The sequence below is a fragment of the Eleutherodactylus coqui genome, chromosome 11 (genome assembly GCF_035609145.1).
Source record: "Eleutherodactylus coqui strain aEleCoq1 chromosome 11, aEleCoq1.hap1, whole genome shotgun sequence".
NCBI lineage: Eukaryota > Metazoa > Chordata > Amphibia > Anura > Eleutherodactylidae > Eleutherodactylus > Eleutherodactylus coqui.
Window position 1 is genome coordinate 21,482,162 of NC_089847.1, and position 103,771 is coordinate 21,585,932.

The window sequence follows — 103,771 nt, forward strand, 5'->3', positions numbered from 1 at the left end:
TGGACGCTAATTCTTTGGCGCTTAGAATTGAATAATCAAGCTGGGACCCTTAAACGTTTGCTATTTATGACATAATCAATGCTCGTGCCAAATTTCATGTTCCTATGACATTAGGAAGTGAGAAAATTGGATTCCGTACGTAAAATTTGGACGCTAATTGTTTTGCGCTTAGAATCGAATAATCGAGTTGGGACCCATTAACTTTTCCTATTTATGACATAATCAATGCTCGTGCCAAATTTCAAGTTTCTATGACATTGGGAAGTGAGAAAATTAGATTCCGTGCGTAAAATTTGGACGCTAATTCTTTTGCGCTTAGAATTGAATAATCGAGTTGGGAGCTATTAGCTTTTCGTATTTATGACATAATCAATGCTCGTGCCAAATTTCATGTTCCTATGACATTAGGAAGTGAGAAAATTAGATTCCGTACGTAAAATTTGGATGCTAATTCTTTTGCGCTTAGAATTGAATAATCGAGTTGGTACCCATTCGCTTTTCCTATTTATGACATAATCAATGCTTGTTCCAAATTTCAAGTTTCTATGACATTGGAAAGGGAGAAAATTAGATTCCGTACGTAAAATTTGGACGGTAATTCTTTGGCGCTTAGAATTGAATAATCGAGTTGGGACCCATTAACTTTTCCTATTTATGAAATAATCAGTGCTTGTGCCAAATTTTATGTTTCTACGACATCGCGAAGTGAGAGAATTAGTGGCAGTGATGGAAATCAAACGATCTACGTGGGGGGGCGTAACTGACGACGACGCTCGCACGCGCCATTTATCATAGTATAATTGTACTATGCCTATAAACTTCCAAGGAGTGTACTTAACAACTTCCCAAAGTTTCATGGCGATCGGATGAATGGTGTAGTAGCGCATAAAGGACAAACAGACAGACACGCAGACATACATTCAATTTTATATATATAGATGAATTAGTACTCAGCAGCTCAACATAATCAACTATTCTTGCCTGTGCCATGCAGTTATGGCTCTGTGATCATGTGGGCACTGCCACTGTAACCATGTGCTATCAGAAGCAGGACAGCAATTATAATTCAAAGTTTATGTCCCGCTCTTTCAGCATGAGTGTGTAGTAAACTCTACAGAGATGAGTCAGAAAAGTGGAAAGTGAAGGACTCCAGTTAGAGAAGATGTCATCTGTGATAATAATATTTATTCCGCAGCTCTTTAATGGGAGATAAATGTCCTATAATCATTTCTATGGTCTGCATAACTGGGATCTACCTCTATATGCTCACTGTATGGCGGTATTGTTCTTTATATAGTGTGGTTTTTATTCAGTAACAGTTGGGAGGTGTTATTCAGACACTGGTTGTAATTTGGGGTTGGCGTGATAATGCTTTAAGGGGGATGAAATATTAGATGGGAGAGGACATACTGTATATAGGGAAAAGCTGAGGTATGACGCCAGGAAGCCAACAGATCGATCACCAATGGGCAAAAGTCATATCAGTAATTCTATAAGCTATTATATACAATAAAAGAATGATGTGCTGAGACCAAAATACATAAAGAGGTTCTTAATGTTCATAAACTGAAGGTCCGCTAATAATTAAGCAATCACATTATTGAAAATAGTCTTCCTCTTTTGCAGCAGGTGGAAAGGCAAGAGTGGCATCAGTCCGATCACAGTACTAGCGGCACAGTCATGCCGAAGTGATGAGCACCAATGTGACATATACAGTACAAAGAAATGCTCTGCAACCCGAAACAGTGGACTAGAAGTCAGTTCACACACGGAGCCATTTTCTCAGTTGTAAGGCCGAATGCAGATGGTCGGGTCAGATTCTGATTGCGAGGTGTCTCACAGCAGGATGCGACCCATGCCCATGCAGTGACCTACCGCTTACCTGTCCAGCGTCTTATCTCTGCACTATGGATGTGCATAGCCGGTGAGTCATCGATGAAATGGCCATGTGAGCCTCTATGAAACTCGCACTGAAATAGGACATGCTGTGATTTCCACCCCGCAAGCAGAATATCGCAGTTGATTTACGCTTGTGGGCATGGGAATGCATTTTTTAATGCACGTCCTATGGGGCTGCATTTGCTGTGGGATCTGGAGCTCCAGATCCCGCAGTGCAAATATGCCCATGTGCATTCGGCCTATGTTTCTATCAAAATCTGCATTGAAATCCACACTACTTGTCGCAGATTTCACTCGTTGCTGTGCGGTGAATGAAATTCGTGGTGATAATCCTCAGCATTTCCGTAAGGGACGTGTCATCACCTGGCCGAGGTTCTGCAGCGGATGTTTTACACTGTGGGTGAATGAGCATTGCTGAACCCCATTCTGTAACAATGTGCTGTACTTGTGGGATGTCCGTGCGAATCCTACAGATGAAACTCTGCAACAAGTGTGTGATGTGTGAGATCACTGGGGATGCAGCCGCCGATCTAGCAAGATCTTTTCATGTTAAAAAGTGCATGTTATAATCTCAGGAATAGCAACAAATGGCCACTTTATTAGAGACACCAGCCAATTTACAGTTGGAGTGTCCCTTTATAGAAACTAGAGCCGTGACCCCAAGTGCAGCATAAGGTCACTTGACCAGTTCTTCTATTCCAGCCTGACTGTTAGGTCTCTGTAAGGTGGATCATTTTAATTTGCAGGATATACAAACATTTAGGTTATGGTTCACAATCTTAATCAGATTTCTAGAACCTGCAACTGATAAGGGCGACTTGGACCATAATTTTAATCAGAGCCTGTAACGGAATAATGGTTTCTGCTGTTGCATCTTTGTGGTCACACACTTTGGTTGTTCCAAGATATCTTTATACAACTGGGAGGCTATAACTAGAAATGAGCTGCATACATGATAGCAAACTTTTTCCAATTGATATAGAGCTTGGATAACTGGAAGAAGGATCTATAAGTTCATCGGCTTTGTGGAATGATCTCTCTGGGTTTTGGAGTAAGAGAACTAGATCATGGCTTTTTGGCACGTTATGCATGGGGATCTCTCTGTTACTTTCTGTGGAATTATTGGTGTATCCATAGGGTTTTGTAAAAGCTATCTAATCTATCACATTTACGGACGCACACAGCACACCTGTCCAGGTAAAGCTTAAAGGGAATCTATCTCCTACTTTTATCCCTATAGGCTAAGGTTATGGGCTGAAAGTAGGTAACCCGCTGTGTGCGGGGATTTAAATGTTATACTCACCTTCCCCGTCATTCCCCTAAAAGCCACTGCACAGTGCACTGGGCGTTGCAGTAAGTAGTCCGACCATTGTAATTTTATAATGGTAAGTATAACACTTACCTCTCCAGGCTCAGCCTACTTTTAGCCTTTAAGCTTATCTCATGGGGTTAAAAGTAGGTGATGGAGTGTCTTTAATTCACAATCTATGTATAGCATTCTGTAACTATATTTCTTTTGTCTGATTTTGAATTTTTTCTGCTGTTTTATATTCTTTTACACATTTATATGGCAACTATTTATTCCGCAGCGCTGTACATCACTTGATGTCGCATTGGGGCTCGCAGTCTACATTCACCTTATAGTATTTTTTTTTTTTTGGATTGTGGAGGTAACTGGAGTCCCTGGAGGAAACCCACGCAAATACTGAGAGAACATACTGTTGACACTTTGCCGCAGACACAACCTGTATTTTGGGAGTTGTAGCGTTCACTGCTCCCCATAGTCTGCGGTAAACTATAGAGCTCCTTTTTTTCTAAAATATTTAATGTTTTGTTAATCCACAATTCATGTTTTTTAGGGGGCAGCTGAGAAGTCCATATAAACTGCCCATGGAAGAGAATTGCATTCTGACTAGAGATGAGCGAGCATACTCGCTAAGGACAATTACTAGAGCGAGTAGTGCCTTATGCGAGTATCTGCCCGCTCGTCTCTAAAGATTCGGGTGCCGGCCCCCTAGGGGGCGGGGAGTGGCGGTGGAGAGCGGGGAGGAACGGGGGGGGATATCTCTCTCACTCTCCCCCCCCCCCCCCCCCGCTCCTCCCTGCTCACTCCCGCAACTCACCGCTCTCCCCCGCCGGCACCCGAATCTTTAGAAACGAGCGGGCAGTTACTCTCATAAGGCACTACTCGCTTGAGTAGTTTGCCTTAGCGAGTACGCTCGCTCATCTCTAATTCTGACATAATAGTTAGAGGTCCAAGAAAGAAAAGCTCCAAATATGTCCAGGAAGGTGAGATTACCTGTGGGATTATGTCTGCACTTCTGATGGGGCACAACTGAATGTTGATGGAGACCAGAGTTACATGTAAACTCATAATAGGGATTCCTACTGCGACCTACAAACTCTGGGAACTTTACCGTACCTACTACAGGATCAGGATTTATCAATAGAAGTTTGCTGCCATGCTGTTTCGCATTACACATTTATATATATTACACTGATATGCCAGAAGTCCTGGGATACCAGGATGTATATTGAGTATTAAGTGGCGTTAGCTAAGTGGACGGCTTTGCAACACCCTCACTTGTATAAGTTATGGGATGTTGTCATGTGAGTGAGGCTGAACACCGGCCAGCGTGCTCATGGCAAGGCGACTTAAATTATCTAAGTTGGAACAAGGCATGTTAGTGGGTGATGGGGCGCTACACTTCTGAGTTCGGGCATTTAACATTCGGTTATCCTCAGTGTCACGTGTGTACCAGGAATACGGCCTACAAGGCATTACCAACTGCAGTTCACTGTAGCTACCCTATGGCCCACTGCACACGGGCGGAAATTCTGCGTCAGGATTGCATTACAAAACGCAAATATGTTTTTGTTTTTTTATTATTGGGGGGAGGGGGGGTTCAACTTTTATTATTTTTCTTTTTTTTTTTTTTTTTTTTTAGTACTTAACCCCTTAATGACATGGCCTATTTTGGCGTTGAGGACCAAGCGATTTTTTTTGGGGGGTATTTTTCCATCTCCATTTTTCAAAAGCCATAACTTTTTTATTTTTCCGTGGACGTGGCCGTATAAGGGCTTGTTTTTTGCATGGCGAACTGTAGTTTTTATCAGTGCCACTTTTGGGTACATAGACTATATCGTAAAACTTTTATTATTTTTTTATGATAACAGGGAGAGAAAACGCATCAATTCTGCCATAGATTTTTTTTTTTTACAGCGTTAATCATGCAGCATAAATGACACACTAAATTGACACACATCTCCAATGCCCCCCCCCCCCCCCCCCCGCTGTTGCAGCGGGACAGCTGGCCCCTGCTGCGGGATAGCGCGAGGTCAGTCATGATCTCGCGCTATCCCGATGACGTACCGGTACGTCATATTGCAGGAAGTACCAGGCTCCCATGACGTACTGGTACGTCAAGGAGCGGGAAGGGGTTAATAAACCATTTTTACATGTTTTTTTAGTCGTCTAGGGGACATGAACTTGCAATGGTTTGATCGCTCCTACAGTATGATTTAATACCATAGTATTACATCATACCACAATCTGACAGGCAATCTATCAAGTCACACAGCAGGCAGGGCTTAATAGGCACTCTACAATGGCAGCCCTGGGGCCTTTTACAGACCCTCAGGTGCCATGGCAACCGAACAGCACCTCGTATGGGGCATTTCAATGCCGCTGTCAGAATTCATGGCGGCATTTAAAGGAATAAAAGCTATGATCAGTGGGAGTGCTGATCCCAGCTGTTGCAGGCAGATGTCAGCTATAAGAAACAGCCAGCACTCGCATTGTATGTAGCAGGATTGACTCCCGATCTTACCTCCATACAAACCCGAACCTCCTTGACATAACTGTACATCATGGAGCATTAAGGGGTCAAGCGCCTGTGGGCGTCCACTGCGCTGTCCATAGTGGATGGTAATGGCTTTATGTTGTATTACCGGTACACATGTGACACTGTGGAACAAGCAATGTTAAATGCTCGCACAACTTTAGAAATATAACATCCCATCCATCTGGCACCACTATTATGACCCGTGTGAACTCTGATAATTCACATCGCCTTGCAATGAGCATGCTGGCCGGTATTCAGCCTTACTCACATGATAACACCTCACAACTTTATACAGGTGAGATAACTCTACCTTATCAATTTACATACCTCTATCCCAAGACATTTGGCACTATTGTGTCAATGGGAAGGTGACACCGGGTTAAATATGTTTTTAAGCACTACAATATTCATGTCCTATCCTCAGGACCGAGGTGGTGGCAGAGGGGGGTTATATTATAGGATTTTTGCAGAATGCCAAATTTCTTTGCCATAACTTGTCATTCCATGCCTTCTATTCAATAGTTTCATTGGAAGAGCACTGACCTGCAGCTTCCAGTAGAAATAAAGGAGCACTCCTATTCCAGACAACTTCTACTAATCTACTAGCTTGTGTTATTCTCATCATTACTGTAATATACTTGCAATAAACATTTTGTTGCTTTACCACTGTAAATCATGTTTGAAGTGGCTGCCACTAGGTGTCTCTCAGCAATCCACTGTCTGTCATTAGGTACAGAGCTTCTTTAGTAACAAGGACACAGATGTTTCCATAGCAACAGAGGAGGGGCTATCTTCATATCACAAGCTTCAGGCAGACAGATCCATTATGATGATTTCCACAATCTCATCGCCTGCTGTTACAGTGTGTGTATACACACATTATAGTGGGTTTATTAACCATCCCAGAATGTGTCTGAATTTCTGATAATCCCGGGAAAGTAGGAGGGGCGGGTATTCAGATACTACCACCCTGTTGATTGCACCAGAGATAGTGCAATGCAGCATGTGAAGTAAGGGCAAGAATGTCAGGACAGTGAACTACTGGCAGACTGTTAGGCTTGCTATATGCCCGTCTCCATATGTACATTGCAAAGAGCAGAACAACAGAAACATGGAGAGGACCACCTGAAAATCAGAACTTACAGACAGGAAACATGGTGCAAACAGCAGCAAATGAGACTGTAAGGAGAAACTGGCATATTCTAAACAACTTGTTGAAAACTCAGGTTTTTCTAAGGGTCAGTGATTTGTTCCTGGTCTGCATCATCCTCCTTGTGTCATCATCACAGATCGTCCATTTAGCCACACATTACAGTGGACATTGCCTGTTTCTTGCCAGATTTATGTGACACCAGTAAGAAGATGTATGGGAGTTGTGGAAGGAGAGAAAGGTCACTCTCTGGTTTGTTATAAATGTGTCACATTAGTAGTAAATAGATGCACCAGATCTTATCACCATGCATCAGTGCCCAACTGCAGGCCTTTGGAAGAAAACAGACACGTTTTTCTAACCCTAGACAAACCCTTTAATGGGCTTACACTCTTTGACCCAAACACAGCACCACCCTTGTCCGTGGGTTATGTCTGGTATTGCAGCTCAGCTTCCATTCACTACAATGGAGCTGAGCAGCAATACCACATACAACCTTATGGACAAGGGTGGCACTGTGTTTGGAAGAAAACAGTCATGTTTTTCTAACCCTCGGGAACCTCTTTAATATCTATAGGTTTTAAAAGACTTTAAAAACAGGGAAAGGTTTTTGCCCTGAGCTCATAAGGAATGATATAAAAAGAGAATCAGAAGAGGAAACTTACTTTGTCCTTAAGATCCCCCTATAGTGCAGTACAGGTCAGACAAGTTGATCCAGTCAGATAGACATCCAAAGTGTATTTAATCCAAAGAACATATAAATACAAAGGTAGGGACAAAAACAGATATAGCAGGAGGTGCGACGCGTTTTGGGCAACAGATACCCCTTTCTTAAGCTTAGATAGATAGTGCCCAGACTTACTTTACACTGTAACAAAAAAGCCCACAAACAGGTACATCAATAGATAACTAAAAGTGGGGAAGAAAAAAGAAAAAGAAAATGAAAATTTCAAAAAGGGCCATGTCATTAAGAAGTTCAAGAGGTTCTCAGGGACTTTTACTATCAATGACTTTGGCACGGATTCTGAGCAGTAGAATCCTGCCTATCAGCTGATCGCCTGTCCCCCTCATTCCCCCTCCTCAGTATGAATAGTTTTGGGAGCAGATACTGCTGTCCACATTGTAGCGGCCCAGTTTGCTACCGCAGCACCTGAATTCAAACCTGAGGTGTCCCTATAGTACCAAACAAGGCAGCTACAATGTTGACAGTGTTGTCTGCTTTCAGTGCTGTCCACACTGACGGCGGGCCTGGCGATCAGCTGAACATTTTCCTGCCAATCAATAGTCAAAGTCCTGGAAAACCCCTTTTAATACATGCAAATGCTAAAGAAAACATGCTGAGAGCACAGAACCGAGATAGAAAGGCAGAAATCCTAAATAAAAAAGTCAAGTATTTATAAATAAAATTCTTCTAAACTTCACATGGGATCATTTAATTCCTCCTTCATTGCGGCATTAGAGGCGAGCTAATCAGGCACTGATAGATTTTGGTAATTTATAGGAATTTGAGCTTAGGAAACCATGATATTCCTGGCAACTAACACACATTTTTCAGTATTTGTGTGTCACTGCGGATATTGGCAATGGATGGAGTCAGTGAAGGCCTCACATTACATGAAGTATTGACTGACAGCAGGCAGACCCCCTCCCCCAGTGTAGAGTTCAGTCACAGTTATTGCAGTCACTAAGCATCTGCCGATGGGTCGGGCCTCGATACTGGTGACGCCAACTGTGCATCTTCCTTGGTCTTCACCTCCACATTCTCTATGGGTGGTTCAGGTTTCTTGATTCAGGCTCCTTCTGAGGTAATATGCCCTCCAAGGCTTCATGTAGTGCAGTAATATCAATAGATACCAAATTGCCATAATGACTCCTGCAAGGGAAAAAGGAGAAGCAAAATGAATACATCACACAATATAACCTAAAAACATCACTTATCTTACACAATCCCAGTTACAAACTGTAGTATACTCCAGAGCTGCCTTCACACTTCTGCTAGGAAAACAGTCAATAAGCTTGTTGACACATTTTAAGCTCAGCTGAGCCCTAAGGATGCAATGTTACTTTCTACACTGCATTCTTGGAGAATTCATTTTCTAGTGCAAGATTATTGTAAAACCTGAAGTAAAACAGTAGCACATTGGACTAGTGGGAAGTGCAGCAAGAGGTTAGTCGACAGAACTGTGAATACAGCTCTGGAGAAAGATGCAGTATAGCTTAAGCCTATTAGAACACTTTATCTGGTATCTCCTACAGTATTCAGAAGAACAACTGTTACCTAGTATCTGGGCCCTCTGTGCTGGAGGACAGAGGACCTGCAAGCAGCAGTTAGGGGTCAAGTCCTTCAAGAAGACAGTACAGAACTGGATAAAGAACTCCTGGGGGCTGAAAGCAGCTTCTTCAGCTCGATGGAACGTCAGAAAATCCCTGCAGGGCTTGCTGTCATCCCATTGCTTGCAATGGGCTGCAGAAGCCATGCTGTACAGTGTTCAGTGACAATGGGACTCCCCGTGGAGATGAAGAAATCCTCTGCCACAGCTGTCACAGCTATGCCAAAAGATTGCGATCTTCTCTGTATCTTGTCAATGGGGTCAGCGCTGCTGCTGCCGGCCCCATTGAACACAAGTTGAAACCAGCATTCAGGGGTTGACAAGTGACATCACCCAGCCAGAAAGCCTAGTGATGTCCATAAGCATGTTATTGTGGCTTCTAATGTAGAAGCCCTGATGCAGGTTTACGGGGTATCGCTAATAATGTTCTTGTTAGTCTCCCATTGGCTGCATTGGTTAGGTGGGTAAACAATCTATGTCACCGCTGCCGCCAATATAAAGAGAGCACTGGAGCGATGGCCAGCACTGTCGCGGGAGCAGTGTGCAGCTGGAGGTATGTGTGTTTTTTGCTTTACACACAACTCCCCCCCCCCCCCCTCCCCCACTGATATCAATGTAAAAAAACGTCAGGAAACCCCTTTAATCTTCCACCTGCTGATAGTCCTGTACAGAAATGGCTGCCATACAATACAGTGCCTTGTATTTCCTCTTTTATATCTCAAGGAGAACTGCCTGTATATTAGCCACTGTTAATTTGTGGTAAGCCAGGTCCCTCTGCAAGCTATCACATATAAATCACATGCTGGGATGATTGTAGCAAGGCAGATCACGGGGTAGAGGTCAGGGGTTGCACTGATTACAGCAGCATCAGTCTCTCCTCTTAGATTGGGACTACCAAAGAGTTAAATGCTTGCTATGGGGGTGGAAGTTGGCGGAACAGAGATGTTACCCATCCCGACTGTCAAACAGAATCTGGGATGGTTGGGAGGCAAGCATGGTGATGTTCTGCTGAAGCAGATGGGCAGCAGTAGGCCTTAGGCTGAGACCAGGGCAGTGAATAATGTACGCTCGGTGAGATGGAGCACTGCCAATAGCCCATAGGGTACTTTACAAATTCACGCTCAAACCAGGGCCTCTTGACCTCCCACAAGGTGACACACATAGAACAATCAAAACGATATGCCCACAATGCCCAGTCACCCGATTCCGCCAGCTGGCTTGACACTTGAACAAAAACATTACAATAAACAGCTTAGTACAACATTTGGCAACTAAGTGGCAGAATCTTTCCATTAATATCTCAGAAGGGCTAGATTACATAACTGTACGAAGAGAGGCTAACCCTCAATAGTGTTGCAAACTTAATTAAACACTTATCACACCCTGATGTGTTTATGAGAATCGCCATAGAGAATCTGGAGGTGAAAGTCTTTTGAAGAGGGAACCAGGAGGTGGAGGCCTCTAAGAGAGGGAACCAGGAGGTGGAGGCTTCTATGAGAGGGAATCAGAAGGTGGAGGGCTCTAGGAGAGAGAACCAGAAAGTGGAGGCTTCCATGAGAGTGAATCAGGAGATAGAGCCCTCTAAGGCCTCATGTCCACAGGCAAAAGAAAAATTAAAATGCACAGCGGATTTTAACTCTTCTCCTGCACGCGGATCCGCATCCCATAGGGATGCATTGACCACCAGCGGGTAGATAAATACCCGCAGATGGTCAATAAAAGTGATTTTTTTTAAAATGGAGCATGAAAAAATCTTGACCATGCTCCAATTTCGTGCGGGTCTCCCGTGGGGACGGCTCCTGCGGGCTTCTATTGAAGCCTATGGAAGCCGTCCGGATCCGCAGGAGACCTAAAATAGGAATTTACTCACCCGCTCCGGTTCTTCCCTTCGCCGAGGCTCCATCTTCTCTCTGTCGCGGCCGGATCTTTTTTCTTTGGGCCGGCGCATGCGCGGGGCACGTCACCGACGTCATCCTGCACATCCGCCGGGCCGAAGAAAGAAGATCCGGCCGCGACACAGAGAAGATGACGCCGCGGCGAAGGGAAGATCCGGGGCGGGCGAGAGGTAAGTTTATTATTTTTATGCCTCATGTCCGCGGGGCAGGAGGGACCCACTACGGATTCTCCATGGAGAATCCGTAGCGGGCCTGATTTTCCCCGTGGACATGAGGCCTAAGAGAGGAAACCAGGAAGTGGAGGCTTCTATAAGAATAAGCCAGAAGGTGGTGGGCTCTATGAGAGGGAACCAGGAGGTGGAGGCTTCTACGAGAGGGAACCAGAAGGGGAAGGCCTCTGAGAAAGTGAATCAGGAGATTGAGGCCCGTAGGAGAGGGAACCAGGAGGGAACCACAATTTTCCCTTTTGCGCTACTTATAATCTTTCCCTGTTTAGGCTTCATTTATGTCTGCTTTGACACTAATCATAGAATGGTAGAGTTGGAAGTGACCTCCAGGGTCATCGGGTCCAATTCCCTGCTCAATTCAGGATTCATTAAATAATCATAGACGGATGTCTGTCCAGCCTCTGAAGACTTCCACTGAAGGGAAACTCACCACCTCCTGTGGAAACGTTATTATTAAGTATCTGAAAACCTTGATGGACCCTTTAAGAACCCAACGATATGTTAATGGAGTTATTCAGACACCATTTGGATTCTTCATTCGATGGGTGATAAAAGGGTCTCGTGTCCCCTCTTCTGTCAATGCGGGCCTCCACACCCACCCTCAATAATGTCAGATTTAATGGAGCAGTGGTCAAGCATGCATGGCAGCTACTCCAATTACTTCAACAGCACTGATGGAAATAACCAAGTACAAGCGCTTGGCTAAAGTATCTCCACAGTCGCATTGAAGATGAATGGAGCAGCACAGTGTATGCATGACTGCCACACCATTAAATATCCTCCTTACTGCGTGCAATGGGGAAGAGGGGGACATCAGACTCTCAATTGTGGGTCTGCTAAGACCCCCACCGATTAAACCTTTATCACCTATCCATGAAAAGGTGATTAAAGTTTTTTCTGGTACAGCCCCTTTAAGAGATAGGTCATCAATATCAGATTGGTGGGAGTTTTTTTCTTGGGATCCCCGCCGATCAGCTGTTTGAAGAAACTACAGTGCTTGGGCAAGCAATGAATGGCACTGAGGTGCTCTCAGGCAATATGATGAGTGAACATAACATCACTGACCTTTTAAGAAGTCGCAGCACTCACCCAAGCACCACAGACTCATCAAACAGCTGATTGATCTGGTTCCTGAGTCCTGACTAACGGACCCTGACTGATTGGGTATTGATGACCTGCCCTGTAGATAGGTCATCAATAGAATCCCAGAAAACCTCTGTAATACCCTTGGGAGTGGCCTACTGGCATCCCACCTGGCATCTAGCAATGTTTCAAATGCCTTCAATGGTACACGGCTGCTTCGTCTTGTATGCAGTCAGACTTTATCTATGTTAGCAAACAACCTGTTGAAATCCAAATCAAAGGTGGACTTCTAGACTCTACAGTTTTTTTTGTGTTCTCCAACCCATGATGCTGTAATCAGGTAGGAATCACAATACGCCATGGGCTATGACCAAAACTTTTTACTGGTGAACTGAGACCCCCCCTTCCTCCCCAATGACCCAAACAAGGGTGGATCTCCAGACTTCATCTTTTTGGGGTCTCCCACCCATAATATTGGAATTAGGTAGGATCACAATACGTCATGGGCTATAGCCAGAGCTCCTGGCTGGTGATGCCCCCCCCTCCCTCTTTCCCCAATGACCCGAACAAGGGTGAACCTCCAGATTTAATCTTTTTGGGCTCTCCCATTTATGATATTAGAATCAGATAGGAATCACAATACTCCATGGGCTATGACCAGAACTCTTGGCTGGTGAGCTCTGAAGCCACATTATTCATAGCAGAGTCATTTTCTATTGTTCCTCTGCGACACAAGAACCAGTACAGGACTAACATATAAACCTCTACCATGTCATTAACTAGATATGATGTGTTGTGCTTACAGGTGACAGCCAGTTCTGTAGTTTACGGCTTCTTTAAGTAGGAAGGTCTGAGACATGATCTCTCTGTGTGGCGGTCTGCCTCTATGGAAACAATCACTTTTGAAAACCCGTCCTTCGTCTTGTTAATTCTTGTTGTATTGTTTGTAACTATATTGGCTAGTATGAGAGGCTAATTGGATTCTTCCACTCATGAACGCATGCTGAAGGCCTCATTGAGACTCTTATTAAAGGGGTCAGCTAGAGGGAAAAAATGCAATAAAAACCCCAAAACAACAAAAATATGACTCACATGATTCATTACCCGCTCCTATGGTGCAAGCAGGCAAAACCACTTAGGCCAATGGAGAATTTGACACCGAAAACTTTTTATTAGTCTCCACTTTAGGAGTCAATAGAATTTTTGTGGTGGATGAACCTTTGTTTAGTTGACAGCAAACTGAGGTTGTGTTTACACTTGACATTTTTGTGTGTTTTTGAAGCACTTCTGAATCGCAACAAAAAAGGTGCATCCAGAAACGCAGTCTTTAGCCCCTTCACGACTGCCGACTGTAAAGGGTATATGGATCGAGCTAGGGAACCGAGTCCACTCCATACCTGGCAGCTGTTAGCGGTTCCTGACATCAGACAGCCACCAAACTGCCACATCAGTTAGGGCTGATTGCAGCCATTAACTGTTTAGGTGCCTCAATCAAAGCTGACCATGCGTCTAAACAGTGAGGGCATGGCAGCTTAGAGTCTACTACCATAGATGTTTAACCCCTTAGTGACGAAGCCAACTTTTGGAAATCTGACATGTCATTTTCACATAGAATAACTCCGTAAAGGTTTTGCATATCCAAGTGATTCTGACATCGTTTTTTCACCACATATTGTACTTCATTTAGATGTTAAAGACCAATAGAATTTGTGTATATTTATTAAAAGTGCCAAAACTGGGAAAATTTTGAAAAAAAAAATATCTTCATATTTTCAACTGTAATATTGCAAATATTTGCAAACATACTGTACACATTTTTGATAAGATATGTATTTCCAGCTGTTTACTTTATTCTGGACGCACATATGAAAAACTTTAGGTTTTTTTAACCATTTAGGAGACAAATTAACATTACTTGTCAACATTTTGAGGAACACTTTGTTTTCCTACAGCAAGCCAAAATTGCAAAGGCTCGTCGGTATCAGAATGATAGATACCCCCATAAATCACCCCATTTTAAAAACTACACCCCGTAATATATTCACTGAAGGGTGTCAAGAGTATTTTGACCCCACAATTATTTTTAGGAGCTAATACAATTAAGAGGAGGAAAAATAAAATTTCATATTTTTGCAAATATGTCATTTTAAAGACATATTTTTTTCTATCGTGTACATGAAAATGAGGATTTACACCCCAGAATGAATACTCCCATTTGTCGTGTGCTCAGAAACATACCCGTTATGGCCCTAATATTATGTCTGTATGCACAACGGGGCCCAAACCAAATGGAGCAGCCAGTGGCTTTCAGAACAGACATTTTGCTTGAAGGTGATTTAGACCTCATAGCAGATTAAAGTGAAGGAGTAAGGCAGCATACAGGGATCAGTCTTCTTACCAGTAGTTATTCATAAAAGAAATCTTTATTGTAGTCCAATCAACATGCGACGTTTCAACCAAAACATGGTCTTTATCAAGCATATACCACACATAATCATGTCCCCAATAAATAGTGATCACCCTAATTAACAAACAAACACACCCACCGATAATTAAAATCAACTTACAGGTGTTACTCCAAGGTCCGCTGTGTGTTGTTCCACTACACGCCATAAAAAGGACATCATAAGTCAGCGCTGTCCGCATAGACCAGCGCCATCCATATAATCATACAAACGTGTAAGCCCATATTATTGATGGCGTTATTGACACATTTGAGAAGCTGGTGTTGAAGGATGTAGCTAAGTTGACAGTACAGAGCAGATCCATTAAGACCAAGAATAACCTAAATCATATTGAACGTACGGCTCTACAAGCCCTTAGAGATGATAAGACCATCACCATTCATATGGCTGATAAGGGGGGAGCGGTGGTTGTGTTGGACACACACAAATACAATGAGGAGGTCTTTCGCCAACTTGACGATAGTGAACTTTACGAGTGTCTCCAACAGAGCCCCACATCACAATATCAGGCCAATTTACGACTGTTATTAGATGATGCATGTGATCAACTAATAATAGATTAAAAAAATTACGTGATTTCTTGTTGCCTGAGTTTCCTAAAACACCAGTCCTATATACTTTACCAAAAGTACATAAGGACCTTGTGAATCCTCCCGGACGCCCCATAGTATCCGGTAGGGAGTCGTTGTTCAGTCGGGCCTCTAGATTTCTGGATGCCATACTGCACAAATACGTAACAGAATCTACCTCATACATACGTGACACCTCTGACTTTTTGAGCAAAATTAAGGGTTTGAAAGTGGATCCGGACGCGTTTTGGGGATCGTTTGACATCGTTTCGTTATATACGAACATCAGTCATGACAAAGGGGTGGAGGCTACAAGGAAATGTCTTATGAGGTCTGATATGTCTAATGGTTGTTTGACCTTTGTATTGACATTATTGGAGGAAGTCTTACAGAAAAACTATTTTCTTTTTGATGGAAAAATTTACCGTCAAAAAAAAAAAGGGACTGCGATGGGGTCTAATATGGCCCCCTCCTACGCAAACCTCTATATGAATGATGTGGAAATCTCCTTTATATATACCTTTTTCGCATGTTGATTGGACTACAATAAAGATTTCTTTTATGAATAACTACTGGTAAGAAGACTGATCCCTACATGCTGCCTTACTCCTTCACTTGAATCTGCCTGTTTATTGATGCCTGGAGTCCGGCATCTGGGTAGGCGTGCACGGCTATACTATTTGTCTCTCTCAGCTGTTGCTGGTTGTGTGTGCTGTTGATCTCCTACGTTTATTGATTAGACCTCATAGCACACTTGTAGAGCCCTTGAGCAGCCACAACAATGGAGAACCCCCACAAATGACCCCATTTTGAAAACTAGATCCCTTATTTTGACCCCATAGTTTTTGAATGAATCTAAGCAAAGCAGATGGGAAAAATTATGATTTTCATTTTTTTGGCAATCGTGTCATTTTAAAAACCTTTTTTTTATTGTACAGCACACATGTATATTAAGACTTGCACCCCAAAATGGATCCCCCTGTTTATCCCGTGATCACAAACATACCCATCGTGGCCCCAATCTTATGTCCGTATACACAACGGGGCCCAAACCGAAAAGAGCATTGAAGTACAAATGTTTTTAACCTTTACGTGATCACCATTATTGGGATAATCGATCGCTGCAGGACATGGAGGAGGAGGGGGTGCATTATTTCAGATGCCCTCATGGAACCAAACCGTAGCTGTCTGATGGCTCGTTTTTTGCGGGTCAAGTTGTATTTTTCAGTGGTACTATATAATGTACCATATAATGTACTGCAAAATGTAAAAAATTCTTGGAGTAAAATAGAAAAAGAAATTCTGCCATCTTTGGCCTTGTCTCGTTTTTATGACGTACACACTGCAACAAAAATAGTCTGATAACTATATTCTACGGGTCAGTATTAATACTACAATACCAAATTTACATAGTTTTTTTTTACTGTACTACTTTTATTTTTTTTTCAAAGATACTCAATTTTTAAAGTATAACAGAAGATGGAGTCAGTCATGCCTAATGCAAACTGGGGTGATGGGGACTATTACTCCCAGTATGAATGAATAGTACAGAACATACAGATATTTGCTAATCATGTGCTTCATATAAACTGGGGGTGAAGAAACTACAACTTCCAGCATGTATGAGTATAATGTAACATGGAGACACGCATGTGCCAAATGCAGGCTGGGGCTGATGGAGACTACAATTCCCATCGTGTGTGAGCATTGTCTAATATAAAGACAATCATGTGCCAAATGCAGGCTGGGGTTGATGGAGACTACAATTCCCATCGTGTGTGAGCATTGTCTAATGCAAGCCAAGAAAATGGGGACTACAATTCTAAGCATGTAAGAGTAGTTATAAACATGCCATCCGTGGGTGAAAAAATCAATTTAATGGACCGCGAATGGCCAATGATTCCGTATGGGAAAAATCTGCTGCGGAATCCGCAATTCCATTTAGCTAGTGGACATGAGGCCTAACAGATAGATATGAAATACAAGATTAATCATTCCGTGTAAGCGGGCCATAAGAAGTGCAGCTCCTCTGTATCTCACTTCACTTTGTTTACATTCCCTCAGCTCCTGGGAACATGATAGGGTCCCGTTGCCATGGTTACAGGTGGGCCTTGGCCATTGCTGGGGATGTCGGGTCACATGATGCAGCTTGCCTGATGATGTGGCACTTTCCTATTGGTGGGGATATAGTGATGAGGACAGTTGTTGTTGGAGCTCCATCTTTATAAACCCTGTCAGCCCGGTAGTCTCAGCTCTAGCTGCCATGACTGCCAGTATACTTAGTGTTAGGCAGGGACTTACCTCTATTGTGCTCATGAAACGACCTCAACGAGCCGCCAGGGTTGTTAGTCACCTTGCTGGGCGGGACAGTGTCCTAACTGCGGGTGTGTGTAGGCCGGGACATGAGCAGACCTGGTTATATAGGGCTGTGTGACCCTCCATGGGGGCGCTATACTGCTATATATATATATATATATATATATATATATATGTATATATATATATATATATATATATATATATATATATAAATTGGGGGTTATATATATCATTTAGGTGCAGATACAGACCTCTTAATTTGCTCTGTCTTAAGGCAAAAACACACGGGCGCATGCGCAATCCACTCACCACTACGGAGCGCATAAATCGGTGTTTTGGTTATTTTTCCGGACTATTCAAACCCAGCACTATTCTGCTATAGTTTGAAAAAAAAATTTGAGGATCGTTCCTGCCCTATCTGTATCGCACGCAGCATTAACGCACGAGAATCCCAGTAGTGGAAACAAAACCGTTGAAATCAGTGGTTTTGTTTCATACCGTTATACGGCCGTGATATTTACACCATCATACCAGGACTAAAACACTTCAATCTGTTGAAGCCCTTAGGCCGGCTCACACGAGCCTGTGGTATAACGCAGCATTTTACCGCTGTGTGAGCCGGCGTATCACCACGTATGACAGTTATTTTGCATTGCGTAAATCATGTCGGCAAAACATGATGAAGCAAAGCCATTTTAATTGTTTGTTTTTCACGGCCGTGTTCTCACACGACTCGACTGCGTTCGAGAAAAGATTCGGCAGGACCTATCCTTTTTTGTTCTCGCGCAATAATGCAAAGTTTTAGCTGAAAAAAAAAAAGACTTTTGATAGGTCCATGCACTAATATGCTCCGTAGCGGTGAGTGCATTTGCGCTTGTCTAAAGAAGCCTTAATTCGCATTAAAATACAATATGCATTCTTTTTTACGCACACATTATACCCAATGACTATACACAAGTGTAAATGGATCATGAAAATCAATGTACTTTCACCGACTCCTTTGGCCGCGTATTATGCTACTAACTTACACTTATGTCAGCCCGCCCTTAGGCCGCTCTCACACATGAACGCAGCAGAGCACCATAATTTCAAAAGCTTTTTCCCCGACGCTGGACTTACTGTGTTTTTTCTCTTTTCAGGGTGTGGTATAGTTGCATTATGTAGACACTTCATAACGCTATGACTAAGGGTGGCTTTACACGAGCGTGTTTTTGCTTACATTGGATTCCAAGCATCTGTGCAGTTTCCAAACTGCATCGGGGCCCTGGATGGAAAACACATCCGTGTTAAGAAGCCGCCTCTCTCTGTGTCCCGATATTTTAATTACAAACATTACTATTCGGTAGTCCTGTTGGCAGTAGCCGACAGTGACTATCGATTTGTAACCATGGATATAGGGGCCTATGGTGCTCTGTTGAGGATTGGGAATTTCTAAACCGTGGAATTGTTTTTTTTACCTGCCGAAATTTTTTGTTTAGGTAGTTTTTTTTGTTTTTAGTTAGGGATTGCAAGACAATGAGGACCCTTGACGTGGGTTGCGAGCTCAAGTAATATGTCCCAAATTAGCTAAAGGGAAAAATGTGTCGTAGTTGGCGTAAGCCATATTATGAACTAATACCTCATTTTTCCTTTAAAATCTTGAGCAAGCATGAAGATTGTGTTTGGAAAAAATAGACACCTTTTCTATAAAAAAAATGTATTCTGTCTACTGTCTTGCTTTTCAAAACTTCAGGTGGGTGGGCAGCGCAGCTGTCAGCCAATCAGTGGCATACCGTTGTCACAGCGAGTGCTCCACTGATTGGCTAAGAGCAGCTAAGGCTTGCAAAACAGAGCCATGACTAAATGGAGGCAGGATCTATGAAAGGAGCAACCACGACGTAATGTTAGGTTACTGGCCGTGGAGTCAAGGACGTCCTGCAGAAGTACAGCACCTAACAGCCCAGATAGAGGACCCTGGCTGCTAGGTAAGCTGTGTCTCTTATAAATTTTTGCCCCAATACAGGCTGTAGGTCTCCTACCGATCTCTGCCGCACTTGCTTGCAGTCCTGGGTCGCCGACAGAACATCACTTCCTTGTTCTGGGAATCATAAATTGCGCATCGATGAAGTGATGGCTCTGATTGGTTAAAATACGCTGCCAGCCTATCACGCGTTGCATTAATTCTTTGGCAGGGTGAGAGAACCAATCAGTAACATCATCCCTTAGAAGCGGGGTTGCTGAGGAAAGTTTTATTTTATTTCTTAAAGGAAAAATGGTAGTAACAAGACATTCTCCCCAAATAAGACCCTGCGCCTATTTTATGGGGGACCAAATCAAATAGAAGCCAGGGTGTTAACGAGGTTTTCCATTGAAACAATATGGATGAGCTATCCTGACCACAATCCATCATCTGTGCCAGCGCATGCTTCCGCTCCTACCTATTTAAATCTATCCTCATGATACTGCACCAATATTCTTTCAGGGAATAAACCCTTTGAATGCCGGAGAGCACACTACGATTATACCTGAAAAGATACATAGGGAAAAACAAACACTCAAGTGCATTTCAGGTAAAACGGGTAAAATGTTTATAATAAAATTTCTAAAAATGCGATCTTCTATAACTGTTGAGTAAAAAAAAAAAAATCTTTAAAATAAATTTCTAAAACATTTTAAATTCATTAAAGACTTGTATAATGCGCCCCAGGTTCGCTGCTACCATGCCCCTGCGAGGTGGAGGGCAGTTGGTTGCTGCAATCCAGAGGTGTGTTGGTAGGCAACAGTAAGCTCTGCCCACCAAAGTCACATGACCAGCATGCAATGTAATTTATTAAATTGACAGCAAATATACAAAAAACAAAGAACAGCTGAAACGTTCTGAACGTACCATCCTTAATCATAGCTACATGGCACCCAAAGCGCGTCAGCTGTTCTCTAGTGTGTGTCCATCTGCTGGAGCGATCATATCAATGGGTTTAATAACATTTTGTATTCCATTCCTTGCACGCTTGGTCATGTGACTTACTCTATTTATTTTCTGGTGGTTTCTGACTGAGGCAAACGTAAGCTTGGTTCTGGTACTGTGTCTATACTAGGCTTGGTTCTGGTAATGTCTAGATAATAAGCTTGTTTATGTAGTAAGATTAGTTCTGTTATTGTATCTATGTAGTAAGTTCTGTTCTGGTAATGTGTCTATGCAGTCATCTTGTTTCTGTTGGTGTATGGTGCGACATTCATTGAATGGCCAAGCTCTGCCTGTGATTGGCTGAGCGCTGTGACCAATCACAGACAGCGCTCAGCTGTCATTCAATGAATGGTTGAGCGCTGCCTGTGATTGGCTGAACGCTTAGCGAATCAGATGCAGCCCTTTCAGAAGGGGGGGGATTTTAAATCCCCACCTGCTGAAAGAACTTCATTACAGTGCCGAATGACAAGCGGCTAGATGTGCCTGAACCCCGGCAGCAGCGAACAGGTGAGTATATATTTTTCTTTTTTTTTTTTATACTAGGGATGATGTACAGGGAAGGGCTTATATTGAAAGCCCTTCCTAAAAAATCACTGCGGGGATGCTAACATCCTAGTGCTTTCAATGGGGCAGCCGGCAGCGGCATCCCCATTGAAATCAATGGGAGAGCTTTGTGATCCTCTGCAACAGCTGTGACAGGGGATTCTTTACTCCTCGCAGCTTATACTCGAGTCACTAAACTTTCCCAGTTTTTTGTGGTAAACTTAGGTGCCTCAGCTTATATTCAGGTCGGCTTATACTCGAGTGTACTCAGCCCTAAACCGTAGCCCCCAGTGACGGATCTCAGTGCTGAAGAGCTGCGTGCTTACTTCAAAAAGAAAATTGATGACATTTGGCAGGAAATAACCTCCCAATCCCAGACAATCCGTCTCATCAGTACTGCATCTAGCTCCTGCTTACTCTCTGTACTCAGACCAACGACAGAGGAAGAAGTTCCCAGATTGCTCTCCTCTGCCCGCCCCACCACCTGCGCTAGCGACCCACTCCCCTCAGACCTCCTCCGCTCCCTCTCCCTGGTTGTCATCTCCCACCTCAACGCTGTATTCAATCTTTTCCTGACCTCTGGCATCTTCCTCTCCTCATTCAAACATCATATTTCCACTGCTAAAGAAACCGACTCTTGACGCGACTGATGCTGCCATCAACCAACCCATTTCCAATCTCTCCTTCATCTCCAAACTACTAGAACACCTGGTTTACTCCCGCCTCACAAGCTATCAGAAAACTCTATTTTTGACCCCCTACAGTCTGGCTTCTGCCCTCTACACTTGACAGAAACCACCCTTAGACAGGTGTCACCCAACCTCCAGACTGCCAAATCGAGGGGCGACTACTCCCTACTGATCCTCCTCAACCTCTCTGCAGCATTTGAAACTGTTGACCACAATCTCCTCCTCACTATGCTTCGCTTCATCGGCCTAAAGGACCCTGTTCTCTCCTGGTTCTCCTCCTACCTATCTGACAGCGCCTTCAGCGTCTTCTTTTCTGGCTCAACCTCCACCCCCTCTTCCCCTTGCTGTTGGGGTCCCCCAGGGCTTGGTCCTCTCCTCTTCCCCTTGTTGTTAGGTGCCCCCAGGGCTCGGTCCTCTCCATTTCCCTTGCTGTTGGGGTCCCCCAGGGCTCGGTCTTCGGCTCCCTCCTCTTCTCCATCTACACATCCTCTATTGGACAAGTCATCAGGAGATTTGGCTTTTAGTACCATCTCTATGCTGACGACACCGAGTTATACACCTCCTCCCGTGACATCACAGCACCAGTCCTCCAGAACGCCACCGACTGTCTCTCCCGTCTCTAACACTGTCATCTCTCTACCTAAAACCTCTCAAAAACTGACCTCCCGTTTCCCCCCCTCTACTAACCGATCTCATCCTGACAACTCCATCTCAGTGTGTGGCACAACCATAGCTCCCAGCACGCTCGCTGCCTTGGGGTTATTTTCAAGCCCAATTTCTTGGCCAACCAGAGAGATTGGATGCGAGGGGTAAATTGGATAATAAACAGGTCAGCTGCACCTCAAGAATATCGCAAGAGTCCACCCGTTTCTCACCGTGGACACACTAAAAATGCTCACTGTTGCCCTCATCCACTCTCGCCTCAATTATTGCAACTCTATTGCTCTAAAACCGCACCTCTTCCGGGAGGTAATCCATATCCCCTAAACCAAACCCCTCTGTATGCCGCCTTATAACATGATCCCTGTCCTACTGACTGCAATCCCTGCTAGCTGTACCGATGCAACCACTATATGGCCCACTGTGACCATTTTCTGTGTGTATAGGATCCCACACTTCCCACCCCACACATCTCCAGCCCCTTTACCTTCTGTATCACCCTATTCTTTGTAGTATGTAAGCTGGTTAGAGCAGGACCCTCACCCCTACTGTCTCCTCCTTAATTTTCTTGTATTCTATCCTTGAGATAGGCCAACACGAGTAGATTGGTCGGGCTCCAACTGATCAGCTGTTCATCAGCCGATTCACTCCTATGACTTCTGCAGGAAGCAGACAGCTTTATTCCTGGTTCAGTGGTGAGGTTTGGTATTAAAAGCCATTTACTTTAATAGAAACTTAGCCTGCAATATGAGGCCAGGTCACTGAGTGGTTGTGGTCCCCAGCGGTAGACCCCATTGATCTAATATTGATCACCCATCTTACGGACAGGTCATCAATGGTTAACAGCTTGACAACCCCTTTGTTTTCTGTTCTATTTCTCCAGATTGAGGCCAAAAAAGAACAGATTTAATTAGCAAAGAAAGAGATAGAAGAAGCCAAAAGGTAACAACTCGGAGAAGCTGGGGAAGTATGTCAGATGCCCCTAAATGTCATCTTCATAGGATTAGCATTGTGGTGTGCACCATTCAGATGAGCTTGGGGGACTTTTTCCTTCCAGATACCCCTCTATATTAGTCCTTAGGGTTCCATATATCAGCTACCACTATGGTCAGTTCATACGAGCTGTAATGACGACATGTGATGCTGGCAGGAAAATTCATCAAAACTGGTGCAAGTGAAAAATGGATAGTGGACATCTGTTTGCCGACGGGGGAATTTTAATCTCCTGGTCAGTTTTAAGAGTTTTCCCAAACGGCTCCCTGCAATGAGATCATGCCGTTCAGCTGCCATGCCTGTCAGATCCTGGTATAAGGTAGTACTATGGAATTACATTATACTGTATGAGCAATCAAACAAACAGTTGCAAGTGCAAGTACACTAGGGCAATAAAAAAAAAATGTAAAAATAAAATGTTTTTTAAAAAGGTTAAAAAGAGTTTGTTTTTGTTTTTTTTTAATCAGAAGAAATTAAAAGGTGTTAAAAAAAGCAAACAAAAAAACCTTTCCCTATATTCATAATAAAAACAAAAATATTTTGTATTGCAGCATCTGTAAAAATTCAATCTATTAATGTAACACATTATTTATCCCACAGTGAATGATGTCTGGAAATGGAAAAAAGAAAAATGCATAACTCCAGAATTGTGTGTTTTAGGCGACCCCCCCCCCCCCCCCCCCTCTTCATCTTCAAAGTAAAAAAAATGTAGATGTACTCTAAAATGGTACCAACAGAAAACTACAGGACAACCTGCAAAAAGACGAGCCCTCACACAACCCTGTTGATGGGGGAGCAAAAAAAATAATAAAAGTTATGGCTGTCAGAATATCTAAGCAGAAAATACATTTTAGGAAAAAACATAACATTTATTAATTAGTACAACAACAAAAAAAAAACACTAAATATGTGTTATTGTCATAATCATACCGACTAGAGATGAGCGAGCGTACTCGGAAAAGCACTACTCGCTCGAGTAATGTGCTTTATCCGAGTATCGCTGTGCTCGTCCCTGAAGATTCGGGTGCCGCTGCGGCTGACAGGTGAGTCGCAGCGGGGAGCAGGGGAGAGCGGGCGGGAGAGAGGGAGAGAAAGATCTTACCTCCGTTCCTCCCCGCTCTCCCCTGCAGCTCCCCGCTCCGTGCCGGCACCCGAATCTTCAGGGACGAGCACAGCGATACTCGGATAAAGCAAATTACTCGAGCGAGTAGTGCTTTTCCGAGTACGCTCGCTCATCCCTACTACCGACCCTTAAAGTCATCAGGTCATTTTTGCTGCAGTGTGTACGCCATAAAAATAAGACCCCACACCCAAAAGGTGGCAAAATTTGGGGTTTTATTTCATTTCGAAAGTTTTTAAAGTTTCTCTGTACATTATAGGATATATTAAAAATAGCAACTCGTCCCACAACAAAAAAAGCCCACAGACAGCGCCATCAATGGATAACTAAAGGTTATGATTTATTTTGAAAGTGGGGAAGAAAAAGAAAAAAAAAAAAATCAAAAAGGGCCACATCATTAAGAGGTTCAGGGGGTTCTCCAGGACTTTTACTATTGACTTTTACAATCATCTGATCGCCAGGCCCCGCTCAGGAGGGACAGTGTTGGAAGCAGATAGTGCTGTCCAAATGGTAGCGGCCTGGAGGTGTGCCTATAGTACCAAACCAGGCAGCTACAATCTTGACAGTGCTGTCTGGTTCAGCGGGCCTGGCAATCAGCTGATCAATGGACTCCTGCCAAATCAATAGTGAAAGTCCTGGAGAACCCCCTTTAACACATGCAAAGATTACGGGTGGCTTGATTTGCGGATCTCACAAGCAGATTCCGCAAATCAAATCTGCCCGTGGACAATGGGCCTAAGGTGCCTGCAGGTGGCCTAAAGAAAAACAATGTTACGTGCAGCGGTGTAGATAAGGCCTCCATCACACAGGCGTTTGCAGAAATGCTGTGTTTTTCAATGCTGCATTTACAGCAGTGCTGGCACGCATTCCGGCTGCGTTTTCAGCACAGCTGAAACTGCAGCCAAGGAAGCTAAAAAAAAAAAAAAGCAATACTCACCTACCAGACGCAGTCAGGTTCCCGCTGCTGGTAAAGTGGATTGAAAACCATGCCTCCAGCAACAGATTGGCTAAGCGCCTCAGCCAATCAGAGCAATCTATTGCTGGAGGCAGGGTCTTCAATCCCCGTTGCCAGAAAGAGATGCTTTGTCGGTGATGACAAGTGCAGGAGAAGCCTGGAGCAGCGGCAGGGACCCAACGGCGTCTGCTAGGAGATTATTGATTGTTTTTCCCCCTTCAGGTAGTGTAGACAGGGCGTTTAGTGATACCAAAAACATAGCACCAAGGTGTGCCTCGTTTTTGGCAGCGCTGAAACCGCTGCCCTTTCATTTCAATGGACAATGCAGGGCCGAAAACAGTCAAAGATAGACCAGTGTTGGACATGCTGTGTTTTGACACTTATGTGATCACGTCTATTGAAAATGAATGAGCACGTTTTACAGCGTTTAGCGCTGCACTGAAAAAGTACAAAGACGCCTGTGTGAGGGAGGCCTAAAAAGGTGCCAGCAAACATGCTGAGGGCACAGAACCGAGATATAGACGTCATACATAAAAAAGTCAAGTATTTATAAATAAAATTCTTCTAAACTTCACATGGGATCATTTAATTCCTCCTTCATTGCGGCATTAGAGGCGAGCTAATCAGACGCTGACGGATTTTGGTAATTTATAGGAATTTGAGCTTAGGAAACCATGACATTCCTGGCAACTAACACACATTTTACAGTATTTGTGTGTCACTGCGGATATTGGCAATGGATGGAGTCAGTGAAGGCCTCACATTACATGAAGTATTGGCTGACAGCAGGCAGACCCCCTCCCCCAGTGTAGAGTTCAGTCACAGTTATTGCAGTCACTAAGCATCTGCCGGTGGGTCGGGCCTCGATACTGGTGACGCCAACTGTGCAGCTTCCTTGGTCTTCACCTCCACATTCTCTATGGGTGGTTCAGGTTTCTCTTGCTCCACCGGAGGTGTGGGGATTATTTCAGGCTCCTTCTGAGGCAATATGCCCTCCAAGGCTTCATGTAGTGCAGTAATATCAATAGATCCTAAATTGCCATAACGGGAGAGTTGAGTTGGGGCGACTCCTGCAAGGGAAAAAGGGGGAGCAAAATGAATACATCACACTATAAACCTGTATACTGTACTATACTCCAGAGCTGCCTTCACACTTCTGCTACCTAGTATCTGGGCCCTCTGTGCTGGAGGAAAAAGGACCTGTAAGCAGCGGTTCAGATATGGGGTCAGGTCCTCCAAGAAGACAGTGCAGAACTGGATAAAGAGTTCCCGCTCCTGGGGGCTGAAAGCGGCTTCTTCAGCTCGGTGGAAAGTCAAGATGCATTTAACGACCTATGAAGGAGATGAAAGACCATGAAAACATCAGAGAAAGTAAGAGTTTTTAAAAAGTGCGGTTACTTTTTAAAAGAACTTTTGACCTGGTGTGGATTTTGACTCCGATTCAGCTGCAGAACCACAGTGAGTATTTAAGTGGAGCAATGAAAGAAACTTCTCCCATTGCTCCGCTAAGGGGGTTTTCCAGGCACGTAATTGATAAGTTAGGGTCCACCACTCAGGACCCCAGATAATCAGTTGATCAGACACCTGCCGTCAGTGCCACAAGCTCCAACCTTGTGGCCAACACTGGTAACTGCAGGCACAGCTGTCACTTATTTTAACGGGACCTTAGTCTGCAATTACCAGCACCAGCCACTACACAGGGGTTGGCGCTAACTGCGTCCTCACAGAGCTCTGTCTATGTAGAAATAAAACCATTATACGACGTTGGATACCCCAAAAATATACAATTTTGATATTGTCGTAATTGTACCAACCCGCAGAAGAACGTCAGTCATATTGCATGATTAACACTGTACAAAGAAATTGATGCTTTTTCTCCCTGACCTCGAAAAAAATTTAAAAAAAATTAATACATTATATGGATCCAATAAAAAGTAGAGCTCGTTCAGCAGAAAACAAGCCCTCATCTGGCAGGTTGTTAGAAATCAGATTATGACTTATGAAAAGCGGAGATAAAAATCCCCCCCCAACAAATGGTAACGTCCTTAAATCCATAATGGGCCGCATCACTAAGGGGTTAAGGAAACGTTGCTTCTGCATGCCCCTAATAGCCCAACTCTACATCACCGTGTCCCACAGCTGTAGGCTTCCTACTATGGAGGACGACACACCGCATATCTACCTTCTCCAAGGCATTCTGCAGCGTGTTGGTCACTTCCTGAGTTAAAGCCACCGGACAGCAGAGTCGCAGGTCATTAAAGGCCAATAAGATGTTGTTAAGGAAGCAGGCTAAGGGTGGGAAGTCCAGGAGGACCATTGGGGGCTGCAAGGTCCCGGGCTGGGCAGGAGGTGCTGGCACTGGTGGGATGCTGGAACCCAGGACTGCAGTGGCGGAGATCAGCGTATACATGTTCATCTCCTCCTGGAACTTCTCCACTGCCTCCTTGGCTGCCCGTTCAAAGTTCTCTGTGGCGACCCTCTGGAATATGGGTGCCAGCTGCCCACGGAAATCTGCCCCCACCCGGCTGAAGGAAAGTCCAAAGTACATGCACTGGCCTAAGAGAGAGTCCAGACGACTGCCCACTCCTCTCTGCAGGTCACTCTCTAGCACCTCCAGGAACTCGCTCACTTTCTGCAACACCCATCCATGGAATATGGCCCCTTCACTGACCGGCAAGGAACCGGCGGGAGGAGGTGGGAGCAGGAGGGGGTCTTCATCAGAGAAGATGGCTCGGTACTGGGTGATGACATCAAACAGGTGCACACGGCAGCTCTCGATGGTTTTGGTGAGATGGAAGTAAGGATCGTCCTGGGGAATGGAGCTCTGCATGGAGCGAAGCCAGGCATCCCGGGCCTGCAGGAACTTTATACGTAACTCTGCTTCCGTGAAGACGTCCATCCTCCGAAGGTAGCCGATCACCCGCAAGCAGGCAGGCAGCTGGATGTTACTGCGCAGCTGCTGGAGGAGCTGGGTCAGCATCAACTGAGCAGACTGGCGAACCTCGCTGACTATGCCCTGCAGAGAAGAAGCGTGTGAGAGGCGGACAGTCTACACAATTATCTTATGTATAACCAGATGTTCTACAACTTCCTGCACCTGGATGACCGGGAGAGACGAGAACTTCTTCTCCAGCCGCTTTACGTAGGCCGCCAGCTCCAGCGCCTCCTCGTAGTAACCGTTCCGCACACAGGTGTCCATCAGCTGCGGGATCTCAAGGATCTCCAGGATCTCCGTGTGGCGATTCAGAGTCAGCGTGTTCATCCGCCGGCTGGAGCTGATCTCCTCCGCCTGCTTCACAAACCCCCTGTAGTGGGAAGAAACTACAGTCACAATAGAAATGATCTGGAGGAGAGAACTGAGGGGAAACTGAGCAAATGTACTGACGACACAAAGCTAGGAGGGATAGCTAACACTAGGGAAGAGAGGGAGAGGATTCAAAAAGATCTAGAAAAGCTTGCACAGTGGGCGGCGACTAACAGAATGGTATTTCACAAGGAGAAATGCAAAGTCCTACATCTGGGCAAGAAAAATGAAGAAACCACATACAGAATGGGAGGAATTGGGCGAAGCAGCACATGTGAGAAAGACGGGTATACTAATAGATCATAGACTGAACATGAGACAACGGTGACAGGAGGAGAGGTGGAGGGGGGGCGTAGCGGTGGCAGGAGGAAAGGTGGAGGGGGGGCGTAGCGGTGACAGGAGAAAAGGTGGAGGGGGGGGGGTAGCGGTGACAGGAGGAAAGGTGGAGGGGGGGGCGTAGCGGTGACAGGAGGAAAGGTGGAGGGGGGGGCGTAGCGGTGACAGGAGGAAAGGTGGAGGGGGGGGCGTAGCGGTGACAGGAGGAAAGGTGGAGGGGGGGGCGTAGCGGTGACAGGAGGAAAGGTGGAGGGGGGGGCGTAGCGGTGACAGGAGGAAAGGTGGAGGGGGGGGCGTAGCGGTGACAGGAGGAAAGGTGGAGGGGGGGCGTAGCGGTGACAAGAGGAAAGGTGGAGGGGGGGGCGTAGCGGTGACAGGAGGAAAGGTGGAGGGGGGGGCGTAGCGGTGACAGGAGGAGAGGTGGAGGGGGGGGCGTAGCGGTGACAGGAGGAGAGGTGGAGGGGGGGGCGTAGCGGTGACAGGAGGAGAGGTGGAGGGGGGGGCGTAGCGGTGACAGGAGGAGAGGTGGAGGGGGGGGCGTAGCGGTGACAGGAGGAGAGGTGGAGGGGGGGGCGTAGCGGTGACAGGAGGAGAGGTGGAGAGGGGGGCGTAGCGGTGACAGGAGGAGAGGTGGAGGGGGGGGCGTAGCGGTGACAGCAGGAGAGGTGGAGGGGGGGGCGTAGCGGTGACAGCAGGAGAGGTGGAGGGGGGGGCGTAGCGGTGACAGCAGGAGAGGTGGAGGGGGGGTAGCGGTGACAGCAGGAGAGGTGGAGGGGGGGTAGCGGTGACAGCAGGAGAGGTGGAGGGGGGGTAGCGGTGACAGCAGGAGAGGTGGAGGGGGGGTAGCGGTGACAGCAGGAGAGGTGGAGGGGGGGTAGCGGTGACAGCAGGAGAGGTGGAGGGGGGGTAGCGGTGACAGCAGGAGAGGTGGAGGGGGGGGTAGCGGTGACAGCAGGAGAGGTGGAGGGGGGGGTAGCGGTGACAGCAGGAGAGGTGGAGGGGGGGTAGCGGTGACAGGAGGAGAGGTGGAGGGGGGGTAGCGGTGACAGGAGGAGAGGTGGAGGGGGGGGTAGCGGTGACAGGAGGAGAGGTGGAGGGGGGGGTAGCGGTGACAGGAGGAGAGGTGGAGGGGGGGGTAGCGGTGACAGGAGGAGAGGTGGAGGGGGGGGGGGGGTGGTAGCGGTGACAGGAGGAGAGGTGGAGGGGGGGGGGGTAGCGGTGACAGGAGGAGAGGTGGAGGGGGGGGGGTAGCGGTGACAGGAGGAGAGGTGGAGGGGGGGGTAGCGGTGACAGGAGGAGAGGTGGAGGGGGGGGTAGCGGTGACAGGAGGAGAGGTGGAGGGGGGGGTAGCGGTGACAGGAGGAGAGGTGGAGGGGGGGGTAGCGGTGACAGGAGGAGAGGTGGAGGGGGGGGGTAGCGGTGACAGGAGGAGAGGTGGAGGGGGGCGTAGCGGTGACAGGAGGAGAGGTGGAGGGGGGGCGTAGCGGTGACAGGAGGAGAGGTGGAGGGGGGGGCGTAGCGGTGACAGGAGGAGAGGTGGAGGGGGGGCGTAGCGGTGACAGGAGGAGAGGTGGAGGGGGGGCGTAGCGGTGACAGGAGGAGAGGTGGAGGGGGGGCGTAGCGGTGACAGGAGGAGAGGTGGAGGGGGGGCGTAGCGGTGACAGGAGGAGAGGTGGAGGGGGGGCGTAGCGGTGACAGGAGGAGAGGTGGAGGGGGGGCGTAGCGGTGACAGGAGGAGAGGTGGAGGGGGGGCGTAGCGGTGACAGGAGGAGAGGTGGAGGGGGGGCGTAGCGGTGACAGGAGGAGAGGTGGAGGGGGGGCGTAGCGGTGACAGGAGGAGAGGTGGAGGGGGGGCGTAGCGGTGACAGGAGGAGAGGTGGAGGGGGGGCGTAGCGGTGACAGGAGGAGAGGTGGAGGGGGGGCGTAGCGGTGACAGGAGGAGAGGTGGAGGGGGGGCGTAGCGGTGACAGGAGGAGAGGTGGAGGGGGGGCGTAGCGGTGACAGGAGGAGAGGTGGAGGGGGGGCGTAGCGGTGACAGGAGGAGAGGTGGAGGGGGGGCGTAGCGGTGACAGGAGGAGAGGTGGAGGGGGGGCGTAGCGGTGACAGGAGGAGAGGTGGAGGGGGGGCGTAGCGGTGACAGGAGGAGAGGTGGAGGGGGGGGCGTAGCGGTGACAGGAGGAGAGGTGGAGGGGGGGCGTAGCGGTGACAGGAGGAGAGGTGGAGGGGGGGCGTAGCGGTGACAGGAGGAGAGGTGGAGGGGGGGCGTAGCGGTGACAGGAGGAGAGGTGGAGGGGGGGCGTAGCGGTGACAGGAGGAGAGGTGGAGGGGGGGCGTAGCGGTGACAGGAGGAGAGGTGGAGGGGGGGCGTAGCGGTGACAGGAGGAGAGGTGGAGGGGGGGCGTAGCGGTGACAGGAGGAGAGGTGGAGGGGGGGGCGTAGCGGTGACAGGAGGAGAGGTGGAGGGGGGGCGTAGCGGTGACAGGAGGAGAGGTGGAGGGGGGGCGTAGCGGTGACAGGAGGAGAGGTGGAGGGGGGGCGTAGCGGTGACAGGAGGAGAGGTGGAGGGGGGGCGTAGCGGTGACAGGAGGAGAGGTGGAGGGGGGGCGTAGCGGTGACAGGAGGAGAGGTGGAGGGGGGGCGTAGCGGTGACAGGAGGAGAGGTGGAGGGGGGGCGTAGCGGTGACAGGAGGAGAGGTGGAGGGGGGGCGTAGCGGTGACAGGAGGAGAGGTGGAGGGGGGGCGTAGCGGTGACAGGAGGAGAGGTGGAGGGGGGGCGTAGCGGTGACAGGAGGAGAGGTGGAGGGGGGGCGTAGCGGTGACAGGAGGAGAGGTGGAGGGGGGGGCGTAGCGGTGACAGGAGGAGAGGTGGAGGGGGGGGCGTAGCGGTGACAGGAGGAGAGGTGGAGGGGGGGGCGTAGCGGTGACAGGAGGAGAGGTGGAGGGGGGGGCGTAGCGGTGACAGGAGGAGAGGTGGAGGGGGGGGCGTAGCGGTGACAGGAGGAGAGGTGGAGGGGGGGGCGTAGCGGTGACAGGAGGAGAGGTGGAGGGGGGGGCGTAGCGGTGACAGGAGGAGAGGTGGAGGGGGGGGCGTAGCGGTGACAGGAGGAGAGGTGGAGGGGGGGGCGTAGCGGTGACAGGAGGAGAGGTGGAGGGGGGGGCGTAGCGGTGACAGGAGGAGAGGTGGAGGGGGGGGCGTAGCGGTGACAGGAGGAGAGGTGGAGGGGGGGGCGTAGCGGTGACAGGAGGAGAGGTGGAGGGGGGGGCGTAGCGGTGACAGGAGGAGAGGTGGAGGGGGGGGCGTAGCGGTGACAGGAGGAGAGGTGGAGGGGGGGGCGTAGCGGTGACAGGAGGAGAGGTGGAGGGGGGGGGCGTAGCGGTGACAGGAGGAGAGGTGGAGGGGGGGGCGTAGCGGTGACAGGAGGAGAGGTGGAGGGGGGGGCGTAGCGGTGACAGGAGGAGAGGTGGAGGGGGGGGCGTAGCGGTGACAGGAGGAGAGGTGGAGGGGGGGGCGTAGCGGTGACAGGAGGAGAGGTGGAGGGGGGGGCGTAGCGGTGACAGGAGGAGAGGTGGAGGGGGGGGCGTAGCGGTGACAGGAGGAGAGGTGGAGGGGGGGGCGTAGCGGTGACAGGAGGAGAGGTGGAGGGGGGGGCGTAGCGGTGACAGGAGGAGAGGTGGAGGGGGGGGCGTAGCGGTGACAGGAGGAGAGGTGGAGGGGGGGGCGTAGCGGTGACAGGAGGAGAGGTGGAGGGGGGGGCGTAGCGGTGACAGGAGGAGAGGTGGAGGGGGGGGCGTAGCGGTGACAGGAGGAGAGGTGGAGGGGGGGGCGTAGCGGTGACAGGAGGAGAGGTGGAGGGGGGGGCGTAGCGGTGACAGGAGGAGAGGTGGAGGGGGGGGCGTAGCGGTGACAGGAGGAGAGGTGGAGGGGGGGGCGTAGCGGTGACAGGAGGAGAGGTGGAGGGGGGGGCGTAGCGGTGACAGGAGGAGAGGTGGAGGGGGGGGCGTAGCGGTGACAGGAGGAGAGGTGGAGGGGGGGGCGTAGCGGTGACAGGAGGAGAGGTGGAGGGGGGGGCGTAGCGGTGACAGGAGGAGAGGTGGAGGGGGGGGCGTAGCGGTGACAGGAGGAGAGGTGGAGGGGGGGGCGTAGCGGTGACAGGAGGAGAGGTGGAGGGGGGGGCGTAGCGGTGACAGGAGGAGAGGTGGAGGGGGGGGCGTAGCGGTGACAGGAGGAGAGGTGGAGGGGGGGGCGTAGCGGTGACAGGAGGAGAGGTGGAGGGGGGGGCGTAGCGGTGACAGGAGGAGAGGTGGAGGGGGGGGCGTAGCGGTGACAGGAGGAGAGGTGGAGGGGGGGGCGTAGCGGTGACAGGAGGAGAGGTGGAGGGGGGGGCGTAGCGGTGACAGGAGGAGAGGTGGAGGGGGGGGCGTAGCGGTGACAGGAGGAGAGGTGGAGGGGGGGGCGTAGCGGTGACAGCAGGAGAGGTGGAGGGGGGGGCGTAGCGGTGACAGCAGGAGAGGTGGAGGGGGGGGCGTAGCGGTGACAGCAGGAGAGGTGGAGGGGGGGGCGTAGCGGTGACAGCAGGAGAGGTGGAGGGGGGGGCGTAGCGGTGACAGCAGGAGAGGTGGAGGGGGGGGCGTAGCGGTGACAGCAGGAGAGGTGGAGGGGGGGGCGTAGCGGTGACAGCAGGAGAGGTGGAGGGGGGGGCGTAGCGGTGACAGCAGGAGAGGTGGAGGGGGGGGCGTAGCGGTGACAGCAGGAGAGGTGGAGGGGGGGGCGTAGCGGTGACAGCAGGAGAGGTGGAGGGGGGGGCGTAGCGGTGACAGCAGGAGAGGTGGAGGGGGGGGCGTAGCGGTGACAGCAGGAGAGGTGGAGGGGGGGGCGTAGCGGTGACAGCAGGAGAGGTGGAGGGGGGGGCGTAGCGGTGACAGCAGGACAGGTGGAGGGGGGGGCGTAGCGGTGACAGCAGGACAGGTGGAGGGGGGGGCGTAGCGGTGACAGCAGGACAGGTGGAGGGGGGGGCGTAGCGGTGACAGCAGGACAGGTGGAGGGGGGGGCGTAGCGGTGACAGCAGGACAGGTGGAGGGGGGGGTAGCGGTGACAGCAGGAGAGGTGGAGGGGGGGTAGCGGTGACAGCAGGAGAGGTGGAGGGGGGGTAGCGGTGACAGCAGGAGAGGTGGAGGGGGGGTAGCGGTGACAGCAGGAGAGGTGGAGGGGGGGTAGCGGTGACAGGAGGAGAGGTGGAGGGGGGGTAGCGGTGACAGGAGGAGAGGTGGAGGGGGGGGTAGCGGTGACAGGAGGAGAGGTGGAGGGGGGGTAGCGGTGACAGGAGGAGAGGTGGAGGGGGGGGGTAGCGGTGACAGGAGGAGAGGTGGAGGGGGGGGCGTAGCGGTGACAGGAGGAGAGGTGGAGGGGGGGGGTAGCGGTGACAGGAGGAGAGGTGGAGGGGGGGGCGTAGCGGTGACAGCAGGAGAGGTGGAGGGGGGGGCGTAGCGGTGACAGCAGGAGAGGTGGAGGGGGGGGCGTAGCGGTGACAGCAGGAGAGGTGGAGGGGGGGGCGTAGCGGTGACAGCAGGAGAGGTGGAGGGGGGGGCGTAGCGGTGACAGCAGGACAGGTGGAGGGGGGGGCGTAGCGGTGACAGCAGGACAGGTGGAGGGGGGGGCGTAGCGGTGACAGCAGGACAGGTGGAGGGGGGGGCGTAGCGGTGACAGCAGGACAGGTGGAGGGGGGGGTAGCGGTGACAGCAGGAGAGGTGGAGGGGGGGTAGCGGTGACAGCAGGAGAGGTGGAGGGGGGGTAGCGGTGACAGCAGGAGAGGTGGAGGGGGGGTAGCGGTGACAGCAGGAGAGGTGGAGGGGGGGTAGCGGTGACAGCAGGAGAGGTGGAGGGGGGGTAGCGGTGACAGGAGGAGAGGTGGAGGGGGGGGTAGCGGTGACAGGAGGAGAGGTGGAGGGGGGGGTAGCGGTGACAGGAGGAGAGGTGGAGGGGGGGGTAGCGGTGACAGGAGGAGAGGTGGAGGGGGGGGGGTAGCGGTGACAGGAGGAGAGGTGGAGGGGGGGGGTAGCGGTGACAGGAGGAGAGGTGGAGGGGGGGGGGGGGTAGCGGTGACAGGAGGAGAGGTGGAGGGGGGGGGTAGCGGTGACAGGAGGAGAGGTGGAGGGGGGGGGGGGTAGCGGTGACAGGAGGAGAGGTGGAGGGGGGGGGGTAGCGGTGACAGGAGGAGAGGTGGAGGGGGGGGGGGTAGCGGTGACAGGAGGAGAGGTGGAGGGGGGGGGTAGCGGTGACAGGAGGAGAGGTGGAGGGGGGGGGGGGTAGCGGTGACAGGAGGAGAGGTGGAGGGGGGGGGGTAGCGGTGACAGGAGGAGAGGTGGAGGGGGGGGGGGTAGCGGTGACAGGAGGAGAGGTGGAGGGGGGGCGTAGCGGTGACAGGAGGAGAGGTGGAGGGGGGCGTAGCGGTGACAGGAGGAGAGGTGGAGGGGGGCGTAGCGGTGACAGGAGGAGAGGTGGAGGGGGGCGTAGCGGTGACAGGAGGAGAGGTGGAGGGGGGCGTAGCGGTGACAGGAGGAGAGGTGGAGGGGGGCGTAGCGGTGACAGGAGGAGAGGTGGAGGGGGGCGTAGCGGTGACAGGAGGAGAGGTGGAGGGGGGCGTAGCGGTGACAGGAGGAGAGGTGGAGGGGGGCGTAGCGGTGACAGGAGGAGAGGTGGAGGGGGGCGTAGCGGTGACAGGAGGAGAGGTGGAGGGGGGCGTAGCGGTGACAGGAGGAGAGGTGGAGGGGGGCGTAGCGGTGACAGGAGGAGAGGTGGAGGGGGGCGTAGCGGTGACAGGAGGAGAGGTGGAGGGGGGGGCGTAGCGGTGACAGGAGGAGAGGTGGAGGGGGGGGCGTAGCGGTGACAGGAGGAGAGGTGGAGGGGGGGGCGTAGCGGTGACAGGAGGAGAGGTGGAGGGGGGGGCGTAGCGGTGACAGGAGGAGAGGTGGAGGGGGGGGCATACCGGTGACAGCAGGAGAGGTGGAGGGGGGGGCGTACCGGTGACAGCAGGAGAGGTGGAGGGGGGGGCGTACCGGTGACAGCAGGAGAGGTGGAGGGGGGGGCGTACCGGTGACAGCAGGAGAGGTGGAGGGGGGGTAGCGGTGACAGCAGGAGAGGTGGAGGGGGGGTAGCGGTGACAGCAGGAGAGGTGGAGGGGGGGGTAGCGGTGACAGCAGGAGAGGTGGAGGGGGGGTAGCGGTGACAGGAGGAGAGGTGGAGGGGGGGCGTAGCGGTGACAGGAGGAGAGGTGGAGGGGGGGCGTAGCGGTGACAGGAGGAGAGGTGGAGGGGGGGCGTAGCGGTGACAGGAGGAGAGGTGGAGGGGGGGCGTAGCGGTGACAGGAGGAGAGGTGGAGGGGGGGCGTAGCGGTGACAGGAGGAGAGGTGGAGGGGGGGCGTAGCGGTGACAGGAGGAGAGGTGGAGGGGGGCGTAGCGGTGACAGGAGGAGAGGTGGAGGGGGGGCGTAGCGGTGACAGGAGGAGAGGTGGAGGGGGGGGCGTAGCGGTGACAGGAGGAGAGGTGGAGGGGGGGCGTAGCGGTGACAGGAGGAGAGGTGGAGGGGGGGCGTAGCGGTGACAGGAGGAGAGGTGGAGGGGGGGCGTAGCGGTGACAGGAGGAGAGGTGGAGGGGGGGCGTAGCGGTGACAGGAGGAGAGGTGGAGGGGGGGCGTAGCGGTGACAGGAGGAGAGGTGGAGGGGGGGCGTAGCGGTGACAGGAGGAGAGGTGGAGGGGGGGCGTAGCGGTGACAGGAGGAGAGGTGGAGGGGGGGCGTAGCGGTGACAGGAGGAGAGGTGGAGGGGGGGCGTAGCGGTGACAGGAGGAGAGGTGGAGGGGGGGCGTAGCGGTGACAGGAGGAGAGGTGGAGGGGGGGCGTAGCGGTGACAGGAGGAGAGGTGGAGGGGGGGCGTAGCGGTGACAGGAGGAGAGGTGGAGGGGGGGCGTAGCGGTGACAGGAGGAGAGGTGGAGGGGGGGGCGTAGCGGTGACAGGAGGAGAGGTGGAGGGGGGGGCGTAGCGGTGACAGGAGGAGAGGTGGGGGGGGCGTAGCGGTGACAGGAGGAGAGGTGGGGGGGGCGTAGCGGTGACAGGAGGAGAGGTGAGGGGGGGCGTAGCGGTGACAGGAGGAGAGGTGTGGGGGGAGGGTTGGCAGGAGGAGGGGTGTGGGGGGAGGGTTGGCAGTGACAAGAGGAGGGGGGTGGTGGCAGTGACAGGAGGAGGGGGGTGCTGGCAGTGACAGGAGGAGGGGGGTGCTGGCAGTGACAGGAGGAGGGGGGTGCTGGCAGTGACAGGAGGAGGGGGGTGCTGGCAGTGACAGGAGGAGGGGGGTGCTGGCAGTGACAGGAGGAGGGGGGTGCTGGCAGTGACAGGAGGAGGGGGGTGCTGGCAGTGACAGGAGGAGGGGGGTGCTGGCAGTGACAGGAGGAGGGGGGTGCTGGCAGTGACAGGAGGAGGGGGGTGCTGGCAGTGACAGGAGGAGGGGGGTGGTGGCAGTGACAGGAGGAGGGGGGTGGTGGCAGTGACAGGAGGAGGGGGGTGGTGGCAGTGACAGGAGGAGGGGGGTGGTGGCAGTGACAGGAGGAGGGGGGTGGTGGCAGTGACAGGAGGAGGGGGGTGGTGGCAGTGACAGGAGGAGGGGGGTGGTGGCAGTGACAGGAGGAGGGGGGTGGTGGCAGTGACAGGAGGAGGGGGGTGCAGTAGTGACAGGAGGAGGCGTGTGGGGGTGCAGTAGTGACAGGAGGAGGCGTGTAGGGGTGCAGTAGTGACAGGAGGAGGCGTATGGGGGTGCAGTAGTGACAGGAGGAGGGGTGTGGGGGTGCAGTAGTGACAGGAGGAGGGGTGTGGGGGGGGCGTAGCGGTGACAGGAGGAGAGGTGGGGGGGGGGGTTGGCAGGAGGAGGGGTGTGTGGGGGGGGGGGTTGGCAGGAGGAGGGGTGTGGGGGGAGGGTTGGCAGTGACAAGAGGAGGGGGGTGGTGGCAGTGACAGGAGGAGGGGGGTGGTGGCAGTGACAGGAGGAGGGGGGTGGTGGTGGCAGTGACAGGAGGAGGGGGATGGAGGCAGTGACAGGAGGAGGGGGGTGGTGGCAGTGACAGGAGGAGGGGGGTGGTGGCAGTGACAGGAGGAGGGGGGTGGTGGCAGTGACAGGAGGAGGGGGGTGGTGGCAGTGACAGGAGGAGGGGGGTGGTGGCAGTGACAGGAGGAGGGGGGTGGTGGCAGTGACAGGAGGAGGGGGGTGCAGTAGTGACAGGAGGAGGGGGGTGCAGTAGTGACAGGAGGAGGCGGGTGCAGTAGTGACAGGAGGAGGCGGGTGCAGTAGTGACAGGAGGAGGCGGGTGCAGTAGTGACAGGAGGAGGCGGGTGCAGTAGTGACAGGAGGAGGCGGGTGCAGTAGTGACAGGAGGAGGGGGGTGCAGTAGTGACAGGAGGAGGGGGGTGCAGTAGTGACAGGAGGAGGGGGGTGCAGTAGTGACAGGAGGAGGGGGGTGCAGTAGTGACAGGAGGAGGGGGGTGCAGTAGTGACAGGAGGAGGGGGGTGCAGTAGTGACAGGAGGAGGGGGGTGCAGTAGTGACAGGAGGAGGCGGGTGCAGTAGTGACAGGAGGAGGCGTGTGTGGGGGTGCAGTAGTGACAGGAGGAGGGGGGTGCAGTAGTGACAGGAGGAGGGGGGTGCAGTAGTGACAGGAGGAGGGGGGTGCAGTAGTGACAGGAGGAGGGGGGTGCAGTAGTGACAGGAGGAGGGGGGTGCAGTAGTGACAGGAGGAGGGGGGTGCAGTAGTGACAGGAGGAGGGGGGTGCAGTAGTGACAGGAGGAGGGGGGTGCAGTAGTGACAGGAGGAGGGGGGTGCAGTAGTGACAGGAGGAGGGGGGTGCAGTAGTGACAGGAGGAGGGGGGTGCAGTAGTGACAGGAGGAGGGGGGTGCAGTAGTGACAGGAGGAGGGGGGTGCAGTAGTGACAGGAGGAGGGGGGTGCAGTAGTGACAGGAGGAGGGGGGTGCAGTAGTGACAGGAGGAGGGGGGTGCAGTAGTGACAGGAGGAGGGGTGTGTGGGGGTAGTAGTGACAGGAGGAGGGGTGTGGGGGTGCAGTAGTGACAGGAGGAGGGGTGTGGGGGTGCAGTAGTGACAGGAGGAGGGGTGTGGGGGTGCAGTAGTGACAGGAGGAGGGGTGTGGGGGTGCAGTAGTGACAGGAGGAGGGGTGTGGGGGTGCAGTAGTGACAGGAGGAGGGGTGTGGGGGTGCAGTAGTGACAGGAGGAGGGGTGGGGTGAGTAGTGTAATCATCAGGACCTGCAGCTCTCCTGGAAGCCGGGCAGTTTGCTCAGCAGCCGGGACACGTTGTCCTCCACCTGCCCGAAGTCCCGGTAGATGAGCTCGGTGCACTCGGCGGTGCGGATGAATGTCTTGTAGTGGGTGAAGGCCAACTCCCGGGTCTGCCGCAGAATCTGCGCCCGCTCTTCCGCCAGCCTCTCCGGCTCCCTCCGCAGCTTTTCCACCCCGAACGAGCTTAGCTCCAGCAAGTAGGAGGCGAAGTCCGGGCTGTCCCTCCATCCCTCCGGGAAGCTGTGCCGGAACACCGAGGCTAGGAGGCTCTCCTCCTCCTCCACGTCCACCATAGCCGCCATCTTTCTGGAGGGAGAATCCGGCTTCAATTACACGTCATCAAACGCGACGTATTCAGCTCCGTCACCGAGAAATGACCAAGAGCTTCCTGATTGGTTATGCCGCCTGACGTCAAAACATCGCGCCAGGTTGGTGGAGTCAACAAAACTTTATTAAAAATGAACAGCATCTATCCGATTGGCAGCGTGGTCCTTTCCCAGAGTGCACTGCGAGGATCTCTATCCGCCTGTGTTGGGGGTCACACGTGGGGAAGATGAGGCCGCTCACAGATGAGGAGACCAAGACTATGTTCGAGAAACTCTCCAAGTAGTGAGTGCCGCCCTAAAGGGTTAAGTGACTGGGGGCAAATACTTCTCAGAGGTTTACCAGACGATCACCTCTGATCTCCACAGCTTCACCTCCAAACTGATACATTGTAGCAAACGCTTAGCTGTGAGCAGATTCGGTTTGCACAGGTTTTCTGCCTCTGAATGTAAACAACAATGTTTCCTTTCACAGACAGCAAGCAGAGATCTTGCAGAAAGCCGTTCACTGATTAGAGGGCTTGTGCTATGTTTAAAACCCAACCCAACCCTACCCGATCGGTCTGACCGCTGGGATTCCCACTGATTGCAAGGTGGTGGGTCCCGTGAACCCCCATTGAAATGGAGCAGCGGCAGTGGAATGTGAGCGCAGCCGCTGATCCTCCAGTCATCTTTGCTGGAGATTGCGGATCGCTGCGCTCTCTCCAGAGAGCTGAATGGCGGAGCAGCGGCTGTGCTCATATTCCACCCCTTCTACAGCAAATGATGACCCGATGACATCGGTTTCCTCAACTCGGACAACCCCTTTAAGTATAGCCCCTTTAATTTAAACGGGCGTTCACGGTTTCTGGCCCTGTTATTACAGTCTGGCTGATTGCTGGGACTTGTAGTGATCTCCTTGTAGATGAACCATTAACCTCTTCCTCTTTCTTCATCCTCAGCATTGGAGAAAACATAAAGCTTCTCGTGGACCGACCCGACGGCACCTACTGCTTCCGGCTGCACAACGACCGCGTCTATTACGTAAGGTGAGGAACGTGGCGTTTAGCCCCCACACGCACTAGCGCATGTGCAGTCAGCGTTAACCCCATCAGGACCAGAGATTTACTACAGTTTTTTTTCGGCCCGCCTTCTATAACTTTTTAATGCGAGTTGTATTTTTTACCGCACTGCATTTAGTCTCTTCAGGGGACTTGAACTTGCAATAATTTGATCTGAAGTATTACAGTATATAGCAATTTTTATGTTAAATTTAAAGCGCCGCCACGGGCAGGACCTGAGAGGCATCTATGTGCCCTGGGAGCCTTCAGCATCGGTACCCTCCAAAACACCTTCATTACCCCTTGCTGAATGTTTAGACATGCGGCACTTAAACAGTTAACTGCCACAATCAGAGCTAACGGATGGCAAATAACCACAGAGTCTTAATGGATATTGTGCACCAAGCCTTAAAGGGAAAGTCCAGTTTTAATGCTTTAAGGTGTCAAACGATTGCCAATTGTCTATTATCTGGCCACACATTAGATGGCCTTCAGACTACATTAAGGGATTGCTTTAGTCTGCAGCCATACAAGCCGCTGTCGGATCTGTGTACCCCATGTAGGCGCTTTCCATTCAACACACCTTTCAAAGATGCTTTCTTGTGAACGTACAAGGGTCCTTTTAAACTTTGTAGGGGTGGTCTATGAATTTTTTTGTATTTTTCCTCTCCTCTGATAACCCCTTTAAGGAGATTGTGCCATACTTGTGTTTTTCAGCGAGAAAATCTTGAAACTGGCAACCAACGTTACCCGCGACAAGCTGGTGTCTCTTGGAACCTGTTTCGGAAAGTTTACGAAGACTCAGAAGTTTCGCCTTCACGTTACGGCTTTGGATTACCTGGCGCCGTATGCCAAGGTGCTTAGATGTTGTATGGATTCTCGAACCCGATACTCTGTATCCCTCTACTCCCCTCATCCAGCAGCGGTGCCTGTATCTGATGGTTGTCTCTTTACCTTTTAGTACAAGGTGTGGGTGAAGCCGGGAGCTGAACAGTCTTTCTTGTACGGCAACCACGTTCTTAAATCCGGACTGGGGAGAATAACGGAGAACACAGCACAGTACCAGGGGGTGATAGTCTACTCCATGGCTGATGTTCCTTTGGTGAGTATTGCCCTTTACATGCTGTAGTTTAAAGGCATATTCCCATGTTGTAAAGTGATGGCGTAGCCCTCCGATATGCCATGACCTTATAATCAGTGCGAATATGACCCAATTCTGCGTATTGTTGGAAACAGTCAGTATGTTGTTGAAAGACATGGTCCTAATAGTTTAACTTCTCCCGTGCAGTGGGATGGGTTTTCCGCTATCAGATTACTGATGTAGGGAATGGGCGCAGTGCATGACATATGGATTAATGGAACGCCAAAAAGAACAGCTGGAGGAGTAACCTGAAGCCCCCACCTACCATGTATCACTTATAAGGCCGTATTCACACACATAGCGGAATTGATGCAGACTTTCCATAGAGGAAACTCAGCACCATTGGTATGGATTTTGCCGCAGGTCCGCAGCAGACTTCACCCCTTTAATTGAGAAGGGCGACATTGCTGCAGATCAACGTCAAAATACGCAGCACCAAATATGCTGCGAACTTTGGTGCAGATCAGCCGCCATACCGGTGTTCTCATATGTGGCACATGACCTTTTGCTGTAGCAGTAACGCTATCAGTTTTGTCTGGCCGTTCACTAGTCTTTGCTGTCTATCTAACCTACTCATTCTCTATATTCTATCCCATCCAGGGCTTTGGTGTAGCTGCAAAGTCCACACAAGAATGTAGGAAGCTGGACCCAATGCAGATTGTAGTTTTCCACCAAGCGGATGTTGGAGAATACATCCGACACGAGGAAACCTTGATTTAAATCACAGAACTTTATACAGACTTTGACCCCCTTTCATCTACTGCCAGTGAGCAGACCAAGGAGATCTGAACATGTTGGGGATCCTCTCAGATCTGCATTACTGGGTGGAAGACCTCCGCTTCTTCCTGCCGTTGGATCTGTAAGCTTATTCAGCATCCGATTAAACGGGCCGATTTTCTACAGATTGAAGTTTTACTTCCATCAGATTTCATTGTCATTCTTTATTGAAGTCGGAAACAAGAAAAAACACTGAGAGGATTTTTCATAGTCTTTTTATTAGGGGTTGCATCATGATGGTTCTTCTATACAACCCTTAGAGTGAATCGGCGTTTTATAGTATAAGAATTCATAAAAGCTGAAAAACTTTGTAACTATGTTATGGTTTCCACCAGCCAACAGCATTAGGGATGTAGTCTGAAACTGGGGATCTATACAAGTTATTAATAGACACCGTTCTGAACAGCTTCCACCCGCAATGCAGAACAGGTTTCATCAATCAGATTAGTAATGTAAAAACACTTCCTAAAATGCCTAAAATAAGGGAAGGTTGTGTGCGGACACAAGGGCAGTGGGGCATGCTGGGAGATCTGAGAGCTGAATGGGAATGTAACTATTTTACTAGATTTCATACTATTGTTTCCCTGAAAATAAGCCCTCACATGATTTTTCCAGTATTTGAGGAGGCTTAAAGTATAAGCCTTACCCTGAAAATAAGCCCTAGCTGATTACATGGAGGGAAAAAAAAGTAAAACATTACCCAGCAGGCTTAGTTCAGGTCCATGCCACTGCTCTCCAGAGCTCAAACGCGGTACCCACATTCCTCGGCCACTCATACATTACTTCCTGTTTACAGAATGCAAAAATCCCAGTCAGTAAACAATGGCTGATTGGTTGAGCAGCGCTGCTCAACCAATCAGAGCCATTGCTTCCTGGAGGCGGGATTTATGAATCCCGTAACCAGGAAGTTATCTACAGGCGGCCGAGGACTGCAAAAATCGCTCCAGAGCTCTGGATAGCTGGGTAAATATAATAAAACCCTGTGCCTCTTTTGGGGCAAATATTAATGTAAGACAGGGTCTTATTTTGGGGGAAACAGTAGAAGGCAAGTGACATACAAGAGTGTCCCAGCCTGACAGTGGATGGTCGGACTAAACGCCAAGCATCAAGTTTCCAATGTATCAGAATAGCTGCCGTCAGGCCAGGAGCCTCGTCCATATTACAGACACATAAATACACTTGTGTGTCACCTGCCTAGGGGCTCACTCACATTGGTGGATATGGCCTGCGCAATACACTGAAAGCCCATTCATTTGTATTGGCCGCTCACACCTGCGGCTTTTTTCAGCATGTTCTATTGGGATGTGTAATATGCACTGAGATGGGCTATGGGCATTTAACTAACAAATACGCATGTTGCATGCCTATTTGCTGTGTACGACGTGGGCCATATCCGCCTGTGTGAGGGAGCCCCAAGGCTGTGGCTGGGAAGGGGATAACAGATTTATTCCTTCTTTGTTTTTTTTCTTCAAACTTATATAAAGGGACGGGGCGGCCAAGTTCAGCCATACATACACCACAGATGGAAATTGGTATTACATAGGCATAAGACCGGGCTGTTGAATCCTCGTCTCACCATTAACACATGATTGTCCGGGTAAGATTACAAGACCTATAAACCTTCCACCCCGAGACGCAGCCGGACGCTCTCGTTGTTGTTCTCAGCAGCGCGGTTTCTGGGTCTCGGTGGTTGACTTGACTTTGAAGAGGCGCTTGAGGAAGTAGAGCTGCAGGACTCCTGCGACTACGATTAGGACACTTGTACCCGCCGACCACCAGTTCACATAGTGATAGTTGGACATCAGCATGTAGTAATCGGACCCTCTCCTCATCCGAGCAAAGTTATACCACCTCCACATATGAAGAACGCGACCTTGTACGACCTCAGCGCTGCGCTGGAAGGGAAAGAATCTATGTGTTAAAAAAAAAAAAAAAAAATAGATTCTATATAAGTTCTCCCCCCCCCCCCGACCCCACGATGTGTATATAGGACCCCTACCAACGCAATCCTAAGAGCCAGGCCTAAGGGGGTAAACGACTTTAAGGGACTCAGGTGACAAGACCGTTTATATAATCATTTGTATATCTGCCTGAGATGGGACTACATGCTGGATTTTGCAGCAAAGCGACTACTTCTAGGGAACCAGATTTTTATGTATTTTTTGACAAAAAGTATACATTGTTGATGCCGGTTGTAAAGCTCACCTCAATCGCTTCCAGGGTGTCATTCAGCTTCTGGTTGTTGTCCTGGGGGTTCTCAGTTTCTTGTCCCTCATAGAACACCCCAAAGTTGAGGTAGACCTGGGCCGAGCCAAAGCTATTATCCCAGTTGTTAACGCAAAGTTGATAAAACCCTAAGAAATAAGGCAGAGGGTCGGTGGATGCAGATTGCACAAAGAGCCTTTAAATACATACAAGTTTAAGGGCTCATGTCTACGGACGCGGTTTCACCACATATCACGCGTGCGTTGGACAGACGTGTGATATGGGGTGAATGGACTTTCATCGATCCATGCACACCGGCGTGGGGACACAGCGTATCGATGCGCACAAGAAATAAATCGCAGCATGCTCTATTTCCCTGCGTATGTATGTACACTTCTGTGAGCTGCGTCTGATATGCTGTCCATACACAATAGAGTACATATCGACAGCGTTTCCAGAACTGGGAACTTAAATAAATAATTGCGCATGAGCGTGTGGTTTGCGAGAACGCCAGTGTTGTATACTGTCTCTGCTGGCAGCGCACATGGCTGCAAAATGCTGCGGGGAGACCTGCAGCATTTTATGTACACGGCTGTGGGTGACAAGGTGTATTACCGTATGTAATAAGCTTTTGGTCTCGGGCCTGAAGGGTGTATGATACCTGCAGTAATTGTTCTCCGCCAGCTCCAGTTTGCTGGTTCTGCTTACAGCTTTCCAAGATTATTGATGCAATCTTCAGCCTCCCTCCGCCCCCCCAGGGCTTTGGCCATCCAACACTACCCGTGCACTATACCTGCTTCGATTCTCCAGAGAGGTTCAGGTGATCAGCAAAGGCCAAAGATCAGTACACCATGTGGATTAGGTAGCAAGACAATTACTGCAGCCATCTTGGAAGGCTAAAAACAGGGCAGCCTAGAAGAACCTGCAGGTAGTATACCGCCTCCAGTCCTGGGTCAGAACGTTGTCCTGAATCTGGAGGGTCACTTTAAGCCATTTTACACATTTCTAATTTGGCCCGAACCCATGACAGGTCAACGGGGGCTTAGAAATCTGCTTGAGGAACATGAGCTTGAGGCACATGAGCGCGTCTTATTACCTGTCTCCTTGGTCTGGAAGTTGATTTGCCCACGTACTTCCTTGGAGGACTCGATGAGAAAACCCTGAGGGTTGTGAGCGGAAGCGGACACACGATTGTTCCGCATGAGGCCAGACGTCCATTGAACCTGGGTGGCAGAAGATCATGGTAACAGCTATGCCATACTCATACCCAAGTGGCACTGGGTGGGTTCAGTCTCACTCCTCCCATGGAAGCACTGACGACAGTGGAGGAGTAACTTCACATTGTCTACTTATACAAGCCAGGTAAGGGGAGAGCAGGGTGTAGAGTTGTCACAGGCAGGGGACCAAAAACAGATCTTCACCACCTTCAAAATGGCAAACCATGGCCCCATTACAATAGGGAGTGCCACTCTGAAGCACAAACTGCTGCTCCTCTACAGATTAGGCTAGTACTACACAACATTGTCTACGCAACATGAAACTCGCCCTGACACAATACCTTGTATCCTATTATTGGCACTGGGCTTGTATTACAACTTGTGTCATAATTTGACCCCAATACAAATCTGTTGCCAAACCTGCTGAATTTCTGGTTGCATCAAAGACCGCAACATAAGGTAGGTCACAAACGACTTACACATGTCCCAGAACCAAGGTTGTCACATAGCCACAGCCTAATAGTAAACTAAGAACAGGCATGTCAACGAGCGCAGGGTGTATTTGGGCAGAAGCACTTTAGGATGCAGTCGGGATGGCAGACTGGAACACACATTGTTAACCCCCATCGCTGCTCGGATTTGTTTTGGTGAACGTAAAAAAATGGCAAAATGGATTCCCTCTTGTATTCTATTAAAGGGGTCGTCTACTTGCAAACTATTGCTTGCCTATTGTAAGGATAGGCTATCAATAGTTGATCATTGATGGTTCACTGCCAGGGACCCCCACAGATCACCTGTTTGCCAAGCCAGGGCACACACTTGCACTGAGCTGATTTCTGCAGGAAGTACACAGCTCTGTTCCCACTGCAGTGACCAGGCTTGGTATTGCAGGCCATTCACTTCCATGGAAACTTGGCTAGTATTACCAAGTCTGGCCACTGCCGTGGTAACGGAGCTGTGTACTTCCTGCAGAAATCAGCTCAGGGCAACTAAGTGCACACCAGCTCAGCAAACAGTTTATCTTTGGGGGTCCCAGGTGATGGACCCCTGCTGATCTATTATTAGCCTACCCCAACAACTGGCCCTCAATAGTTTAAAACTGGACAACCAACCCATTAAAAAGGCATGTGACACCACTGAGTAGATTTTTGCAGGAAGCAGACAACTCCATTCCCACTGTAGTGGCCAGGTGTAGTATTACAGGCATTAAAGTGAATGATAACTTTGCCTGTAATGCCAAACCTCATCACTGCATTGAGAACGGAGCTGTCTGCCTCCTGCAAAAACATTAGCTCAGTGTATGAACACATCAGCCCAGATAATAGCTGATCAGGAAGGGGAAGCTGGGCAGTAGACCCCCACTAATCTACTAGTGATGGCCCAACGAAAGGATAGGTCAATAGTATACAACTGGACAGTCCCTTTAACTCTGCCAGGGAGGCAAAATTAGAGGGGATAGGAAGAACATGGATTCGGCTATGGTCTATAAATGCTGCCTGGAACGAGGACTAGCAGATGTAATGATTGACTACCCAAGCCTCCCCATACTAATCGAGTCCTGGGACTCCGCATGTCGGACACAACAGGCTGTTTGCACTGGAAACACGCAGGGTCACCTTGGTCTAAGTGATAAGACGCTGCTGAGAACATTGGAGCTGCTAGCAGATGTTAACGTTTCAGTCGTTGCAGCAGAACAATGTAAAGAAAAGTGCCATACTATAATACAGATCTAATGGTCAGTCATACAACAAATGGAATGCGCACCTGCTGCAGCACTACAAGTCCCAGCAAGAACTGGTAGGCATCAGCTGGAGGTTGGATGAAGTTATTAAGGATTGGTGGACTACTTCTGGATTCCTGCTAGGTAGGTTTATATGGGCCAGTAGTGGGTGTTGGATACTTAATCCCATGCGATGACGGATGTGCACTTACCTCATACCCAAAGTAGAAATAGCCATTCTGATGCGCGAAGTGCCAGAAGCATTCAGTACCAGCTGGACCCACCACAACGGCAAAGTCGTAGCGATCAGCACCACGGAATAGGGGCTCGGAGCTGCGACTGCCCAACAGCTCAGACTTCTGTGGTAGGCATGGGCATAGGAGGGCCAAGAGGATAACAGCAAGGCAGAGCATGATGTGAGCAGGCAGAGGCGGCATCTGAATGCCGTGGATTAGGTACACCTCAGCAATCATTAACCCGTCCTGCCCACATACAGGCGGGCAACCCCTGTTGTAGGCTAAGGAGAAAGACATCTTACATCAACCTAAGATTAGAAATGAGCAAGTCTTAAAGGGGCAGTTCAGGACATCAACTAATCGATGACCCAGTTGATAGACAGGGTCCACTGCTCAGGACCCTGGTGGTCAGTTGTTGTATGACGTGACGTTGTTCTATGGGCCACCATCAGGGTGTATGGAGCCAGTGTCCATAGTGCTGCAAGGGGGTTGGTACTGCATTACTAACCCGGGCCGCAGCGCTGTAGACTTAGGTGCCATCCACATCGACAGCTGATTGGCAGACCTCTGCTGATCTACTATTACCTAAGGATAGATCATCAATAATAAAAGCCCTGGACAACCCCTTTGTGACTAAGATTTTTTTTTTTCTCCCCCCCATTTTCACCTCCCGCTGATCAGCTGCTCACCGGGCCAATGCGCTTGTGCACAAAGCCGATGTCTATAGCAAGCAAACAGCTCTTGCGTGTAATACCAAGCCTGGCCACCGCAGGATCCCAGGCAGACCGCCACCATTTTTTTTCTATCGGTAGCTTCTCCACAGTATAGGCCATCAGTCCGGAATCCCTTCAAGTTTAGATTTGCTTTTAAGTCAATTTATTTTTGATACAAAATTCTGCGCCGGTTAACTTTACAGATTAGTCTACACAGGGATGGCTTTTTCTCTTAAACTCATTACCATTTTGCAATGTAATAGACTTGGGAGGGGGGGGGGGGGGGCAGACTCCCCAAAACAAACATACATTTAAAAAAAAAAAAAAAAAGCACTAAAAAAGGAGCATGCAGGCCGCATTAGGAACTCCAAACCCTCTGCATCTCTTTACACAACTAAAAGCGTTAAAGGGGTTGGCCGCCCCCTCTATAAGGGCAGGGGAATAGATATTTGATACTTTACCAACATAAGGCCATATTTACGCAACTGATTTTCCCACGCGGGTTGTCAGACTGCAATATGGATGGAACGGGAACAGGAAAATAACCCATTGATTTCAATGGGTTAACTTACATGGATGCTTTCGCTTGCGCCGATAGTGCGAGGTTGAAGAACTGCAGCAACGCAGGTCGTATGAGAGGAAAAGGAAAAAACAATTGCGGCGCACTCACTTTTCATGCAAGCGCAATGCGATATTTTAAATTTTTCCCTATTAAAATATGCAATTTTCATGCAACTGAAAAAAAAGCTAGGAAAATTACAAATGTGTAGCGGGGTGTTTTTCTAGCAAAATCCATCACGCTCACGGACAGTCACGGGGTTGCAAGTGCAATATTAGTTTCAGTTTCTCGGACCAATATTGCATTTGCCAATGTAGAGTAGTTCTGCGCCATTCTTTTTTATGACACTATGCCCACCCACGACAGAGCGTGCGCCCTGAACAGCGCTGCCACCCTGTCCTGCTAATGGAAGGGCAAGTATCGGACCCAGTCCAACAGCACCTTCAACTGAGATACACTGTGCCAGAGTTCCTCCTGGATGCAGGTCTGGACAAGCAGAAGACTGGCACAGAGTGAGAGGTGCTGATGGATGGGCGCGCATCACATGCTCTGCCATCAGCGGCCATTTACAGGACGGAGCGGCAGCATTGTTAAGGAAGACAACCTCTATGGCGAGAGGGCATGGCTTAATAAAAAGGGAACAGCTCAGAACTGCAAAACCACCCTATATTAGTAGGTTGCCAAAATACACAATATCTACTACCTGCACTGATCTACAAGGTGGCCAGCCCCTTTAAAAGGAACCTGTCACCAACTAGAAGCACCACAAACTAAGTTATGGTGCTTATAGTTTATGTGACAGTCCTGGGAGCCTCTCTTCATCCTCATCTGTTTCTGCATGTCGCCCGGTGAAGTTGGCGTTCACAAGTAAGTTTATGGGGCTTGTATATTTGGCGATAGGCTCCCTTTAAATGATAATGGTCTGGGATATCTGACCAGCACCGAGGATAGGACATAATTCATGAAAATACCGAGTTCAATATGACCCCTTAGTCAGACAGGGTATAAGGCAGTAGTTGCTGAACAGGAGCCTGCAAGACTCCATTAACAGCCCTTCCCAATACCAGGGCCATCGAGTGGCGGATATAAAAATGTGTTCTGCACACCAGTCTCCCAGAGACAATACGGATATTTACAACAGTCGGATCACAGGCAACAAAAGGTGCTGGGATGGCACTAAACACGTCCTTTGTGATAACAGAGGACCCCTTCAAGTCAGGGAGAGCTTCTTCATCGTCCTCCATCGGTCCTTGATCATGATCGCTGTGCGCTCCTTGAAAGCGTAGCTCTTTAGGATTCTAGTCCATTTTCCTTCACCGTATTTTTTTACGCCCAACTTAATCCATTCGGTTTCCTCTTCTGTCCATTTCTGCACACAAAGAAAAAGAAAAAAAAACTACTAGTCACAGAATGGCAGCTGACGTCAGTACTAGAGGACACGTCGCATCACATCCACCTGTACTGCAGGGTGTTCACGATCACACAAAACAAGTCCATGTCTAGTAATTAACTAATAAGTAGAACCGAAGTGAGCCGGGCACTGAAGATGAAAGGGATGGTGATTACTCATCCCATGGCAGCTTTAGGATTCTGCTTGCAGCTCCATGGTCAGAATACAGGCTGCCATACAAAGGGAAGCCATTGATTTCCTTCAAACCAAACTAGATATGGGACACTGTCACCACCAACCACCATAAACTATGTCCTGGTGATGTTTGAGGAGACAACGGAGTTGGGGGGGGAGAAGTGATGCATATATTTTTTTCCCCTCCCACCTGCTCCCAATCATGTCCCTCGGTTCACATCGTGCAGAGTCCTGACCCTTGTCAGAAAGCTGAGCGCATACACTCTTCCATAGACGTCTATGGGAGACCACATACACAGTGGTCTAAAAAAGTCAAATTTGCAGACTGCGCGCAGGCTTCACCAGGGGACAGTACAAAACTGGGGAGTCAGGAGGGGTATAAGTACATGAACCAAACCTTCCCAATATATACGAATATCTAGCAACGTAACACTGCAGCACCAAGAAACGTACCTTCCTTTTACCAAAAGAGTTTGAACTGTTGATAGATTTTGAGGATCCTGCAAAAATAAATAAATAAATAAATAAAATTAAAAGAAAGTTTTCTATTGGTGAATGAACATTTGCTAAGCATAGATTATATTACACAGATACATGTACACAGTGACAGCTCTTTGGGACAACCACCCAAAATTGCACTGAAAAGTGATCTTCTGGGGGGGGGGGGGGTCTTCTTAAAGGGGTTTTCTGCTACTATACTGTATTGATGATCTATCCTCAGGATAGGTCATCAATAGTTGATTCGTGGGAGTCTGCCACTTTGGATTCCTGCTGATGAGAGATGAGCGAGCATACTCTTTAAGGCGATTTACTCGAGAGAGCATCGCCTTTTTCGAGTAACTGCAGGTTCATCCCTGAAGATTTGGGGGGGCCCGCTCACCCCCCCGAATCTTCAAAGACGAGCCAGCAGTTACTCGAAAAAGGCGATGCTCTCTCGAGTAAATCGCCTTAAAGAGTATGCTCGCTCATCTCTACCGCTGATCAGTTGACTGATGAGGCGAGTGAGTGCTGCGGCCTCTTCAGTCATGCGGCAGCTCATTCATTCGTCACATGGCCTGAAGGCATCTCTATTCAAGCGAATTGGATGGAGCTGCAATACCAGGTAGACCTGCTATATAATGTGCAGCGCTTTGCTTGGTATGGACTGAAGTGACAGCAATACTCACCTGTGTGCCACTGTCCCTCCGATCAGGGGTACCAAGACGCAGACCTCCCAAAGACCTATCCAGTTTTCCCACTTTAAGAAAAGGTTTTAACAGCTGGGCATGGCATAAAACAGCCCTCCCAGGAAACAGCCAAGCGGCTGTGGCGGCCTTCCTGGTATGTACGCCCAGTGAAGGTCAGCTGACCACTGCAGCCAATCAGAGGCCACACGAACCCTGTGCTCCTGCCATCAGCGCTCACATCCTAGGTGCCATGATCTCTCTTGTGGCAGACAGCAACCCCTCCGCACTGCTCAGACCCGTTAGATCATGAGCGGAGTGTTTAAAGGGATGGCACTCTCTCACAAGGTAGTGACTTGTCCACTTAAGCAATTAAAGGCAACCCTCTGGGGCGGCATAAACAATGGACGATGAGATGAACGATCGTTCAGTATTGAACGACCGCTATGCTAAGTCAATAGAGAGGGGCGGGGGAGAGCGAGCAGAGAAATCTCCTCCACCCCCCACCCCCCGCTGTGAGCCAGCGATATTAGCTCCCATAAAGTAGCATGGAAGCTAGTATGTGCGGGGGACGAGTGTCTGGCATCATTTACCCGACACTCGCCCTGTCTAAATAGGCCTTAAGAGTAACCAATCAGAAGCCAACTTTAGTCTTGCCAGAGCCATTAGTTGGTTGCTGTGGGGTAACAGGCCACTTTGTCTTTTACCGACTTTATATTGTGTTCCTTTCTAGTACATGTTTACCGTAATCGCAGTTCGCACATCACTTACTGTTATCCAGAAATAGACTGTCCTCGTCGCTCCACGTGTCCGGCTCTTCCTCGGCACTCGCCTTGTTGGAGACATGACTGCCTGTTCTGTAGAGGAAATGGATGCGATCAATTACTACAAAACAACCCATCACAAGACTGCAACCACCGCCGACCACCCCGTAGCGCAGCCTTACGGCAACAGCCAGCTAGGAGGCGACAGGAAATACTAGAACGTTTCTAATATACAATCTAGTGAAGTTCAAGGACTGCGGCTGCACCGCACATGTCAGTGAATAGCCAGGCTTATTCTAGCAGAGGGGGCTCCCAAGATTGTAGCGCAAGGACTAAATTCTCAATAGAATTTCAATGTATCTAAAAAGTGAACTTTAAGCTTTATGTAAAGTTTACTACAGAGGGGGCTATGCAAAATACCTTAAACTCTACAACATATTCAACACTTCTGCTTGCAGTAACTGAATGGCAAGGTTTATTGCTAATATTCAGGTTCTTATAACCCGTCGTCGATCATGTGCAAGAGGAGCTCAGATAGATCTGATACACTGCGACAAGCTGCGCGCCTGGATCACACTGGGGCCGCTTTCACACAAGATGTGTGTGTTGCAAGACACACAAATATGAACCCCATTCTTTTGCATGGAGTCCTATACCATGTGACTAGCCAAAGCTATTATATGACAGCAATGGGCTAGTGCTCGCATTTCCTCGGCCATTGCCAGGCTGAATCTAACCACTCTAAAGCTGTGATTAGAGGAGCGCTAGAGGCGGCGGCTGGTGCTTGCGTTTTCCCAAACAGCTGGGTTGCATCTGCAAGTGCAGTCCAGCAATTGTCATTATTACACAAGCATTAATGGCACTTGTGTAGCAGCTTTAGGCCGTCTTCACATGGGCGTCAAAAACGTGCGAGATTTGTGCGCTGCGAGATGCATAAATATAAACCCCATTCTTTTCAATGGGGTCAGACACATGAGCGATGTTTTCCTGAATGGCACCGCGATGCAAGAAACAAATCGCGACATGTTCTATCTTTCTGCATGCTCTCGCTTCGCAGCCCCATTGTTTTCAAAGGGGCCGGCAGCAGCATTGTGAGGTCTCCCATTGAAAGCAATGGGAGAAACTCCACAACCCTCCAGCTGCGGCTGACAGAGGATTGCTTCTTCCCCGAAGTGATGTGAGGCTGCTTGGACATGAAAACGCCTCGCATCCTCATGGATTTCACATTGCTAGGAGCGCGATATGGGGGCGGGATTAACAGCCCAATATCACACTCGCCAATGTGAAGTTAGCCTCACGGTGCGTTCCTATATTACAGAAACTGCTTGCAACTGAGACTCAGCCATGGCTGCCAATACCTGCCCAATCTTGCCATCCTTATCAGCAAGTTCATGTTCCACTGGCTGCAGAGCGGGGTCTCACCTGCAAGTGTTGTGTTATGCAAGAATGCAACCCCGATAATCTTGCACGAACGTGAACCCCATTCTTTTGAACGGAGCCATACACATGAGCGATCGTGGCAGGTCCTATTTTTTCACGCTCCTTGGACCACATAGCGCTCGCCCGTGTGCAGTTATCCTGAGCATGCTGGATTTAAAAAACACACAGCAACATACTGATAGCCTAATATAAGAGGTCTGTCCTAGCGACAGGTCCTATACCGGTCACATTAGGTAATGGATGCATTAAGTGCTTACGAGATTTTCCTCTTTTTGCTTGCGGCCGGTGAGCTGAACACTCTTCGGACAGGTGTATTATTGCGCTCCTGTTGCTGCGGCTTCTTCGGACTCGCCATTTTCTGTTTAACGTCCTCTTCGATTTCACTTTCCTGCTGACTGTCCTCTTGCATGACCAGCTGGTGGAGACTCACCAAGCACCTCTGCTGTCCCATTTCTCTTAACACTGAAGCATCCACTCTGGGGGAGCAAGCACGGGCGGTCTTACTGGTCTGCGACTTAGTAGAAACACTGTGGAGACAGGCGGTTTCCCTACAGAAGTCAGTCTCACATAGATGTCTGAATTTAGCATCTGGGTTGTCATCCTGACAGAGTAATAAGAACTTAGATCTTATAGCAGACAGGCTATAAGTGGGCCCACAGTCTACGTCTGACCTAGAGGGACAAGAAGGACATACAACTCATCAATCCCCATTTCCATGTGGCGTCTCCCTCATAACAGAATACCTAGTGGAGAGGACCTCGACCATGCTAAAATTAAAGGGGTTTTCCAGGCAATCAGGATAGGTCATCCATAATTGATCGCCAGGGACCCGCTGCTCAGGATCCCCGTCAGTCTGACAATTGCCCAGCCTGCTGTCAGTGTAGCGGGGCTAGATGTTGGGGGTTGGAGACAAAAGCGTGGTAGAGGGCTTCCCCATCCTTGGAGTCAATGACGATAGGTCCATGAACAGAATTTGCCTGGAAAACCCCTTTCACTAACAGATCGGGCAAAACTATATACACTGAATGGCCACTTTATTAGATACATCCATCAAGTAGTATTGGACCTAAGAAGCAAAGCAATGTGTCATGATGTAGATTCCACTAGAAGTTGAAAGAATTCTGCAGTAATATTGGCCCATGCGGACAGGAAGCTTCTTGTAGTTTCCATCATTTAGATGGAAGTCCTAACATGCTCTGACCACCTGACAGGAAGGGGTCATCAATTCCTGCTGCTTGCGCCAAATTCTGACTCCACATCAGCGCAGCGCAACATAAATCTGGATTCATCGGACCATTCAACAGTTTTCCACTGCTCAGTGACTTTTTTTTTGCGCTCTTTTGCACACTGGAGTCTCGCCTTTTTGCTTCTCTTACACAGAAATGGCGCTGGAACTGTTCGCCTGAGCTATAGTTCATCCAAACTAAGGAACGACAAGTTACGCGTTCAGACACGTTAGCTGGAGCACCTGAGTTGTACTTGGCTGCAATCTGCTTGACTGTGCAGCATCTGTTTAAAAGAACGATTCCAGACATCCTCCTTTGACTCCTTTCATCAATGAGTTGCTTACAGTCACAGGATCCCCTTTCGCTGGATGCTTTTTCTCAATCACAGCATTCTCGGTATACTCTCCATTACAAGAGTAAACCCCAGAAGGCTGGCAGTGAAGTCCTGACCCCGGATAGTCTAGCACCGATGACCCGGCCTCGTTGGAACTCAGATCCAGGGATTCTCCCATCTAATGTGGATTCACAATGAAACTGATCCATGGAAAACTGCACATGTGATTTTATGCTGCACTCTGGGGTTACGGCTCTAATTTACATACAGGGAGCCCCCCCAATCGTGAAAGGGCAGGGGTTTGTAATAAAGTGGCCAGTGTATGAACTCTATCAATGAGGTACAAGTTAACCTCAGCGTCAATGTCTAAATGTAGTTTGTTGGCCATTAGTAAATGGATAGGAGGGCACTGCGATTAGTCTATCCCTGGATGAAATAAAGATGATTGATATTGTTGCCATAAGGGAAACTGAAATGTTTAGCCTTCATACTTCAGAATAAGGTGGAGCTGGAAGCCTCCATTATTATACCTTGACTTACCCAACATCCATTTCTGAACTACTGACATCTTTGCTCTGGGATGCTAGAGACAGATGATCTGGTGTAGCTGATGTAGACGGCTCACCCGGGGGAGACACATTTCCCGGGGTCTGCTTAGGTTGCTTTTCTGGGGTGAGAGGTCCCTTAGACTCCCCCTTTAAATCTGCATGATCCTTTTGTGCAAGCTTTAAAAAAAAGAAAAAAAAAAGGGGTGAGGGAACAAGTTTAGGTTAGCATGGTTATGTTAGGAGAATTATCCACTTTATATATGTAGTTCACCATGCAGACCAGCAACCTATTAATAATGCCATGATAATTCGGCGGGTTGCCCTGCACTTCCAACAGTGAACCACATTGGTACTGCCACCCTGGGCTCCCCCTGGAGTCTTAATGCCACACTGCATGAGCTGTTGAACCACCACATTCACAAAAACACTAAACAGTGTCCAGTCCTTTAGGAACTAAACACTCTGGTCATTAAGTAGGTCTAAGAGGACTTGCCCATGAAGTCATAATGGAAAAGTCCAGTTTTTGTGGATTAAAAGGGGTTTTCCAGAGAGAATAGTACTGATCACCTAAGTATAGATCACCAGTAGTATTCTCCCTGGAAAACCCCTTTAAGCCTCAGAAAAAAGTCTAAGGCTGCAGACTCAAGGGATGAATGGGTTAATTACTTACAGTCAGCAAGAAGGATGGAATATTTCGGACAAACTTCTCAAACATGTCGTAAATCTTCTCTTTTACTGTACACAGGGAAAAGTTAGCAATCATCGGATGTTTTACGTTCCGCTCCTGGATGATGTGCATCAGTTCTGCCCGCAGTTTCTGAAAGAAGAGAGCCGCTGTCAGAGGAGCGGGAGATTATCCTAAAGGGTATCTGTACATGGGACAACTAGAGGAGATGCCCAAAAGTGCCTTCTATGCTAGGGGAAACGATTTTATGATGACGCCAGCAGTTTCTTTATGTGCCCCCTGGTGGTACACAAAGAACCAACGTTTACCCACATTTTATGGTTCACATCTCTCAATAGGAGTTACACAAACAGCGCAGCGAACTACACCATTACCATAACTCCCAAGTTATGCAAACAGCGTAGCTGCACGGTTTTCATAACTCCTATTGACTTCCATGGGAGTTACAGAAACAGCATAGCCCGGCCACATCCTACAGTTTCCGTACAATGTGGTGTTCCTATCAGTCATATTTGACTAAGATGGGATCAGGTGGACCAAAGGCAGAACTTCTAAAACATTGGGCGAACTATGTGCAAGTAGTGTTATATAGAGAAAATCCTTGCCGTTACTTACTCTTGTATTCCTGCTGTTAGAAATGTGCTTCTTCAGGATGTTCCCAGCTCTACTAAACTGCTTTTTCTGTATACAGTATACCACTGCCTGGGGGAAAAAAGCAAGCCATTCAAGTGGCCATTCAGTGCAGAATAGTTGAAGAACTTTTCATCATCCAGTAAGTACTTTGGTTACAGAAGCTTTCCCATTTGTAGACTTCGCACCCCTGCCCGACTTTTGCCTCTCTCGCTCAAGCATTGGATTGTGCTAGGGCTGCTGAGTACATCGGGGGAGACGTCACCTGCAGCTCCACCGCAGACTCAGGAGGGGTGTAATCAGCATGCTGCTGTGCTTATGGCTGCCTACAGGATGTGGCTTATGACAATATAGGATCCCTTTAAGAGAATTATATAGGTGAAACACCCTGCAAAAAGCGACCGAAAGGTTTCACCAAGTCCCTGTAGGAGAATTAATTTTGCTGCTAATAACTTACTGCCTCTTTAAGCATCTGCTGGTTCGTATGGATGAGATCAGCAGGGAACGTCTCCTCCTGCTTCATCAAGTCCAGGACTGCAATTGCTGATTCCAGCGGCGTCTCGTTCTTGTCTTCATCAAACCTACAATCTGAATATACAGAGATGGACATTAGTATATAGAAGCGTGAAGCCGTAGTACAGGAGCCGTCCATATGAAGAGCAAGAAAGGCAAGGGACCAGGTAAAGAGAACTTTAAGGCAATGGAGGAGGGGGGTGCTAAGGAGGGGGGGGGGGGCATTCCGTAAATTCTCTTTACTCACCAAGATCCTCCCCTTCCTTAATACAGGAGAGAAACCGCATGAAAAGTAGAATCCGGGAGTTCTGCGTCACGACTTTTAGACGTCGCTGGATTAAAACTAGAGAACAATAGACAAACATGATAAATAAATACGACAGATATATATATATATATATATATATATATATATATATATATATATATATATATATATATATATATATATATATATATATATATATATATATATATATATATATATATCGCTGTAGTGCCCCACTGGGGTTCAGCAGGCTGATGGTGGAGGTTTCATGGTCCAGAGAGGTAAGGACTAGGACTGTTAGTCATATAGTGAATCAGTTAGCGGACATCGGCACCCACATCTTCAGGAAGTCTTCCGTAACCACAGTGCCATCTTTCAACAGGACCGTGCCATTGAGCTCGGCTCACCAGGGACTGGATAGAGCGGCACAATGCATTTACCACACTGCTTTGGCCCTCAAACTTCTTGAGCATGTTTGGGATATGCTGGAAAGGGCTGAGAGATCTGCCCAACATGTAGCCGCAGTGGTGGGCATGGGGTGAGATAAGGACGGAGGATGTTCACCGACGTCTGAAAGCCATGATTGCTGAACCTACTGGAGACCTGGAGTCCCCCACGGCCGCCATGAGTCAAGTCTAGCTATTTCATCCGGACTGTACGGTGAACGGAAGACATAGATCCCCTACGGGAACCATACCGGCCCACACGGAAGCAGCAGAAAATCCGCAGCAAATGGTAAAACCCGCAGCAAAAATCCACATGCATTATAGCCTACACTGCAGGTCTGTTAATGCGGCACATTATATCCGCAGCGTGTCGATGAAGCACCGTAAGATCTCGCGTGCCGCTACTGTAAGCGCTGAGGACTTCCCGCAGTTTTTATGCCCTTAAGGCCCAATGTCCACGGGCAGACTTCAATGGCTCCATTTTGCTGCGGTTCCCATTACAGTCAGTGGAAGCCGTCTGATCCACAGCCGTTCGCAATTGAATTGCGGACGGGCCGCGGGAAAGCAGATTAAAAAAAATGTATATATATCTACTGCGAATGTGCGCTGGCAGGCGCTTCCGCACACATGGCCCCGACCCACCACGGACATGAGGCCCTAGGGTACACGTTCACGCAGAGCTCATCACAGAATTTACGTGGAACCGTGTCAATATCCGCCGCCTTCATGAGGTTTTCGGCGCGGTCACGCACTTGGAATTTGTCATGTCGATGGGTAAAATCAATGTGCAAAATTCCATTGCAGAAAATCGTGTTCGCGCGAGCGTCCATGTCTAGAAGTGACATCACTTCTTCATGCAGGATCACTCTTTTCTGTGTCAAATGTCCGCTCGCATGTGGATCTGCGCCAAAAATCAAACGGTGGGATTTTTTTCTTTTTAAGGTGGAATTCACGTGGTAAATTCTGTGGCGAATTGGGCCGTGCGAACATACTATTAGGGCGCGGTCACACGCAGCGGCATCACTGTGGATTTTGACGCTTATCTGCAGCAGACTTCACATCTTCGATTGAAGGGGTGAGGCCGGCTGCAAATCCACATTGCGTTAAACCTCGTGTTCACGGACGGGTCAGATTCCGCATACCGGAGACCGCAGCCGAATCTGTCCGAGGACCCTGCGTACCTGTCTGGGTTTGCTTTTTTTCTGTACTGCGGATGTGTGCAGAAATGCTGGCCGACACGCATGCGCAGTACAGTTTTGTTTTTTAAGCTCCTGCCTTTCCCGCAGCCCTCTGCAATGTCAACTGCGGATGAACCGCGGATCGGACGGCTTCCATTGCCGTCGCACTAAGATGGAGCACACTGCGATTTGTTTTTCGCATGTGGAATCCGGAAAACAAATGGGCGGCTTGAACTGCAGATTTTCCGTAAACCACTTCCGCCCGCGGACACAAGGCCTGGAGGGATAAGAGATCTTCCTTCCGCACTGTGCATATGCGTAACTGCGCACGGAAAACCGCTCGCATCCGCGATCTTTCCCAATCGCTTTCTGCAAACATTCGCAGGTCTTCCCCTGCTGAAATCTGCATGCAGAATCCGACCCATTTGCGCAAGGCCGGCCAAAGACAGCGAATAACGGCCGTGTATGGCGCGGGCTCGGCTTGCAGCCAGTCATTAACCCTGCGCTCCCCGGATACAAGGCGACGCTCACGGACAAGATTCTAGACCCTCGGGGCAGATTTATGAACCTGCCTCCGGCGGGCTGCGTTATATTGTAACCGAAAGCAGAAATCCGAGAGCCTCTGACTACTGCTGCTGCGGATCCACACGCGGGTTTAGCCCCCATTAAGGTCTACGTGCTGAAACCACGTCAAAAAGCGGCATGTCAATTCAGAATCCATACCATATAAACTACGGCGTGGATTCTCATAGGACTTCAACAGGATGCCGCAAAGTCCACACACAAAAAAAAAATAAACGAAAAAAAAAAAAAGTGTATGGGGCCTAAAAGATTTTTTTTTAAAAACCAACAACAAAAAAAAAAAAAACCCACCAGTCAGTTGCCATGGCAACCAATCACAGCACTGCTTTCGTTTTACCACAGCAGAATACAAAATGAAAGCTGCGCTGTGATTGGTTGCTAGGAGCAGGGTCACATGATCTAGTAACAAATTGGACTATACCAAATTGGCGGGGAGGGGCCAATTAAGGATAAGTTAAAGGGCAGACCCGCACGTACTTTACAGCGTTCTCCCTCCAGTCTCCCGCGCCAGCACTTACTGGACACCATGTCTCGGATCTGTTCGAAGTCCTCATTCCGGCAATTCTTGAAGGCATCCACGTAGAGATGGAAGAAGTAGTCCAGCACCCACTGGTTCACCACGGGCTCCAGCGCCACCAGGCCGCCGCTATCAGCGCTCCCCTCCATCCTCCTCTCTAGTACTAGAAATTTAGCCGCGAAACAGCTCCACTTCCCGTGATGTCACGTGACCTGGAAGGATACAACCGCCATGATGGGAGAGGCGGAAGTAGATACTCTGACTCGTTCATGATGTTACTTGTAATATGTACACACTGTTAGCTCTGTAAAGACTGACTACAAGAACAGCTGTAATATGTTGGGTTATTTGTGAGGTTTTATTTTACGTTTTACCCAGAAACGCTCCTAAAAGTCACAAGAGCCTGCTGAAATTTGCATAAATCCCGCCCATTTTTGTTTATTTGTTATGTTTTAAAGTTTGTTGACAAGTCTGTGTGTAGATTTTGTCCGCTTCTTCCATGCACCACATTAAGGTGAGTTTTGACGGAACGGTTATCGTTCAACCAAGCAAAATTGAGTGATAATTCTTCAGTCTCAATGCGCGCCAAAAAACGAGCGATCAACGACGATCGTTCACTTTTCGTTCATCATTCATTTTATGCAGGCATAAGAATTAACCTTGACTCGTTTACTAATCATGCGCTCTAACCAGCCCTCGCTCAGTCCCTCTCAGTCACATACTGCAAATGTGAAAGACAGAATGATTCTGAACTTTTGTTTCAACAAGCCAACAATGGGTACTGGTGTATTATGTCACCACCGGAAGCTAGGGTTTGACAGGGGTTGTATACTGCATCACCCCTGTCACGCCCCTAGCTCCCGATTGGCTGCCGAAGCAGGACAGCTGAGAGGCCGGCAGCAGCATGGAAAAAGTTTGTACCCGTGCTGGGTATTATTGTATCTTGACGCCACCAGGAATTCATGGTGGAGCCAAGATTGACAGAGGGGTGACACCCCTTGCCCCTGATTGGATGCAGACCCTGTTAGGCAGCAGGTGCTGGGACGGCACTAAACATTTGTTCAAAAACAGATACATCTGCAATGAAGTTTCCGTGCGGCGGACCAGGAGTCGGAACCCGCCGTGAGTGTAGAAGAGGTGAGCGGCATCCGAATCAGGGATGCCAAAGCGACAGTGATTAGGAGTGGGCCTCACGGAAGGCTCAGGCGTGGGACGCAATGCTGAAATGCCGTCCGGCACCGAGGTGAGACGCTGCAGTGTCTAAAAGACATTTCTGGCGGCCGTGGAAGGTTAGCCTCAGGGTTACTGCTCTTCTGTGGCTTACAGCGGTAACATGGCAGCACAGGTAATAATTAGAGATAAGCGAACGTACTCGTTTCAAGTAATTACTCGAACGAGCGCCGCGATTTTCGAGTACTTCCGTACTCGGGGGGCGCCGGGGGGCAGGAGGAGGCGTGGCGGAGCGGGGGGTAGCAGCGGGGAACAGGGGGGAGTCCTCTCTCTCTCTCTCTCCCCCTCCCCCCCACTCCCCGCTGCAACCCCCCACTCACCCACGGCGCCCCCCGAATCTTTTCGTCCGAGTACAGAAGTACTCGAAAATCGCGGCACTCGGGCGAAAAAGGGGCGTGGCCGAGTAGGTTCGCTCATCTCTAGTAATAATGTAAGCCACAGCAGAGCAGTAACATTGAGGCTAACCGTCCAGGGCCGCCGGAAATGTCAGCATACGCTGGTAGGACCTTCCAACTTGCACCTATCGGGAGCTAGGGATGTGAAAGGGGCGTTCCTTTTGTCAAACCTCTAGCTTCCGGTGGCGTCAAGATACAATAATACCCCCTTGCTGGACGGTTAGAGTTAGGGGTAGTTTCAGTGTTAGGCTTACATTATTAGGTGTTGACACCTAATAATGCAAGCCTAACTGTTAAACTAACCATAATCCTCCAGCACAGGCACAAACTCCGTCAGAACTCCCCCACACACAGACCTACTCGCCAGCGCCGCCAGGACCGAGTGGCAGCACCTGGGACGCCCTGCAGCCGTGACAGGAGAGAGCAGCAGATGAGCAGAACACAGCAGCGGGGTGGGTGAGTGACAGCTGTGCAGCTGACAGTGGCAGCGCAGCTGTGCCGACCGCAGCAGGCAGAGGGCCCAGGATGAGTGATGCCAGCAGCAGAGAGGGCAGCAGCGCCAAGTGGAGCAGGCAGAGGGCTAGGGGTCTGGATGGCAGCAGCGGTGGGGATCTGCAGCGGCCGCCCGTGGGTGAATGATGGCAGGAGCGCCTAACGGACCAGCAAGAGGGCCGCAGCACAGAGAGCGCCGACAGCCGATTACAAGCTGGGGGCGTCACCTACTGTCAAGACTGCTGTATTATGTCCCACCCCGAACTTTCGGTGGCGACATAATACACCAGTACCCCAACGATGTATCTGCCGACGCCGAAGACCCCCAGTTCACTGCGCAATTTTGCGGGGTTAAACGAAAACACCTGGGCCTACCACGTCAACTGACCCACTTATCGAATTAGCTGCCCTACCTACTCAAACACGCACTGCCGGGACTGCGCCGATGTGAGGCAGCGCAAAAAAGTACAATATGGGCGCTATAGCCCAAGATCATGTGCCCTGCATAGCGCATATACGTCTCTTGATAGCGAGCATACATGCGCTTACGCCCATCTGTGGCTGCCCTTAGGTTGCTTTTATACAGCGTATTTTAACACCATATTTGGTCCATGTTTTTGGGCACTAATGTAACATGGCCATATTTTTCACGGCCATTTTTTAAAAAATACCTTCTTTTTTGCATTTTTGCCCCATATTGCTATTATTTTATATTATACAAAGAAGTATTGATTCAGTAGAAAATAAAATATACTGATGACATACGGTTGTAATGTCGCCTGTGACGCGTCCGTAATACGAATCCGTATTATAAACTTGTTACAATATGCTCATCTGAAACCCACCTTGCTGATAGTAGTCGAAGACCAGAACCTGTCTTCAATGATAGAGCACCAATATAAGTTCAAAGTGTGGCCAATAAATTTTACAAAAATTTCTATTGATGGAGGATAACCATCTGAACGTCGGGGTCCAACCACTGGCATCTCTATTGGTCACGAGAATACAGGTCCAGATGGTCCCCAAATAAATGATGCAGCGGTCAAGCATTTGGTTGTCTCCAGCAGTCGCATTGAAATGAACGGAGCAGTAACACCCATGCTCGACTGGGGTTCGACTGGTAGAAAAGGCTGTGAGCTGCATAACAGCTGAGTCCAGGACTGAGAGAGCCCAGCAGCACAGGAGAGCAGGCAGTCAACAGAGGGGCCAGTGAAGTGGCGGAGGCCGCTGCTCCATGATACTATACTAAAAGGGCCGAAAATTAGAGGTTACCTGGAACTACAGAGGACCAGCCTGGAGGTGTGACAAGCTGCAGGAGAGGAAGTCATCAGCACTGAGCATGCAACCACCCAAGAGGACATTTGGACTACCATTACAATTGCTGTAAAGCATGATCAGGAAACACCCCCTATTCCAGATTCCAAAGTTGGTTGAAGCCAGGAGCACCACGCAACGTTCGTAAGTGAGGCCAGCCTTAGTAATAGCCGATCAGTGTGCACACCCGTAAGGACTTGTTAGTCATAAGACCTGCTGCACATTTGTGAGGGTTTGAGTACCAGTTAGACGGACAGTAGCGATTCACTCAGGGCTCAACCTGCTAGGAGTGAACTATTTTGGGGACTTTGACCGAGGTCGAGCCAGGACTGCTTCCAGATACCGCAAGATGCAGAAGAGTGTTTCTTTATAAGCAGACATTATGCTGGGATTTGTTGTTCCATGAACCTATGTGGACGTTTGAGTTGCAGTATTGGTACTGTGGGGGTGCAACAAGCCAGCTGACGCTACAAGCGTACCGAGTCAGTATGTGATCGCCGGGGATGGACATTCGATAAATTGATGTCTACTAGAGATGAGCGAGCATACTTGATAAGGTAAACTACTGCCTTATTCGAGTACCTGCCCGCTCGTTTCTAAAGATTCGGTTGCCGGCGCGGGTAACAGGTGAGTTGCAGCGGTGTGCCTAGGGGGAGAGGGGGGGGGGGAGAGGGAGAGAGATCTCCCCTCCGTTCCCCCCTGCTCTCCCTCGCCGCTCCTTGCCGGCACCCAAATCTTTAGAGACAAGCGGGCAGGTATTCGAATAAGGCAGTAGTTTGCCTTATCGAGTATGCTCGCTCATCTCTAATGTCTACGTTGTTGGTGTCCTGGGATTAGAGATGCAGCCCCCAAAGGGTGTGTAAAGTCCAGGCTACGTGTAATGGTGTCAGCAGCAGGCAGTTGAAATAAATATGCGTATCGGGTGACTTGCTGCTCCATCCGCCTCGGTCTGTCACCGCCGCGCCATTACATACCACCACCAGTAGCAACCACCTAGATAAGCACCAATACTTTGAAGGGGTTATCCAGCTTTTAAAATTTGACAGCCTATCCTCAGCATACGCCATCAATATTTGATCGGTTGGGGTCTGCCACTGGGGACCCTTGTAATGTCTTCAATTAAACAGAGTTCTTGTGAGTTCTCTTGAGAAGAGCATCTTGCTACAACACGGAGTGCTTCACATTATTCATAGATACTGATAGCAATCTTCTCATCACAGGCTTTCATATCTACCAATTTGGCACCTGGCAACGAGGTCATCAGATTGATACCGGTGTGGTCCGATAACACCGGCCTAAGGCCGGGTTCACATCTGCACCGGTACCTCCATTTGGGGCTTCCGGTAAAATGCAAGACAGCCCAAACCAACCCCGTTCTAGTCAATTAGGTCCGTTTGGTGATGTTACGTTCCATCATAAGACTCATCAGTTCCGCCAGGAGAATCCCCTTTCTTGCTTCTCGAACGGAACAGGAAAACGGAACCCCGACGCAGATGTGAAAGCAGCCTAATCCAAGATGTTATCCGGTGGGCTCTGCCCTGTCCCACACTATGCAATCAGTTCTGTCTGTGCAGACATTTCTAGGAGGAGTAACAGAGGAACAGGACGACACAGAAATAGGAGAAAAGATGTCGCAGATTCTTTCATGGGGAATGCAAACGTTTAGTAAAACAGATGTGTTAGGGCTCCTGTCCACGGGCGAATTTTCATTGCGTTCCCCGCTGCGATAATGCGGCCGCAGGGAACGCAGTGAACGCTCTCCATAGCGTTGCTATGGAAAGTGCAGCCCCCTTGTCCACGAGTTGAAAATCATAGCGTTTCTCTGCTCGCGGCCGGCAAATCGCAGTATGCTGCGAATTGCCACAATAGGCTCACCGCGGAGATTCGTCTGCCGACTCCTGCTCCCAGACAGCGGAGATCCGCTGTGGGATTTTGCAATGCCCGTGGACAGGCAGCCTTAGGAGAGGTGACAGATTCTCGTAAGGGTGCGCTCCCACATAGCCGAAATGGTGCTGATCTTTATCAGTGGAAGAATCTGAACCAAAATCGCGTCAAAATCGGTGGTGCGTATTTTAATGCAGATCTGCAGCCGATTCCACTCTTTCAATTGAAAGGGTAAATTCTGCTGTGCATCAGCGTCAAAATCCGCTTCAAGATCCCCATCATTGGTGCGGAGTCTGACCGTATGTTCAGGCAACGGACTTTTCCATGTGAATTCCGCCTCTAAAACCCATTGCTTTTTGTAAAAACCTGTATTTTTCTACCATTTCCTCACTGGTTGAGAGCTGTGGTACCCGTATCTCCATGTCATGTTGTGGCCACGGTTTTTAATGTTCATACACCGTTGCATTTTGGGTGTTTTAAGCCATTTCTACAGAATCCAAGTTAGATACAATCCGTGATCTGTTATATTATTTTTCCTAATGACTTGTAATGCCAACTCCAGGTTTCCTTTTTTTTTTTTGTAAACTCACCACCCCATCCACAAAGCCCTCCACAGCACCGCCCCGCCCTACATTGCTTCCCTCATCTCAATCCATCACCCAGCCCGGGCTCTCCGCTCTGCTAACGAAACCAGACTGAGCGCCCCTTTAATTCGAACCTCTCATTCCCACCTCCAAGACTTCTCAAGAGCAGCACCGGTCCTCTGGAACGCACTACCAAAAAATATCCAGGCAACCACTGACACACTAAACTTCAGGCGTGCTCTAAAACCGCACCTCTTCAGGGAGGCATACCACATTCCCTAAGGGTGCATTCACATGAACGTATATCGGCTCGGTTTTCACGCCGAGCCGATATACGTCGTCCTCATGTGCAGGGGGGAGGATGGAAGAGCCAGGAGCAGGAACTGAGCTCCCGCCCCCTCTCTGCCTCCTCTCCGCCCCTCTGCACTATTTGCAATGGGGAGAGGCGGAACGGGGGCGGGGCTAATTCGCGGAACTTAGCCCCACCCCTTTCCCGCCTCCTTTCATTGCAAATCGTGCAGAGGGGCGGAGAGGAGGCAGAGAGGGGACAGGAGCTCAGTTCCTGCTCCTGGCTCTTCCATCCTCCCCCCCCCCTGCACATGAGGACGACGTATATCGTGAAAACCGAGCCGATATACGTTCGTTGGAATACAGCCTAAACCAAACCCAACCCCTCTGTACGCCGCCTGATAACATGCTCCCTGACCTACTGACTGCAATGCCTGATAGCCGTAATCAACCGCCCCCTGCAGTCATACCGACTCTGCCACTATACGCCCTGACCATTGTCAGTGTATAGCATCCCTCACTCTCCACCTTGCCATACCATGCACATCTCCAACCCCTTTATCTTCTGTATCACCCCATTATCTGTAGTATGTAAGCTCGTTGGAGCAGGACCCTCACCCCATTATCTGTAGTATGTAAGCTCGTTGGAGCAGGACCCTCACCCCATTACCTGTAGTATGTAAGCTCGTTGGAGCAGGACCCTCACCCCATTACTTGTAGTATGTAAGCTCGTTGGAGCAGGACCCTCACCCCATTAGCTGTAGTATGTAAGCTCGTTGGAGCAGGACCCTCACCCCATTATCTGTAGTATGTAAGCTCGTTGGAGCAGGACCCTCACCCCATTATCGGTAGTATGTAAGCTCGTTGGAGCAGGACCCTCACCCCATTATCTGTAGTATGTAAGCTCGTTGCAGCAGGACCCTCACCCCATTACTTGTAGTATGTAAGCTCGTTGGAGCAGGACCCTCACCCCATTACTTGTAGTATGTAAGCTCGTTGGAGCAGGACCCTCACCCCATTACTTGTAGTATGTAAGCTCGTTGGAGCAGGACCCTCACCCCATTACTTGTAGCATGTAAGCTCGTTGGAGCAGGACCCTCACCCCCACTGTTTCCATTAATTGTTTACTTCATGCGACCGTGGTCTTGTTTTATTTCCCCTGTATTGTAAGCGCTGCGGAATATGTTGGCGCTATATAAATAAAGATTATTATTTTTTCCACCGGGGCGGATAATTTTTTAAATATGGGTGCGAATGTGTTGAAACGATAAAAGCACCCATTCGTTCAATCAGACATTCAGCGCTGCAGCTCCTGCGGTCTTTGTTTAGCAATGGCTTCTACCTGACTGGCGCCGCCAATCAGAGACCTAAGCGGTCTTGTGCCATTCTCCTGGCATTACAGCCAAACTGATTGGCGCTATGATGCCAGGAGAATGGCACCTGACCGCTGCGGCCTCTGATTGGTCAGGTGGTAGGTGTTTCTAAATAATGAGCAGAGATTGCAGAGTAAATCCATATACACTGGCTGTAACTGTACATGTGCCATATTTCCTGCCTCAGCTAACAGCACCTGGTAAAAAACATCATTTTTAGGCAGTTTTATTAAAAAGAACAAAACACTTGACGTCATTTCTTCATGTTATACAATAGTGATCTTTGACCTGGCCTTTGATTCATGGCCATGACCGGATTAAAGATGGCGACTGGGAGCTTCACGCTGTTTGACGTAAATGCTATTCGTCAGTGGGCTGAAGGCAGTGGCGTTCGTGATTGGTCGGTTGTTTCCCATGTGTCCCGCCTTCTCGGAGGTGATTGGTTGTTACCTAGGAGACCTCACCTGTGTCCATGAGCCGAGTGTAAGGCGTCGCTTTACGGAAGCCGGGTGCAGTCATACCACGTCGGGTTACGTAACGCGTTCTGCACCTTGGCAATGGCGAACAGTGAAGGCAGCTCCGGCGAGGAGTCTCCGGCCACCTACTACACCCTGGAGGATGTGAGGAAAAAGAACAGCCCAAAGGAGCTCTGGCTGGTGATCCACGGCCGGGTGTACGACATCACCAGCTTTGTGGAGGAGGTGAGCAGCATGGAGCTTACTTCCTCGTTGCATGGGGGTTCTGTTGCAGCTTCCGTGCAATTTAAATGCATGCAGAAATAGCTTTTCCTAGTAGAAAGGAAAACCGATCGTAGAAAGTGCTGGAAATTGCGCAATTGTTGGACGGTAATATTGTTACAAAGGTTACCTGCAATCACAGGCTGCCAGCACTTCGCGCTCCGACCGCAGCGGGCTGTTCTAGTCTTGCATTCCGCACGGAATTGGAATTCCGGACGCATTTTCTTGTAATTCTTTATGGTGCTGTTCCTCTGTTGTTCCTCCTGGAAATACATGGACAAAACTAACAACTGGATGTTACCATTCGCTTTGCGGCGGAGAGTCCCTACACTCTCAGATCCTGCCGAACGGTGTGGGAGTATGTAGGGGCGCAGTTGTCATTTATTAATACGTTTCCAGGAGGAGTAACAGAGGAATGGCACCATGCAAAGTAGATGCTCCGGAGATGTCAATTCACGAGGACTGCAAAGCGGACGGATCCTGTTGGAGGAATGCAGGGAACAGATTTAAAGGGCACCTCAGCGGGTCCCCCGGGTGTAGAATAACAAAGCAACTGATCACCCGCCGCTCGCCCCCTGCTGCCGTCTCTCTTCTGCGGTCAGCCTGAGCCATCTCCAAACAAGCTGCTGCAGCCAACGGTGGTGATGATCGCTGAGCGCTGTCACTGGCTGCAGAGACCGTAACCAGTGGGGATCAGCTGCTTTATTCTACCCCACGGGGGACCCGCTGAGATGCCCTTTAATTAACTCAGACAACACCTTTAAAAGAGGTACCTGACGATTCGCCGGGGCTAGTGACCTTTTTTTTTTTTTCCCCATGCGCCATTGTCCTGGCATCACCATTCAGATACTAGGAGCCACGATGCCAGGAGAACGGTGCCCGCTGCAGCAGTCAGGTGATACAGTTCTCAAACAAAGGACCGCAGCGCTGGATCGCCGGCGGCACGATCATGGGATTATGGCTGCTTCTATTGTTTTAACGCAGTTGCACTTGTGTTTAAAAATTAAAAAAACCCTCCACACCCAGACAACCCCTTTAACCCTTTCCAATCTACTGTCTGACATCTAAAGACATTCTGATTGAAGGCTGTATAGCTCCGATGTCGGAAGACGTCCGGCAGGGTATTCTTACTGTAGATTACTGGCCGCTCTGTTGTCAGGGGCCTCTCAAGTATGTCCCATACCGCAGTACTGGCTCTAGCCAGCAGATGGCGCCAATGTATAATGGCAGAAAGCGAAAGCCCCCTAGAAAATCCTGAATCCAAAATTGGATTGCAAAGGGTTAAAGGGGACTTGTCGTCAGGGTAGGTCATCAGTATCAGCTCAGTGGAGGTCCTGACTCCCGTCACCTACCTGAGGGGGCTGCAGGCTTTTCCTTTGCCTGCGATGATGGGTTTATCGGTCACATGGCATTTCTACATGTGACAGCTGCGGCAGAAGTCTATGATATTCTCCCTACGTTTTCAGTGGGGTTGGCGCTGCTGCCGCTGGCCCCATTGATAACACTGAGCGATTTGGCAGATTTCTTCTCTGCGTTGCGAAGCTGGAGTGAAACATCGCAAATGAGTATGAAGCCATTGAAAATCACCGCTGTCGCATCGGATAGAAGAAAAATGGCAAGTGGGTGTGAGCCCTAACTTGGATGGAAGATCTGCGCCGGGAGGTAACGATCACTGAACAACATATTGGTTGTGACAGCTGTTATTGCGCACCAGCGAATAAGCGCTGCCCGCCCTGACGAGGAAGACGTAAACCGCTTACTAAGAAAACCCGCCTCGTGTTCACACGCTAAACACTGAACTGCCACCCGATGCCAACAAAGGGCTTATTGACACAAATGCATCTGCACAGCTTATTGCACACGCAGCACACAGCCAATAGAACCCATTGATTTCAATGGGTTCCTTCACGTGAGCGTATTTTGAGCGTGTGTTTCGGGTCATTGATAGTGGATCAGCTGGGGGTCCGCCTTCGGGGGGTCGGCTGATCGGGTGCCCGCTTTCAGCACCACAGTGTATGGAGATTGGCGCAGACACTGCTGCAACCCCTGTGTAGCTGCAGGCACAGCTCTCATTAAAATCAATAGGACCTGCAATTACAAGTGCCGACCACTACACCAGGGTCGGAGCAACAGCATCTGCTCTAACTCCGTTGTATTGCAGTGCTGCCAGTAAGTGCCCCATCAACTGATCCTCCGGGGTCCTGAGTGGTGGCCACGGCTGATCAACTGATCGTCTGACTACACCCCGATGAAGAGAGCGCTGGAGGTATAAGCTGGGCTTGTCTTATGTGATGAGACAAATCTCGCATGAATATGAGCAATTTTTTTGCCCCACATTGCGATACAGGAAACAAATTGCGTCACATCCTGTCTTTGGCGTGCCCGCACATCGCCCGCTGCTGTCAGTAGTGCTGGCGGCAGCATCGCAAGGTTTACCTATTAAGAACAATGGCGGTAACTGCGACCCTTCGCCGCGCAGAGTTTCGCTGTTTCCCTGGAGTGATGCAGAGCTGATATAAAAGCGCCTCGCATCCACGGGGATATCGCATGTTGGCGAGCCGCGGGACGTTAGCCTAAGGCTGGGTTCCCACAGGGCGGAATCCCGCCGGAAATCTTGCGGTTTGGCCGCAGCGGAAAACCGCGAGACTTCCGCCGGGAAAGCGCTGCTTCAAAACGCGCGGCACTCAGCCGAATGCTTTACCGCTGCGGTCGGCTCCCCCATAGAGGAGTGCGCAGCCGCAACGAAAAAAAAAAGACATGCTGCAGCTGGGGAATCCGCGCCGCAGCACCGGCTTGGCCGTGACGGATTGGCCGTCCCGTGACGGTGGGACTTTTTACAAATCCCGTCCACATGGCTTACTAAACCCAGGATGAGCAGCCATAGACTGATTTGCCACAGCGAAATTCCGGACTGACTTCCGCGACAAATCCGCCCTGTTCTCGTGCAGCTCGCTTTTTACAGTGCTTAGCGCGGGGAGGGGGGCCTCTCCGGCATGTCACATACTGTAGTACTGGCTCTAGCCAACAGATGGCACCATTGTATAATGGCAAAAAAAGAAACTCTGAATCCAAACTTGGATTGCAAAGGGTTAATTGCGAATGGGCTGCGGGTCGAATAACCTTCACTGGAGACCGCCAACAGCAAAATAGAGCCATCTGCAATATTTCCTCCGCTCGCGGCGGAGTACGCAATGCGTATCCGCGAGTGTTGGCAGGAAAAAAAAAAAGATTTTACATGTCTTTCAATGAGTGCGATTTGCTGCGGACGCCGATCGCAGATTCCACGGTCCTGTAAAGCCGGCCATAGCCCTGTTAAAATCAATCAAGATAAGCGGCAACAGATTTCTGGCATCCGCTTTAGGCCCCCTGCACACGGGCGGAAATTCCGCGGCGGGATTTCCCTCGGAATTTCCACCCCTGGAAGCTGCCATAGGATTGCGTTAACAAACGCAATCCTAGGCAGACGGCCGTGCGAAATCTCGTCGCTCGCCGGCCCCGCTCTGCGCATCAGCCGGCACGTGAAAGAGCCGGGGCTGCGGGAGAGGTCAGTGACACGCTGCTCTCTGCAGACACTCGGGTCGGGTCCCGCTGTGAGAATTCTCGCAGCCGGATCCGACCCGGTCGTCGGCAGGCGGCCTAAAGTTTCCCTTCCCTGATATTTAAATATTGGATGATCGATACGAATTTTACCATTTATTGGCCTGTTAGGGCGCCACCTGGGGGTAAGGTAGAAGTGTTCACCCAAATCAGACACCAGTCCTTAGTTAAAAGGGTTCTGCCAAAATGACAAGTTAGATACTCTTGTGTCCCATTCTGGCTGTCACTATGGGGTCCCCTTCCCCCCCGCAGTGACATCAGCATGAAGGGAGCGCTGGTGGAGCAGGTTGTGGTGCGGATGAAAATACCAAAACGGGTCCACTCAGGTATCTCCACAGGGTGGGAGAAGAGGGGCAAACGGGACCCTGCTGAGACCCCCACGCATCATAAAGTTATCCCCTATCCTGTAGATAGGGGATAACAATTGAGATTTTGGGATAACCCCTTTAAAGAGGTTGTGTCTGAATAGAAAGACTTGGCTGTTATCATACAAAAACAGCGCCACTCTTGCCCTTAGCCTGTGTGCAGTATTACAGCTGAGACTCCTTCATCTGAATGGGGCTGAGCTGCAGTACCAGACAAAAGTTTTTCGACAGGAGTGGCACTGTTGCAGTGTTGGCAGCGGTGGGTAGGATTTTTTTCCCAGCTGTATTGGCTTAAAGGGGGACTCGTATCACTTCGGGGAGGCAGTGATCCTCTGTCGCGGCGAGTTTCTCCCAATGAAAATAGTGGGGCAGCGATGAGAGATTACGCACAAGATGGAACATGCCGCGATTTGTTTCCTGCATCGTGGTGCCCTCAAAAAAAAAAAGAAGAAAAAAAGACTTAAAATCACGTGAAATAAAATAAAGTTGCATACTCGCCTATTTCAGCGGCTCGCCGCACTGAGGCCAGGAGAAGCGGTGGGCAATCACATGCCGGTCGTTATATACATGACTGCTGAGCCAGCCACCGGCTTCAGGGGCCCATTGAGAAATCGCTGCTGAAGCCTGTCACTCGTTGAGCGGTCAGGTACATAATGAATGGCGCGTGACCGCCCGCTACTTCTTCTAGCTTCCGTGCCGCGGGCATTGGGGCTGCAGTGCTGGACGGGGAGCCGTCAAAATAGGACAGTGTTTTCATTTATTTTTTCTTAATTTGATTAATGTGATTTTTTTTAAGCTTTGTGGGAGAGTCAGCTCAGGTAGAGCGCGGGATCGCAGTGTACACGGCAGTCAGAGACCAGGGTGCAGGTATGTAGTCCATACAGGCTGGGCCTGCGTTTATTAAAAAGTCTAAAATAAACAAAACACAGCCTAAAGCCCTTTGTCCACAGGCGATGCAAAGTCCCGCGGCAGATCTCCGCCGCCGATTCTCCGCCGGTCAGCCCTATCTGGCTGCGAATTGCCCGCCGCGAGCGGAGAATTGCAATGAATCTACACTCGTGCACAGGTGCCAGCGCTTTCCATAGCGAAATCACGCCCTTGGACAGGCGCCCTTAGCTTTCAGGCATAAACAACAATCCTCCTTCTCCAGCACTAACTAAACAGAGTCCTTTCCCTGACTATACGACACGGCTCGCTGCAGCCGCACGGACATAAAGCGCTTTTGTACAAAAGTCCATTTTCTTGTGACCTTGATCAGAAACACAGCGCCTCTTGAGACCAGCAGCTTCCAGCATCTAGCTGCACCCGGCCTCAACTCTGTCTGCAGCTTTGCAGACTTTATGGACTAGGTAATTACCCAGCCTCCACACCTGAGGAGCTTGCCTCCCCATAATAAGACCTGGAGTGGAGGGAGTGGAATGGACAGCCCCACTACCAAGCCTGCCATCCATTCCAAAAAAAACCAGGCACAAGCACGTTTTACAAAAACATCTCCTGTACAGCTGCAAACCATGGGCTCGGTGGTAAGGGGACGGTGGGCAGCTATGTGACCCCACTCATGGCACCGCCAACACTGTATGCGGCCTGGATATCTGTCTCGAGACCCCCAGCGAGGTTCAGTCGCTGGTTTCCCCTCTGTACCAACTCCCCTCACATCACGCCTCCCGCCAGAAGAAAACGGAGCAGTCCTTCCGGCTCCTTTGGCCGACTTGGCCTCCTTGGCAATGCCCCGGCTGGTAGACGTCTGTAGCAGTTCCTCTGTGGCACGATACCTCTCCATCAAATTCACCAGCTGGTCTGCGTCGGTAGGTCCTGCTTGTCCAACCCAGCGCTGTATCCTAGACAGCAAGGAGCGGTTGTACTTGTTCAGGACGACCCTCTCCACCATTTTGCGCTGGAGTGCACTTCTCGGGCTGTAGCCACTTTGTTACCAGGTGGACCAGGTCATGCATCTGGGACCGAGGTGGTAGGCTCTCCAAGAAAGTCCAGGCATGAACCCGGCCTGCACGCACCTGCATGGTAACCTCCAGACGAGCCAGGATCTATGCCTTTAATTTGGCGTAGTCACGGGAGTTCACCTCGCTCAGGTCATAATAGGCCTTTTGGGGTTCACTTGTCAGGAAAGGCGCCACGACATCCGCTCACTGGTCCATAGGCAGTCTTTCCCGCTCTGCTACTCTCTCAAAGATGCTGAGATAGGCTTTCATGTCGTCCGAAGGAGCTATCTTTTGCAGCGAGGCTTGCACTGATGCCCTACATGGACGGTTGCACAGCACGGGCCCCTTGCAGGTTTGCATTTGGCCCCTCAGCAGTCGCAGTCCGCTTTATAGACACCGCCTCTCGCAGTGCAGCCATTTGTTCCAGCAGTAGGCGATTGGTTTCCTGTTGATGCAGACTGACCTGCACCAGAGCCCCGCACAGAAATGTCACTCCCCAGCCGACGGCTCCGCACTGCTTGCCTCCCCCTAACAAGACCTGGAGTGGAGGGAGTGGAATGGACAGCCCCACTACCAAGCCTGCCATCCATTCCAAAAAAAAACTAGACCCAAACAAGTTTTACAAAAACATCTCCAGCAATTACCTTTGCTGGAGATCACGTCACACCCTGGTTTTTCCCATGTAGACACGAACTCCCTTCATACCTAATGCGCGTAATACCTGAACCTTGGCAAAAGCGACCATCCACAATTAACCCCTTCAGTGTCTCACAGCTGGTAGAATTTTTTTTTTCTTCTTCATATGCTAGAAAACCCCTTTAAGGGGTTTTCTGGGAATACAGTATTGGATAGCCCATTGCTAATAGATCAGTGAGGGTCCTACCCTCAGCAACCCCACTGATCCGCTGCTTGAAAATGCTGCAGCACGCATCGGCTCTTCTTCATTGTTCACCATGCACAGCACCGTACACGAAATGATGGCTGTGTCTGGTATTACAATTCACTACAGTGAATAGGTCAGAGCTGCAATACTAAGTACAGCCACTACTAAATATACAGTGCTGTAGGGATTGCGCCATCTTATAAAATTGGTGGGGGTCCACCTGGATTCCTAGACAAGTGGTCCGGTCAGCCCCTAAATGAATGGAACAGAGATCACGCAGGCATGCGGCCGCTCCGTTCACTTCAGTGCCGGAGATTGCCTGCCCAGGGCTACGTGGCATTGGGCGACTACTGTTGGCAGGAGGTTCCCAGTGTAAATGTTTGCTCAGTACACAGCACTGTTGTCTTCTCCTGTAGCATTTTGGCTCCTTCTGCCCCCTACGGCCCGGGATGAGGATCATTCCTCTGTGCAGGTGCTGGCATACAATGGCCGTCTCATTGGTGTAGATTACTTATCCAAAGGCAGGTGGTAGACAAGTGGCTTTAACCTACCAGTCCAGTATGAGAAGTCAGCTGTAGAAACTGTCATGTGACCCCCATCTCGGATTAAATAGTTGGTGGGTAGGGTTCATAGAAGGGCACTGGTTTGGGCATTTTAGTTGGTACCATTGTGCCCTATTGTTACCAACATCACTTTACTTCTGCAGCGGAAAAAGCAGAATGGCTGCACATAGGGTAGCAAATTACTCAGTTGTCATTTTGCCATCCATAGTCCCCTTCGCCTCTGTGCCAGACGCCCCTAAATCATTTTGTTCACTCCTACTCTAAACTTTGTATTATACCAATTTCTTTTAAAGGGGTTGTCCAATTGTAAACAATGATGGCCTATCCTCAAGATAGGTCCTCAGTAGTAGATCAGCAGGGGTCCATCAAGAGGAACTTCTGTCAATCAGCTGTTCCATAAGCCACTGTGCTTCTGCACTGAGCTGATTTCAACAGGAAGCAGACAGTTCCGTTCTCACTCCAGTGGCCAGGCTTGGTATTACCGGCTAAGTTCCCATTGAAATGAATTTGAATTTTACCTGCAATACCAAGCCTAGCCACTGGGGTGGAAACAGAGCTGTGTTTGCTGCAGAAATCAGCTCATTACACAAGTGCAGTGGGCCAGCAAACAGCTAATCGGTGGTGGTCCCTGGCGAGCAATGGTACCTTGCAAATCTTCCTGTTCATCTTTCATTTCATGCAAGCATGAAAATCGTCGCTGGCTCGTTCGCTAATCGTGAACGATTTATCTGTCTGTATAAACGGGCTGCATGAGCAAACTTTTCATCAATAGCTCGGACGAACGATAAATCGTTTTGTTTTTTTTTTTAAAGGGGTTGGCCAGTTTAGAAAAAAAACAAAAACATCTAATTCTTGTCAGTACTTTTGTAGGGTCAGAGGTTGCTGCCCCCGGCGTTATAACTGCTGTGTGCTGCTGCCAGTTTCTGGTCTCTTGGCATATGATAAGTTGCTGGCCGGCGGCCGCTCGCTGCTGTTCGATGCCCGGCACTGAATGATCAAAGGCATTTTGCTCATTATTGATTTTCCCAATGGAGGGTACACAGTGTCTGCCAATCAATATGTTCTTAAAGGGGAGGGTTGGGGTCAGAATGCAGTTAGTGTTTCCAGCTAGAGTATAGACTATTGGGTCATGCTGGTAACTGGGCAGTCCGGGACAACCACTTACTAGACAGAACTATTGGAAACTGGAAAGAAGGCTGTTGTCATCCCCCGAATGATCACGTTGAATGGCTGTGATTGGTTCATCAAGCGCCGCAGTGATTGGTTCTCGAGCACTGCGGCTCAGCCAATCAAAGTAATAACTTGCTGGAGGTGGGGTTTTACAAACCCCGTTACCAGCAAGCGATCTTCTGTCAGCGCTGAGAACTGCAAGGAAGCCTGCCGGAACTGTGGAGACTGGCGGGAGGGACCCGGGCGGTGCCTGCTAGGTGAGTATGATAAGACATCCCCTGAAAATAAGACCCAGTGCCTCTTTTGGGGCAAAAATTAATATGAGAGGGTCTTATTTTGGGTGAAACACCGTATGTTCCTGGTTAACCTTTAACTACCGATGACCTATTGGGATAGAAATACCTAAAACGCACACAGGGCAATACTAGGGAACATTGGGGTGTAGTATAATATAAACCTGTACCAGTACCCCTTAGAAAGTGCTGGTATACAACAAGTAAGCCACAAGTACCGTATATAATTACTTGTGCAATAGCTGGCTTAGGTTGCTTTCACACCTGCGTTCAGGTCATGCAGGGTTTCCTTCACTCGGCTCCGTTTTTTGGCACCACCTAGTGTTCAGAGTGTATATCCGTGTACACGTCCACTCCTAAGATCTGAGTGGCGGAGGACGCATATGCTCAGTTCTCTCTCCCCACAGCCAGCTCTCTGCATAGCGATCCTTTGGTCACTGAACAGCACTCTATACAAATCGTGTTTACGCTGCTTGTCAGGGATGGACCAGAGCCGGTGCGCAGCAAAGTTGAGAAGAATGCTTCGGAGGACTGACTTGTGGGCAAGCATCTGCTATTTATTTCACTGCTTCAGACTCCACGCTACAATTATCTATCTGCAGGAGAATTTACTGGAAACAAAATTCATGCCTGCCAGAGGGGGAAGGAGACTGACTGGAAGCTTACAAGGGACTATATTTACAGCTGCCAGAGGGAGAAGGAGACTGACTAGTGGTGTGGAACAAGGAAGACTGAAAGAAGTATAGACTGCATGCAAAGGATTTGGGAAGTTGCAGGTGGAAAGCTGCAAAATGGGTGATGTGACACTACCCAGCAGTCCACCTATAATGGCACAGGCTAGTAATGAAGCAGAGGAGACATAGAGGGGAGAAAAAAGGTTTTTTTTTTTTGGAAGGGGGGTGGGGGGTGGAAAATGGTGTACAATAATCACTTTAAAGGGGTTGTCCAATACCTTTACTATTGATTGGCGGAGGTCTGCTTATTACCAAGCCCGCTGACCGTGCGGACAGTGCTGGTAATGGATAGCGTCAGCATTTAAGCGGCCCAGTTTGGTTCTGCAAGTATAGCTCTCATTGAATTCAATGGTCTCTCTACTTGTAATACCAAATTGGGCCACTGCAGTACTGACAGCACTGTCTGGTTCCAGTGCTGTTTGCACTGATAGGTGGCCCATTGATCAGTTAATTGGGGATCCTGAGCTGCGCAACCCTCTCTGGACAGGATTGTGCAGCAGTCGGAGGCACTTGAAGTTGCACCTCTGGGTGCCCCAAAATATTCGATAATATCTTAACAGAACAGGTGAGGATTGAATATTGGGTGGGTGAAAGTGCCAATGTCACCGAATGTCATTGCAGCGCTGGCCTTTAGTTCTATTTATATGACTTGTGGCTTGCAGTTACCAGCGCTCACCACATGAGGGTGCTGTGTATCTGTCAGCATTCTCCTATGCCACTATCCTGCACAGCACGTTTTTTCACCTGTTGCATAGTAAACTGCCTAAAGGGAGGGCGGACGACTACTTTTTGAAAGGGTGAAAAGTTTGTCATGCCGTGCCCCACACGGAGCGTCCACACCGCCGTAATATGTGTGTGTGCGCAACAGACCTCTTGTGACACTAATTACTGAGATGACGTGATGAAACCAATCCGCACACACTGAGGTCGGTTCATCGCTTCAGACCTTCTATCAGCCTATTATTGGGGCGCGGTGCAGCAAGTGATTCTACATCTGTGTGACGGTTTTATTTCCTCTACTGAGTTAGATGCGGTTCAATAGCGGCCATTAAAAAAAAATCATTTTCTAGTCCGATTCTCAGTTCGTGTGATGCTGCTGCATGAATCCTGCCAGAGAAACTGCTTAGGGGAGGACACAGGCACTCCTATCACAGTTACTGATGGTGATCACACAGGTATAATAGAGGAGATCACAGCTCATCCTACTGACTGTATACTTATGGACCGCAGCATGATGTTAAACTGTCATGCCAGCAGGAAGAAATGGTATAGCCTTAACTAATTTTGTGCTGATGTATCATGGGATTGATGTGAAAGCAACAACAAGATGGTAACTGATAAGCATCAGACATGGGGCTGCACTGCAGGAAAGTGGCTTGAATTACACAGAGGAGACCACCAAAGTGTGACAGGCAATCTGGTGAGGGGGATAGGCATGAAACAATGTGATCTTGCTGGAGTGGCCGTTTAAAGTGGTTGCACCAGGATCACATCCGCTGTATCCGCAGGGTAGTGTGGATAACCTGCTGATCAGTGGGGTGCTGGTTGCACAAGTGTGCTATGGCTCCACTCACTTTCAATGGGACTGCTGGAGATAGCAGAGTAGTGGCAAGCGATCGGGTATTTCTGTCGGCCCCATTGAAATAAATGGGGTAGTTGGCGCTCTTGCTGGGTCAGTGCTCCATTCATTCTGATGTTACAGCGGGAGGTTAAGTGACCTCACAGTGACTAGAAGAGGGGGACACGGGACCAGCACCCCTGTGGATAGCGGATAATCCTAGTACAACCCCTTTAATGATGAAGTCTCTGCAGTATAGCCTTTTGTGGGGCTGCTCAGTCGGGAAAAATGGAAAATATTAACAGTGAACTTGGCCTTACTGTTCAATCCTCGGAGCTGTGTGAGGGCTTTTTTTTGTTCATTTTTTTTACTTTTGTGGGGCGATTTGGTGTCATTTTGGGTACAAATTGCACTTCTTGAGCACTTTTCAATGCGAGGCAGAATGGATACAAAAACAGCATTTTGGCTTTCTGATTTCCCCTATCCTGATGCAGTGACAAGTCATGTAATAATTCTATAATTTAGTCCTCTTATTTTTAGGTTTTTTTTCCAGGGGATTTGAACTTGCGATACGGTCATCACTCATCTAATAATATAATATACTTCAATACTTGTGTATTGCAGTGTATTTTCCCTGCTACTATAGATTTAGCAGGTCTGGAGGCCATTGTTGGTAATTCAAAAGCGGTCTGCGATTTCAAGTAAATAGCTAGTTATCACACTCGCTAATTAGCCATTAAATATTGACTGTCTATCTGTAGGCTATCCGGGAAAAGGGGGCTGTTGTGATCGGGGGTGTTTTTATTTTTTTTACTGACAGGATACAACACCATTGATTTGCGTTGGTGTATTTACGGGGTGTGTTTGATTTTGGACTGATCATTCGAGGAAAAAAAAAATGCGCAGCAAGCCTAAATCGACCATTAAACATAAATGGTCCATTAAAGTCTATTGGATTGGATACAAACGCAGGAAATACGCCGTTGCAGGGACTTTTTACATATGTTGTTAAGAGGCAGTGGGGGGGGAAGAGAAAATCCGTTGGGCCTTCTTGCCGTTTTTTGCATAAGAAAAACACAGTGAATATAGATGTAAGGTGGACGTAAAAAAACGTAAGCAGTAAAAAGGTTGCGTTTTTTTTCCCAAAGACTGTGTGAACGAGCCTCTCCTGCAGCTAACCATGTCTGTGGGGTCCCAGGAGGTCACCCGCCACCCATAAACCACTGATGGCCTATGCTAAATATTATTTAACTAAATATACTTTGTGTTTCAATTGCTCCCGTGTTTCAAGACCTCTGCTTGCTGTAAGCGAATGGGAACATTCCTGGGGCTAAAAACCTATAATGTGGGGATGTATGTCACAGCTGAAGATTTTGGCCTCATGTCCACGGCACGCACAGAAGACCTGCGTGCCAGTGCGGAAATCATTAATCTTTTGCAATCTAATTTTGGATTCAGGGTTTCCTAGGGAGCTTTCTCTTTCTGCCATTATACTATGGCGCCATCTGCTGGCTAGAGCCAGTACTACGGTATGGGACATGCTGGAGAGGCCCCCCGACAACAGAGCGGCCAGTAATCTACAGTAAGAATACCCTGCCGGACATCTTCCGACATCGGAGCTATACAGCCTTCAATCAGAATGTCTAAAGACATCAGACAGTGGATTGGAAAGGGTTAAATGCATGCCAGCAATCGCAAATTCAATTTTATTTCATTTTTTTTTCCCCCTACCTCACTAATTAATTTTAACCTTCAAATCCGCAGTGCATCCGCAATTGTATTTGCGGATCGTCCGCACCCATTGATTTCTATTGAGCCCGTCCGCACGGAATCCGCGCTGAAATGGAGCGTGTGCGATTTGTTTTCCGCACCAAACGGTCTGCAGATCACATCCGCATGCTTAAGTTGGCGATGCCAGTGCTTCCCTATGGGCACTTTGAATTGCGGGTGACCTGTGCAGATTCCGCAAATCAAATCCGCCCGGGGACATTGGGCCTAACTACAAATCTATCCAGTCTACAGCTTGGATTCTAGATTGATACATTGTAGCAAAGAGGAACTTTTTCTGATGCAGTTTTCAGCTCTTGCTCACTTATCTCCCTCGCCTGTGTGAAGTTTGCCTACCGCGCCCCCATAACACATGCCACGATTTGCTTCCTATATCGCATCGCGGTGCCATGCAGGAAACATCGCTCACGTGTATGATCCCGTTCATATCTGTGCGTCTCGCAGCGCGCCATTCTCGCACGATGAAAGTAGCCTCATTAGCAGAAAGATTTGCGCGTGTGTGCAGTGATACATAAGGGACGTCCCCTATGAATTGCAGGTATACAGTATATCTATCACTCCCCCTCACATGCGGGTTACAGAGGGATCCGTAATTTGCGGTCGCACGCCGGGGATATAAGATCCGTTCCACAGGTGCAGTTACAGAAGAGCTCATGAAGCTCTGGAAGGAGTTTCGATGCCTGGAGGAGAGAAGGAATGTTGCAAGAGAAATTTCAACAAGAGTTGGAAGCTGTAAAAGGCGTTCTGGATGGGAGATCACATGACCAATCACAGGGCGGCCATTCACTATTAATTTACTAGAATTACTAGTAATATACGAGGAAATGCCTCTGAAAAGATATATTGTTTCATGGTCACGTGTACAGTTAATCCGACGTGGGAACGGATATTCTCCCCTCCCCCCAAAACCTACTGAAGAATAATACATTTGCTATATCCCTTTGCCTGTATAGCTGGGGAATAGCATTGCTAACAGTTCTCTAATATACATCTACTACCCAGGTTGCTCCGTAAGACCTTGTTTACATTGGTCAAGTAAGTGGGCTCAATTCTTGACTTGCCCTCACACTTTCGTGCTTGTGTTTACATTAGTTAATTAACTGGCCTTAGTGAGCTGGGCCCAGAAAAAATACAATCCCTCCTTCTACTGCTACTCCACTCGCCTCTGCACTGATCGGTGCACTTTCCTGTTAGTTTACACAGGAAGAGTGCCAGGCGGGTGGCCACTAGAGTTAGTAGTAGTAAGAGGGAGGGAGCAACTGCTCTACCACTTGACTCTCCCCAGTGCTTGCCTGTTCACTGGTCGAGTGGTCATGCTTCTACCATCCTGCCTGCCTACCCAACTGTTTACTTTACCAATGTAAACCAGGCTTGAAGGTGAAACCACATGATACAGTTGTTCGTTCGTGCCCACTTGCATGACTGTATAAGTGAATAAGAAGGACTGATTGATATTTAAACCGAATGATTAGTGAATGGGCCAACGATTATCTTTCTGAGAACTGATCCTATATTTGAAGTAATGCTTCATTTACTCGGCGCGACTGACGGCTAAAGGACTGCACGAGCAGGTGACGTCGCTGCTAAGTTGTTAGTGCTTGTGCAGAGCATCACCATTGGCTTCTCGCTCAGAAGTCAGCGATACAGCAATGATTTTCATGCTGTTTGAAAGTCATCGTCAAACGAGAAGTTAAGGAATAGTAAGCAATAAGCGAACGTTTACATTCGTTTGAACGAATTTTGCGCGATAATCAGCCCGTGTAAATGGCGCTTGCGTTGTTCATCAAAACCTCACATCTTATTTCAAGAAGATCTTAATGATCTAATCTGGGATTTAAACTTGTCTAAACAACAATCAGAACTTCTAAGTTCCAGGCTCAAAGGATGGAATCTACTCAGCAAACGCGTACAAATATGCGGATATCGTAGCCGCAAGCGGGAGTTTTAAACTGGATTTTTTTATTTTATTTTTTAAGAAAAAGGTGTCGTTTTTTTGTAATGTTTTTTTCTCCTATGGAGACCCTTAGAAGTCAGCACCGTGCGGATGAGCGGCAATTCTTCATAGACTTAGTTAGTGTGAAGGCATAATGGTAACCGATTCCCGTCAATATCTGTAGCGTCCGCCGCTGATAGAAAAGACATACGAAAATATGAAAAAATCCAGTATCAAAAATATAATTGGGATATCGGTGGAGATTTGACCGTCTTTGCTTAATTGTTTGGAAGGCAACTTGCTTCACGAAATTCTGCAGTTTCTTATGTGGATGAAACCGCAGGGACAGGAAGTCTCATTAGATTCCAAAACCATGGCCTAAGCTCCACTTTGCCCCTCTTACTCCCATTGTTGGCTGCAGACAAGGGGAGGGAGCTTAGCTCTACTCCCATCCCGCCTACTCCCATTGCAAACAGCCGGAGGGGAGAAGCAGAGAAGCGGTGAGGGGGAGGGAAGGGGAGAAGCAGAGAAGCGGTGAGGGGGAGGGAAGGGGAGAAGCAGAGAAGCGGTGAGGGGGAGGGAAGGGGAGAAGCAGAGAAGCGGTGAGGGGGAGGGAAGGGGAGAAGCAGAGAAGCGGTGAGGGGGAGGGAAGGGGAGAAGCAGAGAAGCGGTGAGGGGGAGGGAAGGGGAGAAGCAGAGAAGCGGTGAGGGGGTGGGGGTGGGAAGGGGAGAAGCAGAGAAGCGGTGAGGGGGAGGGGGTGGGAAGGGGAGAAGCAGAGAAGCGGTGAGGGGGAGGGAAGGGGAGAAGCAGAGAAGCGGTGAGGGGGGGAGGGAAGGGGAGAAGCAGAGAAGCGGTGAGGGGGGGAGGGAAGGGGAGAAGCAGAGAAGCGGTGAGGGGGGGAGGGAAGGGGAGAAGCAGAGAAGCGGTGAGGGGGGGAGGGAAGGGGAGAAGCAGAGAAGCGGTGAGGGGGGGAGGGAAGGGGAGAAGCAGAGAAGCGGTGAGGGGGGGAGGGAAGGGGAGAAGCAGAGAAGCGGTGGGGGGGGGAGGGAAGGGGAGAAGCAGAGAAGCGGTGAGGGGGGGAGGGAAGGGGAGAAGCAGAGAAGCGGTGAGGGGGGGAGGGAAGGGGAGAAGCAGAGAAGCGGTGAGGGGGGAGGGAAGGGGAGAAGCAGAGAAGCGGTGAGGGGGGAGGGAAGGGGAGAAGCAGAGAAGCGGTGAGGGGGGAGGGAAGGGGAGAAGCAGAGAAGCGGTGAGGGGGGGAGGGAAGGGGAGAAGGGGAGAAGCAGAGAAGCGGTGAGGGGGGGAGGGAAGGGGAGAAGCAGAGAAGCGGTGAGGGGGGGAGGGAAGGGGAGAAGCAGAGAAGCGGTGAGGGGGGGAGGGAAGGGGAGAAGCAGAGAAGCGGTGAGGGGGGGAGGGAAGGGGAGAAGCGGTGAGGGGGGGAGGGAAGGGGAGAAGCAGAGAAGCGGTGAGGGGGGGAGGGAAGGGGAGAAGCAGAGAAGCGGTGAGGGGGGGAGGGAAGGGGAGAAGCAGAGAAGCGGTGAGGGGGGGAGGGAAGGGGAGAAGCAGAGAAGCGGTGAGGGGGGGAGGGAAGGGGAGAAGCAGAGAAGCGGTGAGGGGGGGAGGGAAGGGGAGAAGCAGAAGCGGTGAGGGGGGGAGGGAAGGGGAGAAGCAGAGAAGCGGTGAGGGGGGGAGGGAAGGGGAGAAGCAGAGAAGCGGTGAGGGGGGGAGGGAAGGGGAGAAGCAGAGAAGCGGTGAGGGGGGGAGGGAAGGGGAGAAGCGGTGAGGGGGGGAGGGAAGGGGAGAAGCGGTGAGGGGGGGGAGGGAAGGGGAGAAGCGGTGAGGGGGGGGAGGGAAGGGGAGAAGCGGTGAGGGGGGGGAGGGAAGGGGAGAAGCGGTGAGGGGGGGAGGGAAGGGGAGAAGCGGTGAGGGGGGGAGGGAAGGGGAGAAGCAGAGAAGCGGTGAGGGGGGGAGGGAAGGGGAGAAGCGGTGAGGGGGGGAGGGAAGGGGAGAAGCGGTGAGGGGGGGAGGGAAGGGGAGAAGCGGTGAGGGGGGGAGGGAAGGGGAGAAGCAGAGAAGCGGTGAGGGGGGGAGGGAAGGGGAGAAGCAGAGAAGCGGTGAGGGGGGGAGGGAAGGGGAGAAGCAGAGAAGCGGTGAGGGGGGGAGGGAAGGGGAGAAGCAGAGAAGCGGTGAGGGGGGGAGGGAAGGAAAGGGGAGGGACTGCTTAGATGGAAGCGTATATCGGCCGGCCGTGAAAACGGCGGCCAATATACGCTCATGTAAATAAGCCCTAAAACTTCACTTCTTGGACTCCCACCTGGACGTCTATCCAGGAAATCTTGCGGCTGTCCGTGACCGGCATGGCGAGTGTTTCCACCAGCAGATCTCTGCGATGGAACCGTGGTACCGAGGCCCAGTATGCTGGCCGACTATTGCTGGACCGTGAAGGGAAACGTCCCAGATGTAAAGTATTTCCGTCAATCATCATCAGACAATTTCTAGGTAAACTGGATTTCCGGTAACGTTGGCTTACAAAAGTACTAATTTTATAAAACTTGAAATGTGCGCTCCAAAAAATCCTGATGATGGAAAAACTCTAAGAACAGATCTGAATTCAGGAGGTGAAATATTACTAGAATCCCCATTAAATGTTTTTTTGTTTTGCTGGTCAGTGTTATCGGTCTCGTTTAAACAATAATCGTTTCATGTAAAAGGGCCTTTAGGACAGCAGGTATTCAGTCCCGCCATATAGTTTCCTGCTGCCCTATGACTCGGACTACATTGGCACAAGGCAATCAATTGATGCCCATCATAGTCTACTATTTATGAGCCACGGGACGTGACTGGTGATCCGGAGCCCCCACTTTCCTACCTCCAAAAACAAACAAACTTGGGAATGGAATTGGGGGGGGGAACTGGTAGAACTGGCTCCTCGGAGCCTAAGGGAGCACATAGACTGCCTTCTGCTCTTGGCGCTGCCAGACATGCGTATCCTGTGGGGTGTTGAAATATCAGCTGCTTCCAGGTTGTCAGGAGCGCCTTGTAATCATCCACTCACTGCTTTTATTTCTTCACTGTGATTAACCCTATAATTAGAAGGTCACAACCCTGTGATTAAATAACCTTGTCAAAAAGGTCAAACGAAAAGGCATCGGCTCCCATCTCATACGTGTACGAAGGCTTCTGCATCATACCATGTTGGCATCCAGGCTTCTTTTCTTAAAGGGACCTGTCTAAACGGGTGCCTTTTTTTTTTTTTTTGTTAAAGGGTTGCTTTTGTTAAACGGAGCGTCACTCTTGGCAGTGGGTTGTGTTTTGGTCTTCCAGCTCAGCTTCCATTCACTTCAGTGGAGCCAAGCTGCCATACCACACACAACTCTAGGTACAAGGGTGGCGCTGTGTTTGAATGAAAGCAGCCATGTTTTTTCTAATTCTATTTAAGAATAGGTCCTCATCTCCTTTTATTTTCCATGTATTGTATGTAAGGGCTGTATTGGTTCATATTGTCACATTTGAATGAGGGAAGAACGGTTATATCAGGCACAGACCATAACATTGCTGGAAATATAGAAAACGCCCTTTAAAGCGGTCGCTCAGGACCTTTACTATTGATGATCCATCCTCAGGATAGGTCACCGATCAGCTTTGAATCCTTCAGCTGACTGCGAGGCCCACTGTCAGTGCGGACCGCTTTATACATATTACAGCAGCCCAGGCAGAACTATCTGCTTCCAGCTCTGACCACACTGACAGAAGGCCCGGCGATCAGCGGATATCACGAGCGGCAAACCCCTACCGATCAACTACCGATGACCTATCCTGAGGCTAAGGTCATCAAAGGGCACTGTGGCTGCTGCAATACCGTCAGAGCTGTCCATACTGACAGTAGACTCGGCGGGATCCCAGGTGACAGACCCCCAGCTGATCAACTATTGATGACCTATCCTGAGCCTAAGTCCTCAATGATTAAAGTACCAGAGGACTTCTTTAAGTTTACTGATCTCAACTTGTTCCAGCTTCCTGGAAGTTGTGGGTCCTAGAAGATGCATCCCAATACCAATAATCCTAAGGTTCTGTACATATCCGCATCTGGAACCTCCATTCCATCGAAGATCCAACACAAAATGCCGGACAAGAAAGTCCTGAGTGAAGGACCTTTTTCATCCAGGAAAATTAGTCAATGTGGTCTATTCTGTTCCGTTCAGCCATAAATGAGAAGGAAACCGAAGCCCCGAATGCAGGTCTGCCCACCGCCTAAGGCCTCATACACACGAGGGGATTTTTGCTGCAGATTCCGGAGCGCGCGCCCACCTAAGATGGACATTGCCAAAAAATCGAAACTACCTCATCATGCCTCTTGCACACGACCGGATCTGATCCGGCATGCGGGATCCCGCAGCAGGATCCGACCCTATGCTTGGGTGACCATCCGGATTCTTCTTTTTCTGTACTGCGGGAGCGTCAGTCGTCGCGCCGGAGCGCATGCGCAGTACAGATAAAGCCGTACCATTACTAGGTGATGACACAGATCCTACAATCCTTCTGCAGTGCTCACTGTGGAAGGGCTGGGGGACAGACGGCTTCCATTGACTTCAATGGAAGCTGTTGGTGCGGAAAACCACACAGAATAGAGCATGCTGCGATCATTAATTTTTTTTTTTCTGCCGTTTTCCATAGGAGGCTATGGGCAGGATTTGCTGCAGAATCCGTGGACAGCCACCGGCCCTGGATTCCGTAAATCAAATCCTCCCATTTGCAGGAGCCCTAACGCTGTAAGTCCACCAGATACTTCATTCTGGTTCTTCACCTTCTTTCCGCAGCACCCCGGAGGAGAGGAGGTCCTGTTTGAACAGGCCGGAGCCGATGCTACAGAGAGCTTTGAAGATGTCGGACATTCTGTGGACGCACGGGAGATGCTGAAGCAGTACTACGTAGGAGATCTGCATCCGGTAAGATCATTATAGCCTATTATATATCATGTTTGCACCATTTATGGCATAGGCACTTCCTAGTATGATGATAGCCCCTGCTACTCCATTAACCCTTTCTAATCCAATTTGTATCCTGGTTTTCCTAGAGGGCTTACTCTTTTTCTGCCATTATACAACAGCGCTATCTGCTGGCTAAAGCCAGTACTGCATGGGGTGACACGTTGGATTGGCTCTGACAGCAGAGAGGCTGGCAATATACAGTAAGAGAACCCCGACGGATGTCTACCAACATCGGAGCTGTACAGCCTTAAATCATAAGGTCTTCAGACGTCAGACAGTGGATTGGAAAGGGTTAATGCAGGCGTCTCTTATTAGTGAACTCTGAGGCCGGTCGCTGACTGCGTAGGTTTAGTCACAGACGTTCCCAGATCTTGTAGATGTTCAGGGGTCTGTAGATTTAAAGGGGTATTCTCATGTTATAGGGTGATGGCATATCGCTTGAACATCACTTAATGATCGGTGGTGGTCTGACCTCTGAGCCCCCCATGGATCCTGTAGTGCTGATTTAATGCTGTTGCATCCCTCCAGACCACCCAGCTGCGCCACAAATTGCAGCAGGCGCCATTGACTTGAATGGAGCTGTACTGCGGCGCCTTCGTTCAGTGGCTGAGTGGGGGTCCTAGTCATATGCCATAAGCTGGGGTAAACCATGTGTGGAGGGAGGGTGACGTGGACGCATCTCCGATGCATGGACATATGTCTAGTTTTGGCCTAACATACTCCATTGCCTTTCCCTCGCTCCATTCACCGCATATCACGCGTCCGTGCAACGCACACGTATGAAAACACGGACGTGCAGCATTAAGGGCATGATACATTTTTTTTCTCAAGCTGGCACACTTAGGACAATAACCAAAATTATTATTTATTTTCTTTTTTAGTTTTTTTCACTTTTGCACAAAAAAACCCTCTTTTCTTGGAAATTACTATTTATTGATTGTTTTTTTTTCCTTTTACATCCTTGCATTCAAAATCCCATAACATTTTTTTCCCATTGACGGAGCTCTGTGAGGGCTTGCTTTTTGCATGACGAGCTCTAGTTCTTATTGGTACCATTTTGGGATACAAAAGGCTTTTTTGACTACATTTTTTGTGGTTTTTTTTGGTAGTCAAAATGACCAAAATAAACATTTTACCTTGTTTTTTGCCATGCAGGATAGATGGTGTGTTCAGTGTATTGTACAGGTCATTACAGATGCCATCATACCAAGTGTGTGTTTTGTTTTTTATTGTTTTTATATACAAACAGGAAAGTGCGCAAAAAAGGTTTTTACGGTTTTTTTTTATGTCCCTGTGTGGTACTTGAATGATAAACACTCTGATCGCTATGATAATGCATTGCAGTACTTCTGTAGGCCATGGCCGGTCCAGACACCAGTGTATAGACATCGGAATGTACATTGATCACGGCATGTAAGGGGTTAAGAGCAGGGATTGATGAGCATGCCGATCCTCGCTCTTAACCCCTTGCATGCCGTGATCAATGTACTTTGCCATGTCCCTACACTGGTGTCCAGACCTGAGCGGGGATCCGGTGTTCTCATCAATCCCCACTGTTGTAGTCGATCAGTCACATCTGAAGCTGCGCCATTCACGGGACATAAGTTTACGTCCTGCTGCGTTAACTATTACCCTGCCGGGACGTAAACGTACGTCCTATGGTGTTAATAAAATAGGTTCTTCACTTATATCCCTAGTACTGGGCAACCCACCTGCATTATTTACCTGCAGACGACTGTGTCCGCACCTATGGGTGTCATGCTAAGGATGATATGTTGTATAGGTCAACTAAGGTGCCTAGAAGTGGGTGCGTATTCTGCCGCTATGTACACATAAATACAGCCGTTGGGGTACGGCTTGTTTTCCTCCAGGCGGCCGCTGTGTCTATACACAAACCTTAGAGGTGACTAACATAACTCTGTCCTAGCACGTACCAATATACAATATCCTGCCGCAACTCTATTCCATGCATTAAAGGGGCTGTCCCACCGTCACGATCCCGAATCCTCAGGATGGATCCAACTGCCGGGGCCCCACCAATCACCGGCACCGGCTCCCCAAGTCTCCTGCACTGCTGCTCCCTTTATTTCTATGGGACTTCTGGGGATGGATGAGCATTGGACCGCCAGAGATGGCGGAGTACAATAGGGATTAATGGAGCGGCGACGCACATGCTTGACGGCTACTCCATTCATAGGAGATTTTAGACCCCCATTGGGATCCCAGCAGTTGGACCCCAGTGATCAGACACTTATCAGCTATCTTGCAGAGGGACAGCCCCTTTAACCTCTTTTAGTCTCCAGTTGACCCCCGTATTAACCTGCTATATACTGTATCGGCCGGGCAGGGTGCTGCGTATGTAATTTTTGGTGAATTTACTTTTCTCTTTTTTTCCTTTTCTTGAACAGGATGATTGCAAAAACAACAGTAAAAAGGTAAGAGCTCCTCAATTCTGCAACATTCTTTAAAAATAATTTGGCCACTAGGGGCGCTGTTACTGTCTGACTGAACTAAAAGCTGAGTAAGGATCCGTGCACACAGACTTTTTTTTTTTTTCTGTCTGATTTTCGGGGCTAAATAATCCTTCCGAAAATCGGACAGAAATGGCGCCAATTTTTTTACTTATAAAATAATGGCAGCATGTTCTAGTCTTGTCCGATTCTCAGATGAAAATCTACGTGTCGCTGTGTGGTGTCCCGCACGTCGGATAGCACACGGACAGGAGGTCTGTGCGCTGGTAAAAAGGTACGCCCGAAATTCTCAGGCGTAACTCGGATTGATCAGTCCGTTTGCAAGTACTCTAAAAGTTACCAGATGACCTTTAGTATATCCGTCATAAAACTGAGACTGAAAGCCATAGCGGATGATAGAGGTTTACATGGGATAACATGTCCAGATAGTCACGCAATATACTGAATGTGGGCAATAGTTCTGTAAAAACACAGCCACCAATCGGGTGACTAGTGAGAATGTGTCCACTCGTTGCTTCATTTTCAGCTTACCTAAAAGTAGTCGCTGGTTGATTAATTATTGTCTGGTGGGAACAAGTAATCGTTCTCTGCCAACAACTCTGTGCGCTTGTTTACGTGCGCCCTCCACTAAAGGCTGATTGGTTCCTACTTTTTTTTTTTTACATTTTGCCCTCCCACTTAACGCTCATTGGTTCCCAAAAGCGCATAAATACGTGTGAGTGATCCTCGCCTGAACAGTCCCAGCTGGTCTTGGAAAGAACACCCTCTGCTACAGTGTCTGGCTGGAAGACTCAAAGACCACTCATACGTATTTACGTGCGTTCAGTGGACTCGGCCACCAATGAGTGTGCGATGGGGAGGGGTCGAAATTTCATGTTCACAACCACCAAAGAACCTCCCTAATTAGTCTCCGAACAATATTTCGGCCCCAGTAAATGCTTCCAACAGTTCGTTCAGCGATCGCGAAATTGAACAAGCGAACAATCATTCTGCGTAAAAGAGCGCAAACAGTCGTTTATATGCTTCAGCCGTCATTTCCAGTGGCTATTCAGGCAACAGTTGTTCTTTGTAAACCCATCCTTCGTAGGATGACCCTAATGAGCGCTGGTACCACCCTAACTGAACGAGGCGCCCACCCCTAACAGGGCGACCAACCTGCCCCTATTAACCCCTATCTTCCCCCTATGAATTAGGAAACTAATATACAAGGGAAGAAGACAGATATGAAAAGAATCCCAATAGATATTCGAAAGGCTAAAATTCACCACAGGAAACGGACCACAAAATAAACCACAAATCTGAAAAAAGTATGGCCGACTATTCCTACATTGTCGGCAGCACATTATTGTCTAGAATGTCAGGGTCACCTCCGTGTTCATGGTTTTTGTCACTACCTCCAACGGACTGAGACCATGCCACGTAACACATCTCCAGACCCCAACAGAACCTACGTCGTATCTAACTGCTGGCACAACACACAAGGGCGTTCCCCCAGGATCCTCCACACCCAGGTACATCCATTTGATTTGAAGATGGAGTAGCATGATCCATCACTCCATACAACATTCTTCCATTGATCAACTGTCCAATGACTATTCTCCTTGCACCAATGCAGACAGGTTGATGTATCTTCTTTGAGAGAACTTGCCAGACATTTGCAGGATGAATTGAGGGAAAGTCTACCTGAACATGTGGGATAATAAACAAACTCCATAGTGATGTTATCCTGGGTTAGCTTCACACCCACAACCCCCGTGCTGCTAACCACTGAGCCAATATGCTGCCCAATTGCAGACTATATTATCAAACTGACAACATGTATAAAACTGGAATTGTTTTTACTTCTCCCCCTCTGTACACAATAGCAATTATTTTTGACCTAATGGCATACCTTTCGCTGGCAGTTATGGTTGTACAACCCTTATTCGGCCCCCATCATATATCTCTAAAGCTGCTTTGATACCAGGGGGTAGTGATGCCCACAACATGGTTTCTTGTCCTTTAAGACTCTCCGCGTCTTGACTTGGCAGTGATTCCGGTAAGGAGCTGCAGTGACGCTGTTCTTGGCCCATCTGCTCGTATCTCTCCACATTGCTGGCAGCCTGCCCTACCCAGATTAAATATAATTTCCGATTTTTCTAATTACAACTCCTTGTAATTGTTTGTTTTCTCAATGGTGTTTTGTGCCTCTTCCTCCTTCCCCCGCGCCTTGTATCTGCCCTGGGCTGGTTATTTCCTCCCCGGCTGTGTATACGCTCGGGGCTGCACTATAGATAATTATCACAATAAGGCTCACTATTCGATGCCACGTATGTCGCAGGCATTGCATCCAAGAAGCTAAATGCTCCTGTACATAAAGACCTCTTATATGCGTCACGTATACACCTGGGAAACGTCTGTGTTAACACTCTGATGCAGTTAGAATGGCGCCAAGAGGACGAAGGGATTTTTTGTTAAACGTGCTTAAACATGTGGCGGAAAAATCCACAGCAAAGTCTTCATGTCTAACGTGAGGATTTCTGTGGATTTACAAAAAGCAGCAATTTTGACCCAAATATGCATATTGGACATGCATGTGGATCTTTCAGGGATGGAATATTCTGCCAGGCATGAAAGCAGTCGTGGGCATACTTCCCAAATCCACAGCGAAATCCGCATCACTTCTGTTGAATGCTTTAAATGTCCATGCCATAGTTTATTACGGCGCGGATTATTTCTGGATGTGGATTTTGAAATTTGGGTGGCTGAAGAGTTGACCTGTCCCGTCGCAATGTAGAAATGCACAAACTAAATTTTCTGCATCAAAATTCCAAAATTTGACCGGGCAAATTCTGCATGCAAATCCTCACAAAAAACAGCACCAAAAAGACGTGGATTTTAGAGCCAAAATTCACGTGGAATTTCATGTGCAAAGCGAGAGTGCTACAAATCGCATGTATGTAGAGCTCATGCTTACCTATGGGCTCTTCCACACGAGTGATGTTTTGTAGCCCGCAACATTGCAGCATGCTCTATACAGCCGCAATTTATTTTTTGTAGCCCATGTTTCTCTATAGAGTCTTCCCATGTGTGGCATCGCACAAAAACCAATGCCATGCAACTTTCACAAAAGGAAATCCTACTATAAAACCCTAAAGTAAGCCGTAGCTGCATAAAAAATGTTAAAAAAAAATTAAAATACATCACCTCTTCAGCACTGTTCTCTGCAGGCGCATCTCCCCTGAAGCTCCCCAGCATTGGTTGAAGTTCTCCTACAGTCCTTCCTAGTTCGAACTTTGAAAATCCCTGCCTCCCGGAAGCTCTGTCTCTGATTGGTTCCCGAGTGCGCGACTTAGCAAATCAGAGACAGAGCTTCCTGGAGGCGGGGATTTTCAAAGTTCCAATCAGGAAGCTCTGCAGGAGAACTTCAAGCAACTGCCGGGAAGCTTCAGGGTAGATGCCCCGGAGAGGTGATGTATTTTTATTTTTATTTTTTTCTTTCTTTTCATGCTCTCTTTATTCAGAAGGTTTCTTTTTGGTGGTGTGTTTTTTTTTTTTTGTTTTTTTTTATACAGACTTGCTTTTTTTTCCTTTTTTTGGTGACACTTTGTAGTCCCACAGGTACCACAGTGATCGTCTTTGCCACGGGAAAAAAAAGTTGCAAAAAATCTAATTTAAAAAATAAATAAAAGAGCGCACCATGTTTGTAGTCTGTAACCATGGAGACGCATAGCCCTGCAGGGCGCTGTTTATGTAAAACAGGGCGGATTGTGTGTAGTTTTTCTGCCCAGAAAATCTGCAGCACTTCCGGGCATAAAATCCGCTTTTCGGATCTGCGGCTACTGTTGCCAATTTATTGTAGATTTTGCAGCAATCTGCTGTCACAAATCCGCAGCTGCTATCGCATGGTTGGCGCAGATTTAATGAGTATTTCGGCTCTGAAGTGACCAACATCCACATTGTATCCGGTGCATCATTGACTTGCTGCGGGTCTTTAGGCTGATTTCTGCCCGGATTTCGGGCAGATTTTTTTCCCTGTAGTGTGAATCTGATTTTAGTAAATCTCCCTCACTTTGCTGCTGCTGTAAATGCTGCAGACTTTCCACACCTAATCCGCCCTGTGTGAATCCGCCCCGGTGTCTATTTGTAACCCCAGCCCCTCTGCTGCTGATTGTTGATCATCATCCATAGGCTGATGAAGGCGCCAACGCCTCTGAGCAGGATCGGCACATGGGTTGTTGGCTTTGCCCTTTTCTGTGCAGACTCCTCAGACTTTTCTACGCATGCGCTCGCCCCGCTCCGACTTCCGGGACTCTGGCATGGTCATCAGCCCTTGGATGAGGTAGGGGACATTATCTGGCGGCTGGCATGGTGCGGGTACGCCCTCTGGACTCTTCAGATCTAATTGATGCAGGACTAAGGCCTCCTTCCCACGAACGGATTTCCGCCGCGTAATTCGCGGCGAAAATCCGCTGCGTTGCCCGCAGCTATTAGGTTCTATTGAACCTAATAGCACAATGCTCACGATGCGTAATTCCACCGCGGAATTACGCACCGCGATTTCTCCCGTCCTCACTTGCAGCATGCTCTATTTTCTGCGGGTGAGGACGGGCTGTACGCACTGACGGCTTCCATTGCAGTCAATGGAAGCCGTCCGTTCACGCTATCTCCCGCTGTAACCAGCGGGAGATAGCGTGAAAAAACGCTTTCCCGCCCACCGCCGCGCGTCATCTGACGCCAAATGACGCGGCCGGCCGCGTCACGTGACACGGCCGGCCGCGTCACGTGACACGGCCGGCCGCGTCACGTGACACGCTCGGTGACGCGGCGGTGGTGGGCGGTGACGGGCGGTGACGCGGCGCTGGTGGGCGGGGAAGCGATTTCACGCTATCTCCCGCAGGTAAGTATAGGGGCTCTGGGGGGCGCCGTGACGGGCTTCACTGCGTAATATTACGCGGCGGACCCCGTCACGCTCGTGGGAAGGAGGCCTAAGGCTCTAGAATGGATCGGCTTAGGGTTTTTGAACGGTTTCTTCATGACTGATCACATGCTGGCAAGGGTTCACAGGGGGGGACCAGGCGACAACATTCATGCACCATAGAAATACGTTGCATGCAGTGCTTATTAAAGGGCGACCTACCCTCTTAAACTCTCACATATTGTTTGGTAACCCTTATTTCGCGCTGATTAATTAACCTTTTTTTTTCTTTATTCCAGGATGATTCGATTACAAACTCATCTAATTCATCCAGGTAACGGGTAACTCTTTTCTTCAACTGTAAGATGTATTTACACCACTGATTTTCATCCAGGGGTTTTGACCGATTGCGAGATGGACAGAACTCGCACGTGAAAAGCACCATTATTTTCAATGGGTTAATATACGCAAGCTGCTTTTTTTTTTTTTTTTCCTCTTGAACAGAATCCAAGATGGAAAAATTACAGCATATCCTATTTTTGGGCGATACTTTTTTTCCCTATTTGAGCGTGATAAATATCATATAGTCAATTTGCATTGGAGTGCAATGCGGTTTTTTCTATTTTAGGTAATGGAACTCCATGCAATTTCTGTCCCCTCGTGTGTGAAAAACACATGTAGATCCATATGAATTGCATATTTTTACGCAAACCAGAAAGTTGCAGAAAAAAACAAGTACGATGTAGGTTAGATTTTCACTGACCTACATTGTGCTGTAAACTAGTTGTGCCAAGTTATAACGTTATCCCCTATTCACCAATCCCGAGAACAGGGGGGCAAGTCGGTCCCCAAGTGAATGGAGCGGAGGTCACGTAGGCACCAGAGGTTGCCGAAACGCTTGAACTCTCTGGCAGTGTCATTGAAGTGAATGGAGCAGCAGAGAGTCTGTGCAACCTCCTATCCATTCACCCTGGAACCAACGGGGGTTGGACTCTCACTAACCATAAAGCTATAATTTGCACAACCCTTATAAAAGGGTTCAAGTAAAAGGGTTGTTTCATGAAGACCACTGAAGCCCCTCCTGTGGTCAGTCGTACATGGTTGGAGCTGCTCTGGCTCTTACGGTGGTCCCAAGTTGGGAACCCACTTCATGACGTCCATAAGCCACCATAGGGCTTTAAGGGAACACTGTGTTATACATGGTGCGGGGCCTGAGGAGGTGTCTGTGCCATGCCTGGCATCCTCAAGCCTTGCACATGGCATAGCACGGTGTATGAGCTTTGGCTGGAAGGTTCCTTTCAACCCCTTTAAAAATCAGTGTTTTGGTTCTAAAGGACCAGACGCTCTTGCATCGATTTTTGTGTGAGTGACCTATATGGCTATTTTTTTATGCCTTTTTTTTTTCATTGAAATTTTTTCTTTTTTTTCCCCATTAGGGGTAATGTGTACAAAAACTAAAAAAAAACAAAAAACGGACGTGCTGCAGATCCACAGGAAAGCAGGAGATGTAAAAAAAAAACAAAACTGTACTGCGCATGTCCAACGGCGAGCTGCCGGGGTAAGCAGGGCTCACTGGCCGCGGGCACAGCCGGATTCCATGTGGGATTCCCCTGCATGAAATTCATGCGTGTCGTGGACAAGAGGCCTAACTGGGACATTCATAGGAGCAGCATCTGTAGGAGCCCCAGTTACAGGGGAAAACCTCATCACCCGATAGTGACAGTAATATCTGTCAGAGCTGGTCTGGTATCTGCTAAAACTCTGATATGCCAGGAGGTCGCCGGCAATCACGTGATCGCTGGGTCACATGCATGAAATGGCACTGCCACTTCTTACATCCTGCATACAGCACTCAGTGAGCGATATGTAGTCTGTAAAAGAGAAGGCAGAAGCATATAAAACCTGCTTCTGTCTTTTCTCTTGGGTTCTCACCTGGGTCTGACAGCTGAGCACACAACCTGCTACTACTGGATTGCAGGAGCTTCAATCCTGCGTCATATTTCTTCTTTAGGCCGGGATTAAAGTCTAGGACTAAGTGCGCTATATTTACGACGCCTGGTCTTTAACGGGTTATAGGCCATGAAAACATCTGTGCATGAAAAATCTATTTACACGTATCTTGCCAAGTCCCTGCAGAAATAAATTATGCACTTATCTGTTTTTTTGCATTGAGTTTTTCTTATTATGCATTTAGAAAGCCACGTACATGGTTTGCAGGCTTTCCTACATTCAAATTTCTAGCTGTGGGGAATTCCCAGCATTAGGTTTCTTTCATGAACGTACACAAGCTCAACTCCCCTTACCCTCTACTCTTGCAGAGGGCTGTGTAGCATAACCACACCCACTCAATACTACACAGCTATCTCTCATCTTCTGAGGGAGTAGCTGGTGGTCCATTCACCCTCACTGCTTATAAGAGCAGAAAATGAATTTGGAATGAATTACAACCCTCTGACCTCAGTCAAAAGTACCCGAGTCCTCCTGATCTCCACAATCCACTGGCATTGTCATTCAGCCTCCTACTAGCTCAGTGTAATGGTAATGAATGCAAGTGAAGAGCAGGGAAGCTGTCCGTTTACTAATATTTCAGTCCTTCAGTCTGCAGTGCCTTGGAAAACAATACAAGCGTAGAAACCAAACCATCAGAAATGGTTTTAATTAAAAAAAATTCTAAGAAGTCTTCTTTTCCAAAAACACATTGAATCAAAAAAAAAGTGCAAAAGTATACATAACTTTTAAGATGCTATGATTATATCTTGTTTTGGTTTTTTTTCTATTCACTATACAGTTCATGGAGCAACTGGCTGATCCCCGCCGTGGCGGTGCTGATTTTGGGCCTGATGTATCGCTTTTATTCGGTGGACAGCCGCTCATCCTGAGCATTACAGTAACCTTAACCATAATCTGCCGGTGTCTTCACGCACAAGAAAATGAGCAGGATCCGAAGCACAGAGAAGAAATGTCCCACATCTCTGCCAGATCCAGAATTAAACTTGAACGGAACCTCCTCATTTTGTGTCAGCGACCAAGACCTCTCGTCCATACCGTGTGCCTGTGTTGTGGTTTTCGCCCTATCTAAACTCTGGATATTCTTACAGGACTTTCTATCAGAATGTTGTGTCACAGAGCATGCCTCATACTTTCTATCTAAGTATTATTCCACTTTCAACAAAGTTTCTGTATAAAAAGTTTAGTAACTTTGCAGATCATTTTTGACTTTGCTGTTTTTGCACCTACTTCAAAACTCTGCTGGTTGCCCTTGGAAACAGTCAGCAGTTATTCTCCACCACACTGCCAGATGTGGCCTAACAATTGTACAGTGTCATTGTCTTTTGAATGCCCTGCTGTTTAGTAGTGGGAAGCCAGCAGAATTCTGAATTCACACCAGGATAAAGAGGAGGGTATTCGTGTAATATGTCGACACCGGAAGAAAACCTTGAGTTGCCTGAGCTAATGGCATGCCCAAAAAGTTCCCATTGGCTGCCAGGAACACACCTACTCACAGCCACGCCCACCTGCAAGCTCTGACAGCATTTTCTCCCCCTTTGTCAGCTTAGGATTGGCTCGCACGGTGGCACCAAGAAGCCAGAGTGGAAGACTTCACGGCAGCAAACCTCTATCCTCTGGCTCCTGCAGTGGGGCACTCGGCGCTGTGACCGGGAGCCGGAGTTCACTGCCACAGTCATCTTTACTATGGCGGCCGCAGCTTGAGTCGGCATGAACATGGGGACCCGGCCGTTTTAGAAGTGCGGCCGGTACATCATCTGCAGCCCCCGGACGCCTGGGGGTTACTTTCCCATCAGAGACATCTGTTAGCCAATCCAAATACAAGGGCACCACCGGGGCATTCCCTCTAAGCCAGGCCGGCCCATCCATGTCTCCACCCATTCTTCCGGTGGCGGAGACATATTGCACTAATACCAAAGAGGAGAACGTCATGTAATTCTGCAAGAAGCGTAAAGCAAAGTATTTACAAAGTTCCGCAAAGTTTTATATAGATTCTCTCTCTGACTATAAGTTGTTGCTGGGATGTGGAACTCTCCTTTTATTATCTCCACTTCTGGGGTATCTATGGTCTTATTTTTCTACTGTGCTGCTGGAAGGCAGCCTTGTTCTGTGGATGCATGTTGGGACAGCATAATGTTTAGTGTTTCAGACCCTTTAAAAAGGTTATGGCAAGAGTTTCACTATCTCCTATTCACAGGATAGGGAATGGGTGTCTGATCAGTGGGGGCCCAATAGCTAGCATTTTCACAATCACGAGAACGGGGCTGCTATGTGAATGGAGTGGCGGTCAAGCATGGTGGGGTGGACATAGACCCCTGTTTTTATGATTGGGAGGGGGGTCTGAGCTCTGGGTTGCTGCCAGTCAGACACCTGTCCCCTATCATGTGGATAGGTGATAAGTTAAAGGAGTTGTGCAAGAATTTGACGTTATTGCTGATCAGTAGCGGTCTTACTGCTGGGGACTCCCCAACGGTCTTGAGACCGGGACTCCCATGTCCCGTTCTGACTGTCGGTGCAAGGGTCGATTCTTTCCCGCAGTCCCGTCCCTGTGAATGGAGCACCGGCCGAGCCCCTCCATTCATTTCAATGCATTGGGTGGCTATAGCCAAGTGGGACATGTCTGTGTACCTCTGCAGTCCTATTAAAAGGGAATGGAGTACTAGTGCACTCCATTCAGTCTCCTCCTCACTGGGGGGGGATGCAGTAAACCAACAGTGAGAAGGATGGAGGACATGGGACATCTTTTCTAAAGATCCTCGGGGTCTCAGCGGTAAGGAGCTCAACAATCAGCAAGTTATCACCTATCCCGTGGACAAGGTATAACTTGCAATTCTAGTACAACCCCCTTTAAAAGGGTTTTCCCATCTCGGGATCTCATCCCTGGCTTGTCAAGAAGTTATGGCAGCAGTGGCCACGCATGTGTATCACTGTTCCATTCACTTCACTACGGCTGCCAGAAATTGCCAAGTCAAGCCCTCGGCTATCTCTTACTATCCCATTGACATGAATGGAGCAGGGGTTGTGCATGTGCAACCACATAGTAACATAGTATGTTAGGCTGAATGAAGGCAATGTCCATCTAGTTCAGCCTATTTCCACCCTCTAGTTGATCCAGAAGAAGGCAAAAACCCCAAGAGGCAGAAGCCAATTAGCCCAATTGGGGGAAAATTCCTTCCACCTCTGCTAGAACTTCCGAACATGTCGGGAGCAAAATATCAGAATTGGTGGGGTGGGAGGGGTCACAGGTTTAAGACCCGCGCCCCCCCCCCCCCCCCCCCAAGAGCAACACGTTCTACCTTATACTGTTGATAGGAAATCTCTTTCTGAGATGGGAGCACCCCTTTCAGATCCTGGCACAACCCGTTAATGCCTGTGTGTGAATGAGTCGCTACTATTTTCAGTAACAAACGGTTGTCATTAATGTCATTAACACTAAAAGCCATAAGAAAAGATCGTCAAACGTCATTAATTTCAATAAACTTCTTCTACGGTGTCCTATCTGTGAGTCACTTGGTGCACAATTGGCAAAGGTGCTTTACAAACCTGTCGGTGCCCTGTTATACTTAGTAGGTTGGCAGAGTATACTGCATCACATATTTGCTCTCCAATCCGCCTTTTTCCATTCACGCACAAGCTTGAGTTTAAAGGGATTGTCCAGTTGTAAACTACTGCTGGCCTATCAGCAGGACAAGCCATCAACTAAGGTGACCAGATGTCCCAATTTAGGCAGGACAGTCCTGCTTTGGGACCCTGTGTCCCACCTTCTGCCGGGACACCAGCGGGACAGGCATTTGTCCCGCTTTCTGTTGACATTTAGTCACCATTAGGCGTATTCACGGTGGAACTCTTGCGGTTTTGCCGCAGCGTAAAACCGCGAGAGTTCCGCTTGGAAATCACATCTTCAAAACCCGCAGCACTTAGCCGCTGGTTTTGGAGTGGCGGCTCTCCCATAGAGGAGAGCGGGGCCGCAGCAGGAAAAAAAAAAAAAAAAAAGAACACCCTGCATCCCGAGATTCCGCGCTGGCTTTGCCACGACGGATTCGCCACCCCATGTGGATGAGATTTTTGGCAAATCCCGGAATTAGCGGCCACAGGCAGATTTGCCGCAGCGAATTTCCGCATGGAAACTCTGCGTAAAATACGCCCCGTGTGAACCTAACCTTTAAGTGATTACCGGGCAAGGTGCGACATCTGGGATCCTCCTCCCCTCATTTCTCCTCTTTGGTTCCGCTAGAGAGGAGAGGGGAGGAAGCGCTGCTGCAGGTGCAAACGCACTTCTGCCCAACTCCAGGATCAGGGCTCTGTGAAGACCAGGAGGAGGGTAAGTATTTGGGTGACTGTGGTGGTCACTAGGCTGATATAGGGGAGCACTAATACTGTGAGGGGTCACTGTGGGGGTCATTATTATTGCTGGGGCTAGTAGAAGGGAGCAATAATAATATGGTAATTCTGTGAAGGCTCACTACTATTGCTGAGGCTTGTGTGTGTGTTTGTCACCACAGTGTTTCCCTGAAAATGAGACCTACCCTGATAATGAGCCCTACTTTGATTTTCAGGGCTGCACTATGTGACACCCCCCCCCAAAAAAAAATAAAATAAAACAGCATTACTCACCTAGGTGCCAGCGTCTTGGTCCCTCGTGCTGGTCTCCGTGGCACTGCAGCAGGCTCCTTTGTCCTCCCTGCTGACGGAGGAGTCTCTTCTTGGTAACTGGGCTTTGAATACCCCGCTTCCAGCAAGTGGGCGCTGTGATGGGATCGAGCGACAGCCAATCACAGCCGGCGCTCGATCATTGAAAGCTATAAAATGAATGACATCAATA

General features: G+C 49.4%; 5 protein-coding genes across 9 annotated transcripts; 2 read left to right on the top strand and 3 right to left on the bottom strand.

The window, feature by feature from the left end:
• Window positions 1–24,929: 24,929 nt before the first annotated feature.
• On the bottom strand, window positions 24,930–40,058 carry COG8 (component of oligomeric golgi complex 8). Its single transcript, XM_066584081.1, has 5 exons — window positions 39,628–40,058; window positions 28,784–28,991; window positions 27,869–28,702; window positions 26,850–27,018; window positions 24,930–26,756 (listed from the first exon to the last, which is right to left on the bottom strand). Exons 1-5 carry the CDS (start codon window positions 39,960–39,962, stop codon window positions 26,524–26,526), a joined length of 1,779 nt encoding a protein of 592 aa, XP_066440178.1. The 5' UTR covers window positions 39,963–40,058; the 3' UTR covers window positions 24,930–26,523.
• Window positions 40,059–40,112: 54 nt separating this feature from the next.
• NIP7 (nucleolar pre-rRNA processing protein NIP7) lies at window positions 40,113–43,066 on the top strand. The gene is made up of 5 exons (XM_066584097.1): window positions 40,113–40,269; window positions 40,925–41,011; window positions 41,741–41,879; window positions 41,985–42,125; window positions 42,765–43,066. The coding sequence occupies exons 1-5, from the start codon at window positions 40,214–40,216 to the stop codon at window positions 42,882–42,884; spliced, it is 543 nt and encodes a 180-aa protein (XP_066440194.1). The 5' UTR covers window positions 40,113–40,213; the 3' UTR covers window positions 42,885–43,066.
• A 74-nt stretch (window positions 43,067–43,140) lies between these two features.
• On the bottom strand, window positions 43,141–49,147 carry TMED6 (transmembrane p24 trafficking protein 6). The gene is made up of 4 exons (XM_066584092.1): window positions 48,296–49,147; window positions 46,243–46,369; window positions 45,147–45,295; window positions 43,141–44,836 (listed from the first exon to the last, which is right to left on the bottom strand). Exons 1-4 carry the CDS (start codon window positions 48,614–48,616, stop codon window positions 44,603–44,605), a joined length of 831 nt encoding a protein of 276 aa, XP_066440189.1. The 5' UTR covers window positions 48,617–49,147; the 3' UTR covers window positions 43,141–44,602.
• A 34-nt stretch (window positions 49,148–49,181) lies between these two features.
• On the bottom strand, window positions 49,182–61,654 carry TERF2 (telomeric repeat binding factor 2). Of its 4 annotated transcripts, none has more exons than XM_066584084.1 (10): window positions 61,472–61,654; window positions 58,727–58,822; window positions 58,424–58,554; window positions 57,952–58,038; window positions 57,322–57,468; window positions 56,644–56,828; window positions 54,801–55,019; window positions 53,111–53,196; window positions 51,630–51,676; window positions 49,182–50,960 (listed from the first exon to the last, which is right to left on the bottom strand). In XM_066584084.1, the coding sequence occupies exons 1-10, from the start codon at window positions 61,617–61,619 to the stop codon at window positions 50,802–50,804; spliced, it is 1,305 nt and encodes a 434-aa protein (XP_066440181.1). In that variant the 5' UTR covers window positions 61,620–61,654; the 3' UTR covers window positions 49,182–50,801. The 4 variants fall into 4 exon arrangements, with proteins under 4 accessions (XP_066440181.1, XP_066440180.1, XP_066440179.1 ...); XM_066584083.1 differs by having other exon boundaries at window positions 54,801–55,070; XM_066584082.1 differs by having other exon boundaries at window positions 54,801–55,214.
• Window positions 61,655–69,524: 7,870 nt separating this feature from the next.
• Window positions 69,525–102,442, top strand: CYB5B (cytochrome b5 type B). 2 transcript variants are annotated; one of them, XR_010787231.1, is made up of 6 exons: window positions 69,525–69,731; window positions 89,404–89,532; window positions 91,983–92,009; window positions 97,242–97,276; window positions 99,731–102,178; window positions 102,233–102,442. XR_010787231.1 is itself a non-coding variant. In XM_066584099.1 (5 exons), exons 1-5 carry the CDS (start codon window positions 69,588–69,590, stop codon window positions 99,819–99,821), a joined length of 426 nt encoding a protein of 141 aa, XP_066440196.1. In that variant the 5' UTR covers window positions 69,525–69,587; the 3' UTR covers window positions 99,822–102,442. The 2 variants fall into 2 exon arrangements, 1 of the variants encoding a protein (XP_066440196.1); XM_066584099.1 differs by having other exon boundaries at window positions 99,731–102,442.
• The last annotated feature ends 1,329 nt before the right edge of the window (window positions 102,443–103,771 follow it).

Excerpts from the sequence above, each read along its gene's own strand:
- TERF2 (XM_066584082.1), bottom strand. The coding sequence starts at position 61,619 with ATGGAGGGGAGCGCTGATAGCGGCGGCCTGGTGGCGCTGGAGCCCGTG. Across the intron at positions 58,555-58,726 it reads TAAGGAAGGGGAGGATCTTG|ATTGTAGGTTTGATGAAGAC; the intron begins GTGAGTAAAGAG and ends CTGTATATTCAG. Across the intron at positions 50,961-51,629 it reads ACTCTTTTGGTAAAAGGAAG|AAATGGACAGAAGAGGAAAC; the intron begins GTACGTTTCTTG and ends CTTTGTGTGCAG.
- NIP7 (XM_066584097.1), top strand. The coding sequence starts at position 40,214 with ATGAGGCCGCTCACAGATGAGGAGACCAAGACTATGTTCGAGAAACTC. Across the intron at positions 41,012-41,740 it reads GACCGCGTCTATTACGTAAG|CGAGAAAATCTTGAAACTGG; the intron begins GTGAGGAACGTG and ends TGTGTTTTTCAG. Across the intron at positions 42,126-42,764 it reads CCATGGCTGATGTTCCTTTG|GGCTTTGGTGTAGCTGCAAA; the intron begins GTGAGTATTGCC and ends TATCCCATCCAG.
- CYB5B (XM_066584099.1), top strand. The coding sequence starts at position 69,588 with ATGGCGAACAGTGAAGGCAGCTCCGGCGAGGAGTCTCCGGCCACCTAC. Across the intron at positions 69,732-89,403 it reads TCACCAGCTTTGTGGAGGAG|CACCCCGGAGGAGAGGAGGT; the intron begins GTGAGCAGCATG and ends TTCTTTCCGCAG. Across the intron at positions 97,277-99,730 it reads AACTCATCTAATTCATCCAG|TTCATGGAGCAACTGGCTGA; the intron begins GTAACGGGTAAC and ends TTCACTATACAG.
- TMED6 (XM_066584092.1), bottom strand. The coding sequence starts at position 48,616 with ATGTCTTTCTCCTTAGCCTACAACAGGGGTTGCCCGCCTGTATGTGGG. Across the intron at positions 46,370-48,295 it reads ATTTCTACTTTGGGTATGAG|GTTCAATGGACGTCTGGCCT; the intron begins GTAAGTGCACAT and ends TCTGCCACCCAG. Across the intron at positions 44,837-45,146 it reads ACACCCTGGAAGCGATTGAG|CGCAGCGCTGAGGTCGTACA; the intron begins GTGAGCTTTACA and ends TTTCCCTTCCAG.
- COG8 (XM_066584081.1), bottom strand. The coding sequence starts at position 39,962 with ATGGCGGCTATGGTGGACGTGGAGGAGGAGGAGAGCCTCCTAGCCTCG. Across the intron at positions 28,992-39,627 it reads GGCTTCCAGGAGAGCTGCAG|GGGGTTTGTGAAGCAGGCGG; the intron begins GTCCTGATGATT and ends TTCCCACTACAG. Across the intron at positions 28,703-28,783 it reads CGTCTCTCCCGGTCATCCAG|GGCATAGTCAGCGAGGTTCG; the intron begins GTGCAGGAAGTT and ends TCTTCTCTGCAG.